A 123,044-nucleotide genomic window follows, 5' to 3' on the forward strand; every position below is an offset into this window, starting at 1 on the left:
ATGTCATAACACGTAAACCATCAGTGGTGAAAGGCAGCAGATAGGTCATATCACTGTTGTATATCCTTGCAGCAGGTTGCAAAGGTTTTTGATCTCATAAATTGTGGAAAAGACAAAAAAGAAAATATCATAGCACATTGGGTGCACCTACATTGAAAGGGCTTTACAGCCAATGTTAAAATTTGAGATGGAGCGCGAGAGAAAGCGCCCCAAAAACAGGAGCTTTAGTTACGGAGTGAAAGACCAACCACGGGAACAGCTCAACTTCCGGGATTCTTCACGCCAGATCCATCAACATCTAGCTAAAAACCGTCGATATGACCAGAACATGGAAAAAAGACGTTGTATGCAAGATATAATGGATGGATCAGAGAGGCGTAATCCCCAAAATTGTCAGTCCCAATGTGGAGGAAAGGTGGGAAGAAGGCAAGAGAAGAGAAAGATGCAGAATGTTCACGATGCCGGGCAGATGCCCAAAGATGGCACGCAGTTTGAGAGATCCCAACAGTTTAGACGGGATAGCACCAGGAATGGTCATTGGCATGAAGTTAAAAGGGGCAGAGGAGAAAATGGCCAAACTAAGGTCAATGAAAGCCCCATGTTTCGCATTGGTAAAAGCAAAAGATGCTGGGATGGTAAGCTCATTTTTTCCTCTTCACCTACTGTTTCCGTTTGTCAAATGTGTTTTGTTAGAATTGCTTGTCTTTTGTTTTACCTATTGTACTGCGCTGCAGAATATGTCAGCACTATATAAACCATTGTAATCGTTATTTAAGGTCAAGCCGAAGCCAAAGATGGGGACGGTTTCCATCACAAAAGAAAACAAGTTGCAGATATGGAGTACAGTGCTCCCAAAATGACACTAGAGGAGCTGGATAAAAAACTGGCAGAATATGACCTACCTACTCAAAGTCTGCCAGTTAAATCAACAGACTTCAACTATCCCCAAAACTATCACTCCCAGTGTGGAGGAGAGGTGGGAAGAAAGCAAGAGAAGAGAAAGACGCAAAATGTTCACCATGCCAGACAGATGCCCAAAGATGGCACACAGTTTGAGAGATCTCAACAGTTTAGAGGGGATAGCACCAAGGATAGTCATTCGCACCAGGTTAAAATGGGCAGAGGGGAAGCTGACCAAACTAAGGCCAGTGAAAGCCCAGTGTTTCGCAGCCGTAAACGCAATCGATGCTGGGAAGGTAACCTAATTTTTTTCCTCCTCACCTACTGTTTCCGTTTGTGAAACATGTTTTGTTAGAATTGTTGATGTTTTTTTTTTACCTGTTGTACTGCGCTGCAGAATATGTCAGCACTATATAAATTATTGTAATTGTTATTTAAGGTCAAGCCGAAGCCAAAGATGGAGGCGGTTTCCATTATAAAAGAAAACGGAATGCAGATATGGAGTACAGTCCTCCCAGAATGACATTAGAGGAGCTGGATAAAAAACTGGCAGAATACAACCTACCTACTCAAAGTCTGCCAGTTAAATCCACGGACTTCAACTATCCCCAAAATTGTCAGTCTCAGTTTGGGAGATCCCAACAGATTAGAGGGGATAGCACCAATGATGCTCATTGTCCTGAAGTTAAAAGGAGCAGAGGGGAAGCTGGACAAAGTAAGGCCAATGAAAGCCAAGTGTTTCTCAGTCGTAAACGCAAAAGATGCTGGGAAGGTAAGCTAATTTCTTTCCTCTTCACCTACTGTTTCCGTTTGTCAAATGCGTTTTGTTACAATTGTTTGTCTTTTTTTTTTTTACCTATTAAACTGCGCTGCAGAATATGTCAGCACTATAAATCGTTATAATTGTTATTGAAGGTCAAGCTGAAGATGAGGACGGTTTCCAGCCCAAAAGACCACGGGTCGCAGATATTGATTTCAGTTCTGCCAGAATAACACTAGAGGAGCTGGTTAAAAAACTCAAATCAATGGACGTCAACACTCCCGGTACACAAGACTCATCTGTTGAAGATATGGAAGTCGATTAGTCAACAATTCTGAGTTTAGTGAGTAACCCTATAGGTGAAATAACCCCTATTGTGGTGAACTCTGAGAAAAAGTATTTGCAAAATAATATACATTATTTTTATTTTTTATTTTATTTTTTCAATACTTGCGTAAACGTCTTGTTACAACAATATCATACAGCAGTTGGTATACATAGAATATTAACGTAGGTAACAACCGTATTCCTGATTCGTTACATATAGTCTCATTGTCAGTTAACCGTGTCACGTCAGGCATGCAACAGAGACATTACACTTTGTTTTATTGTGTGATTATTCGTTTAAACCATCGGTGTGCAGCTAGTGTCCAGTTATCTATGCTTATGAGGTTGTTGTGGTTTAGTTATTGCCAACGTTCGGTTGGGAAAAGTGTCCCCAATCCCTTCGGAGGTGAGCCTGGTCCTGCCAGGGGTTATGTTGGCCATGTGCATGGAATTGGGACTTTTCCCCTCGTCCGAAGCCAAAGAATGTAGGAGGATGAAGAGAAAAAAGGCAGTAGAGCCTGAGAATATGTAGAGCAGAGTGTGGGGTGGGGAGGTATAGAAGAAGAGAGAGAAAGGGATGGGAGGGGGAGGGGGAATTACGTCATTCCCGTGTAGCGCCGGGGCGTCCGATGACTCACCTTTCTATCGTGACTGTCCAGGCGTTAGATTGTGTCCTGAGATAGTACACAACTTGTCCAGGGTTCCCATATTTTAATAATATACATTATTAATACACATTATTATTTAATTCTACTATAGAAAGATTATCCCATAAATATAATTTTATTTAGACAAAAAATGAATTGAATTATCTAGGTTTAATTAGTCCATCAGACATAAATAATGGAGAAGAACATTTTATATCTTATGAAACACACAAACTTGAAACTAAAAACATGGAAACATTTGGAAACTTCATGGTTGGGCAAAATAAACATTATTAATTCATATATACTCCCTAAGTGGTCTTATCTTTTTTCTATGATTCCTTTCAAAATTTCAAATTCATGGCTTACAATGATACAAGTAGGTTTTTCAAAATTTATTTGGAAGAATAAAACCCCTAGGATTAGTCGAAAAGTTTTGGCAAAAAAAGTATCGAAGGGTGGTTTAAATTTCCCAAATGTTATCTCTAATTACTACGCTAATATGATTAGACATATATACTTATTACAAGATCCTTTAATGACCCAAGAACCTTGGTTTATTATAGAGTCTGATGCCTCCCCTACCTCGAATTTGCAATATATTATGTGGATAGATGATACTAAAAAAAATCAATAGGTCTCAAATAAATTCTACTACTTTGTTGCAATCCTTAGAGGTCTGGGAGGAAATTAAGAAAATTCTGGGTTTTCCTCAACTTATACCAAGATCGACTAGACTTAAGCTATTAGAGATAAATATTGAAGATCTTTCGTTAAGCCACTGGGCAGATACCGATAAGATGAGAATTTCCGACCTCATGATAGCTGACAATATAATACCTTTCCAGCAGATTGTTGATACTTTGCATATTTCACGTCGGGAAATTTTAACCTACCTTCGAATTAAAAATTATATTGATAAAAATTTCATAAAATGTTCTTCTCCACTTTCAACTCATATAGAACATATTTTCAATTATAAGCCTTTAAACAAGGTTACTTCAGCTGTAAACCATATGGTAGATTTATTGAATATCATTCCCCATAAACTTATTAAAACATGGGAACAGGAGTTAAACATTGAGATTTCTGAGGCGGATTGGTGTATTTCTTTAACTCATATTGCCAAACATATCCATTGTTTAAATTTGGTGGAATGCCATTTGAAACTTCTTTTTAAATGGTATTTCACCCCAGTAAGAATTGCCAAGATGTATGAGAACTATGACCCCACATGTTGGAGATGTGGAAGCTACACAGGGTCTTACATACACATATGGTGGTCCTGTCCGATAGTTCGCCCTTTATGGGCTTGGGCTTTTCTATTTTTCAAACATTGTCTCACAGATCACTAGAGCAAAACCCGGCAATAGCTCTTCTGCATTTGAATTGGAACTTTAAATTAACAAAAGATGTTTTGATTGCTACCCATTGTTTTGTGGCCGTTAAAATCTTAATTGCCAGAAATTGGAGATCATCTACTTCTTTCCAAAAATCTCTCTTAATTAAGCAAATTAGGTTCCAGTTGACAATGGAAAACGGTCTAATAAACAATATAGGACTTCGTTCAAAAAAGAAAGAAGATATGTTTTCCGAACTATTATCAAAACTCTCCTAAATACCAGCTCAATTGTTTTTGGTAACGGTTTATCTGTGAGAATCGATTAGGCACGTAACTAGTATAAACAACTATATTAATTCTCGGCCACATATATACTTATTGGTGATAGATGTGATCTCGAGACATATGGGTGGTCGCAACTGGTATGTGAATTACTTGTCAGTTTGTGGATAGAATTTTGATATGACATAATCAGCAATTTTCTCCTGTTCTGATGGGGTGCGGGTGTGTCTGTTTGTTTAGTAATTTTTTGTTTTGTATAATCTTAATATTATTGTTATTTGCTATATCATAACTTCGATGTACTATTTATTGATATTAAACAGATATGGATTATACAACAATTGATACTGAAATCTGTATAATATGTACATTGTTATGATACTCATAATGAATATTTGTATATGTTTTATGTGTAAAAAAATAACAAAATTCTTAATAAACATTTATTAAAAAAAAAATAAAAAAATTAGTACACATTATTAGACACAGACAGGTCAACGTATCTACAAAAATTACCACCTTTAAGTATATTGCTATGTGAAGAGAGCCACCTAGTGGTGAAATCAGATGTACTGCTGTCTGTGACTGTCAAAACATTTCTTCCAAAAATAAACGTATGGTAAATTTATACTATTATATTGTTTTATTCCTTTTCATTGTGTCTGAGTCTTTGGTGTCATTTGTAAATATACTGAGAGATTTATTTACTAAACCTGGAACTGCACTTTTTTTTTATTTATTTATTCGTGCGCAAATTGAACATTTGTGCCTCGTCTGCCACAACAGCAGAGTGAGGTTATAAACAGTCATACATTTTTTGACAAAGGTATATATAAGAAAAACATTAATAGTTTTTAACGATAATACAGCACGTTTTTTATGTATCAGCAGCGTTGGATAGGACATGTCAAAGATTGAATGGGTGCCTTTCAAGGGGAATTGGGCATGTCAGTGCTCATGGGAGGTATTGAAGCTTCGGGTTGTGGGTCTGAGGCTAGGTTCGGAGGTAGGGTGATTTTGTACTACAATGTTGTCGCTAATCCAGGCCACCGTTCCTAGTAATCTGTGTGTTGGTTGTGCCCCTTACCAAGGGGGCAGCGGGGGGGGGAGGGGGTTTGTGATCTCGCAGTTGGCTGTGAGGATGCCGGTTCAGTGGGTAATGTCTGAGGCATATCCGGGTGCCCTTATGGGGGTTCTCAGTTAGTTTGGGGGGTGTAGGCGGAGTGCCTTGTCGCCCAGGGTGGAAACCAAACCTGCTCTATGGTGTACGACATATGGACCTTTAAAATAAAACATTTAGCTTACTAACGTGAAAACAATACAAAACGAAAGTCACATCATTTATATCAAGCGGCCAGGCGGTGGATCGGGCTGGATCTGGATGCCGATGGGGTTCAGCTGTCGGGTTCCCCCCGTCCAGGGCCGGACTGGGAAAAAAATTAGGCCCGGGCATTTTTCAATCAGAGCGGCCCCCTAAGAAGGGGGCGGGGCCAGAGAGGGTGTGTTTTGTCATCACTAATGACAAGCACACCCCCTCTCAAAGTGAGCAAGTTGGTTCAATGCGCAGAGCCCCGCTGAAGAGCTCTGGCATTAGAAAAAGGCTTGCGCTGTGTTTGCTTTTAAATTGTCTCTGGTGTCTCCACAAGTGGGATACCAGAGGACAATTGGGCCAGGAAAGTGTATGGTGCATGTGTTTGGAGCCTGCTTGTGAAATTGCGTGTGTGTTGAGTGTGGTGTGGTATTGTGTAAATAGGTCAATTTCATCTGTGTTTGTGGTGTAATATGTGTGGCTAGGGGCTGTAGATAGTGTGTGTATAGGGGGCATAGTGTTATAGGGGATGTAGCGAGTGTGTGCATACAGGCTGTAGTGTGTGTGTGTGTATAGGTGACGTAGTGTGTGTAGGGGTTGTAGAGAGGGTGTGTAGGAGATCTAGTGTGTAAAGGACCCAGAGTGTGTATAGGAGATTGTGTGTGTGTGTGTATATATATATATATAGAGGATTAAGAGTGCATATAGGGTAAGGGATCTAGCGTGTATCTGGAGCGTAATGTGTGTGGTGGTGCAGTGTGAGGGGTGCTGTAGTGTGTGTGTTTGTATATATATATATATATTTGGACGTATTGTATGTGTGAGGGGTGCAGTGTGTGTGTATTTAAGAGGGGTGCTGTGTGTGAGGGTGTTTTTATCTGCCGTCACATTCTAGGTTTCTAATTTGAGGGTGCGGTCTGTCTGAGGGTGCTGTCTGTCTGAGGGTGCTGTCTGTCTGAGGGTGCTGTCTGTCTGAGGGTGCTGTCTGTGAGTGAGGGTGCTGTGTGTGTCTGAAGGTGATGTGTGTGTCTGAAGGTGATGTGTGCTGAGTGTCTGAGGGTGCTGTGTGTCTGGGTGCGCTGTGTGTCTGGGTGCGCTGTGTGTCTGGGTGCGCTGTGTGTCTGGGTGCGCTGTGTGTCTGGGTGCGCTGTGTGTCTGGGTGCGCTGTGTGTCTGCGTGCGCTGTGAGTGTTTGGGTGCTGTGTGTGTCTGGGGGTGCTGTGTGTGTCTGGGGGGGGCTGTGTGTGTCTGGGGGTGCTGTGTGTGTCTGGGGGTGCTGTGTGTGTCTGGGGGTGCTGTGTGTGTCTGGGGGTGCTGTATGTGTTTGGGTGCTGTGTGTGTCTGGGGGGCTGTGTGTGTCTGGGGGAGCTGTATGTGTTTGGGTGCTGTGTGTGTTTGGGGGTGCTGTGTGTGTTTGGGTGCTGTTTGTGTTTGGGTGCTGTGTGTGTCTGGGGGGGGCTGTGTGTGTCTGGGGGGGGCTGTGTGTGTCTGGGGGGCTGTGTGTGTCTGGGGGTGTGTGTTTGGGTGCTGTGTGTGTCTGGGGGTGCTGTATGTGTTTGGGGGTGCTGTATGTGTTTGGGGGTGCTGTGTGTGTTTGGGTGCTGTGTGTGTTTGGGTGCTGTGTGTGTCTGGGGGGGCTGTGTGTGTCTGGGGGGGGCTGTGTGTGTCTGGGGGGGCTGTGTGTGTCTGGGGGTGCTGTGTGTGTTTGGGTGCTGTGTGTGTCTGGGGGGGCTGTGTGTGTCTGGGGGGGGGGGGCTGTGTGTGTCTGGGGGGGGCTTTGTGTGTCTGGGGGGGGCTGTGTGTTCTGGGGGTGATGTGTGTGTGTGAGGGGGCTGTTGGTGTGATTTTTTTTATTTAAATATTTTAATTTAAATATATTACCTTCTTACCTTTAGCATGGGAGGGGGGGAGCCGTTCTGCCTGCGAGGAGCCAAGGAGCCGAGGAGCCGAGGAGCAGCTTCCTTCCCTGGTGGTCCAGTGGTGAGAGTGAACTCTAACCTGCCGGCTAGAGTTCACTCTCGCGAGATCTGAGCGTTGCCGCGGTAACCGCGGCAACGCTCAGACCTCGCGAGAGGACCCGGCGGAGCTGCTGGATTGAGCTCCGCCGGTCCTCTCTGCTGCTTCCCTCACACCCCACAGCCGGAGGCCTCCTGTCAGTGTCTCTGGGCCGGTGAGGGAGATCTTTGATCTCCCCACCGGCCCATGGAGGCTCAGAGCAGGGCCGGCGCTAGGATAGCGCTGGCCCTGCTGGGACTGGCAGGGGAGATCGTGTGATCTCCTCAGCCCCACGGCCATCGCGGCCCACCGGGCATTTGCCCGGTATGCCCGATGGCCAGTCCGGGCCTGCCCCCGTCCCTCTGGTGCTAGTGTGTCTGCGGTTGTCAGTCCCAGTGTTTCATGGAACTGCATTTTTTAGCAAGAATAGCAGAATGTGAAATACAAGCTGCAATAATGCTAAGTTGTAGAATATGTCTGGCTTTTTTGATCTAACAAAAGTATGAATCCGCACTCTTATCTGATCCTAGTGCATCTAGACCTGGGACTGGCTCACCCCACTCCAATGGTAAAACAATAAATGTAGTCCAGGCACTCATGATCACTTATACAGCAGTTTTATTGGAAAATCAGGAAAAATGCAAATGTTAAAACATCCCCCATAGAGATTAATGAGTGTTACTAATGCCTTAGTAACATTTGATTTCCGAGCTAGACGGCAATAATTAACTATCTGGGGACAGGGTCTGACCGCAGAGCAGTCGCATGTCACTGCAGCTCCTGCTTCTTACTGCAAAAAAAACATTGATTTATACCGGGCAGAGACTGCTCACCGACAAACTATTGCTGACAAACGACCAGGGACACCATGATCTCCATACCCATACCACACAAGTGGACCTTTCTACCGATCTTGCCCGGACTATCCTCGGTGGCCTAGAAGCATGGTTTGCACGTGGGGAACAGCCGCTCTCCTGTCGAAATGACTGACTGCAGATCACAGCCTTGGCCCTCGTCCCCTTCCCTATGGACTGGCGGCATCCCAGTGTCCACCCACCGAAAACACGCACTGTACCTTGCTCCTGCCACATACTGTAACACAGGCTCCGACCGCATCGGGCCTAACAAGATGGCGGATGCAACCCAACTGTCAGCGCCTGCAACCATGCAGCCCACACATACGAAACTGGACCTGATATTTGCCCACTTTTTTTTTGTTGTCAATCCTTCTTTTATTAAGGCATATTTGAGGGGTACAGAATAAAGAACGTGAAATGCATAAGAGATTTACAAAATAGGGTCAAAAACATTGCAAGCAGTGGTCATATACATTTCCAGAACAGTAATGCCTCATTTTTTATTTTTGTGTGTCGATGAACTGTATTATATTATCAGCATGCTAAAGTGAGAGTCAAGGAGTCAAGCGTGGGTCATTCAATGTGTCTAGTGCCTCTCTGTCATGCTATGTCATATAAGGTTGCTTTTCCTTTACTTCCCGGTCTGCTTAGCCTAGCACATGTGCTGTCATTGTCGTTGGGGTATATACACTACTCTTTAGGTCAGTCTACAGCCCTATCGCTGCCCATCATGCTATGCTGCCATGTTGTGCTAAGGACAGACGTTTGGGGTATATGTTAGGCACAATCAACATTAAACGTATAGATATGAACAGGTACAGCTGTCACAGTCTAGTATCAAAAGCTAGCAAGGTAAACCAATAACGTCAGATTACCGTATTCGATTAGATGGACATAAAGGTGTAAAGGTATATTGAAATGTATCAGAACATTAGTTAAAGACATAGCAGAGTATACATTTGTAGGCTAGCACTAGCAATGCCTGCTTAATGGTTCCTAGGTGTAAGATAGTGACAAGTGATTGAATTTAGCTAGGTTAGAATAAAGTAGAGCAAAACAAAATGCTTAAACATACTAGCGCTATACTGTATACGAAGTGTTAAACAATAAATTGCATGACGGAAACTTGTTGCTCCTCCGCAATTAGGTCTGCAGGGTTATAGGCAGTCATAATTTCAGTCCGTTTTGTTCAGCCTATGACGGCTCTGAGCGCTGGACAGTTGGGCCATGCACAGTGGTCGGATTGATGCCTCGGTAATACGTCCTCTCTAGTAGGCCCTGAGGGGGCTACCCATCCGTGTCTGCTGCCGGCGGGAAGCGGTGTTTTCATTGTGGGTGTCGGTACTTTGAGAGTTCGTCGAATGCGGGAGAGGTGCAAGGGCGGCCGGGCCTCCTCTTGGCCCCAGGCTCTGTGTGGGGTCTTCATCTTGGCTCCACAAACTTGGGTGCTACTAGAGGCCACGTTTTTCCCTGCAGGGGCGCTTCGGAGAGCCCCGGTGTTCCGTCGCCGCCAGCGGCGGTGAGGCTTCCGGCGATGTGGCCGATGCTGAGGAGTTAGCCTCCTGGTGACCCTTGGCCCGGGTGGACGGTCGATGCTCGACATTGGCGCTAGAGGGTTTGTTTTGCCCTTAGTAGGTCCGTTCTGCCTCTGCTTCCCCGGCCCCCGTGCTGTACCTCCATTTGTCATAGGGGGTTTTGCGAAGAGTCGGTCCAGCTTTTCCATAAATTGCTGGAATATCAAATCCAGGCTTGTGGGTTGCGTGTGTACAGGTTCCATATAGTACGGGGCTTCCGCCATACTGCTGGGCCCGGAGCATCCGAAGCCCCAACCTGAGTGGGCAGGTGCAGTCCGTGCAGCCATATGTGTCGCTTTGGTGGGGACCGGGATAACCCCTGCTGGTCCATAGGGAGGGGAACGGGGGTTCCAACTTCGCCTTGCCGTGTGTATCAGCCGTGGGAGAGCGGCCGTCTCCCCCACCGCCGACACTATAGTCACCAGAACAACTAGAGCTTATTGAATTTGTTCTGGTGAGTAGAATCATTACCTTCAGGTTTTTTGCTGTAAACACTGTCTTTTCAGAGATAACGCAGTGTTTACATTACAGCCTAGCGATAACTTCACTGGCCTCTCCTCAGATGGCTGTTAGAGATCCTTCCTGGGTCATGGCTGCCTAAAATTCATCCAAACATTCAGTATCTCCTCCCTCAGCATGCAGACACTGAACTTTCCTCATAGGGATTCATTGATTCAGTTCATCTCTATGAGGAGATGCTGATTGGCCAGGGCTGTGTTTGAATCATGCTGGCTCTGCCCCTGATCTGCCTCTTTTTCAGTCTCAGCCAATCCAATGGGGAAGCGCTGTGATTGGATCAGGCTACCACTTCTGATGATGTCAGCAGACTGCTTGTTTTTCTGAGGCAAACAGCATGCAGAGTTACAGCTTCAGGCTTAACTACAGACTACTTTTGCTATATTCATGGAGGCATGAGGTACCCAAGGGTGCTAGATGGTTGTTTTAACACTATAGGGTCAGGCATACATGTTTGTGTTCCAGACCCTATAGTGATCCTTTAAAAATAACCAGGGAGGGGGGAATGAATGTAACAATTTCTGATGGGATAATAGAGCAGAGTAGAAATCTACAGGGTATGAGATATAGATACAGACTGTCACTACACTGCTTGCCTTCGAGGGCAAACCATAGAAAAGGCTAATCATGCCACCAGTCTCACAGTAAGACAGAAAAACAGAAGTAGGAAATAATGAATAAGGAAATATCCAAACATACCGTGAACAAATGAAAAAATCCCCTCAAAGTAAAGAAGCAAAATAAATAAAAAAATCACAAGTGAAAAATAAAATAACTAGAAAATAAATAATAGACAAACTAACAACTATAGTATGGGGTGGTAATGTCCCTAATTGTATGTCTTAAGAGTATCATCCCACATCCCTCAACCACCCACATACACAAAATGTCCCGACATGCGTTTTGCCGAAAAGGCTCTTCCAGGGGAGAAGTGTATGTGTATGTGGGTGGTTGAGGGATGTGGAAAGATAGGTATGAGTATAGTGTATGGGATGAACAGAGAGAGGAGGGAAATAAACCAGGAGCAATGAAGATAGTGTCAGTAGGGACAGGTAAGCAGAAAGATAGAGAGATTTTAGTAATGGGAGAAGTGAGGGCGGAAGTGATAAATAGTAGAGAGAACATTGTTAAGTAGTGTTTTGTTATAGATGAGGAAATTATAAGGGCAGCTAGGTGGCAGGATTACTGTATGATCCAGTACATAGAATTGTGTAACACAGATGACTAATAGGTAACGTATTACCGGGCCTTAGAATGGCCGGACTACGTACCAAAGAATAGTCAGGAATAGCCAAGGTCAGGGGACACAGAAAGGGACACAACGATACAGGAAAGCCAGAGGTCAGGGATACCAAAATACAGGGAAGTCAAAAACATAGAAACATAGAAACATAGAATGTGACGGCAGATAAGAACCATTCGGCCCATCTAGTCTGCCCAATTTTCTAAATACTTTCATTCTCCTCTGGCCTTATCTTATAGTTAGGATAGCCTTATGCCTATCCCACGCATGCTTAAACTAAACAAAGCCAAAGTAAAAAAACAGAACATACCTGAATAAGGAGCGCGTTCTCGGACAACCACTAGGGAAACCACGACAGGGCAAAGAGGAAAGGTATTTTTAGGTTTAAATACCTGCTTTACTTTTCTGATTGGCTGAAATCACTCTTTGACCCCCAAAACCTGCGCGACATCACGTGATGTGCGTGACGTCACGTGCACGCTGACGTCGTCAATCACGTCAGCGGACGTGGGGGTATATTTTGCCATGGATCCGCAGCAGCCGGCTGGGTGCAGAGACCGCAAGGTGAGGAAGAATATGTTACACTAGGATTATAGGACAGTGTGGAGGGGTGAAGGGTTAAATGGTCTGTGGCGTCGGAATGGAGGTGTTAAAGGTGAGGAGAAGATGTTAGACATGATTAATGTGTTTGGCTGACCAGGTGATTTGAACTACCTATAAATGTAGTGAGTACCATGGGGATGGTGGGGTGTGGGACAGGGTGGGTGGGAACAATCTTTCAGAGATGCTACCCCAGCATAACGCTTATGAGCTGCAAGACTTGCTAGTTGTGAGATCTGGGAGCAATCTTTTAAATTTGCTTGCTGGGGTTCAGACTGTAATAGGAAGTCTGGATTTAGATAAAAATCAATTATGGGTGGAGAGAGACATGCAGATATTAAGGTGAGAAAGGGCAATTAAGAGAAGAGAGCAGAGGAGGGAACATTTGAGATTTAAAGATAGGAGGGCATGGCAGAGATCAAATAGATGATCAAGATATCCATTCTGTTTAGGGGATAAACCAAGATTTATATTTAGAGGAGCAAAACATTTAAAAAAAAAATGTAACTGAAAGTTTTCCAAGTGTTTCCCACAACACAAAGTACTATCAGAGCTTGGGACACTGTAATTAGAGATGTGAGTCCTTCCACTGGGTGGTCACGGGCAATGCCGCTATCTATTCTAAAATATAATTTTCCTCAAATTGATTTTGAACATTGGCATTCATATTTAATTCAATATGTAGATCCTTTCTTTCAGAGCAATTCTTTGATGTATGTTAGAAAATTGAAAGAAAAACTTTGGCCTACCTGAGAATCTACAGACAGAATACGAATTAATTCTTAATAAATTGACAGAAAACAATTCTATTCCTAACTTAGATTAAACTCATAAAGAAATAGCACTAACTGATTTTAAAAAAATCATATGGGGGCGGGTCTTGGAGGCAGAGGAAGATGGCGGCGTAAACCCGGAGCTCCTCAGCAGGCTCAGCTAACGATCCTCGTCACAGCACTAATACTGAGCAACCATGGGTAAAACACACTGGGCATCACACTCTGCCAAGCCCGCCGACACGCCGAAGGGTGCCAATCCCTCCTCCATGCGGCAATACCTGATGTCCCAAGCCGAAACGGCTTCTCAGGCCTCCAACGACTCGGAGGCGCCTGCCGTCTCCCGCCCAGTATCGCCACGCGGCGAACCTCAGGGACCGCAAACCCAGACACCCCCAGACTCCCAACCTGAGTAGGTGCAACTAATCTGGGCACTCCCGACCAAACAAGACCTGAAGGAGGCTAACTCAGAACTGCGGTCCTCCATTACGGCGGAACTGCACTCCCTCAGGGAGGACATTCAGGGCCTACACACCAAGGTGGCGCAGCTGGAGGCGGACTGCGACCACCTGACGTCCGCTCAATCTGCCTCTACAAACACCCTGCGGAACAACACTGCACAGATGCAGCAGATGGCCTTACACATAGAGGACTTGGATAACCGTGGCCGCAGACAGAACATCAGGGTGAGGGGTATCCCCGAAGAGACCGACCAAGACACACCTATCCGTGATACTCTCCAGGAACTATTCAACAGAATACTAGGCCGCCCGACTACAGCTAACATTGACTTTGTCAGAGCTCACAGGGCGCTACGACCGAGGGGTCCCCCGGAGGCCCCCCCCAGAGACACGATTTGCTGCCTGGCAGACTTCCAACTCAAGGAGGACATACTGCGCAAAGCACGAGGAATGGAGGGGATCACCCTACACGGAGCAGGGGTACAGCTCTACCCGGACCTCTCCCTGGCCACTCTGGCCTACCGGAGGGCAATGAAGCCCCTCACTAGAGCTCTTCAGGCTCAAAAGATTAGGTACCGATGGAACTTTCCGACTGGGTTACAGGCCATCACTGCGGAGGGCACATTTACAGTCCGACAACCTGAAGATCTTGCTGATTTAACCGTGGAACTGCAACTCCCTCCCATCCACATGACCTGGCCGGACCCCGCCGCTTTTTACACCATGAACTCCAACACGTGGGGACCTCCACCCCTACCTCGCAGAAGCAGGGGTTCCCACCAGAAAGCCACCAGGCTCATGGGGACCGCAACATAAAAGCACTAGAGACGATCACAGCACATAACCGCAAGTAACATCCCATGGGACTCTCTCCTCACTCGGGGCAGTAGCCTCGTACGAACTCTATACAGACGCTTTGAGGCCTACATAGGCCAACATGTGGTAACTCAAGATATCGGGGGGGGCGGGGGGAGGGGGGACTGGTGGGTCACTTTGCCGGTAGGGGTCCGTTTGCCCCGGCTTATTCCTCTCAGACCGGGGGGGGAGAAAAGAGAGGCCCCTCGAGATGGGGTGACACCTATGGTCAATCCGGGCTCCGAGGGGGGAGGTTGGGAATGGGTACCTGACGGGGAGACACCCCTAACCCTTAGCCCAGTGCTAGGCACGAATGCCATGAGACGCCTGGGGGACATGGCCTGCCCCGACACCAGAGGGGGAGTAGTTCAGCCTGACTGGGCCCCGCCGCGGGGGCCTCGGTACGCCTGTGATGACCCTGGCGAGCAGGCGGGGGGGCCCCGCCGGCGAGGCCCACTCATCCCTACACAGCCCAGGCACGCACACAACTGCCGAGAGGGAACCGTAGACACTCTAGGCGGCCAGGTACGATGGACCTACCTCACACCCCGGAAGCCATTCTCCATTAACTAACCCAGCACACACGACACATGCCCCACTCATTGACTCAACCTAGCAACAACACACGAGGGAACGCTCGAAGAGGCCTAGAGATGAGGGGATTGCCCCGCGGGAGGGATACAGAGGGGACCCGATCAGAGGCAAGGGCATGCTCACCTGGAGGGGGGGCGAGGGGAGTGGGGAGGTGCAGCCCGAAAACTCTGAAAGGGGAACATGTACTATGGAATATGATGCTGATTTATGTACCGTTTAATTTGTTATTGCATAAGTTCTCATGCATGGTTGTTATGTTATGTTATGCTAAACTTGCTTCATTACACGACAGGCGCTCATGTCCGGCCCACGGACACCCGACCCAGTAACTCACTGACGAGGATCATACCAAGGACACGACCCCGGCAGACAGAGCCGAATTAGGAACTCACAGGGACCCGACGAGTAGAGACCGAAACACTACTCACAGGTACTCGCTAACCACGTGGACACGGGGAGGGCTGGACCCACCCGGAGTCCCCTTACCTCCTCCTACAACCCCGTAGGACACAGCGACATTCAAAAGGTGAGTGGAATCCGCGGACCATAGGAGCCCGCGGTCCTACCACTCCCCGTCGCTGACACCTCCTTGTCGCCCAAAAGGGACAAGAACATAAACACACACATTCTCCCTTCCCCTACCCACTAGCCCCACTCAGACTATCCCGACGGACGGAACACCCTCACGGACACTAAGACCTGACTGATACCTACCTCGCTACACCATGACACAAAAGGCCCTCACACCGGAGGACCTCACCATCCTCTCCATCAACGCCAGAGGCCTCAACAAACCAGAGAGGCACTCGGGGGCACTTAGGGACTTCCATGCTAACAGAGCCTCTATTGTTCTGATACAGGAGACGCATTTTAGGGAAGGAAGTAGGCCTAAACTGACCGACCACCACTTCCCGACGGGATACTATAGTGTTTACCACGCAGGAAAATCTAGGGGCACGGCTATCCTGATTAGCAGGCGGGTCCCATTTGAAGAGGGTGGCCAGATGACAGACAGGGAGGGCAGATACTTATTCATAAGGGGCACGATCGCAGGCCAGGCCTACACCATCGCAAATATCTATGCTCCTAACCACGGGCAACACAGATTCCTAGCGAATACTCTCAAAAAACTACAGACTTTCACAGAGGGAATCCTCATAATTGGGGGCGACCTAAACGTAGCACTCCATCCACACTGGGACTCATCCACCGGCACATCCCGCGTACCGACACAACACCTCAACCAAATCAAATCCCTTTTAACACGCCACAGACTGATAGACTGCTGGAGGGCCCACCACCCCGACGAGAAGGACTACACCTTCTTCTCACACCTACACAACGCATACTCCAGGCTGGATTATTTCTTCACCTCGCATTACCACTTACCGCTGACACGCGGCGCGGAGCATGGAACGGCAACATGGTCGGACCACGCACCCGTGACCCTGACACTCGCATCCCCCCTGTATAGACCGAGGCTCTCTAAGTGGAGACTCAACGACTACTTGCTCACCAGACCGGACCTAACAACAGACATAGGGGCACAACTAGAAGACTACTTCAGGACAAACACGACCGAACAGACGTCGCCGACCATTAGGTGGGAGGCACATAAAAGCGTGGTCCGCGGACACTTCATCAGACAGAGTGCCACCCTTAAAAAACAGACTGACCACCAAATGAAGGAGCTGGTGAAAGAGATACAAAGACTAGACTCCCTCAATAAAAAAGCACAGCACCAGACACATCAGACGACACTGCTACAATTACGACGCAAACTGACCGGCCTCCTCCACAGGAAACACCACAGAGAAGCGGTCAGACATAAAGCCTTTTTCCTACTCCATGGCAACAAGAATGGAAAACTGCTGGCGAGAATGCTCGCCAAACGGAGACAGACGACATACATTGACAAAATGAGAGACGCGAAAGGCACCCTGCAACGCTTACCCTCCAAAATCTCAGACATAATAAGGGGATACTACTCCGACCTATATGCCCTCCCACAGCCCCACTCGGATACGGCAAAAGCGGCCTACGAGAAAAAATCAATAACTACCTGACAGCACACACCCTCCCGACAATCGATACAGATGCATCCAACCGACTAGACGAACCCATCACAATGGACGAGCTAACTCGGGCCATCAAAGAGACGAAACAGGGCAAGAGCCCGGGACCAGACGGGTTACCACTGAAGTATTATAAGACGTTTGCTGACCACCTATACGCCCCCTACTAGACGCATTAAATGCCGTACGAGAGGGACATCACCTCCCTAAACAATCATTGACTGCACATATCACCCTCATCCCGAAAGGCGACAAGGACAGAGAACAATGCGGTAATTTCAGACTGATTTCACTCCTCAACTGTGACGTTAAGCTGCTAGCGAAAATCCTAGCCACGCGCCTTCAAACCCACATCCCCCACCTGGTACATTCAGACCAGGTGGGATTTGTCACGGGCCGCGAGGCTAGGGACAACACAGTCAGGGCACTGACCCTTATTCACGGCCAGGGCAAGCACAGCGATGGCCTTCTCTTGCTATCCACGGACGCAGAGAAGGCCTTCGACAGAGTCAACTGGCAATACATGTTCCAGACACTGACGCACATGGGACTGGGACCACACTTCAGGGGCTGGATTGAGGCGCTATACGACGGACCCACGGCACATGTCATCGTTAACGGGGCGGTGACGAGGGAGCTGACGATCCATAACGGCACAAGACAGGGGTGTCCCCTGTCCCCCCTTTTATTCGTACTGGCGCTCGAACCCTTCCTCACCCATGTGCGGCATGACATGGACATAAGGGGTATCACGAAAGGTGACACACAGCATAAGGTAGCGGCGTACGCCGACGACCTCCTGTTCTTTGTCACCAACCCAGAGGTCACACTCCCGAACATCCTGAAAGCATTCCGGGAATACGGGGCAATATCCAATCTTAAAATTAATTACTCAAAATCCTACGTCCTGAATATTAACATACCCGAAGCCAGAGCCGCCCCACTGAGACAGAGCCACACATTCCAATGGGCAGACCAGAAGATCCAATACCTAGGTACATGGCTGACCAAGAACACCAAAGCCCTGTATGGGGCAAACTTTGCCCCGCTATTGGATAAATTTAGACGGGACCTGTCGGATTGGGCGTACCCGCACATATCCTGGTTAGGCAGGATCCAAGTTATTAAAATGAATTTTCTCCCGCGCCTACTTTACCTTATGCAAGCCCTCCCAATCACTATCCCCAGACCTTTCTTTACCACCCTGAGACAAGCGATGGGTAAATACATCTGGAACCAAAGAAGGCCGAGAGTTAGGATGACCACACTGACCTTGCCCAAGGACAGGGGAGGCCTGGCTATGCCGGACCTCGCCCTGTACTATGAGTCCTGCCACCTCCAAAGAGTCATGGAGTGGACAAAGGGAAAGGTACTCAAGAGTTGGAAGACCGTGGAAGAGGTGGAGGCAGGGAGACCGCTATCCACTCTGCCTTGGCAGGCGGGGGGGGGGGGGCAGGGGGGCAATACTCACCCTACACAGCCGCGACACTGCAGGTCTGGAGGAGGGTGGCAAAAAGATGCATACTTGCGCCCTACCCGTCCCCTCTCCTTCCTCTGACCCACAACGACAGTTTCCCACCAGGCTCGGACCCTAACGCATTCAGAGACTTGATACACCACAAAGCCCCCAAACTACACCACCTACTCGACGGGCCTGACTGCAAGACGCTACCAAACCTATTGGAGGGAGCCACCCCCACACTACTACACCACTTTAAATACAGACAACTACGTAGCTACACACGAACCCTACCGGGAGGTATAGCCTTGACAAGGGAACCCACCACATTCGAACGATTGTGCCTAGACCCAGACCCTCAACCGCACGGGATCTCACTCATCTATTCCTCACTTTAAAGGGAAACCCCGATGGAAAAAACGAAATTCATGGGGAAATGGGAACAGGCGCTAGGTAAGACATTCACCGACGGAGACTGGGAGGATATGTGCTATCTAGCGCATCACTGCTCGGTCTTTAGCAAGACGCAAGAGACAGCCTTTAAGCTACTTACAAATTGGTACTACACCCCAGCCGCACTCCACGCTATGAACCCAGAACACTCAGAGCTCTGTTGGAGATGCAACACAGAGATAGGCACCTCACTTCACCTTTGGTGGGACTGTAGGGCCATCCGACCCTTCTGGAAGGGCATACACAGTCTTCTCCACCCGTTCTCAGATGCACCACCACCCTTCACGCCCGAAGCCATGCTCCTACACCACACGCAGACTCCCAGATCACGGTATAAAAAATCCTTAACCATACGAATCCTAAACGTAGCCAAACAGGTGCTCCCACAATTCTGGAAGCAGACAGCCACCCCACCACTGACGACCTGGTTCTCCCAAATGGAAGAACTCAGGGCAACAGAAGAGCTCAATATGAGCGCCACTAACGCCTCCGACAAATACCTAGAAATTTGGGCCCATTGGCTACTAACGACCACCAAACCAGACTTCACACTAAGACTACAATACGAGACCCAAGTAGAGGTAGACGGTGACACCCCCCCCTGACGGAGACCGACCCCGCACGGACTGGACCCCTACCCAACCCCCTCACACTACACACGCACACCATCACAGGACACATGAAACACGACGCCCAGATGACCCACAGGCCATCGAGACATAGGTCTACAATGCACAACACACGAATATGACTTGGGCACATACGCCTTAGGACATGACCTAGCGATGGGATCTGATCATCCCGAACTACCACTATAATGCAATTTTACAAAGCATGTCAGTCTAAAAAACATCTGGACCTGCGTGTCCACCCTGCTAGTTCTCGAAGCATGCGAAAATAACGTATTTCTATTACATACTCTTCTTCACTCAGAGGACCTGCGCGTCCCACAGTTCGAAACTTTTGATGTTGTAATGTGACCTGCGAGTCACCAATTCTGTCCACGAGACCAATCGATGGTAACTAAGCGAAAATGTGGGACCTGCGAGTCCTGGTTGAATCGTTTACCACTGAAAACTGAAAAATTCAAATAAAAATATATTTACAAAAAAAAAAAAAATCAAAAAAATCATATCTATATAATCCTAGTAGAAGTGGCACTATTACGCAATGTTATTATTACTCGATGCCTAGTCCCAAGCTATAAGCAGATTTTATACTTGCTTGGGAGAAAGATCTAGGGGCCGGTACAACCTGGAGGAATGGCTCAGTTTGATTCCTACTCTAAAAGGAATAACGCAGTGTTCCAATCGCTGGGAAAACCACCTTAAAATAATATACAGATGGCATTTGGCACCATATAGAATGAAGAAAATGAGCACACATTTTTCAAATCAATGCTAAAGGAATTGGGGCTTGGTTGGTCTGCTTTCATATATTCTCTGGTATTGTCCAAAGTTAACAAAATATTGGAAAGACGTTCATCAATTAATTCAAAATGTGAATCCTAACATCTCAGTATTAACTTCAGAATTGGTTTTGTTTAAAAAAATTCCCAAGTTCATTTGAAAAAATAGATAAGATCATTATTGGACATATTGTCATTGCTGCCACTACAGTTGTCCCCAGACACTGGAGGTCACCTGCCATTCCATCAGTTAAAGAAGATCTCAATTCTTTTCTGGAGAATAAAAGTCATGAATTGGCCATTAGACAGCCTTCTCAGTTGAGCGACAATCTTACTTACTATTGGGGAATATGGGAAAAAGATTGGAAAAAGGAATATAAGCTTTAAATGTTTCTCTTATGTGGAAAGTTAATGTTTATGTTGTTAGTCTGCCGTAGTCATGAGACTTATTTTACTTGTTTCTACTACCCAAAGTCAAGATAAAAGGTATAAAACAGCGTTAGAATTTGTATTGATTTTTTAATAAAATTATTTTACTTTTGTATATAAATATAAACTTTTATTTTTTTTCATAGATATTCCATTTATAATTGTTTTAATTACTACTTATTAACGTAATTGTGTGAAAGATTAGACTTATGGGCCATTATACAAGGAACACAATATGAATAATAGTATTTAATAAGACCTGTTTATTGTGAAATATTTGTTTTTTGATTATGTAAACATACATTCATTGACTATATATATATATATATATATATATATATATAGTTCAATTTGTAAGTTGTAAAAATATTTCTTAATAAACATAATGAAAATGCTGTATTTAAAACTTTCTCCAGGTCATTTATTATTGATAAAGTCCTACTGGTATTTGTTTGTTCTTGAACTTTATTGTTTAATTGATTTGCAAAAAGTATCTGTGATGTCATAACACGTAAACCATCAGTGGTGAAAGGCAGCAGATAGGTCATATCACTGTTGTATATCCTTGCAGCAGTTTGCAAAGGTTTTTGATCTCATAAATTGTGGAAAAGACAAAAAAGAAAATATCATAGCACATTGGGTGCACCTACATTGAAAGGGCTTTACAGCCAATGTTAAAATTTGAGATGGAGCGCGAGAGAAAGCGCCCCAAAAACAGGAGCTTTAGTTACGGAGTGAAAGACCAACCACGGGAACAGCTCAACTTCCGGGATTCTTCACGCCAGATCCATCAACATCTAGCTAAAAACCGTCGATATGACCAGAACATGGAAAAAAGACGTTGTATGCAAGATATAATGGATGGATCAGAGAGGCGTAATCCCCAAAATTGTCAGTCCCAATGTGGAGGAAAGGTGGGAAGAAGGCAAGAGAAGAGAAAGATGCAGAATGTTCACGATGCCGGGCAGATGCCCAAAGATGGCACGCAGTTTGAGAGATCCCAACAGTTTAGACGGGATAGCACCAGGAATGGTCATTGGCATGAAGTTAAAAGGGGCAGAGGAGAAAATGGCCAAACTAAGGTCAATGAAAGCCCCATGTTTCGCATTGGTAAAAGCAAAAGATGCTGGGATGGTAAGCTCATTTTTTCCTCTTCACCTACTGTTTCCGTTTGTCAAATGTGTTTTGTTAGAATTGCTTGTCTTTTGTTTTATCTATTGTACTGCGCTGCAGAATATGTCAGCACTATATAAACCATTGTAATCGTTATTTAAGGTCAAGCCGAAGCCAAAGATGGGGACGGTTTCCATCACAAAAGAAAACAAGTTGCAGATATGGAGTACAGTGCTCCCAAAATGACACTAGAGGAGCTGGATAAAAAACTGGCAGAATATGACCTACCTACTCAAAGTCTGCCAGTTAAATCAACAGACTTCAACTATCCCCAAAACTATCACTCCCAGTGTGGAGGAGAGGTGGGAAGAAAGCAAGAGAAGAGAAAGACGCAAAATGTTCACCATGGCAGACAGATGCCCAAAGATGGCACACAGTTTGAGAGATCTCAACAGTTTAGAGGGGATAGCACCAAGGATAGTCATTCGCACCAGGTTAAAATGGGCAGAGGGGAAGCTGACCAAACTAAGGCCAGTGAAAGCCCAGTGTTTCGCAGCCATAAACGCAAACGATGCTGGGAAGGTAAGCAAATTTTTTTCCTCCTCACCTACTGTTTCCGTTTGTGAAACATGTTTTGTTAGAATTGTTGATGTTTTTTTTTTTACCTGTTGTACTGCGCTGCAGAATATGTCAGCACTATATAAATTATTGTAATTGTTATTTAAGGTCAAGCCGAAGCCAAAGATGGAGGCGGTTTCCATTATAAAAGAAAACGGTATGCAGATATGGAGTACAGTCCTCCCAGAATGACATTAGAGGAGCTGGATAAAAAACTGGCAGAATACAACCTACCTACTCAAAGTCTTCCAGTTAAATCCACGGACTTCAACTATCCCCAAAATTGTCAGTCTCAGTTTGGGAGATCCCAACAGATTAGAGGGGATAGCACCAATGATGCTCATTGTCCTGAAGTTAAAAGGAGCAGAGGGGAAGCTGGACAAAGTAAGGCCAATGAAAGCCAAGTGTTTCTCAGTCGTAAACGCAAAAGATGCTGGGAAGGTAAGCTAATTTCTTTCCTCTTCACCTACTGTTTCCGTTTGTCAAATGCGTTTTGTTACAATTGTTTGTCTTTTTTTTTTTACCTATTAAACTGCGCTGCAGAATATGTCAGCACTATAAATCGTTATAATTGTTATTGAAGGTCAAGCTGAAGATGAGGACGGTTTCCAGACCAAAAGACCACGGGTCGCAGATATTGATTTCAGTTCTGCCAGAATAACACTAGAGGAGCTGGTTAAAAAACTCAAATCAATGGACGTCAACACTCCCGGTACACAAGACTCATCTGTTGAAGACATGGAAGTCGATTAGTCAACAATTCTGAGTTTAGTGAGTAACCCTATAGGTGAAATAACCCCTATTGTGGTGAACTCTGAGAAAAAGTATTTGCAAAATAATATACATTATTTTTATTTTTTATTTTTTCAATACTTGCGTAAACGTCTTGTTACAACAATATCATACAGCAGTTGGTATACATAGAATATTAACGTAGGTAACAACCGTATTCCTGATTCGTTACATATAGTCTCATTGTCAGTTAACCGTGTCATGTCAGGCATGCAACAGAGACATTACACTTTGTTTTATTGTGTGATTATTCGTTTAAACCATCGGTGTGCAGCTAGTGTCCAGTTATCTATGCTTATGAGGTTGTTGTGTTTTAGTTATTGCCAACGTTCGGTTGGGAAAAGTGTCCCCAATCCCTTCGGAGGTGAGCCTGGTCCTGCCAGGGGTTATGTTGGCCATGTGCATGGAATTGGGACTTTTCCCCTCGTCCAAAGCCAAAGAATGTAGGAGGATGAAGAGAAAAAAGGCAGTAGAGCCTGAGAATATGTAGAGCAGAGTGTGGGGTGGGGAGGTATAGAAGAAGAGAGAGAAAGGGATGGGAGGGGGAGGGGGAATTGCGTCATTCCCGTGTAGCGCCGGGGCGTCCGATGACTCACCTTTCTATCGTGACTGTCCAGGCGTTAGATTGTGTCCTGAGATAGTACACAACTTGTCCAGGGTTCCCATATTTTAATAATATACATTGTTAATACACATTATTATTTAATTCTACTATAGAAAGATTATCCCATAAATATAATTTTATTTAGACAAAAAATGAATTGAATTATCTAGGTTTAATTAGTCCATCAGACATAAATAACATAATGGAGAGGAACATTTTATATCTTATGAAACACACAAACTTGAAACTAAAAACATGGAAACATTTGGAAACTTCATGGTTGGGCAAACTAAACATTATTAATTCATATATACTCCCTAAGTGGTCTTATCTTTTTTCTATGATTCCTTTCAAAATTTCAAATTCATGGCTTACAATGATACAAGTAGGTTTTTCAAAATTTATTTGGAAGAATAAAACCCCTAGGATTAGTCGAAATTTTTGGCAAAAAAGTATCGAAGGGTGGTTTAAATTTCCCAAATGTTATCTCTAATTACTACGCTAATATGATTAGACATATATACTTATTACAAGATCCTTTAATGACCCAAGAACCTTGGTTTATTATAGAGTCTGATGCCTCCCCTACCTCGAATTTGCAATATATTATGTGGATAGATGATACTAAAAAAATCAATAGGTCTCAAATAAATTCTACTACTTTGTTGCAATCCTTAGAGGTCTGGGAGGAAATTAAGAAAATTCTGGGTTTTCCTCAACTTATGCCAAGATCGACTAGACTTAAGCTATTAGAGATAAATATTGAAGATCTTTCGTTAAGCCACTGGGCAGATACCGATAAGATGAGAATTTCCGACCTCATGATAGCTGACAATATAATACCTTTCCAGCAGATTGTTGATACTTTGCATATTTCACGTCGGGAAATTTTAACCTACCTTCGAATTAAAAATTATATTGATAAAAATGTCATAAAATGTTCTTCTCCACTTTCAACTCATATAGAACATATTTTCAATTATAAGCCTTTAAACAAGGTTACTTCAGCTGTAAACCATATGGTAGATTTATTGAATATCATTCCCCATAAACTTATTAAAACATGGGAACAGGAGTTAAACATTGAGATTTCTGAGGCGGATTGGTGTATTTCTTTAACTCATATTGCCAAACATATCCATTGTTTAAATTTGGTGGAATGCCATTTGAAACTTCTTTTTAAATGGTATTTCACCCCAGTAAGAATTGCCAAGATGTATGAGAACTATGACCCCACATGTTGGAGATGTGGAAGCTACACAGGGTCTTACATACACATATGGTGGTCCTGTCCGATAGTTCGCCCTTTATGGGCTTGGGCTTTTCTATTTTTCAAACATTGTCTCACAGATCACTAGAGCAAAACCCGGCAATAGCTCTTCTGCATTTGAATTGGAACTTTAAATTAACAAAAGATGTTTTGATTGCTACCCATTGTTTTGTGGCCGTTAAAATCTTAATTGCCAGAAATTGGAGATCATCTACTTCTTTCCAAAAATCTCTCTTAATTAAGCAAATTAGGTTCCAGTTGACAATGGAAAACGGTCTAATAAACAATATAGGACTTCGTTCAAAAAAGAAAGAAGATATGTTTTCCGAACTATTATCAAAACTCTCCTAAATACCAGCTCAATTGTTTTTGGTAACGGTTTATCTGTGAGAATCGATTAGGCACGTAACTAGTATAAACAACTATATTAATTCTCGGCCACATATATACTTATTGGTGATAGATGTGATCTCGAGACATATGGGTGGTCGCAACTGGTATGTGAATTACTTGTCAGTTTGTGGATAGAATTTTGATATGACATAATCAGCAATTTTCTCCTGTTCTGATGGGGTGCGGGTGTGTCTGTTTGTTTAGTAATTTTTTGTTTTGTATAATCTTAATATTATTGTTATTTGCTATATTATAACTTCGATGTACTATTTATTGATATTAAACAGATATGGATTATACAACAATTGATACTGAAATCTGTATAATATGTACATTGTTATGATACTCATAATGAATATTTGTATATGTTTTATGTGTAAAAAAATAACAAAATTCTTAATAAACATTTATTAAAAAAAAAATAAAAAAATTAGTACACATTATTAGACACAGACAGGTCAACGTATCTACAAAAATTACCACCTTTAAGTATATTGCTATGTGAAGAGAGCCACCTAGTGGTGAAATCAGATGTACTGCTGTCTGTGACTGTCAAAACATTTCTTCCAAAAATAAATGTATGGTAAATTTATACTATTATATTGTTTTATTCCTTTTCATTGTGTCTGAGTCTTTGGTGTCATTTGTAAATATACTGAGAGATTTATTTACTAAACCTGGAACTGCACTTTTTTTTAATTTATTTATCCGTGCGCAAATTTAACATTTGTGCCTCGTCTGCCACAACAGCAGAGTGAGGTTATAAACAGTCATACATTTTTTGACAAAGGTATATATAAGAAAAACATTAATAGTTTCTAACGATAATACAGCACGTTTTTTATGTATCTGCCGCGTTGGATAGGACATGTCAAAGATTGAATGGATGCCTTTCAAGGTGAATTGGGCATGTCAGTGCTCATGGGAGGTATTGAAGCTTCGGGTTGTGGGTCTGAGGCTAGGTTCGGAGGTAGGGTGATTTTGTACTACAATGTTGTCGCTAGTCCAGGCCACCGTTCCTAGTAATCTGTGTGTTGGTTGTGCCCCAAGGGGGCAGCGGGGGGGGGGTTTGTGATCTCGCAGTTGGCTGTGAGGATGCCGGTTCAGTGGGTAATGTCTGAGGCATATCCGGGTGCCCTTATGGGGGTTCTCAGTTAGTTTGGGGGGTGTAGGCGGAGTGCCTTGTCGCCCAGGGTGGAAACCAAACCTGCTCTATGGTGTACGACATATGGACCTTTAAAATAAAACATTTAGCTTACTAACGTGAAAACAATACAAAACGAAAGTCACATCATTTATATCAAGCGGCCAGGCGGTGGATCAGGCTGGATCTGGATGCCGATGGGGTTCAGCTGTCGGGTTCCCCCCGTCCCTCTGGTGCTAGTGTGTCTGCGGTTGTCAGTCCCAGTGTTTCATGGAACTGCATTTTTTAGCAAGAATAGCAGAATGTGAAATACAAGCTGCAATAATGCTAAGTTGTAGAATATGTCTGGCTTTTTTGATCTAACAAAAGGATGAATCCGCACTCTTATCTGATCCTAGTGCATCTAGACCTGGGGCTGGCTCATCCCACTCCAATGGTAAAACAATAAATGTAGTCCAGGCACTCATGATCACCTATACAGCAGTTTTATTGGAAAATCAGGAAAAATGCAAATGTTAAAACATCCCCCATAGAGATTAATGAGTGTTACTAATGCCTTAGTAACATTTGATTTCCGAGCTAGACGGCAAGAATGAACTATCTGGGGACAGGGTCTGACCGCAGAGCAGTCGCATGTGTCAGGATCGGGACAGGGATCCAACACGCAGAGTACAAACAGGTAGTAGGTACGTATACCGGACCTTAGAATGGCCGGACTAATGTAAGGAGTAAGCAAAGAATGGTCTAGAGACAAGCCGAGGTCGAGGGAACGAGAGAGCAGGTAAACGAGAGACAAGCCGGGTCAAAAGGGTAACAGAGGTAAGCAGAGTAGAATAAACAAGCCGGATCAGAACCAAAGAGTAAAATAGAGGTAAGAGCGCTGAGTGACTAGACTAGCTAGAACCACGACAGGGCAATGAACCAATACACAAAACCTCATTATATACCCTGGTTCCAAATAGATGATCACGCCCCCGACGAGTCCTGATTCGAGCTCAGGACTGATTGACAGGTCGGAACGGCTAATCGTCATGACGTCGGCTACTAGAGCCGCGTCATAAAAGGAGGCGGATCAGAGGCGTCCGGCGTGTAAACGGCCGAAATGACCGCGAGGAACGAGTGAGTCAGTTCTTCTGAGAGGACGGAATTCTGAGTATCTCACCTCCTCTGAGGTAGAGACAACAGGTACCCTGACAGCATGTCACTGCAGCTCCTGCTTCTTACTGCAAAAAAAACATTGATTTATACCGGGCAGAGACTGCTCATCGACAAACTATTGCTGACAAACGACCAGGGACACCATGATCTCCATACCCATACCACACAAGTGGACCTTTCTACCGATCTTGCCCGGACTATCCTCGGTGGCCTAGAAGCATGGTTTGCACGTGGGGAACAGCCGCTCTCCTGTCGAAATGACTGACTGCAGATCACAGCCTTGGCCCTCGTCCCCTTCCCTATGGACTGGCGGCATCCCAGTGTCCACCCACCGAAAACACGCACTGTACCTTGCTCCTGCCACATACTGTAACACAGGCTCCGACCGCATCGGGCCTAACAAGATGGCGGATGCAACCCAACTGTCAGCGCCTGCAACCATGCAGCCCACACATACGAAACTGGACCTGATATTTGCCCACTTTTTTTTTGTTGTCAATCCTTCTTTTATTAAGGCCTATTTGAGGGGTACAGAATAAAGAACGTGAAATGCATAAAAGATTTACAAAATAGGGTCAAAAACATTGCAAGCAGTGGTCATATACATTTCCAGAACAGTAATGCCTCATTTTTTATTTTTGTGTGTCGATGAACTGTATTATATTATCAGCATGCTAAAGTGAGAGTCAAGGAGTCAAGCGTGGGTCATTCAATGTGTCTAGTGCCTCTCTGTCATGCTATGTCATATAAGGTTGCTTTTCCTTTACTTCCCGGTCTGCTTAGCCTAGCACATGTGCTGTCAATGTCGTATATAAACTACTCTTTAGGTCAGTCTACAGCCCTATCGCTGCCCATCATGCTATGCTGCCATGTTGTGCTAAGGACAGACGTTTGGGGTATATGTTAGGCACAATCAACATTAAACGTATAGATACGAACAGGTACAGCTGTCACAGTCTAGTATCAAAAGCTAGCAAGGTAAACCAATAACGTCAGATTACCGTATTCGATTAGATGGACATAAAGGTGCGAAGGTATATTGAAATGTATCAGAACATTAGTTAAAGACATAGCAGAGTATACATTTGTAGGCTAGCACTAGCAATGCCTGCTTAATGGTTCCTAGGTGTAAGGTAGTGACAAGTGATTGAATTTAGCTAGGTTAGAATCAAGTAGAGCAAAACAAAATGCTTAAACATACTAGCGCTATACTGTATACGAAGTGTTAAACAAAAAATTGCATGACGGAAACTTGTTGCTCCTCCGCAATTTGGTCTGCAGGGTTATAGGCAGTCATAATTTCAGTCCTGTTTGTTCAGCCTATGACGGCTCTGAGCGCTGGACAGTTGGGCCATGCACAGTGGTCGGATTGATGCCTCGGTAATACGTCCTCTCTAGTAGGCCCTGAGGGGGCTACCCATCCGTGTCTGCTGCCGGCGGGAAGCGGTGTTTTCATTGTGGGTGTCGGTACTGAGAGTTCGTCGAATGCGGGAGAGGTGCAAGGGCGGCCGGGCCTCCTCTTGGCCCCAGGCTCTGTGTGGGGTCTGCATCTTGGCTCCACAAACTTGGGTGCTACTAGAGGCCACTTTTTCTCTGCAGGGGCGCTTCGGAGAGCCACGGTGTTCCATCGCCGCCAGCGGCGGTGAGGCTTCCGGTGATGTGGCCGATGCTGAGGAGTTAGCCTCCTGGTGACCCTCGGCCCGGGTGGACGGTCGATGCTCGACATTGGCGCTAGAGGGTTTGTTTTGCCCTTAGTAGGTCCGTTCTGCCTCTGCTTCCCCGGCCCCCGTGCTGTACCTCCATTTGTCATAGGGTGTTTTGCGAAGAGTCGGTCCAGCTTTTCCATAAATTGCTGGAATATCAAATCCAGGCTTGTGGGTTGCGTGTGTACAAGTTCCATATAGTACGGGGCTTCCGCCATACTGCTGGGCCCGGAGCATCCGAAGCCCCAACCTGAGTGGGCAGGTGCAGTCCGTGCAGCCATATGTGTCGCTTTGGTGGGGACCAGGATAACCCCTGCTGGTCCATAGGGAGGGGAACGGGGGTTCCAACTTCGCCTTGCCGTGTGTATCAGCCGTGGGAGAGCGGCCGTCTCCCCCACCGCCGACACTATAGTCACCAGAACAACTAGAGCTTATTGAATTTGTTCTGGTGAGTAGAATCATTACCTTCAGGTTTTTTGCTGTAAACACTGTCTTTTCAGAGATAATGCAGTGTTTACATTACAGCCTAGCGATAACTTCACTGGCCACTCCTCACATGGCTGTTAGAGATCCTTCCTGGGTCATGGCTGCCTAAAATTCATCCAAACATTCAGTATCTCCTCCCTCAGCATGCAGACACTGAACTTTCCTCATAGGGATTCATTGATTCAGTTCATCTCTATGAGGAGATGCTGATTGGCCAGGGCTGTGTTTGAATCATGCTGGCTCTGCCCCTGATCTGCCTCTTTTTCAGTCTCAGCCAATCCAATGGGGAAGCGCTGTGATTGGATCAGGCTACCACTTCTGATGATGTCAGCAGACTGCTTGTTTTTCTGAGGCAAACAGCATGCAGAGTTACAGGTTCAGGCTTAACTACAGAAGATTTTGCTATATTTATGGAGGCATGAGGTACCCAAGGGGGCTAGATGGTTGTTTTAACACTATAGGGTCTGGCATACATGTTTGTGTTCCAGACCCTATAGTGATCCTTTAAAAATAACCAGGGAGGGGGGAATGAATGTAACAATTTCTGATGGGATAATAGAGCAGAGTAGAAATCTACAGGGTATGAGATATAGATACAGACTGTCACTACACTGCTTGCCTTCGAAGGCAAACCATAGAAAAGGCTAATCATGCCACCAGTCTCACAGTAAGACAGAAAAACAGAAGTAGGAAATAATGAATAATGAAATATCCAAACATACCGTGAACAAATGAAAAAATCCCCTCAAAGTAAAGAAGCAAAATAAATAAAAAAAATCACAAGTGAAAAATAAAATAACTAGAAAATAAATAATAGACAAACTAACAACTATAGTATGGGGTGGTAATGTCCCTAATTGTATGTCTTAAGAGTATCATCCCACATCCCTCAACCACCCACATACACAAAATGTCCCGACATGCGTTTTGCCGAAAAGGCTCTTCCAGGGGAGAAGTGTATGTGTATGTGGGTGGTTGAGGGATGTGGAAAGATAGGTATGAGTATAGTGTATGGGATGAACAGAGAGAGGAGGGAAATAAACCAGGAGCAATGAAGATAGTGTCAGTAGGGACAGGTAAGCAGAAAGATAGAGAGATTTTAGTAATGGGAGAAGTGAGGGCGGAAGTGATAAATAGTAGAGAGAACATTGTTAAGAAGTGTTTTGTTATAGATGAGGAAATTATAAGGGCAGCTAGGTGGCAGGATTACTGTATGATTCAGCACATAGAATTGTGTAACACAGATGACTAATAGGTAACGTATTACCGGGCCTTAGAATGGCCGGACTACGTACCAAAGAATAGTCAGGAATAGCCAAGGTCAGGGGACACAGAAAGGGACACAACGATACAGGAAAGCCAGAGGTCAGGGATACCAAAATACAGGGAAGTCAAAAACATAGAAACATAGAATGTGACGGCAGATAAGAACCATTCGGCCCATCTAGTCTGCCCAATTTTCTAAATACTTTCATTCTCCTCTGGCCTTATCTTATAGTTAGGATAGCCTTATGCCTATCCCACGCATGCTTAAACTAAACAAAGCCAAAGTAAAAAAACAGAACATACCTGAATAAGGAGCGCGTTCTCGGACAACCACTAGGGAAACCACGACAGGGCAAAGAGGAAAGGTATTTTTAGGTTTAAATACCTGCTTTACTTTTCTGATTGGCTGAAATCACTCTTTGACCCCCAAAACCTGCGCGACATCACATGCGCTGACGTCGTCAATCACGTCAGCGGACGTGGGGGTATATTTTGCCATGGATCCGCAGCAGCCGGCTGGGTGCAGAGACCGCAAGGTGAGGAAGAATATGTTACACTAGGATTATAGGACAGTGTGGAGGGGTGAAGGGTTAAATGGTCTGCGGCGTCGGAATGGAGGTGTTAAAGGTGAGGAGAAGATGTTAGACATGATTAATGTGTTTGGCTGACCAGGTGATTTGAACTACCTATAAATGTAGTGAGTACCATGGGGATGGTGGGGTGTGGGACAGGGTGGGTGGGAAAAATCTTTCAGAGATGCTACCCCAGCATAACGCTTATGAGCTGCAAGACTTGCTAGTTGTGAGATCTGGGAGCAATCTTTTAAATTTGCTTGCTGGGGTTCAGACTGTAATAGGAAGTCTGGATTTAGATAAAAATCAATTATGGGTGGAGAGAGACATGCAGATATTAAGGTGAGAAAGGGCAATTAAGAGAAGAGAGCAGAGGAGGGAACATTTGAGATTTAAAGATAGGAGGGCATGGCAGAGATCAAATAGGTGATCAAGATATCCATTCTGTTTAGGGGATAAACCAAGATTTATATTTAGAGGAGCAAAACATTTAAAAAAAAAAAATGTAACTGAAAGTTTTCCAAGTGTTTCCCACAACACAAAGTACTATCAGAGCTTGGGACACTGTAATTAGAGATGTGAGTCCTTCCACTGGGTGGTCACGGGCAATGCCGCTATCTATTCTAAAATAGAATTTTCCTCAAATTGATTTTGAACATTGGCATTCATATTTAATTCAATATGTAGATCCTTTCTTTCAGAGCAATTCTTTGATGTATGTTAGAAAATTGAAAGAAAAACTTTGGCCTACCTGAGAATCTACAGACAGAATACGAATTAATTCTTAATAAATTGACAGAAAACAATTCTATTCCTAACTTAGATTAAACTCATAAAGAAATAGCACTAACTGATTTTAAAAACATCATATCTATATAATCCTAGTAGAAGTGGCACTATTACGCAATGTTATTATTACTCGATGCCTAGTCCCAAGCTATAAGCAGATTTTATACTTGCTTGGGAGAAAGATCTAGGGGCCGGTACAACCTGGAGGAATGGCTCAGTTTGATTCCTACTCTAAAAGGAATAACGCAGTGTTCCAATCGCTGGGAAAACCTCCTTAAAATAATATACAGATGGCATTTGGCACCATATAGAATGAAGAAAATTAGCACACATTTTTCAAATCAATGCTAAAGGAATTGGGGCTTGGTTGGTCTGCTTTCATATATTCTCTGGTATTGTCCAAAGTTAACAAAATATTGGAAAGACGTTCATAAATTAATTCAAAATGTGAATCCTAACATCTCAGTATTAACCTCAGAATTGGTTTTGTTTAAAAAAATTCCCAAGTTCATTTGAAAAAATAGATAAGATAATTATTGGACATATTGTCATTGCTGCCACTACAGTTGTCCCCAGACACTGGAGGTCACCTGCCATTCCATCAGTTAAAGAAGATCTCAATTCTTTTCTGGAGAATAAAAGTCATGAATTGGCCATTAGACAGCCTTCTCAGTTGAGCGACAATCTTACTTACTATTGGGGAATATGGGAAAAAGATTGGAAAAAGGAATATAAGCTTTAAATGTTTCTCTTATGTGGAAAGTTAATGTTTATGTTGTTAGTCTGCCGTAGTCATGAGACTTATTTTACTTGTTTCTACTACCCAAAGTCAAGATAAAAGGTATAAAACAGCGTTAGAATTTGTATTGATTTTTTAATAAAATTATTTTACTTTTGTATATAAATATAAACTTTTATTTTTTTTCATAGATATTCCATTTATAATTGTTCTAATTACTACTTATTAACGTAATTGTGTGAAAGATTAGACTTATGGGCCATTATACAAGGAACAAAATATGAATAATAGTATTTAATAAGACCTGTTTATTGTGAAATATTTGTTTTTTGATTATGTAAACATACATTCATTGACTATATATATATATATATAGTTCAATTTGTAAGTTGTAAAAATATTTCTTAATAAACATAATGAAAATGCTGTATTTAAAACTTTCTCCAGGTCCTTTATTATTGATAAAGTCCTACTGGTATTTGTTTGTTCTTGAACTTTATTGTTTAATTGATTTGCATAAAGTATCTGTGATGTCATAACACGTAAACCATCAGTGGTGAAAGGCAGCAGATAGGTCATATCACTGTTGTATATCCTTGCAGCAGGTTGCAAAAGTTTTTGATCTCATAAATTGTGGAAAAGACAAAAAAGAAAATATCATAGCACATTGGGTGCACCTACATTGAAAGGGCTTTACAGCCGATGTTAAAATTTGAGATGGAGCGCGAGAGAAAGCGCCCCAAAAACAGGAGCTTTAGTTACGGAGTGAAAGACCAACCACGGGAACAGCTCAACTTCCGGGATTCTTCACGCCAGATCCATCAACATCTAGCTAAAAACCGTCGATATGACCAGAACATGGAAAAAAGACGTTGTATGCAAGATATAATGGATGGATCAGAGAGGCGTAATCCCCAAAATTGTCAGTCCCAATGTGGAGGAAAGGTGGGAAGAAGGCAAGAGAAGAGAAAGATGCAGAATGTTCACGATGCCGGGCAGATGCCCAAAGATGGCACGCAGTTTGAGAGATCCCAACAGTTTAGACGGGATAGCACCAGGAATGGTCATTGGCATGAAGTTAAAAGGGAAAGAGGAGAAAATGGCCAAACTAAGGTCAATAAAAGCCCCATGTTTCGCATTGGTAAAAGCAAAAGATGCTGGGATGGTAAGCTCATTTTTTCCTCTTCACCTACTGTTTCCGTTTGTCAAATGTGTTTTGTTAGAATTGCTTGTCTTTTGTTTTACCTATTGTACTGCGCTGCAGAATATGTCAGCACTATATAAACCATTGTAATCGTTATTTAAGGTCAAGCCGAAGCCAAAGATGGGGACGGTTTCCATCACAAAAGAAAACAAGTTGCAGATATGGAGTACAGTGCTCCCAAAATGACACTAGAGGAGCTGGATAAAAAACTGGCAGAATATGACCTACCTACTCAAAGTCTGCCAGTTAAATCAACAGACTTCAACTATCCCCAAAACTATCACTCCCTGTGTGGAGGAGAGGTGGGAAGAAAGCAAGAGAAGAGAAAGACGCAAAATGTTCACCATGCCAGACAGATGCCCAAAGATGGCACACAGTTTGAGAGATCTCAACAGTTTAGAGGGGATAGCACCAAGGATAGTCATTCGCACCAGGTTAAAATGGGCAGAGGGGAAGCTGACCAAACTAAGGCCAGTGAAAGCCCAGTTTTTCGCAGCCGTAAACGCAAACGATGCTGGGAAGGTAAGCTAAATTTTTCCTCCTCACCTACTGTTTCCGTTTGTGAAACATGTTTTGTTAGAATTGTTGATGTTTTTTTTTTTTTTACCTGTTGTACTGCGCTGCTGAATATGTCAGCACTATATAAATTATTGTAATTGTTATTTAAGGTCAAGCCGAAGCCAAAGATGGAGTCGGTTTCCATTATAAAAGAAAACGGTATGCAGATATGGAGTACAGTCCTCCCAGAATGACATTAGAGGAGCTGGATAAAAAACTGTCAGAATACAACCTACCTACTCAAAGTCTTCCAGTTAAATCCACGGACTTCAACTATCCCCAAAATTGTCAGTCTCAGTTTGGGAGATCCCAACAGATTAGAGGGGATAGCACCAATGATGCTCGTTGTCCTGAAGTTAAAAGGAGCAGAGGGGAAGCTGGACAAAGTAAGGCCAATGAAAGCCAAGTGTTTCTCAGTCGTAAACGCAAAAGATGCTGGGAAGGTAAGCTAATTTCTTTCCTCTTCACCTACTGTTTCCGTTTGTCAAATGCGTTTTGTTACAATTGTTTGTCTTTTTTTTTTTTTACCTATTAAACTGCGCTGCAGAATATGTCAGCACTATAAATCGTTATAATTGTTATTGAAGGTCAAGCTGAAGATGAGGACGGTTTCCAGCCCAAAAGACAACGGGTCGCAGATATTGATTTCAGTTCTGCCAGAATAAGAGTAGAGGAGCTGGTTAAAAAACTCAAATCAATGGACGTCAACACTCCCGGTACACAAGACTCATCTGTTGAAGATATGGAAGTCGATTAGTCAACAATTCTGAGTTTAGTGAGTAACCCTATAGGTGAAATAACCCCTATTGTGGTGAACTCTGAGAAAAAGTATTTGCAAAATAATATACATTATTTTTATTTAATTTTTTCAATACTTGCGTAAACGTCATGTTACAACAATATCATACAGCAGTAGGTATACATAGAATATTAACGTAGGTAACAACCGTATTCCTGATTCGTTACATATAGTCTCATTGTCAGTTAACCGTGTCACGTCAGGCATGCAACAGAGACATTACACTTTGTTTTATTGTGTGATTATTCGTTTAAACCATCGGTGTGCAGCTAGTGTCCAGTTATCTATGCTTATGAGGTTGTTGTGGTTTAGTTATTGCCAACGTTCGGTTGGGAAAAGTGTCCCCAATCCCTTCGGAGGTGAGCCTGGTCCTGCCAGGGGTTATGTTGGCCATGTGCATGGAATTGGGACTTTTCCCCTCGTCCGAAGCCAAAGAATGTAGGAGGATGAAGAGAAAAAAGGCAGTAGAGCCTGAGAATATGTAGAGCAGAGTGTGGGGTGGGGAGGTATAGAAGAAGAGAGAGAAAGGGATGGGAGGGGGAGGGGGAATTGCGTCATTCCCGTGTAGCGCCGGGGCGTCCGATGACTCACCTTTCTATCGTGACTGTCCAGGCGTTAGATTGTGTCCTGAGATAGTACACAACTTGTCCAGGGTTCCCATATTTTAATAATATACATTATTAATACACATTATTATTTAATTCTACTATAGAAAGATTATCCCATAAATATAATTTTATTTAGACAAAAAATGAATTGAATTATCTAGGTTTAATTAGTCCATCAGACATAAATAACATAATGGAGAAGAACATTTTATATCTTATGAAACACACAAACTTGAAACTAAAAACATGGAAACATTTGGAAACTTCATGGTTGGGCAAAATAAACATTATTAATTCATATATACTCCCTAAGTGGTCTTATCTTTTTTCTATGATTCCTTTCAAAATTTCAAATTCATGGCTTACAATGATACAAGTAGGTTTTTCAAAATTTATTTGGAAGAATAAAACCCCTAGGATTAGTCGAAAAGTTTTGGCAAAAAAAAGTATCGAAGGGTGGTTTAAATTTCCCAAATGTTATCTCTAATTACTACGCTAATATGATTAGACATATATACTTATTACAAGATCCTTTAATGACCCAAGAACCTTGGTTTATTATAGAGTCTGATGCCTCCCCTACCTCGAATTTGCAATATATTATGTGGATAGATGATACTAAAAAAATCAATAGGTCTCAAATAAATTCTACTACTTTGTTGCAATCCTTAGAGGTCTGGGAGGAAATTAAGAAAATTCTGGGTTTTCCTCAACTTATGCCAAGATCGACTAGACTTAAGCTATTAGAGATAAATATTGAAGATCTTTCGTTAAGCCACTGGGCAGATACCGATAAGATGAGAATTTCCGACCTCATGATAGCTGACAATATAATACCTTTCCAGCAGATTGTTGATACTTTGCATATTTCACGTCGGGAAATTTTTACCTACCTTCGAATTAAAAATTATATTGATAAAAATGTCATAAAATGTTCTTCTCCACTTTCAACTCATATAGAACATATTTTCAATTATAAGCCTTTAAACAAGGTTACTTCAGCTGTAAACCATATGGTAGATTTATTGAATATCATTCCCCATAAACTTATTAAAACATGGGAACAGGAGTTAAACATTGAGATTTCTGAGGCGGATTGGTGTATTTCTTTAACTCATATTGCCAAACATATCCATTGTTTAAATTTGGTGGAATGCCATTTGAAACTTCTTTTTAAATGGTATTTCACCCCAGTAAGAATTGCCAAGATGTATGAGAACTATGACCCCACATGTTGGAGATGTGGAAGCTACACAGGGTCTTACATACACATATGGTGGTCCTGTCCGATAGTTCGCCCTTTATGGGCTTGGGCTTTTTCTATTTTTCAAACATTGTCTCACAGATCACTAGAGCAAAACCCGGCAATAGCTCTTCTGCATTTGAATTGGAACTTTAAATTAACAAAAGATGTTTTGATTGCTACCCATTGTTTTGTGGCCGTTAAAATCTTAATTGCCAGAAATTGGAGATCATCTACTTCTTTCCAAAAATCTCTCTTAATTAAGCAAATTAGGTTCCAGTTGACAATGGAAAACGGTCTAATAAACAATATAGGACTTCGTTCAAAAAAGAAAGAAGATATGTTTTCCGAACTATTATCAAAACTCTCCTAAATACAAGCTCAATTGTTTTTGGTAACGGTTTATCTGTGAGAATCGATTAGGCACGTAACTAGTATAAACAACTATATTAATTCTCGGCCACATATATACTTATTGGTGATAGATGTGATCTCGAGACATATGGGTGGTCGCAACTGGTATGTGAATTACTTGTCAGTTTGTGGATAGAATTTTGATATGACATAATCAGCAATTTTCTCCTGCTCTGATGGGGTGCGGGTGTGTCTGTTTGTTTAGTAATTTTTTGTTTTGTATAATCTTAATATTATTGTTATTTGCTATATCATAACTTTGATGTACTATTTATTGATACTGAAATCTGTATAATATGTACATTGTTATGATACTCATAATGAATATTTGTATATGTTTTATGTGTAAAAAAACAACAAAATTCTTAATAAACATTTATTTAAAAAAATAAAAAAATTAGTACACATTATTAGACACAGACAGGTCAACGTATCTACAAAAATTACCACCTTTAAGTATATTGCTATGTGAAGAGAGCCACCTAGTGGTGAAATCAGATGTACTGCTGTCTGTGACGGTCAAAACATTTCTTCCAAAAATAAACGTATGGTAAATTTATACTATTATATTGTTTTATTCCTTTTCATTGTGTCTGAGTCTTTGGTGTAATTTGTAAATATACTGAGAGATTTATTTACTAAACCTGGAACTGCATTTTTGAGCAAGAATAGCAGAATGTGAAATACAAGCTGAAATAATGCTAAGTTGTAGAATATGTCTGGCTTTTTTGATCTAACAAAAGGAGGAATCCGCACTCTTATCTGATCCTAGTGCATCTAGACCTGGGGCTGGCTCACCCCATGTAACGGAACCGCTGGCACCCCGACCGGGTACCCTCCGCTGACGGATGCTCCTAGTGCTTTCCGAGGACTCCAAGCACTCTGCCCGACACCATAACCACTGCAGACCCCACGAACCGCCGCAGCTTGGCTGGGGTCTCGCCGACTCCACCCACTCTGGACCCAAGACCAGGGTCCAGCTTCCAGTAGGTGGACCTCTCCGAATTCCAGAGAGCAGGAACAAGCTCTTAGCAGAGCTCAGCGATTATACCCTGGGGAGTATAGTGATTATAGCAATCCCCAGAGTGTAGTTCTCCAATCCCCCAAACATGAGCCGAAACTTCATGAAGGTACAAGATGATTTGAGGTGCTGGCACACCCAGTCTGGTTTTTATTACAATCTTTGCCAATACAGGGACCGCCCACAGGGAGGTATAAAACAACCAATAACATCTCAGTTACAACCCACAGATTCCCTCCCCTTATCCTGGGAGGTAACCCAATTACACATACAGTTAAAACATACTTTTTACCCAACTTTCATAACTCTAAAACCATACATCCAATCTCCATAAATGACATATTCACAATCAATCCATTCAGGGGAACAACATATTAAATAAAAAAATGGCACGAATCAGACCAGTGGTTCAAAAGTTAAGGGAAAGTTCTTTGTGACCAAATGAAGCATGGCTTTTCTGCCCAAAACAAGTTCCACAGAGTCTCTATCCTGGAGATAATTGGGAAGTAATCCAACTATCTCCAAGGACAGAGGCAAAACTCCATTAGCCACATGGCAGACAAAGGACAATAAAAGACATAAAAATATATACTGTTACATTTATCACATAGAACCTACACATTTACAATTTACCGAACACATAATAGCATACATAATATTGAAGACAGCCTGAATGCAATCTGCTACACAGTCTTAAAGGGACATTGTTCCTAAAAGTCATAATATGTCCACGGATGGTTTTTAAAGGGCCAGCAGCAGCACCATACAAATCCAATATTCCCAAATGTTGCACCTGAAGGGCCAAATCTCCCAGGGACCATAGTCAACAGGTAAGAGGCTGGCAATCAGGCTCCTCCAACAGCCAGGGGTAAAGGGCAGCTTGTCACCAATAAACCCAGTGACAAAAGGCATTTCGTCACACCCCACTCCAATGGTAAAACAATAAATGTAGTCCAGGCACTCATGATCACTTATACAGCAGTTTTATTGGAAAATCAGGAAAAATGCAAATGTTAAAACATCCCCCATAGAGATTAATGAGTGTTACTAATGCCTTAGTAACATTTGATTTCCAAGCTAGACGGCAAGAATGAACTATCTGGGGACAGGGTCTGACCGCAGAGCAGTAGCTTGTCACTGCAGCTCCTGCTTCTTACTGCAAAAAAAACATTGATTTCTACTGGGCAGAGACTGCTCATCGACAAACTATTGCTGACAAAGCGGACTAGTCAGACTCATGGCACTATTTTCAGAAACGGCAAAATGTCGGATGGGCGCGAAAATTGTTAGAGCAATACACTATCTTCCTGGAGGCTAAGACACAATTAGCCTCCTGTACAGCAGGGCAATCATCACTTAATAGCGAATAGCAATAGAAAAAAAAAAAGAGAAAATACTTTCTGTGTAAGTGGATGGCTTCCCACAGGATTGGGGATTCTTAGTGAATCTCTGTAATTAATTGTATTAAATATAATTAATTACCGCAGGCGATGTGGGTAGTTTTACAGCAGGCTGCCCCACTGCTCTCACGGCACGTCTGGCACTTCCGGTTAGAAGGTTGCGCAGCGGCAGTGTGCGGTCTTCTCACAGCGGTACCAGGGCGGATGGTGAGCTACTGGGCAGTGGTGTATACTAGTTTTGTGCTGCCCTAGGCACCCCCCCCCCCTCCCCTCCCGCGCCAGCCCCACCCCAACCTTTCCCCCCGCCCCGCATTCTAAATACACACACACACATTCACTGACAGATACGCATACACTAGCTAACAGAAACACACACACACTAACAGACCTGACGTGATGGTCGGAGAGGAAGCGCGGGAAAAAGCCCGCGCAATGCAGAGGGAAGGAGATGGCCGCGGAAGGACGGACCGGTCGCTATGGTGACGGTAAGGGAAACAAATGCGGCAATACCGGCGGTGTTACCGCCCGAATATGGCAGCCAGCCAGAAGCTGCGATCAGGTTACCGACGTGGCTCCTGTCAGTAATCCGATGTGTTTCGGATGTGACAGGAGCTGCAGACGGCGGTAGTGTAATTAAAGTGACAGTTTTGGCATTACATGTAAAGTACTATTGACTACTTACACGGAATGAGCTATAAAGCAATATAATTTTAAATGGAAATAAATTAGACCATTGTTAATATATATATATTTAGAAATTGATTACATGCTGTTATTGGAATAGACTCACCTGGGAGGCTAGCAGCAAAGAAAGAGGAGCTGGGAGGAGCCTGATAGCTGGACATACTCTGTTGTGCACTCTGATTGGTTAAATTTTTACTTACTGTTAACTGTTTCTTTGCTGCTGGGAGTTACAGTAAAGAAAGATAAGAAAATATTCACCTCCTGTCTTTAATAAAATTTAGATTATTCGGTCACTAAAGCTAGAATAATCCCGAATTATCCAGATGTCTGTTTAATCTGCTTAAACTGACTCTATAAATTAGATCAGTGAATTGTATAATGTGCACTGCCTCTTACATACAGTAAATCCATATATTGGCAATTAGGTAGAGGCTTTGTAAATGGTTAGTGAGAAAATATAATTGCGGATGACTTATTTTGACCTGTTATGGGACAGATGGGACAAGCAATTGTGTGTGATATGTGTTTTTTTTTTTTTTTTTAATAAGTGAATTAAATTAATAAAAGTTGCAGGGTTTACTAAAAATCTAATTGTAATGCCCTGAAAACTGGATTGTAAAACACAGGGTAAAACTGCCTAGCTGTGGCAATATGGGAGTTGGATACATTTTCCAGATGTTTTTCTTGCCTAATGACTGCCGTTTGGTTTTCAGATAAATATTTAGTGATTTCTCTCTTCCATTTTACTTGGAACACATTGATTTTTTTTTTCCACAAGCAATATGCAAAACAATCTATTTTATCGTATAGCCAAAAATTGGATTTGAAACATAAACTGTATTAAAAGATCACTATAGTGTCAGGAAAACAAACCCGTTTTCCTGACACTATGTCATCCTTGGGGGACCCTCATCCTCAGGGTCCCCCTCCCGTGGCACTGAAGGGGTTAGAACCCCTTCAGCAGCTTACCTTAATCGAGCGCCAGGCTGCCTCGGAGCTGGTGACCTCTCCTCCCCCGCCAACGTCAGCTCCTGAATGGAGCAGAATGCGCGGCAAGAGCTGTGAGGTTAGAGTAACCCTGCTATGTAAACAAAACATAGCAGTTACTCTGAAACTGCTATGTTTACATGTGAAGGTTTAAAACCTGAGGGACCCGGCACCCAGACCACTTCATTGAGTTGAAGTGGTCTGGGTGACTATACTGTCCCTTTAAAATAAATCTAGTTTTACTGCCACCTAGTGGGTAATAGCGGTAGGAAAATCTCACCATTCAGAATTATTTGGGTTGCTCTGACTCTGATTCAACCGTGGGATATATTTTGTAATTTTATTTTTTTCCCTCCCAGGTGCTACCTGCAATTGTGGTGATGATGCCTGCAAATGTAAGAACTGCAAAGTGCAGGTTTATGGGGAGAAATATAATACAACTGATAGTAAAAATGGGGGAGGGGAGGGGAATGTATTTTATAAACCTGTATTCCAGTGTAGCTCACTAATTCTACATAGAATTATAGGGGCCTCTTCTCATTTGAGGGTCTGCATGTAGACATTACATGTATAGCAGCACCATTGTGGAAAACCTGGCAAAATCCAAGTCTGATTATTTTGGTCCAAAATTAGAAACACATTTTTAATTCCTGACTTTTCACACTTTAGTAAAGTTGTGGTTTAAAAACTAAAATAAAAAAAAAAAATAAAGTTTGTTATGAGCACAGATTTGTAACACCCCTAGCATCCCCCGTGCCATCACTGACACCCTCCTGTGACAGATATCTACGTTACGGACATGTCCTCCGAATTTCAACTTAAACCATGTGTTTATTTACTAAATCTAGAATTGAAAACTAGGATGTGACTAACCTATTCGAAGAAATTTTCCAAATCAGTAGTTTCTACCTAAATCTTGCAGTTTGTAGTTGAATTTACTACAGCTTGGTGTCCGACAAGTTAGCTGCCCTGAAGTTCAGATGTCAGACTGAAATGTTGACAGTGATAGAAACACTTATTAAAGGATCTCTCTCACATTTGGCTGTTTATATAGTCTCTCTGGACTTTTATAATTCCATGTTAATGGTGCTCACATTATGTTTAACTGTAACGTGGTGCATACAAGCCCTTCTTCTGACCATGCTCTTTCTCCCTCCTCTCCCACAGGTTGCTGCCGCTGCTGTCCAGCCGAGTGCAGTAAATGCAGCCAGGGCTGTCAGTGCGAAAAGGGAAATCCAGACTGCAGCTGCTGCAAGTGATTGGTGGATCTGTATCCAAGACGTTACCTGTTACTCTGTAATTTCTGTGTTATGGTCTCATCTGTATGTTAATGATCTGCAGTATATTTACAAACCCTGTAAAATGATTTGTTGCTCTTTTTGTAATGAAGAATCCTAAATGTAATCGTCACCGTGTTACTCATTAGTGCTTCCTGGTATCAAACCTACTTGTAGTTTATCTGAGCGAGTCACCCTAGTATATTTTTTTGCGGCAAATTTCAATTTAGTTTTAGTCATAGTCGTTTGACTATAAAGTTGTTTTAGTCATCTGAATTTTTTTAGTCTACACAACTAAAATCTAATGGATTTAGCTAATGCCTTTGTCTCTTTTTTCCTTTACCCAGACCCACTAGGTGTGTCTCCCCCCAAGCCCCTGTCAGTCTCTTTTGCCCCTTCCCTAAACACTCTGTGGCTCTCTGCCCCTCTGTGTCTTTCTATCCAGAGCAGCATTTATGAGTCTCTTCCCCAGCACCTGGTCTCTTTTTTCCCCAACCCCTCTGTTGCTTTGTATGTCTCTCAGCCCCTCCATGTGGCTCATTCTCTCCCTCCAGCTCCCCCTCCATGTCTCATTTCCTCTCCTTCCTCCCCATGTTTTTCACCCGCCAGTGTTAATTTTGGCGGCAAATTTAAATTTAGTTTTAGTCATAGTCTTTTAACTAAAAAGCTATTTTATATTTTAGTCATCTGAATTGTTTTAGTTGACTAAATATTTAAAATGTGTGTGTGTGTATATATATATATATATCTCAAAAACCAAAGGTTAGGGTAGGAAAAAATTGTGATTGAAAACCCCTTCCCACCTGAAGTCTGTGGATAGTTAATACAATGTTAAACAAAAATCTGCACACCAGTCAAGCCACAAGACTTGCTTTGTGATTTCTGTGGGAAAAGCAAGTCTTATGGCTTGACCGGTATGCAGATTTTTGTTTAACTATCCACAGACTTCAGGTGGAAGGGGTTTTCAATCAATTTTCCCCCACCATAACCTATTTAGATTTTTGCTTCCCAAGTACTACCGAACCTCAATAGCCACCCAGTAACCAACCTCATGCTGATGATTTGCATTAACAATGACACAGCTGTCCATGAGTGGTTTACTGGCTTTACATAACATGTTTTCCCAAGTTGTGTTTCAAAGCTGTTGTATACAGCAAACACAGACTCAAAGGAATCCATGTTTAAAATGGAATGCGGCAAAAATGTGATTCTTTGTTAACTAATTTGCATATGCGCACCCAGAATCCTTTGCGGTAGTAACATCACTGCAGATTTGTGATTTTCTCTGGGAAAAGCAAGTCTTATGGCTTGACTGGTGTGCAGATTTTTGTTTAACATTGTATTAACTATTATATATATATATATATATATATATATATATATATATATATATATATAAAATTTTGATTTCCTTTTCCTGATACTCAGCCCATGGTTCATATTCCATTTATACGGACTTATGAACCTTTAGGTATACCCTGACATCTGTGACCTGGACCCCCTTCATTGACAAGCAGTCAACAGTTCACTAATCAAAAAGATTAGGCATGTTTACTACATATCAATGAACCTAGTACCAATTATTTATCCCCTTGAAGCAAACTCTACTCTGGTTGAAGTTAGAAGAACACTGTTGGCACCATAAGCACTTCAATAAAAAAAAAAAAAAAAGGAAGTGGTTATGGTGTCTGGAGTCCGTGGGCACCTGGTTCTACATCACTGCTGCATGGTTTACTCACACTTTAGCAGTGATGCTCAGTTCCCAATGATGATATGGCGGAGGCAGAGCTGTGCTCTCACCTTGCTCCATACCAATTCATACCACCAATTAGGGTAGTGATTGGCTGAGCGGAACATAATTTGCCTCTGCCATTTCATTCATGTTGGAAAGCTGCAGGGGACTGAGTATCTCTTCTAAATGGTGGGAGAACCATTTAGCCGGGATGCAGGACGCAGCCCCCACTGACGGCATGCAACAAAACCACTTCAGTGTGCTAAAATAGTTATGGTGCCTACAGTGTTACTTTAACATCCACTCTACACACCGTAATCTCTTCATTTTATAGTCCTCTAGCACCATCCTATGGTTCACACAGAACTGCCCGTGGCTTAGCACTCACTGGACATAAACTCTGCTTTAGTTAAAACAGCTCATACTAGTAGTGGGCGGCAGTGATCGACTAAGAATGCAAAATTGACTTAACTTGTCATCGCTTGGACTAATATGCATACCTGGTCCTGGTCATCCAATAGTCAGAGCCCTCGCTATTCACCTAGATAAATTCATTCTGTATCACCTGCCACAACTTCACAACCAATTCCTCTTTATCTGTGATGTAAAGGCTTTTGAGGCAACACATCCAATTTCCTGCAAAAATAAAGCAATACAATTTAACATACCAGTTAAGGACTCATCAATAAAACACCTTCACACAGCTCTCCACGCATCCCTACAGTCTACCCCTTTCTCTCGGACACTGTCACCACGCCCAATCATACACCTCATCACACTTGCCTGGGTTCACCCTCTATCACACTTTCATTGTCGCCATTCACTGTCAGACACTCTTCAAATCTCTAAACAAAATATTTCAACTCTCCTCCCCTGTACACATATCTCCTCAAATACCCACTCTCACTAACTTGGCTCTTACCTATTTACCCTCCTTTCCTCTGGTTGGGTTTAAAAGTAGAAATGACAGTGCAGGTAAGTTATACAAACAGAATATGTGAACACAATCCCAGTGAAAAAAAGTGTATGATTTAAAAAAAAATAAACGGAACTACCCTGTAATAGGTGAAGTATCCAGATAGGTCCCCAAAGACTTCCCTCCTGTCTTCAGCAAATATATACAAATAGAATAGGGGATAATCTTCTAAATACAGATAAAATGGAAAAGCATAGCGTTTAACTGTGTGAGAGTGAGTGACACTATGTTGGTTACAATTGGCCACTCAGTGCATGTAAGTGGCTGGAATTGTTGGGACAAAGTCTCCAGTTGTGATCAAGTCTCTGTAAGTATATACTCTCTGTCTCCCTCTCTCGTGTGTACCCATTTCCAGGTCAGACTTCCCGTAAGTTAAGGAGCAGTTTCTTTTTTTTTTTTTAAACATCATCCCTGGTGGACGGTTATGCGTTGGAGTCCGAATCCACTCTTTGGTACACCCCACCAGGGGCCTGTGAGGTCATCGGTTCTCTTTATCCAGACATGCCTCAGACTCTATGGAGTCTCATGGCCTTCCAGGTGCCATCTAAGGTTGTTAGCTGCTGCGACGGCCTATCAAATGAGCACCTAATGTCAGGCAGATTGGAGCCCTCCATGATGGCCAATTTCCGATGTTTGCACCCTATCTCCCTGTTGGGTGGTTAAGAAGCTATCAATGCTTCCTTATACAGGTCAACAGATAACACAATGTGTTGCCTTTCATTCCAGCATGTATGGTAACTGATAGTTTCTAAGAAGGCAAATGTTAAATGTCACCTCAAAAGCCTCTGAATTACTGTTGGCACTAGTGTCATAGGCCGGACAGCAATGTATCTTATAAAAATGTATTTAGCCAGGAAAGGTGCATTCAGATTGCACTGGATTCCAAAGATGTCCTGGGGATATTACTTTTGCCCAAAAGCCAGGGGATGTTACTATTACCCAATTTAATTGTACTCCCTGAAAGGGTTGAACAAATTCTACTGATAATGCACTTATTCTTAAAGGTACTTTTCCCCCTCACAGTCTGGTTAGCTTCCACTCACCCTCCAGGTCTGTTGTACATTTGCGGACGTCCCTATTCTTGTATTCCAGAAAACCATTTAAAGGCCAAATCGATATTACAAAAATGTTTAGACACTGATGCAGTTGCATAGCTCCACTTAAATGGCTTCAATCCTTTCTTTCAAAAATGCAATCTTTATTTCTAGAAATAAAATAGATTATAGCAAAAATAAACATGCGACATACAAATGAATAACAGAGACACACACACACACACAAAGAGACATTAACATGTAAATGGCTCATTTTTACATCTGGAAAATTAGTGATTCAAAGACTCGCTAGAGCAGGTGTGATGAAACGTATCACTCCTGGTGTAGTAGGTTTGACAAGCAATACGATTAGACCAATGACACAAATGTAATATATTCAATTGGAAAAGTATCACAACCCAATAATTGTGGTAGAAAATGATGCCCCAACCCAAATACACAAAGCATAATCTCACAAGATTATTTACTAAAGTGGGAATCCTACGTGAATTTAACATTTTATGCAAAATATTGACAAACTTAACTGGTTCCAATTGGTTTAAACTGGCCTAAATATGTTAAAACCCCTTTTGAATTCCCAACAATTCAGATTTTGGTGAAGAACCCTGCAAGTGAGGAACGTCCCTGGTATCTTCCATGAACACTCAATGGGACCAGGGACGTAAAGTTGCTTTACCTTCACTGGCTAAAAGTTAAGTGTGTAGATCATGCATAAGTAGACATTGACTAACCAGTCTTAAACTACAGACCCATATGTATCTATGCTGAACTTTGATATACCAGCATATAGTGTATGCAAAACATTAAGAAAAAAAGATACTCAGACTTTTGAATACTCAAGGAGTGGAACTCATTAACCCCTTAAGGACCAAGCTTCTGGAATAAAAGGGAATCATGACATGTCACACATGTCATGTGTCCTTAAGGGATTAAAGGGCTTTCCCAGAGCAGTTTTTGTGCATTTAAAAATAGGTGTCCGTTTGGTCATATAAAAGGTTTTTGAAATTATTTTTGTGCTGGCTTGAGATTTGTCAATTTGTCTAAATCGCAGGCTTTTTGCATGAATGAATAAAATTTGGAGCCTAAAGACATACTGTGAGCTAATCACTAAACTGTGTATTGGAGTGAACCTCAAATACTAGGCCACAATAGTTAAGCTCAGTTACATTACCAGCTTGAAAATGCCAATATAGAATTTCGAATTAACTGGTGAAAGCCCCAATAGTTGATTGTTTAATGTATGTGGGTTTTATTTTTATTTTAGAAAATAAGTACATGATTTTATCGAAAATTAGGACGTGTCCACTAAACTGTTTGAAATTGGTTTCACAGAATTACAACTGATGTATTGATCTTAATGAATCATTTAAAATGTTTAAAAAAAAAAAAAAAAAAAAAAACGAACAATTGTCCAAATAAAATAAGCAAGTACACAGTTTGGATTAATGCATTTGAACTAGACAGTTTGTTTAAAAACATAATTAAGGGGACAGTGACGTAAAAAGGACTAAGGAAAATAATCTTAAAAAAAAAAAAAAAAAAAAAAGAAGCCACTTAGATGTACATGAAGGTTTCTTAATAATTGTTTACGTTTTTTAAGACAAATGTGTTCATTTACAATGGGCTTCATGGAATTTAGCTACAAATCGCAGAGGTATACAGTCCACACATCCATACAATCTTTTCCAAGGTTCCTGGAAACTATAAAATACTAGAATCTTTGATACAAATTATATGTAGTTCTGATGCCTCCCACCCAAACACTTGTTTTTTCAGCCTGTTCCCTAGGACATGAACTCTGACTAATAACAGGAGAAATAACATAAAAAAAACACTTTAAAATATTTATTATCAGCAGGTAAGATGGAGTTAAATAGGTTAATGCTTGCTACCAGAAGATTTTTCAGACTTATTAGTAATGGGCATCAGATTCGCCCTGATGACATAATTGGAAGTAGAAAGTTACTGACTTCCAAGAGGTGTTATTTGAACAACTCAGAAGCAACAACAGTGTGGTAGAAATAGTAACAGGGCTGCAAATTGGTTCAGGGATATTTCACCAAGAGCTAACCTTCGTTAAATTAAAAAAAAAAAAAATTTAAAAAAAAGGTAACATTTAACATCCTACAAATGAAATGTAACACAAACATACAGTGAAAATGATGAAGCTCTTCATATAACCCAGAAAGTAGAAAGCAGGAATATATACAATTGACATTGCAGTACAAAGTGCATTATGCATAAATAAAGGTTTCTTGTCACATGATGCTCCAGATGGAGCCAGGACAGCGGAATTGTACAAACGCTTGGCCATGTGATAGCAAAGCTATAGCTCCATCAGAAGTGTCAAACACTAGTTGCCTGGCTGTTCAAAGGTCTCTTGTCTGTGATTTTAAATACATTCCTGGCTCTGTGTGGTATGCATGTCAGTAAATTGGAAATCGGCACTTCTGCAATGCCTACAGGGAGAAAACAAAAGATGTGAGGTTAATCGCCAACATGCTGGGTGCGAAGAAAACATTGCTCCTAATTGAAATTATAACTCAGTAGAAAAGTTCAATATACACATTAATTTATAATTTCCTGCAAAGCATACAAATATACCACCATTTTCATTATTATTAATGCTCAATAAATGTCAATGTTCTAATAATCTCGCCCTTTAAAGGGACACTATAGTCACCAAAACAACTTTAGCTTAATTATTATGTTATTATTTATATAGCGCCAACAAATTCCGTAGTGCTTTACAGTGGGTGGACGAACAAACATGTAGTTGTAACCAGACAAGTTGGACACACAGGAAAAGAGGGGTTGAGGGCCCTGCTCAATGAGCTTACATGCTAGAGGGAGTAGGGTACAAAAGTATTGAAGACACAACAAATCACCATACTGGAGAACACTTACAAGTTGTGGTTGGAATTAAAAAACAAAGAAAAACACTCACCGGCTGGTGCCAAAGATCTAATGGCCTCCAAAATGTGTGGACTTGAAAACTTTACAACGCATCGGAAGGGATCGTCTCGGGTAGCAAGACCACTTTCACTTTTAAACATGGTTTCCAGCTGTTCAACAACAGTGTTAGGGGAGAATTAGTTTTGTTATCATAACCAATATAGGCTGTAAAACAGAGGTGCCAATTCTAAGAGAGGCTAAATGCTTCCAAATATAATATTAAATAGAGCAAACAGATTTCAGGTTTTTCAAAATACAAGGTCAACGGTAACTGCAAAATACTTCGAAGAGGTGTCAGTACACAGACGCTATGGTTTCACACTTAAATAATTAGGGAATCACTTTGGTGTTTTTTTTCTCCACTAAATTTACTAAACGACCTAATTTATGCTAAAAATGACTACATGTGACTATGGCAGACTTAGATTATTTTCCAGCTATTGTTGCCATTCAGAGTTCAATTCACTACTGTTCAAAGTTTGTGAATAAATCAGTATTATGACATGAGTATATAGATAGATATAGATAAAACTTCCAGAACCAGGCACTTGCACATACAAAAAACAGGTACGGATACTCTAACAAAATATTTACAATACTACAGTCCTCCTGTTGTTCTGTGTACTACATGCACTGGATGAGCTATCCCAGCCAATCCTTAGCATACATGTACGCAGGTATGACGACGTGCACAGGAAAGGAGCGCGGCTTGCATAAAATAGCTTTTACCAACTTCCATTCACTTGCCTGTGCAATATTTCATTTTAAAGGCAATGGGGAAGCTGCAAGGGCATGTTTTGAGCATACAAGGGCCTCTCCATTAACGTGCACGGAAACACGCTGCACTGAGGATTCTGGGTAACATGAAGCTGGTTTAAAACATGACACAGTTGTTTCAACAAAAATCTAAAACAGGGAGGAGTGAGCAAGCTCAAGATACCTTCCTAATGCAAAACCAAATTTCACGGTTTAAGTTCATGGTTTATGTTTGTAACAATGCATGTTTTAGGATGTGGCATGTTGCAGCTGAATGATCATGAACATAAACTCTGCCAAACAGTCAGCATTGGTCTAATGATTTAATTGGCTCTGAGGAGCCACATGTGCATGTTTTGGTCCATTTGGCCTGTAACGGATCTTTAGTGTTCACTTAATAAAGAAGGAAAGAAAATATATAGGTTTACAGCTCCCTAAAAAAACATAAAGGGTTCTTAAAGGAAAACTACCAATCTTCCTTAGATTCCATCCAAAGCACAGTCATTTAATGCTTTTTTGGGAGTACGTGTTTAAACAGCCAAGGATCATTCTGCTTTGATCAGCAGTACATTCATGTTGTGAAAACATAAGCACTCATCACCATACGCAACATTATACTGATCTGCGATGCAGAGCGAAGTGAAATGGCAGCACTCATACCTTGTATGATGCAGTTTCCAGTTTTGGCAGAGGTCCATCACCAAAGGTTTCCCGGGTCACATGATCAATCCTTTCTTTCTCTCTAAGATTTTCGTACGTAACCCTTGGGTCAACTAACAAAAAAAGATATTGTGACTTGATTGTTCCTTTATTGGCACCATAAAGTAGTTAAGCAATTTCAAAGTAAATGTTTAGCTTTTTTTCTTCTTCTTAAAACTGCACATATAGACTTTGTATCCAATGCTAAATATCTAACAATCTTTTGGACACTTCGTTATCTGGTGAACCTAATTAAACACACTATAAAGAACCCTAAACAGGAGATCACTTGCAATTCTTAGCCACATATTTTCACAAACCATTCCATTAGAACATAGATTGAAGAACATACCAATGGCTGGACTATAATTCCTTTCCTGAAGTGGTCTTGGGTGATATGACTGGAAAGGCTGCAACAATGGTCAAACAAAACATTCTGTTATTTACAGAGAAAGAAAATAGTTGCAGTTAAATAGATTTTTTTTTTTTTTAACTGCATTTTCAGGATTACTTTTAATTCAATGCAAAATATATGTATTATAACGACAGTCAGTGAATTATTAAAAGTAATGCAAAGTTAATATATTAAGAGGGGCTTTAAGCTCCTTGTTGTGGGTCGGGTAGGTGGAGTTTAGATGTGCTGTCCCCTCATTTTCTGTAAAAATGATTTGGAAAAGCTGGACAAAAGCAGGGCATCACTCCCTGGCATCTACTGCCTAGCCTTCCTTTCACCACATAAATAATTCAAAAATTAAACTTCTGAATTATTAAGTGTGATTCTGTCCAACCTGGACAGCAATGGCTTACAGAAGATTATTACCTGCTAGGTATCTCAGCACAATAGGCACCCAGACCACTTCAGCTCATTGAAGTGGTCTGGGTGCAGTGTCCCAGGTCCCTTAACCCTCCAATGGTAATCAACGTGAGCGCAGCCAGCGCTTGCCGCGCATCTGCATTACATCCCTGAGGTCGGGGGGGGGGGGGGGGAGGAGGAGCAGAGGTGGAGTGATATTGGCGTTGCAATAAAGTGAAAGAAGGGGTTTTTAACTGCGAGGTAAAACTATGTTTTCCCCATCACTATAGTTTCTTTATTGAAGAGAAAAGAAAGGAGCAACTGTCAATCATCAGAAAAGGCTATATTTGGCATATGGAAGGCCTAAAGCACGAGCGCTTTCTGCACATAGGCATTAGGTTCCCCCCCATAACCGACAACGGAGCCTCTGCCCTGGAGAGAGGTAGGTATTAAAGGGATTTCTTTTTTTAACCCTTTCAACACCAGGAGGGGGCCAGACAATAACAGAGGGACACAATAGCGTTTGAAAAACAGTTTTGTATGCCTAACGCTATAGTGTTCCTTTAACTGGCTGATATGTTATAATTTATCAATTCAGTTTCCTGCACTAAAAGCCTATGAGTGCAGTTTTCATTTCGCTGTTTTCTTTACACGGTTTATAGACCCAAGTAAGCACCAGGAAACAAGTAAGTGGTGAAAGCCATTATGTGCAAGGCACTGGAGACAAAATCTAAAATCTCTTTTACTGACCTGATAAATTCTCTTAAAAACGATATCCATCAAGGAATTCAAACTTTTGCTTTTGAGATCTAGTTCCTGAATCTGACTGTAATTGGCAGCAATGACCAGGGCCTTAAAGGAGGAAAACAGGATATTAAGAATATATTCTACACATACACAGTCTCGTATTGGAGACCAATCACAATACATCATCAGGTTATGGAGGGCAGAGTCTGATTGTTGCCAATATGTGGAAAGACTCCAAACAAACTCAGATGGTGACAAACTGGAGATGAACTTGTTTCCATTTTAAATGTAAGCAGGACTTACAAGCAAGACTTGTGTTTATTAATTAGAATTTTTTTTCAATGTACCACTCAGTATTTGTTTTAAAATGACGCTTATTGAAACCTGAGGAAATTAGTGGATCAGTCCTGAAGGGAAGAAGGTTACCCCCAAAGGCTTTTATACCAGGAATGAATTATCTGAGCCATGTGTGTGAATCTTTAAATTACAAATGGCGCTTATATCATCTTATTCAAGGGCATATATACATAAAAATAAATAGCTGCAGCTTTAACCCCTTAAGGACACATGCCATGTGTGACATGTCATGATTCACTTTTATTCCAGAAGTTTGGTCCTTAAGGGGTTAAGGTGTTAATCCCAAAAAAATCAAATTGAATGCAAAAAAATTTAAAAAGGTGCGCTGTGTCTTTAAGACCTTAATATCAAGTGAAAAATCATACTCTCATTTGTGCAAAAATTGCAATGCCTTAATAAAGTGCAAAATACCATTTATACAACACTCTGTGTTTTTGCCAAAATATATAAGAGTGCAAGGTGTAGTGGAAAACAAATGCAAAAATACACTTTAACACTTCCACAACTTACAAAATGATATTCTCCTCAGACCATTCAAAAAAGGTAGTTAGATGTCCATACACATGTATAAAATAAAAGAGAGGGGTAGAGAAAATATATAGTGTAATAGTTATAACACTGTACAATATTAAAACCAAGACATTTGCACTCACAAGTTTAGAGCAGATAAGTCAGCTCTAACTTTAATGGCTCCAAATAATGATCCCAAGAGAGATGCAGGAAAAACACGAGGCTGTTATAGATGTAGAATAAAACTTTATTTCACACATTTAAAAACAGCAAGCAAGCGGACCTTACCCCCCCTTTTCCTCTCCAGCTAAGACTCTTGTTCAGTCCTATTAATTTGGCCGGAATCTCGGGACTGGACTTCAGATTTTCTTTGATGCTTCTGGGAGGTGGGGTTACTGATCACTTGCGTGCGTAGTGACATCGGTAGTGTACTGATGCGTTTCGCTGTAATGACAGCTTCCTCAGATCTACCTTCTCAGTGCCCGCATTCTACTTATAAGTCCCACCTGTATGGGCGTATACTTGTTCAGTACAGAATTTCGGATTGAACAAGTATATGCCCATTGTGCAATTCTTTGCACAAATAAGCGTATGATTTTTCACTTTATATTAAGGTCTTAAAGACACAGTGCACCTTTTAAAATAGTTTTTATCTTTAAAATTACACCGGTCACCAGTTGTGCGTGTTTGGAACCCACCCTACCCCCTCCCTAATGCATTAAATACATCATGTATCACAGAGGTACAATATATATATTCAATGTAACATTTTTCAGAAATACTCGCCTTACCTCCATTTCAGCGATGGCATGACCAGAGCTTTGTGGGTGTTACTCTTCATGTAACAACCACCTCCAATCTCCCCAGTCACTTTTGTGATTTGCCCTACTTGAGCAGGGTAAACCTCTGTGATGCTGATACACTGGCCTTGTTGTCAGTGTCTGAACGGAGTGTCACACCTGTGCCATTCCTATACTCCCTATCTAGTGCTAGCACTGTCAAATTGGGTTGGTTTCTACAACAACCACAGCGCATGCTGCTTTGTGTGAAGAGCAGATGGACCCCTACAGGAGATCTTTTCTGCTCTCCCTTGAGAGCACAAGTTCGATATATAGTATGACAGGTACACTTTAAAGGGACACTATAGTCACCAGAACAATTACAGCTTATTGAATTTGTTCTGGTGAGTAGAATCATTACCTTCAGGCTTTTTGCTGTAACACTGTCTTTTCAGAGAAAATGCAGTGTTTACATTACAGCCTAGTGATAACTCCACTGGCCACTCGAGATGCATTCTGGGGCAGTGCTCTACAGTGAGAAGCACTGTCATTCAGTGTATCCACCCTCTGCATGCAGACACTGAACTTTCCTCATATAAATGCATTGATTAAATTTATCTCTATGAGGAGATGCGGATTGGACAGGGCTGTGTTTGGCTTGTGCCCCTGATCTGCCCCCTTGACAGTCTCTGCCAATCCTATGGGAAAGCATTGTGATTGGCTCACAGAATCACTTCTGATGAAGCAGGCAGGTCAGGAGCAGAGGCAGCAGCTGCAGACTTAACTACAAGTAGGGTTTTACTATTTTTAGGGAGGAAAGGGGGCTTGATGGTGGTTTTAACACTATAGGGTCAGGAATACACATGTTCCTGACCCTATGATGTTCCTTTAAGAAAATCTAACATGCAGAAAGATAATGTATACATAACAGAACACTGTGTTGCATATTTTGTTTTCATTTGAAAAGATCCTGAATTGATGTTTCCTCTTAGGGTTGGGGCTTTAACCATTGATGCAGCCAGACCCACAAAATAGGGAACCTACATAGGTTATTTTTAATTGACCTGCTTTGCATTCCATCTATACTATAGATTAGAAAAAAAAACCGCAAAAAACAAACAGACATTCCCCCCGCATAGACAACCTTTAAATTTGCATAGTAAGTAGCTGTGCCAGGAACACATAAAAAAAAAATATAAAATACATTTATTTCTGAAATTTATTTTTTTTTAAATGAGAAGTAAAATTCATTGCTGATTTTTTAGTTGACCATCAGATCGCACCAAATCCCTAGTGACAGTTCCTCTTTAAAATAATAGAGCTGCGTTAAAAACCCTTTCCATACCACCTATTTTTAATGCAAAAAAAGGTTAAACGTACCTGACAAAGCAAAGGTTGGCAAGTCTTTGTGATATTCGTTACAAAGGCGTATGGGGTATTTGATTGGTATACAACAAAGGTGGGTTTGTACTGATCTGGCTTGGTATGGTTTTTCCCCCATGCTATACGGATCCAGAGTGCTTCCCCGAACTCTTTGAAGTGGATGGTAACCTGCCAATTGAATTTTTTAAATCAAAAGTAAAATACTTAAAATAATGTCTATTTGTCTTGTACAATTTGCAAAGCAGTTGGAATTTAGAATGGATGCAACTGCAAAGAGCCCCCGGGTCATGATTATGCATGGAAAAAAAATGGAACGCAAGAGCATACTCTTTAATAACAATGTGGGAGATTTATCACAGTGATCTGAAAAGTGTCCTTTACTTCTGGTCCTTACGCTTTTCATATTTAAAAAATCAAACAGGAAACTTTCACAGAAAAGGGGATGCAGTGATTGATTATATCAGCAAAACATTCAAAAATTAAAAGGTATCAATGTGTTTGATGAGTTTAGCCAATCTATGCATTGTTTGGTAACCTTGATAAGCACAAGTACTTTGTAATGAGGCAGTCAGTATAAGTACACAGAAATGGGAAACTACAACATAAAAATAGCCACAATAAACAAGTGAAAAAAAAAGTACATTTTGCAACCCTCTTCCAATAACCAATAAAAAGAAGCATGACAGAGACTGACCAATACCATGATTAAACTGTTGGCATATGAATGTCATAGGCTTAGTCTGGTGCCTTCAACATTACAATAATAATAATAATAATAATAATAATAGAAAAATAACAGTAACTGTAGACAAGAATTACATTCCAGAATTTACACTCACGTTTTTGGAAACTGAATGAATACTCTTTTTAAACTGAAGCTTGTATTCTGACAAATCGAAAAAATCTATTTCAGATTCTGCAAAATAAAAATCAGGAGTCATAGTGTTAGACATGCAAGTTAAATCAGTGTCTCCCAAATGTTTTTGGACCATGGCACAGGCAGATAATGAATGCAAGATTTATTTACTGAACAAGCTGACCTATTGGTTTTAATTAACGAACAATGAAAAGCCCAATTCTAATTAGAACACATTTTAGGGATTGCGATTAACTTACTACAGTCTTGAAATCAATGTATTCATATCACACTTTAAAAGGACACTATAGTCACCAGAACAACGTTAGCTTAATGATGCTGTTTTGCTGTATAGACCATACCACTGCTCAATTCTTTGTTATTTAGGAGTTAAATCACTTTGTTTATGCAGCCCTAGACACCCCTCCCTGCACGTGACTTGCACAGCCTTCCTAAACACTTCCTGTAAAGAGAGTCAGCTAATGTTTACACTTCCTTTAATTTTAAATTCAGTTTAACTTTCTAAATTTCTCATCTCCTGCTCTGTTAAAAGCTTGCTAGACCCAGCAGGAGCCTATTGTATGTAATTAAAGTTCAATTTGCAAATCAGGAGATAAAAACTTTTAAAGTTACATCGGATTGAAAATAAAACCCATTTTGTTTTCATTCAGGTTGTGTCAATCACAGCCAGGGAAGGTGTCACTAGGGCTGCATAAACAGAAACAAAAGGGATTTAACTTCTAAATGGCAGTGAATTGAGCAGTAAAACTAGAGGCATGATCTATACACCCAAACTGCTTCATTAAGCTAAAGTTGTTTTGGTGACTATAGTGTCCCTTTAAAGGACCACTATAGTGCCAGGAAAACACTCGTTTTCTTGGCACTATAGTGCCCTGAGGATGCCCCCACCCTCAGGGTCCCCCTCCCGCCGGGCTCTGGAGAGAGGAAGGGGTTAAAATCTAACCTTTCTCCAGCGCCGGGCGGGGAGCTTTCCTCCTCCTCCCTAGCGACGTCATCGGCTGAATGCGCATGCGCGGCAGGAGCCGCGCATGCACGGCAGGAGCCGCGCACGCATTCAGCCGGTCTCATAGGAAAGCATTTACAATGCTTTCCTATGGACACTGGCGTCTTCTCACTGATTTTCACAGTGAGAAACACGCAAGCGCCTCTAGCGGCTGTCAATGAGACAGCCACTAGAGGCTGGATTAACCCTCAGTATAAACTGTAGTTTTATCCCTGCACTGTAAAACATTTCAGTTTTGAAGAAACTACAATGTGAACATGGCAGGGTTAATTAGGCCTCTAGTGGTTGTATTTCTGACATTCCCTAAAGGTGCTTCCTCCGCCAGAAACGAGTCAAACTCGGCACTGCAATCAAATGCCGCCCATACCAGCATTTGATTGTTGCCATACATGCATTTCTCCAATCCTTTATTTCTCAATGAAGATCTCGGAAGATGTTAACTTGCAGGCTGACACCCCTAGTGGCAGAGTGGTGGGGTCTCAGGAGAGGTGAGTAATCATTGTTTTTACCAGCAGGAACAGTGGTTACAGTAATAGAAGGGAATGTATAACCCGAAAAAAACTAATTGTTGCTTTCAGGACTACATGTCCCCTTTAAAAAGAATTGAAGCACAACAGTTAGATTGTACAATGCCACTTACTGATAAGAAACTATATAGCATTGGGAGTATTCCGGTTTCTGCACTTAGCCAAGTCCTGGTCATAAATAAATAAAACCACTTGAGGCTGATAAGCAACAAACCACTTCAAACCTCTGTTGAGCACAGATATAAGTGATATACACAGATGTCTAATTGAAAACATAAGACAGGCCAAGACTGGCTGAGTATCTCATCTACTTTCCGGTTACTGTTAAAGCTGTACATTTAAAGTAAAAATTTGTAAAGTAGATTTCTTTTGCATTTTTAAAATAAAACTCCAGTCACCGAGCCACTTTAAAAAGAATTCCCAGGTGGAACAAGAAGTAGAAATAGACTTCATACAATTATTTTCTTTGAAGATGCTACATATCGCAATAAAGACAAATGTGATTATAAATCATGGACACGCACATAGTAAACTTTTGTCAAAGTTGGAATGTGATTCTCTGGCTGAAATTACACCCATTTTTCTAGTACAGATCTCGTATAATTTTACAGAGCATCAGCAATGCGATAACTTGAACTTTTTAACTTCAAACACCCAAATATTATGTTAAAAAAAGAAAAAAAAGTTATGCAAGGGACAACGGAAAACATTCTACAAAAGCGATAACCTACCCAAAGGTTTGGACATTTGATAGACATTCCAAGTTCTCTTTTCTGGATATGTATGATTAACTGGAAAATGAAAAGTGGAATGACGTTTTTGTAAGTAAAACAATTGGTACACAACAGTAAAATAGAAATATGCAAACCCATTTTTTTTGGTTAATTCTTCATTTAGCATAGGACAGATGTAGAACTGCTTGCAGAATAACAGTACAATAGAATAATCCATCATGTAGTTTCAATATATGAATAGAATTCTTTAAACATAGGATAGGTAACATGAAACTAGACATAGCAAGTTGCAATATTCAATCTAAAGCCACTTGTCTTTGTAAATGGAGAATGTTATCTGTTGGAACCACATTTGTGTTCAAGAAGACTGTGAAAGGAGACAAAAGATATTGAAATAAAGATTCATATCATTTTATATATAACAAACGGGTTCCAGATTTCGGTTTTCTTCCTTAAAGGACCAGTATAGGCACCCAGACCACTTCAGCTTAATGAAGTGGTCTGGGTGCCAGGTCCATCTAGGGTTAACCCTGCCTGCTGTAAACATAGCAGTTTCAGAGAAACTGCCATGTTTAATATTAGGGTTAATCCAGCCTCTAGTGGCTGTCTCATTGACAGCCGCTAGAGGTGCTTCCGCGCTTCTCACTGTGATTTTCACAGTGAGAAGACGCCAGCATTGTGAATGCTTTCCTATGGACTGACTGAGCGCGTGGCTGAGGAGAGTCCCCGGCGCTGGAGAAAGGTAAGCGTTTAACCCCCTTCCTTCCACTTCAGCCCGGCGGGAGGGGGGGACCTATTAACACTATAGTGCCAGGAAAACAAGTTTGTTTTATTAGAAAGGGTTGTGGACTTCCAATTGGTGATTGGGGATAGTACATACATCTAGGCACTTTTGGCTTTTTGATAAATACCCAGTGACATAAGGTTCTTATAGTAGGACCCTCTCTCCTTTTACCTAATTTTTCTCTTTTCCATTACCTGCATGCCGATCTTGGAGGCTGAACTGGCATATAGTTAGTAGGATCACTGTCACATTTTTTATTGTTTATTTTTTTTATTTTTACTATTTTTATTTTTATTGTTATTTTTATTGTTATTATATTTTTTATTTATATATTTATTTTTATTTTATTGTATTTTGTATATTTTTTATTTTATGTTATTTTATTTCATTGCATTCTTACTTTTCTGACAGTGCATTCTCATTATTCACGAGGGCTCATTACACTTTTAGTGCATGTTTCAGCTGCACAGTCTTTTTCACTTTTCATTGATTTTCTCATTTCTAGAGGTCAGGCAGTATACTCACATTTTTTACTACATCATTTCACACACACACCGGAGAATGATCTTAGTAGCACACACACACTCTTTTCTACAGTGTTTCACATACATACCGTAGATTGATTTAGTACAGGATTTTCCCATTCTTGCTTTACATTTATCTATTTTTCACTAGTTTGGAATTCACACATACTGATTTGTCACTCACCATTTAATATTCCCTGTGTTTATTTATTTCATCACACACATGCTGATCACTCTACACTACAAATGGACCCCAGTAGATAAAGGGTCAACATCACACACACTCTGTTATATACTGACAACTCACATTATGCTAAGCCAGCCTGTTTTCTGTAATTGATGCCTGTTCTTATTGTTTAGGTTTGTGATTTGGCAACACACATGGCTTTCCCAGCTAGGGTTTCCAATTTAGTAAGGAGTTATGTAGTATTTGAGTTAGCTCTAGTAGGCTACACAGGTCCATAGTTACCAATACACCAGTCTTTCTAACCGAGTCCCTATATGAGCAATCGTTTCTAGCCATTCCTGGCTCACTCTAGTATCCAACGATCAGTTAGGCAGTTGCTTAGACATTTATGAAAACACATATGCAACATATAATTTTATTTATCCTCCGTATTGATTTTAAATCTCTGCCGACATTTGGTTTTTAAACAGCTGTGCCGTCTCTAGGCAACACATGGTGATTTCACCACACGTCACTTTACGGCAATTAACACAACGATCCGCAATTTGCGGCTTCACTCACATGGCAGATTGGACACACAGGGAGCACTTGGTGATTGGGTAAGTTTAACAAGCGTTTATGTATATATTTGAGGTTTTTGTATATGACAGCATCTTGATAAAGACCGCTAGACGGTCGAAACGTCGATTTTTTTTTTGCGTGCTATTTGAATACAGTAATTTGATTTACCAAATCCATGGAGTGCTCTCATTTCTTGCTTTGTGTATATATATATATATATATATATATATATATATATATATATATATATATACATATATATATATACATATACATCCACCAAATAAGGTTGCTCTCCGGATTTAAAACAAAAACGTATTAATATCATTTAAAAATGACGACCATAACGACCAACGTTTCGGTCTCCGCTCGGGACCTTCTTCAGGGTTAAAAGTACAACAGTCCTGTTGTACTTTTGACCCTGAAGAAGGTCCCGAGCGGGGACCGAAACGTTGGTCGTCATTTTTAAATTATATTAATACATTTTTGTTTTAAATCCGGAGAGCAACCTTATTTGGTGGATTTCTATTTCTTTGGAGCCTTGGTGATGCGCCCAGTGATTTTTCTTTTTGAGACGTGAGTGCAGGGGAATATTGCTAATATATATATATATATATATATATATATATATATATATATATAAAATATTCTATGAATTACAAAGAGCAGGATTTTCTTTTTTCTTTCAGTTTAATATATAATTGTTTTTTCTCTCATTGACATACTGAATTTTTTCCTAGCTTTCCGTATCATAAGTTAACCCACAGATAGTTACCTTCACAATGTAACAAGAAAGTTTACACTTCATTGGAAAGTAATAGACATACAGTATACTTACAGACAAAGTCGAGATTTGCAGCATCTTTCATTGTAGCATTCTTAACCTACAAAATAAACAAACAAAAAAAGGTCAAACATTACTGTGTAGAATAGACCAGAGCGATCTATTATTGTCCCTCTAGCGGTCATTAGGGTTCAACCATAGTTTTCTTTCAGTTGGAGAGGTTAAAACAGACTTTGAAACAAGGAAACTAATCCTAATTGAGCATGGTTTACTAGTGCAACTACCAGCACTGCTATCTACTGCCATCATGTGGCAGAATTAGGTTTGTGCACTATAGAAACGTGCCGCCCACACCAAGGGTTATTCTAACCAAAACCAGTGTTTTATGAATAAACTGTTTTTTGTTGCAGTAACACACCGACTATAATCCAGTGCTGGGAAAGACTCCATGCAGAAACCCAGTCTTCGTCCGATGTGGTCATCAGTTATAATGACTTGTGTCTAATCTAAAGTATAAAGGAGCATGCCATATAACATGCTTCTCATAAAGAAACACTGAATCCAATGCTTTTCTATTACCGGTAATATTCGATTTCTCTCTTTTATTCAAAAACCAAAGGTCTTGATAAGAAAGTCCCTTTAGTGGCTGTCAGTCAGAGTAACTAATGGAGTGTTTTAGGACAAATGTGCACATTGCCATTTTTCAGAAATGGGAATATTTTACAATCCAAGACAAAGAGGGCAAAATCTATGCAGCAAAAATGGTAAACATTACTATTTCTCAGGCAAAAGGGCAGCCTCTATGCAATATGTTGTAGTTTTCATGCTTAGAACGGTCCTTGTGAATTAATTTATATTGATTAAATGGACATGGCCGTTCAATCAAAGATTGCATCCATGCTTACTATGAGAGCATACAATTCTCTCATTCTGGATTTTGGATAATGCCAAAATATTATACATCAATGCATAATGGTCACCAAACACATACTGTGTCATCTCATACCTCGCAAAAACGTACCACCTCCATTGCTAGCATATCCTTTGGTCGTATGGTCAATGTTTGCAATTCTTTTTCAGCTAAGAATCCCCATTCTTTTAAGATATTTAATATATCTATAATTGGCAGCCTCAGTATTGTTCTTTTAATGAATTCGGCAAGGCACTCATCTATTATAGGAGCGCTGGAAAAAAAAAATTATTACAAAAGATTTCAATATTAGAAAAAGAGCAATAAATGAACATGTGAACTCTAGTCATCAGTCACAAAAGCACCTCCTTTAAAGGGACACTATAGGCACCCAGACCACCTCATCTCATTGAATTGGTCAGGGTGCAGTGTCCCTGTCCCCTTAACTCTGCAATCTAAAACATTGTGGCTTTAGAGAAACTGCAATGTTTATATTGCACGGTTAAGACTGCCTCTACCAGACAGCTTTGTATTCCTAACACTATAGTGTTCCTTTAAGTTGAGGAGGTGGGTGCTATCTTGTCCAGAGATGTAGGTTCAGTCAAACTTCCACCAGATGTCAAAGGGATACTCCAAGCATCATATATCCTAGAGCCCACCTCCCCCCCCCCCACAAGACTAGTCTTCTTCCAATGTACAGCTGCATGGTAATAAATATGGAAAGAGTATTTACATTGACCACAAGTTAAAGGGCCACTACAGTGCCAGGAAAACATACCCGCCGGGCTCTAGGGTGAGGAAGGGGTTAAACTTAACTCTTTCTCCAGCGCCGGGCACTCGACGACTCCTCCTCGGCTGAATGCGCATGCGAGGCAAGAGCGGCGCGCGCATTCAGCCAGTCTCATGGGAAAGCATTCACAATGCTTTCATATGGACGCTGGCGTCTTCTCACTGTGAAAATCACAGTGAGAAGCGCCTCTGTCAATGAGACAGCCACTAGAGGATGGATTAACCCTAGTGTAAACATAGCAGTTTCTTGAAATTGCTATGTTTACAGCAGGCAGGGTTAAAACTAGAGGGGCCTGGCACTCAGACCACTTAATTAAGCTGAAGTCGTCTGGGTGCCTATAGTGGTCCTTTAAACAGCAACTCTGGTCTGTCCAGTACAGTAACTAGTTACTAACAAGTTGTGTGGATGACAGAGTCACCCTGTGTGAAAATATATACATTAATTAAATTTAACTACAAGTATATTTTTTCCTAATCTTAAAATGCACTTTGCAGTGAGTAGATAAGTGTGGGGTATTCTGCACATCGTTTGGGGCAAGCACATCTGTCCACTAAGTCCCTAATATTTTAAATTAATAGTGAAAGTAGAGAGATAAATAATAATAAGCTGAAGATTGCAATTTATGAATAAAATATAAAAACTATATGTACCCTAGGCCTATATGGATATTGTTTTTCCAGAAAACCAATGCAGCATCTCACATCACCAGCTCACTACAGCAACATAGAGGTGCTTCCTAACTCAGATGCTTGTATGAGAAGAGCAGTGCCCATCCTTCATCCGTTGCCTGCATTAGAAGAGCAGCATCCCCTAACATCATTAGGCCATCAGCAAAAACAGGGTTGTTGTCCCCGGGTCATCGGGTTCCTACCGCAGACCAGTGTCACATGCCCCCCCTCCCCTCCCAGCTACAACAGAGCAGAGTCCCACCCTGGCTATCAGGTCCCCAAAGCAGAGATGTGCCCTTGCCTCTGGCCATTAGATCCCTGCAGCAGAATAGCATCAGATCCCTAAAGTGCCCCATTGTCCATGCCCTGAAGCACATCAGCGCTATTCCTCTCCTGTCACTCCATCTGGTCCCTTTTGCCCAAACATTGGACCCCAAAAGCATTTATTATTATTATTGCCATTTGTACAGCGCCAACCGATTCCGTAGCGCTTTACAATATTATAAACGTACAGGAACGATAGGTTGAAGAGGACCCTGCTCAAACGAGCTTACAGTCCAGACTAAAGGATTTACTTCAAGAGGTGCAACAACTAGTTGTCAGATCAACCATGTTTTCCAAAACACATGACTTATGCACACTTACGCTCATTTTAGGAAAACCACCACTATCCTGCAGTATGGAGCAATCTTATGCTGCAGCAGGGAAATCCAATTATTCAATGGGGAAAGCATCCCATAGCAAACACCTTCAAGAAGTCGCTACCTTCTTGCAGGACATGAATTCTACATACGGAAAGGAAGCACATTTCATTTCCTGCCCTTCAACATAACTATACAGTGATGTGTGTGTGTCCAGGAAAACAGAGCATCTTGCAACCCTTAAGCAACCTCCCAACACTCACGGTCCATACCTCCCAACCCTTCAAATTAATATATTATAGAGGGACACTTACATTTTAGCGGTATGAGTGAAGGGTGCATAACAATGTAAGAAGGGAGTATTATTGCTGTGGAGCTCTGCTCTACACCCAGACCCCCCCAACAACAATATGGAGCTCCTAGACAAGAGGGGCAGAGGGATTCGGCACAGTATAGGGACTGTGCCTGCTAAATAGGGACACTTGGGAGGTATGCACTATATCAGGCATAGGCAACCTTCAGCACTCCAGATGTTTTGGACTACACCTCCCATGAAGCTTTGCCAGCATTGTGGGTGTAAGAGCATTATGGGGGATGTAGTCCACACGCTCTGGGTTGCCTATCCCTGCACTATATGCTCCCAGCAATGCCACAGCCGCGATATCAGAGAACCCACAGCAACAGTACTATTACAGTAAAGCTGTTTCCTCACTGCGACCAATAAACTCACCTTCGCCTTCGCCTCTTGTCAGCGCTCCCGGCCGCCGGAGCCATTTCCCCCCAAAACCTCCAACTTCAAACCCGCCAATCATCACCCGGCCCCGTGTCGCACACCTCTGACGTCAGCGCCAACCCACACGTGAAAGTGGAGCCTGTAGCCGCCGCCCGGCAGCCCGCCTCCTCGATCCTCTGATTGGCTGACGTCCGAGGCCTCTGTTTTCCGATTGGCTGGAATGTTCATGATTGACAGGTCAGGCAGCCCAGGCTATTCAGCATTATATAGTCAGACAAGGAGTGCATCTCAGTGAGACCCCCACCCAAATGGTAAGCTGATCAGGTGAGTGCTGCTGGGTGTATGAACATGGTGGATCCTGGGATAAACAAACTGGAAAATGTCATAATAACATTTATTACCTAGATCCTGGTAAAGGTATCTATTGACCTCATTTGCAAGGTCACCTGTAGCTAGGGTCAGACCCAACATGATCTGCAAGACATAGATCACTTCTTTATATTAATGGACAACACATGGAAAGGTCTGTCTGTCTGTACAGTACACCCCTGTAAGCTCTACAAGACATTCATTGGAAGATAAAACCATTTAAATAACCCCTACACTTTTTGTAATGGTTATGGAGTGTCTTAAAGCCCTTCTCTGGTAAAAAATGTATTTAAAAAAAATATATATATATTTTCACAACATCTGACAAAAAAACGAACCTCAGTCCACTTGTGATAAAAGCAAATGAATCCTACATTTTGTCATGTACATGACAGGGCTAGGACACACAGGGGGGACACTGGATCTACAACCTAATGCATGTTGTACCTTAGCAGCATTTTAGATTGAAGTGCTGTTAAGGTACAAAACTCATTAAAGGTTAGATCCATTGTCCCCCCCCCTGTGTGTCCAAGCCCTGTCATGTACATGACAAAATGTAGGATTCATTTAATTTCAGGGGGATTGAGGTGTTTTGGCGTTTTAAGTCAGGTTTTTCTTGTATCATGTTGTAAGCCTAGGTGGCAAATGTGAATGCCTCTCCCGATAAATAACGTACGCCACAATTGATACTGCAGTTAATTTATGCATGGTATACTGATCGCCAGTGGAATTGTTGGGCTTTTTCCCCAAATTGTTGCAGCCTGTTTGTTTTGTCATTGAAAACACTAATGGTCGTTGTGAGTAACATTTTAAGATTAAATGATTTTGGTGCTTACAGTGTTACCCTCCACAACTAAACTGAACAGAAGAACATCTTAAGCTCAGAAGCTCGCATTGACCGTATGCAGATCAGTTCCTTAGATGATCAGCGTTGTGGTACCCAAGAAATCCTGTTGGTTTATTTAGGCCAGTTTAGAATTATATCAAGCAGATTTTCTATTCTGCATTTTACAATATCATTTATTTCATAATTATTAGGAATATGTTTGTCAATTGTTATCTCCCTTCTCAAATTTGTGGTTTGTTTGGCTTCTGAAAATTCTAGAGCTTAGGAACGGTAATCATGACTTCCGATGATGGCATGAGCTGGGGTGGGGCACGTATCCTTTACACTATTGTGATTTTTCCAGAGGAAATGTGATAACTTGCTCCTGCGAACTTGTGTTGGACACAACTCCAGGATGGAAGATAAGGAACTACTTATCCCATAAACTCATGCTGCACAAGTTATGAGATGCGATAAGATCCCATTGACCAGAATGAGGTGCCAGATAGACATTTTCTGGTCACAGAGGTCTGTGCAAGTGCAGAAACGTCAGAGACTTTGTTTTTTGGGGGTTTTGCAGTGTTGCGTAATTTCTTATTGTATTATTTAAATTATCTGTTGATTATTAAATGAGAACTGAGAGCACTTTTTGTTTGTATAGAACCGCCTCTATTATACCATCAAGCCAATGTCTCGATTGATCCTTTTCAATTAACATTGTATTTATGCTTCAGCTACAGTTATTCCTTAATTAAAGATGCATCCAGACTTGTCACCCCATCTCCACACTGATGAGTGTAATGTGATCATTAACATGCTGAAGCAGTGTCACCTAGATGTGAGTATTCTATTTGCATGTACTTCTACACATTTATCATGTTTGTTGTATTGAATAAAATCTATGTTGTCAACCTCTCTCCGACTCTGAAAAGTTGTAGGGTGGTAACAATTCAAGAACACTCCAAGCACCATAACCCTACAGCATACTTTTGTGATTATGGTTCTAGGAACCCATCCCCCGCCCCCTCCCCCCCCCCCCAATCTAAGTAGTCAAACTGTTTTAGAATACTCTTTCAATACTCTTGCTAGGGCCATGCAGTGCAGGGCTAGCTCATTGGCAGAGAGTATTAGCTGATCACTCTCAGTCAATGCGCTAAGTCCTACACCCTTGGACTTCTGGCTCTCCTTTGGAAGTAGTGCTAAGCATTGGTAAGGAGTTAAACCGTTCTAAAATCATTTAACTACTTACAATGGGGGGGAGGGGATGGCATCAGGCACTCCTGGCACCATAACCACTGCAGCATGTTTTGAGTGTTTATTTAACCCAGATAGAGAACTTCTTGCTCTCTTTTTAAAGTAGTAGAGGCAGGGCGAACTGTCAGGTAGACCCTAGGTAAAAACCTTTCTTAACTACAGCGGGCTGTAGTGGTTATAGTGTTTGGAGTGTGCCTTTAAATATGGATTTTCTCTCTCCCTCGAAGGAGTACAGACCATTGATAATAGCCTCTCCAATGAGGGTGGCATTCTCCTCTAGTTGCATAATATTTTTCATGACAGAAAAAAAGGAACAGTCGATCAGAGTGTTTCACAACACAGCTTCTATAGGGACTGGGCATTAATATAAGACTGTAACGCTTGCCCTAACTTGTATTTTGACCGTCATTCAGAAAGGGAGGATATTTTTCTCTCAGAACTGAGAACTGTTTTATTTCTACACTTATGTGAGACTTTAAATTTATATTCAGTGTATTTTTGTAACAAAGAAGATTAAAGGGACACTATAGTAACCAAAACAACATTAGTTTAATGAAGCAGTATTGCTGTATAGATCATGGTCCTGCAGTCTCACTGCTCAATTCACTGGCATTTAGGAGTTGAATCAATTTTGTTTCTTTTTATGCAGCCCAAGCCACACTTCCCCTTGCTGGGACTGACAGCAGTCTGCATGTAAAATTGGTTTCATTTTCAATCAGATGTAAAATATTTTATCTCCTGTTCTGTAAGTTGAGCCTTAATTACATACAGGAGGCTCCTGTAGGGTCTAGCAAGCTATTAACAGAGCAGGAGATATGGAATTCTAAATTAAACATAATTTGAATAAAGGAAGTATAAACATTAGATAACTCTTTACATAAATTGTTTAGGAAGTCTGTGTAAGTCACATGCAGGGAGGTGTGACTAGGGCTGCATAAAGAAAGTGATTTAACTCCTAAATGGCAGAGAATTGAGCATTGAGACTGTAGGGACATATACACCAACACTGCTTCAATAAACTTAAGTTGTTTTGTGACTATATTGTCCCTGTAAAGAAAATCCTTTGTCTTGTCTCTGTTTTACTGCAAGGAAAGAACAGGTGATTTCATACTTTCTAATTTTGTTTAGTTTTTTGTCATTAACCTATTTAAACTATTTTGATTTGCAGAACAAATTTCTGAAATATTTTGGCCAGTGCAATGATATTAATCGAGAGATGCTAAAATGCTTAAAAAAAGAGGTAGGTTGTACAGCTTGGCTAGAAACCATTACATTGTTTTATGTCCTAATTAAGTATCCTACGGATGCACATTAATCAAGATTGCAATAAAATACTTTTATTTGAAATCCCAATATAAAAAAATCCACATTACAACATAAAGTGCGTAACATAGCACCATAAAGCACACAAATTTAACCCAAGCCTAGTTCGGCGTAAACACATACACATTGTCAATAAAACCCTTGCCAACGTTCTGGCACCTGATGACTTTTTCAGGGGTGTTGTGTAAGCAACTCACTTGATTTTGGGAAAAAAGCATCTTATGTTAAAATGTTGGATGTAGGTTCATTGAATCAATGCTTTCCTATGGGGGCTTCCGTATAACGTGACCGAGTATTATTTGGTCATTTTCATGGAAGTGCCTCTAGTGGTTGTCAGGAAGACAGCCACTAGAGGTGTGTTGAACCCCGTAATGTAAATATTACAGTTTCTAAAAAAACAAACAAACATGGAAAGATTAAAACTAAAGGACCCCTGCACCCAGATCATTTCATTGAGATGAAGTAGCCTTGTTGACTTTAGTGATTCTTTAATTGTGTGGACTGTACCACTTTAGAGAGTGCACTATAGGATAGCTTGATGCCTTCAGCATCTTTCATTTTGTAAGGACCTTTCAATCGCACGCCACATTAAATAAAACAGAAACAACTACTGTAATTGATCTGATTATTTTACCTGTATTATATTGAATCTAGCACATACATGAGTACCTAGTACCTACAGTATGACTTGCTGATGAAACCTAATGGTATATGCTTGCACAGTGAAGTATGTATGTATGTGTGTGTGGTGTGCACAGAGAAGATCCATGTAGTAGCAGCACACAGTAAATACCCGTCACTCTGTGAATATGATTTTTTTTTTTTATTATTTCTTTTTATTTTTTTTAATTCTTTATTTTGGTTGTGCAGGTGGTTACAGATGATTAACGGACGCCACAACAGCGTATTTCAAGGTTACAGTAGTTATGCAGTGGCAGAAAAATTGCACATTTTTTATTAGGTAATGGACATCATGCTTAGCGCTACGGTTACGTTGTCAACAAATTGTTGATTAGCGTAAAGTAAAGCAAGACGTAGAACAAAACGTGGTCAACAGTTGTAACAGACGCATTCATAGATAACATAGTAAAACATTTTCATGGCATAAGTTAACTCAGTACGTTTTTGTAATTTAGTGAACAGGAAAGACAACCTTAAGCAGTGTACGGTTCAATACATGTGTGGGCAAAGGTGTTTAAGTAGCTAGGTTACATGTTGGTTTACGCCTTTATGTGCTGTATACAGTATGGTATTCCAGCAGTATTTGTGGGTGTCGGTGCACATGTATCGCTTGGGGCCTATGTACTAAGCAGCAGCTTAAAAACATTGCGCAAGGCTAAACCAGCTAAAGTATAATATTGGCATAAGTCTGGGGTGATCTTGTGTGACTAATTAAATATTTAGCAGGATCAGATGTTAGCTGTGGTATAGTGTAGGGCATATATATGGCCGATCTTATGGTGCTCCAACAATATGTGTGGGTACAGGAGCATATATTTCGCTTGGGGCCTATCTGCTAAGCAGCAGCTTATAAACATGGCGCAAAGCCAAACATACTATAAGTACATTAGTTGCTTGAATCCTGGCTAATCTTAGCCTGTGTACTCATATTTTACGATTGAATAACTCTGACCTAAGTCCCCCGTGCTCCCCTGGGCGAGCAGACCAGAAAAACAGAATAGTTAGCAAAAGCAGTACATTATATGTTCCATTGTACGGCCGTGAGAGCTCAATTGGGGCACGGGGAGCTGTGTGACAGATGGTACTATGCACGGCTGTGAGTCTTAGTCCCTTTGGGGGTCAGCCGATGCCTTGTTGGGGCTGTGTATGTGCCCCCTGCGGTCGTCTGTGCAATCTCCTCGGTGTGAGGGAGCTGACGTCCCCTGGGCGATGCAGAGTTGCTGTGGGCGCTGAGTGTAGCTCTAACTAAGCTGTGTATTGGGTAAGGTTTACCTATCTTGGGTCGGGTGTCTCTGTATGTAAATGCGTCTCGACAGGGCTGTGGCTTACAGGATCGTATGTTAGGTGGGTTGCTTGTTACAGATACTCTGTGCTAATAGAATATTGGGCCTAGTGAGCAGTTAGTGACATTTGGGCTTAGTGTGTAGCCGCATTTATAAGGGTTGTAGAGCAAATGAAAAAGAAAAGTAAATAAGAAAGAAAAGTAAATAACAGTAGGCGCAACATATGTAAAATCAAGGTACATTTTGCTCCCTTGCCGTAAATAGCGACCTCTGCAGTCTGTAGGTGTATATGTCCGCAGTGTCAACAAGTGTCCCAGCGGAGCCGTGGAGCAGGTGTTGAGCTCCGGTAGCCGGATAAAAAATATCACTGACTGCCAAGATAAGGCGTTTGTAGGATATCACTGGCTGCTATAGTAACCCGTACAATAGATATCCCTGGTTGTAATAAAAAATTTTTTTTTTAAATAAAATTATAAAATAAGTTCACTTGCGCCTGCTGTGTCTAGCCGTTCAGCGTGTGTACTGCCAAATCCTGTCTTGGCGGGAGGTTGTATGTCTTTCAATGAGTGAGCACCAGTCCTGGTGTGTACTCGGGTAGGTATGCGCCAACAGTGGGGGTACTCCTAGTATGCCTCTCGGTTATCAAAAGGGTAGATAACAAACAGTGAGTAGTCCATGCTTAGGTGTTACCAGTGGGGCTCAGGTATAGCCTTTGGGTATGTATAGGTGAGTCGGACCAGAATCACGGTGGCCAGTGGGATGAGTTTGCCAGGTCCTTTTGTGTGAGGAACTGATTAGGTGTGTGAGGGGCTCACCGGGCTATGCTGGGTTTGATGCTCTATGTGGTGACCTTGGCATAGGAGTCCGGTGTGGAGCCCTGGGGGAAGAACGGTACAGTCCTCGCCGGGTCCCAAGTGTGGGCTGGGGAGGCAGAGCCGGGCAGCGTGTCCTGTGCTATGCCTAGGGTCCGTAGCAGGGCTGGGGCCTCTTGAATGTCGTGTTTGTCCGCCCCTTGCTGTACAGTGAGTGTGCGGGGGAGCCGCCAGCGGTAGGTCACCTTGTGATGTTGCAGCAGGGAGGTGAGCGGTCGGAGTGACCTGCGCCACACCAGTGTGCCAGCCGACAGATCAGCAAAGAAGGTGAGCACCATTGACTCAAAGTGGAGAGGGGTTTTCCCTCGCAGGGCAGCGAGGACCGCCGCTTTATCAGTGTGGTTACGGAAGGTGATGATTACATCCCTCGTGGCTTTGGCCGGGGCATTCTCCGGCTTGGGGACCCAGAAGAGGCGTTCAAGGGTGATTGGCTTTGCCTGTGTAGGAGGTAGTAACGTCGTTATCAGGCGCCGCACGACCTTCGGTAGGTCTGCTTCCAATATGTTCGCGGGTACCCCCCTGACTTTCATATTGAGTCTCCGCCTGGAATCCTCATGTGCCGCGAGGCGGCGGTCATATTGTTGGGCCTGCAGCTGTAGGCACTGGACGGCCTGTTGGAGTGTGGCAATGTCTTGGGAGTTGGTCTGGGTAGTTCCTTCTACTTTTTCAATGCGGCCTGTCAGGCCTCTCAAGTCCTCGCGACGTCCGCGTGGATGTGTTGTCGGAGGTCTGCTAAAAGCGCCTTTAGGACTGTCGTGGTAACTGGGTCGGTATCTGCCCCAGTCCCGCTATGTTTTGCCCTCCATTGTGTGACCTGAGGTTGCGGATAATCCTCCTCTAGTTCTTCCGAGAGGTCCTCGGAAAAGTCAGAGCATCCTCCATGTATCGCCGCCATGTTGTGCTCGCTGGTGCCTCGTGCTTGCCTCCACAACTCCCCAATGGTGAGCCCCGGGGCGGGCTTGTTTGGTATCGATTTTTTGGGGATTTTCGTCCCATGTGGGCTCCGGGTACTTTCTGTCGTTTGAGGGATTGTAGGGAGTTAGTTCTGCCGTTAATATCTCCGGGTAAGGCTCGGAGCTGTGAGCATTTGCTGTCGGTCTCTTTGGCGTTCAGCTATTTTTATTTTTTTAAATGATATAAAGCTTGCAAATGGTTTTGTATACTGAACCAAAATATTTACCATATATGATCGAGTATAAGCCGACCCGAATATAAGCCGAGGCCCCTAATTTTACCCCAAAAAACTGGGAAAACGTATTGACTCGAGTATAAGACTAGGGTGGGAAATGCAGCAGCTACTGGTAAATTTCTAAATAAAATTAGATCCTAAAAAAATTATATTAATTGAATATTTATTTGCAGTGTGTGTGTATGAACGCAGCGTGTGTGTATGAGTGCAGTGTGTGTGTGTGTGTGTGTTGCAGAGCCTTGGTGGGGGGTGGGCAATTTTATTATTTTTTTTTTTAAATTATTTTAATAATTTTTTTTATTATTATTTTTTATTTTATTATATTATTTAATTTATTTTCGTCCCCCCCCTCCCTGCTTGATACATGGCAGGGAGGGGGGCTCTCACTCCCTGGTGGTCCAGTTGATGGGCACTGTGTAGGAGGGGGATGGCAGGGAGCCCTTACTTACCTCTCCTGCAGCTCCTGTCAGCTCCCTCCTCCTCCGCGCCGGTCTGTTCAGCACCTCTGTCAGCTCACACTGTAAGTCTTGCGAGAGCCGCACTATGACCCCGCGGCTCTCGCAAGACTTACACTAGGAGCTGACAGAGTTGCTGAACGGACCGGCGTAGAGGAGAAGGGAGCTGCAGGAGAGTTAAGTAAACGCTTCCCCCCTCCTACACAGCCCCCTGTCTGTATTATAGCAATGTAAATTGCCATAATACAGACAATTGACTCGAGTATAAGCTGAGTTGGGGTTTTTCAGCACAAAAAATGTGCTGAAAAACTCGGCTTATACTTGAGTATATACGGTATGTTGTATTATGTTGAAAAGAAAAGGATTCTCTGAACATAAATTCCACTCCGTACTCCTTATGCAGCACCATCGATAAAGACCCAATAGAGATCTTACTCATGAATTTGCATAAACTAAATTGTGAATCCACAATAAGAAGTATACAATTATTTTTACAATGATATAGTTATCAGAGCAATACAGAGGTAAGCAGAACAGCTGCAACGTCTAAACAAAGCAGCGATAAAAAATGTCTTCAGTGCCTTTATTATTGTGGCTGCGCTTCTCCTAAACTCTCACCCCACCACTTGCCCTCTTGATCCTGTCCCGTCTCACCTTATCAGATTTCTCTCTTCTATTGCTATCCCTGCTGCCCTTTAACATGCTACTGTAGTACCTATCTTAAAAAAAAAAAAAAACATCTCTTGACCTCCCCTTCTAACTATCATCCCATATACCTGCTCCCTTTTTCCTCAAAGCTTCTGGAAAGACTGGTCTTTACCCATCTGACTTGTTTCCTCAAGTCAAACTCTCTCCTTGACCCTCTTCAGTCTGGCTGAAGACAAATGTGGGGACGGGGAGAGGAGGAGAATGAAAACCATAAGGGACACTTGTGGGAATGGGAAGCAACATTTAAATGGTGCTATAACTAGACACTTAAAGAAGGCCCAGATGGACACCCTAGGCATTGTAACTGCTTCATCTCGTTGAAGTGGTTATAGTTCTTGGAATCCTCAGTCACCGTCCTGCCCATTCAGTGTTAAATGCCTGAGCGGTATCTGGGAAGCCGTGAGAATGTCAGCTGACCTCTTTCCTCATACCGCAGTCAGCATCCAATAACACTCCAACTTTGTCTTCCAGCCCAAATCCTCATAGGCCAGCACAATTTACACCTGTCTATGCACAGTTTGTTACTGAAGCAGAGCAGCAGTAACCAGCATTGTATAGAAGAGCAAGTAGTGACCTAATTATTGTTTTGTTTATTTCCCCCTCAGTATGAATCCAAAAGAGATCAAAATCGTGCCAAATCTGAGGCAACGAGACAAAGGCGCTACCAAGCACAAAAAGAAGCCGAAAATTGAAAAAGGTTATGTGCCCTCATAAAATATTCAGCTGCCAACTCTACCTTGGACACATCCCATGTTGACATCTTGTGTTTTTGAAAAAATTATCATAAAAGTTGTTATATGCGCTTCCAATGAATTATTTTTTGCTATTAGTGTGTGTGTGTGTGTGTGTGTGTGTGTGTGTATAAATGAATATATATTTTTTTATATATATGTGTGTGTGTAAATAAATAAATAAAATATTTGAATAAGTTGGTTTGATGATGGAGAGTTGAAACATTATATTAGGTAAGATTGGATTACTATGTTCCAAGAAGCACATTACATTAACACTCTCCCTCAACACATTTACACCACTGCTTTTGCCCACACAAGCCATTCACACATATATTTAGACACATGCCCACTAACTAACTATACAAATACAGCTCTGCATTGACACACACACATAGACATCTGCATTAACAAGCACCAAAGCTAGTTTTGGTACTAAATAACTTAATTTGTATCTGATTTGCAACCGGACCAAATGTGGCATCGGCCCATTGCACATAGAAGGGGCCATTCTCTATCAAAACCTCATTACACATAGCTGCTCTGTACCCCATGACCCATAGGTAGCAATTCTTCTGCATCATGCCGTATAGTTTGGGAAATAGCCCCTTGCATCCCTTGCTTTCACAGTGGATTACTCTATGCTTTAGCCTTTTTTTGAAGATGTATTATTTATAATATTATGATTTTATAAACTGCATTTCCGGTTTATGTATGGCTGCAGTCTAGCTGTAAACAGAGGACAGACACATGCTTTTTAAAAGACAGGACAATTTGCATTACACAGTGCCAAGACACAAGAAACACAAATATTAATTCCCTTAATTTTGAAAAACTGAGAACAATAAAATAAAATTACAAGATTATAAAACCTTGTCAAATGATCATTACACATTAGCTTCTAGACAGGCACTAATACAGACACCAAAAGGTGTGCTTAATGGAAATGTTTGATACATTGCATACAGCGGTCATTATTGCTACACATTAGTAGACAAAGAACCCATCTTGCAATTAAGAGCATGTTATCCTAGGCTAAATATATACAAGTATGCGGGGGAGGGGGACAGGAGCGCTGCACATGCCCAAATGGGAAACTCTCTCATGAATTATCTCACAGCAGGGTAACCTCCTCCCACCTGGCCCTAACCTTCCGATAAGTAGCTTTGCCACTCCTCACTGCAGCTGTGAGCTGAGACACATGCTCTCCTGAGCTTAGGAGAAAATAAATGCAAATTCAACTATTATAATTTTTAGTTCCATGCCCACAAAACCCGTAATCCAGCACTGATCAGTTCAACATGAACCTTGCACGTAGCCCGCTACTGAGAATAAACCCAGCCAGTCATGGCCAGAAACCCTTTATGGAACCTAGTTGTCTGCTTAAAAGCAGGCTCCAGAGTCCGTCATTGTGCTTGAAGTAAATATTTCAGGGTGTTAGGAAAAGACTCTTCAAGGTGCAAGGGATAGGGGAAGGGGGCTAGGTGGACACACATTGTGAGTGGGGGAGAAAGAGAGCCAGAAGGGACACTTATGAGATTAAGTGGGGAGCAACATTTAAATGGGGCCATAGCTAGACACTTAAAGAAGGCCCAAGAGGCACTTTAACCCCTTAAGGACCAAACTTCGGGAATAAAAGGGAATCGTGACATGCCACACATGTCATGTGTCCTTAAGGGGTTAAATGTCACTTTAGGCATTGTAACTGCTTCATCTTATTGAACTGATTATAGTACTTGGAAATCCCTGTCACCATTTTTTATTGATTAACATTAAACAAGAGTCCCCTGCAGTCCAATCTCTGTGCTGCTCGGCCTAATGAGAAGGCATTAGACTGAGCAGTAGTGGGAAGCCGTGAGAATGTCAGCTGACTACTTTCAGCCTACCACAGTTACAGTGAGGTGCTGGTTTCAGATTACACTCTAACTTTTGTTTCCAAACCCCGATCCTCATAGGCCAGAACAATTTACACCTATCTATGCACAGTTAGTTACTGAAGCAGAGTAGAGAAAGCCGGCTGGCTGTGCAAGCAGTACTCAATATGCCTGACAGGGATAGGAGTCCATGTGCTGCCTGTGTATAATATTTTGTGGTTGCACAAGGAGCTCATATATACTTATGGAGTACTGTCAAGTTTCTATAGTCAGACTAAACACAAAAACTCCATAGAGAAGACTGAATTACATATTTTATTGCTGTTTGGTTATAAACCGTGATCTTGTGGCTCAAAACAGTGGATATCAGGGAAGTGCTGATAAGCCTTATTTTACAACATTACAGGAGGCTTCATCTTTTCCATAATCTCTCTTTACTAGTTCCACAGCAGCTGTTGAACCCTCTGTTTACTGGGTGAGCCCCACTGGCCACTGTTAAGTTTACAACCCTGTAGGGTTTCTGTGAGCATTGCCTGCCACTATCGTAGTCTGATCTGTTTTCCCTGCATCCTGCAATTGCCTTCTAATTTGTACCTTCTACAAGGGTGTCCCATATCATGATGAATCTACATGTCTACTTTTTTGGGTGAGCCCAAATTCTGTCACACGAGTTGTCACTATGGAAGATTCCCTGACTAACCCTGTGGGATTTCAGGTCATGATACAAGCAGCGGTGGCGGTCACTGATACCAGCCACCAGACTAGTCCATTACGGGGCGGATTCTGATGCCTTGAATGTCTCCGCTAAGGGGTCTCCCCATCACAGCAAGCACCACTTAAATGGCAAAGGCACTAGACCGTTACGGTCTAAGGACAAAGCCTCCGCCAAACGCAGTGGGCCGACTCCAGCACCTACCCCAACCCCACGGATAGACCCCTCCTCAGTTGAGGACCACAACCTACCCCATTATCTATCCATTCTGGAAAAAACAAAGGCACGCAGAGGCGTCAGGTTCTGACGACGACTGGATTTCGGAATCCACATATGGCTCCACATTCATATGGGTGTGCCCCAGGTGACTGAGGGTGACCTTGCATGCTACTGCCCAAGAAGACACGGAAGCGATCCTGGATCCTACTGGTCAATAGCTGTTTAACCCACATAACATCCATCACCCATGTTCGGGAGACTGGTCCCCTCCCGAACACCTGGCCAACTTTATGCACCTGTGGCTTTGCTAGCCTCTGGATAAAGATGTCTGTTACTGCTTGCGGTCATACTGCCCACGCCCTTCCCTCCCAGACAGAATTACACACCTGTGTTTGATCAGCAGTGACTAAAGGTGGCCGCGACTCCGCAAGGGAGTCAGGATAGGATTCAGAGGTGCCCAAGACAAATTGCTGGACTCTATTGGCCCCCTCTCAAGGATAAAATACTTGACAATACCAGCACCATCCGAGAATGGGCTCATGATATCCGCGAATGGGCACAGAGATGTTTCTGTTTCGTCGGAAATACCAATGTTTGCTTCTCCACTGAGAAGCGCATAGCAGCACTCCTCCGTATTGACGGAAAGTTGGCGGATATGTGCGCTAAAACATTGGGAATACGGGCACACGGCACGCTCTTTGAAGAGGCATTCCTGAGCGAGCTTATTACACATGTTAATGCTCTCACTTTCCTCATCAAGATCCAAACCTCCAGGAGGAAGATGTTCTGTGGTAACCTCTCTAGGGGGTGTTCAGCAGGGTTGGTCGACAGCGGGACAATGTCACCAACCGCATCGGGCCATCAGACCCTGTACCTTGCTACCAAATCCTTTTCACCCAAAGTGGGTGGGAGACAACCCTTCTGGTACTCGAGACGATTGGACACGGAATGCACAGATCCGCTAGATTCCGTTTCTCCTCAGGTAAGCAACTCTATGGTATTTTCGAATGTGCTTCCTAAAATGCCCACATGAGATACCATCAGTTCAAGGTCGAAGGCATTCAAACTTTATAAGGGACCTTCGTCACGTAGGGGACTGGTTTGCGAAACTGGACATGAAGGTACATCCTGTCGATCCCTTTCCATCCCTCTTGCCGACGACATCTATGTTCCCTGTGACGCGTTCAACCATGCCACTTCACCTGCCTCCTCAGCTCAGCTCCTTGGTGCTTCACAACACTACTGAAACCAGTTATTGCTCACGTATGGGCCAGTTGGTTGAGTTGCATTATTTACCTGGACGATACCCTTCTGTTTGTTTCCGAGGGGTCTAGAATCCGTGGTCCGGCTGGAATCGTTGGATTTCGTAGTCAATCGACAGGAGTTTGCGATGACCCTTCCTGGACGGTCTACTTCTTAAGATTCGTAATTGACTCTGCGTCTTGCATCCTGAAGCTCCCCCTTCAAAGGTCTTTTCAATCCTCAAGGAAATTCGCAAGGTCCTCCGCTGCAACACCGTGCCCCTCCACACACTCACATGAATCGTGGGCTACTGTCCTCCATCCAGACTATGATTGTTGTTTAGTTATCAGATTATAGTTTACAAATTACTACTATGGAATGATGTATACTGTGTGTTACTTGGATTTCCACGTCCATGACTGTGTCTAAACTTGTCACACAATCTCTTATTAGTTTGATTAGTCCCTGAAGACGTTTTGGTTGTTTGTGTGAAATTCTCTGGAAGTTTGCTCCTTCGGATGTTGGATTTAGGAGTTATTGCTATGGCTTTTTATATGTTTGCTTCTGCTTGATGTCGCTGTCTGAAAGAGGAAGTGCGTAGGTCACTACACCTCATGTACATCCTACTCTCTTGTGATTGCTTCTTTTTTTCTATGTGTTTCTTTGCTGCTGTGGAGCTAGTAAAGAGAGATTATGCAAAATACTCACTGTGGCGAAAGTAACCTGTCCACTGGGTTTTGGAGAGGCCTGCTTGCCAGCCTCTTGCCCTGTGACTATGGCCCTTGGGGTATGTGAAGAAAACCCCTGTTTTATGGACTTAGTTCGACTGCTTTATTCCCCCCCCCCCCTTAGAACACCAGTTAAACCCTTAATACCTTGTTACATTCAAACCCCGTCTGACCCAATAACTGTCTTATTCAAACACCATCTGACCCAATAACTGTCATATATTCAAAAACCGTCTGACCCAATAACTGTCATATATTCAAACACTGTCTGACCAAATAACTGTCATATATTCAAACACTGTCTGACCCAATAACTGTCATATTTTCAAACACTGTCTGACCCAATAACTGTCATTTTGTTTTCCTCTGAGCAGGAGTGGTTTTACTGCATGAATACTGTTGCTTTGTGTGCCATTAAACAGACCTCTACACAGCATTAAGCCTCGGCTCATGTGTGGAGGGTTATACTCTGCCTGGAAGAATTATTCGCCAACTACTGGGAGAAAGGGAACCCAAGACGGTCAGAGAGGGTTGGACGTCACACTCACCTCCTGTCATTACTAAAATTAAGATTATTAATACACTAAAGCTAGTATAATCTTCAATTGTATATGTTTCCTGTAAGTGTATGGATTATTAAAGGTGTATACTTGATTTGAAAGGAGTGCACTATCAGGATTATTCACTAAAGTGAATTTTAAATTTAAGGTCAAAATAGCCAAACTGGAAAAAAGTCTGTCCGCTATGCTTTCAGTACGACTACTCTGACCTTAAACTTAAGATTCACTTTGAATTGTTGAATAACCCTGTATATGTTTTATTCTCTCTCATATCCAAAGATGACGTGAAAGTCAAGCAGAGGAGGAGTGCTGTGGTGGGAGAAACGCTTCTGTTTTTGTTTCATTTTGTGAGTGTACTATGTATCCATTATTTTGTTAGTGGAGTGTATACAATATTATCCTATCAGGGTTATTTACTAAAGTGAGAGCTGTTGGGAATTCAAAGTGAATATTAAATTTAAGGTCCAAGTCACTATGCTTCCAGTCCAGCTACCGTGGCCTTAATTTTAAAATTCACTTGGGTTCCCCATCAATGCAGGGCTGACCCGCCCATTGGTCCCAGTTGGGCCATGGCTCTAGGCAGCACCACTTTAACCTGCTGCTAGGGGCCCTGGCCGCCTGGCGAGTACCGCTACATATGTATCCAATCCCGGGACCATGTTGGTTTACACAATGAAGAGGGGCCCCCGGGGCCTGCAGCATTTTCAGGTGTTTTAGGTTACCATTTTTTGCAATTATATAAGGGTGAAATTACCCAATTGGGATAAGATGGTTGCCCATTTGGCCTTATCACTTTAGGGTGACGCTGTTTATAAAATAAGGGGGGAAGAGTCTGCGCTAAATAACAGAAATATAAGCAGCAACCCTAATTATGGAATCCCACAAAACCCTAATAAAACAAGCGCTGTTTATAGAAGTGTACAGTCCTTCACGTTTGGGTAATGTGGTAGAAATCCCTTCTGTTGCTGGGCAAGCTAAAAGAGACTTTTCCCTCAAAACAACTTTATCTTAATAAACTTGTTTTGGGGTGAGGAGTCTGTGTGTTACCTTACCGCGAAACACATTTTTGAATTTTTTAACCCCTTAAGGACACATGACATGTGTGACATGTCATGATTCCCTTTTATTCCAGAAGTTTGGTCCTTAAGGGGTTAAACCCCTGTCACAGTACTTGAAATTACCTTTATTGGCACAGCATGTTAAAAGTAAAAACAAAATATAGGAAAAGACCCACCTAACGCATTTCGTGCTTAGTAAAGTATTTAATCATAGGTATGTATACGCCCAGAATTAGCATATCTTTGAGGTTGGGAGGCTGGCGACAGCTATGGGTTAAATATATGGCTGGTTCATTGATGGAGTTTAGAGTGTGCCTTTAAAAGGCGAGCTAATTCTGGATGTATACATACCTAGGATTATGTGCTTTACTAAGAACAAGAGGTGCTAGGTGGTTGGGTTTCTGCATATATCTTGTTTTTATTTTTATGATGCTGTGTTATTAAAGAGACCGATTCAAGTCAAGCTAATGTGTAAAATATATTTAAATTACTTATTTGAGTCCGGCAATTTTTTATGTTAATAATTACAATGAGGGGAAAAAAAAGTATTTGACACTGACAAAGAAATGACCAGTCTATAATTTTAATGGCAGGTGTATTTTAACAGTGAGAGACAGAATACCCAAAAAAATTAAAATACAGAAAAACACATGTCAAAAAAGTTATAAATTGATTTGCATGTCAATGAGTGAAATAAGTATTTGACCCATTTGACTTAGTACTTGGTGGCAAAAGCCTTGTTGGCAATCACAGAGGTCAGATGTTTGTTGTAGTTGGCCAACAAGTTTGCACACATCTCAGGAGGGATTTTGTCCCACTTCTCTTTGCAGATCCTCTCCAAGTCATTAAGGTTTCGAAGCTGACGCTTGGCAATTTGAACCTTCAGCTATCGGATTAGGTCTGGAGACTGGCTAGGCCACCCCGGCACCTTAATATGCTTCTTCTTGAGCCACTGCTTTGTGGCCTTGGCTGTGTGTTTTGGGTCTGTCCTGCTGGTATACCCATCCACAACCCGTTTTCAATGCCCTGGCTGAGGGAAGGAGGTTCTCACCAGAGATTTGACGGTACATGGCCCCGTCCATCGTCCCTTTGATGCGGTGCAGTTGTCCTGTCCCCTTAGCAGACAAACACCCCCAAAACATGATGTTTCCACCTACATGTTTGACAGTGGGGATGGTGTTCTTGGGGTCAAAGGCAGCATTCCTCCTCCTCCAAAACCGGCGAGTTGCGTTTATGCCAAAGAGCTTGATTTTGGTCTCATCTGACCACAACACTTTCACCAAGTTCACCTCTGAATCACTCAGATGTTCATTGGCAAAATTCAGACTGGCCTGTACATGTGCTTTCTTGAGCATGGGGACCTTGCGGGCACTGCAAAATTTCAGTCCTTCACGGCATAGTGTGTTACCAATTGTATAAAAGACACCTGTGAGCCAGAAATCTTACGGATTGATAGGGGATCAAATACTAATTTCACTCATTGACATGCAAATCAAAGTATAACTTTTTTGACATGCGTTTTTCTGGATTTTTTGTTGTTGTTGTTATTCTGTCTCTCACTGTTAAATACACCTACCATTAAAATTATAGACTGCTCATTTATTTGTCAGTGGGCAAACGTTCAAAATCAGCAGGGGATCAAATACTTTTTTCCCTCGCTGTATCCATACTTTCTGAGCCGTGACCAAGGACCGCTCTGTGGATTTTTGAAGGCAACGCCGGTGGTGGTTTATTGCCTTAATGTCTAGTTCCAGTCGGGGACAAAAAACTGAGTTATAGCAGTGGTGGTACATGTCGGTTGTGATGTGCCGAAACCGACGTTCGGGTAGGCCTGTAAAAGAGGGCCTACTAAGTGAATGCTTAATAAAGGGAGCGGCGGGTGGGCTAAACCAGTAAGTCTCGGCCCAGAGGAATTTATAGGCCGGACAAACCACTCCCACAACTACAGGCTCCGCCTTTCCATTTGTCCAGAATAGACATATTGAGTTTTGGTGGAGTTTGGTAATTTATCAAGCCAACCAAACGTTAAATTGAGCAAATAGATAGACAGAGGATGACTTATGGACTCTTACATCCACAACTTACTACAGCAGTTTTGTATTTGCATTTAATGAAAATAAAATTTAAATAATAATTTTGTTGATGCTTTCCTATTGCCTGACCATCCGGCACGATGTCACATAATTGTGTCTTCTGGAGGTTCCAGCACAAATGAAACAACGAGTTTAATAGATAAATAAATGCCCAAAGTTAGGCAAAACTTTTACACAAACAGGAAAACTGAGTAAAGTATCTTGTGTGAGAGTCATTTCACTTTAATAATACCCGCATTTTCACTAATCTAGGCAGTTGGCAATCAATCACATCAACACAGTGGTTCCCAAACCAGTCCTCATGGCCCACCAACAATCCAGGATTTATATATTTCCCTGTTTTATTGCTATGAGATACTGATAAAACCTGGACTGTTGGTGGGTTAATATCATTGTTACAGTTACATTTCTGATGGATGAGGTTTCCCTGCATTATCAACGAATACCGGAGTGGGCTGAGAATCTCTACTCTTTAATCTATCTAAAACGTACAGTTTAGTAACAATTTGGTTTCCCAGTAACAGACATATAAAAAATAACCAGAGACTATTCAGTCCAACCCAAATTCAATATCTTCTTCCTCTTCCATGAGCCCTACGGGTAAAGAAACGACTTCCACCTTGACCTCTCCTTTGTCCTCTGAAAAAGAAATATCCCACAAAAAGCATTAATCAGTTATACAGCTCTGACCCCATCCAATATTACAAAATAATTAATTAGTGGTATGGCTAACGCAGTCTAGGCTTATATAATACAATTATTTAATGTACTGTATTTATTTTAGCTTTGATAATGCATGTACTTCTTTAGAAATAATTGATTTGTGTTGTTTTTGTACGTCTAACATTTTGCAACTAGAAAATGTTGAACCTAGTTCAACAGGATGCCATCAATGTCCTACCAAATATGGGCAATAACCCTCTTATAACATTTATAAAATAAAACCCTAGGTAATGGGGTTTTAAAGGGACACAATATTATTAAATATATTAGCATGAAAATCAAATCACAAGAAAATCAGCAGAACCCCAACTATAGTTTTTTTTTTTTGGTTTTTTTTCCACTTGGACCAACAGTGTATGTAATGATATGACAGTAATAAACATCTACTGCTAAGTCTGAGTTGGCTGTAAGAGCAGTCCTATGACTGCTAGATGGCGTTCTTGCAATGAATGACACAATATACTGCAGTGCAAAGACAAGAAGTAGTTACAAAGCAACAAACTGTATCAGTCAGTTGTAACTTGTGAAACAAAAATGGGAGCCCGTCAAGCTAGAAGAGATCACATTTTGGCAGGGAAAAGAGAGCGTTGTATAGTAGGCTCATTTCATCCCTTGGATATAGGAAATGAGACAGACTTATTGAGAAGAAGAAAAAGTAAGCAACAAGTGGAATGGAATGAACACATGTTATAGTTCCATTTATATTTCTGTGTTCACTTTATGTTACTATTATTAGGTTTTATATATTCCTTTATTTTTAATAGATATTTGTAAAAAATATTTTAGATCTATTGTTTTTTGGGTCTTTTGAGGGAGTCCCATATCTTTTAGGTACGCTGCCTTTAAAATATTTTTTGTTTGGTCACTAAGCACTGATCCAATTCTTCCTTTTTGCGTGTTTCTCATATATATGTAGTTGCATGTTTTACAAAATATTCTTTCATCTAAAACTCTGGAATAGGTAACATTGTGTATTTATGAAAAATGGTTCTTCTATGATTTTGTTGTCACTTTTGTTTTGTTTTTTACTTACTTGTTCTTTAACTATAACTCAAAAAGAATGATTTGATGCAAATTCGGTGATTACCTGAAAATACAGATGAGCTCACATCTACGTTTCCACTTTCTGTTTCATCAACTTTCACATTTATTTCCCCTGAATCCAGTTCCACGATTAGGGGTCTTGATGATCTTTGTAGACTCCTGTCCACATCACTAGGAAATATAAGTTCTTTTTGACAATTCATATTCACTGGCTGATCATGCCTTTGTTGAATAAACACATTTTCTGTAGAATGCAAATCCTCATTCATCTCTACAGTTCCAACCTCTTTTTCCCATTCATTGTCACTTTCGTCACTGTCACCAGATATCACCTCGATCTTTGGACGATATATTTTCTACAACGAATAAGAATAAGATGGACATGTAATGTAATAATGACTGTTCTCCGTAACAGCACTGAGATACATATTATTGCTTAAATATGTGCCAGGTTTATCTTAACAGGTTGAATTGCATTCCAGCTCACATGTATCAAGGAGAAAGGTGGTGATGGTGAGGACATACGAGACTGGCCTACAGCTCTCAGCATGTGAATGAGAAGATCGGATGTTATCCTTCCTCGGTACAAGAATAGTTACATATGCACGTTCTGACGCTTCCCCAACATATAAAGCACAATAATAAATAATAAACAATCATTTTCAAATAAGGCTCACTTGTTCCTTTTTTCTACAATGTGTTTTATATTACCCTTCATTAAATATTGTAAGGCGGGAACCCACTTTATGCATAGTCAGTAAACGTGTTTTATTGCACATAATGCAGCATTTTTTTTTACAGCTAGGTTTTATGGGTATGAATTAAATACAGGCAATTATGGCAAGTTAAGGAGCCGAGCTGGTTTTAAAAATCAATGTGGATTTTTCTTTTGTAACATGTTTTCTAATCTATGATGGCGTTTTTAACCTGGATTAGTAAAGGGTTAGTTTGTTAATGAATTGGTCACTTGTGGAGGGTTGTGTTTTAATGTATTTTTCACTGAATTGTGGGTTGCTGATGTGAAGCTGTTGATGAAGACATGATATGCGTTCGGCTTTGGTAGGTGGTCTGTCCTGTCCCCCCCTTAGTGGATTGGTTCCAATGTATCTTTGACATATCTGCCTATTTTGTGATTTTTGAGAAATAGATCTATTTGTAATTGTTATATTACCTTTGTTTAATAAATGTATTTTTGTAAATTACCCACAATATAGGTTTGATCAGTGAAGTGCATAAACCATATATTTTCATTTTAAAAAGAATAAAGGAACACTATAGCGTTAGGAATAAAAACATGTTCCTCTGGGGGGCGGAGCCAACAGCCGAGCCGACAGGTCGCATCTACAGAGAGCTCCGAGACATATGAACGCATAAAGCCCAAAAAACGACAAATTTCACCCCCCAAACAGAAAACAAAGCTGACCTGCATTCACAGACAAGGCAGCAATGGGCAGGAAAACTAAAAAACAGAAACCAGAAATGCCACGACCGGGTACAAGCATTGGGGATCTATGGAGGCGAGCACATGGCGTCCCAGAGCCCATCATGGCCGACTACATGGACGAACTCGACGACTCTGACCAACTACTCTCAGACCCTGAAGACGCAGGCTTAATCACAGCACCGACACCAGCACAGCCCAAACCGCAGCCAGACAAGGCACCGGTCACGAAGGCCGAAATGCGGGAGCTGCTGGCCGAACTCCGCCAGAATATCCAGGCTGATGTGGCAGACATGAGAAAGGACATTAAGAGCCTGACAGACCGCATGGGATCTGTGGAGCGAGACTCCGGTAAACTTACTCGGCGAATGAATGAGTGCCAACAGGAGATAAACTCACTACAACAACAGCACCTGATGGTGGAGCAAAAAATGGCGGCTATGGAGGACTCGCGCCGCGCCCAAAATATTAAGATCAGGGGCATAGTGGAGTCGGCCCCGGATACTGAACTGCCTCATATCATAAGGCGCCTCATATGCCAAATACTCCCCCCGAAGCAGGCCAAGGGGGTGAGCCTGGATGGAATATTTAGGATACCTAAACCAACGACGGCCCCTAAAACGGCACCCCGAGACCTCATTGTAAAATTCCAAAAGCGACAGGACAAGGAGGCTATCATGACCGCCATTAGAGGTAATACTCCATACGCCTTCGAGGACATGTCCCTCGCATTTTATGCAGACCTATCCAAAGGAACAATGGCCTGGCGCGCAACACTGCGGCCCTTCACCGCCTTACTCCGTGCACATGGTATCAGGTACCAATGGCGCCCAACCCACAAACTGCAGGTGATCCATGGAGAAACCACGCATTTAATCACAGATCTGCTGGAGGCGAGAAGGCACCTAACAATCTTGGGCCTTCCACAAGACTCTATTCCACAACACAGCAAGCCCTCTAAGCGCCATGAATGGAACCCTGCTACTTCTGAGACATTTGTCCCACGAGGGACCACCCAAGATGTACGGAAACCGGCCCACACCTAAGGGACTCTCAAAGACTGGCAGGGCTAAACCACCCACTCTTAATACTGCTTGCATGGTCGTAAATATGTTGGGGAAACGGTATTACTATGCACCCTCACATAGAAAGCACTTACACGATAGGCGGCACATCATGGCTGCTGAACAACACATAGCCGTACACATCCCCCCTTGCAACCACGCCATCAGGGCTGCAGAGCCGCACAAACCGCCCCCACCTAGCATCACCGACTTCAGTAGCTATAGTTTAGCCCGACATCTGAAGCACCATACATGCCCAAGGCACTCACTGTCAGTAGCAAGGTTCACCTCACCACTAACCACATCACACACCACAGGGATTAACCATCCCTCACCACCTCAGACACTCAGGGCAACTAACCTCACCTGTATGCTATCCAATTACTAAACCATACAGGTTATCTGCCGAACACCCATCCACACCCCTCAATAATGCAGACCCAGCCTCTGAAGCTATAACAGGCATCTTTATTTTATCGGGCGGCACACGGCATTAATTTAAGTTATAAGTTATTTTGATCTCGATCTCTTATGCCTCAATGTCCGCCTTCCATACACTTGTGCCCCACGGCGGGACCTGTACATATGTTTTTTGCTGTTTTGTGTTTGCATGTCTATTTTTACAACGTTTCGCTCACTGCACACCTTGTGCAACCTTAATCAGGGCAGAAGCCCTACTTAACTAACGCAACAGGCCTAGCCGAGATTACACGTACTATATCTAACTGTCAACAACAGTCCAATGTCAAATGCTAAAGAAATACTTTAAGTCCAGATACAGGATGCTGCAAATGCTCGATAAACCTTACTGCATAGCGCTCAGACCTAAATTGTTATGTGTTTCATTGTTTAAAACTTTTCCATTATATAAAAATGTGCACCGTCTCCCATGCCAATGTTCATACGGCACTGTTCTAGATTACGCTGTTGTGGCGTTGTGGTACCTATCTGTAAAACATGCACAATAAAATAAAGAATTAAAAAAAAAAAAAAAAAAAAAAAAAACATGTTCCTCTACTTATAGATGGATGTGAGAATTGAAAATGTGATTTTACACATCTTACATCTTGCAGAGCACTGGTCTCTCTGCCTCATTGATTAAGTTCATCGATCTTGATATTCTCAGCATATCCAATGCTTTTAAAAATTCCGCTACAAATAAAATAGTCTCTATAAGACCTTCAAATTGAAAGAGCCAAGTTTTACTTGACTATTTCAGCAGAAGCGCCTCTAGTGGCTGTTAGTGTGACAGCCACTACAGGCATTATCACCCTGCAATGTCAAGATTGCCGATGCCGCTGACCGGCAATGTTTCCAGTAACAGGGTTAAAATGACAGGGGCATGGCACCCAGACCACTTCATTGAGATAAGGTGGTCTGGGTGCCTATATTGTCCCTTTAGCAAGGTGTTGACATGTGATACAATTGTGGACCTCCAAAGCTGCTTACATTTGAATTATGACAGTACATATTGATATTAATAAGATATTGACAATGTCAATAAAATAAAAAATATCCTTGTTTTGAGGATGGCACAGAAGAAATAATGATATTTAGGAAGGCAATGTATCGTTCATACCAGTAAAAACTTTTTTCGGATAGTTGAATATGACTCTTTGATCTGCATTGTAACAGCAGATATCAGAAAGCTTGTTAATTTCAGTGAAGTTGTTTCAGCTTGTATTCACCTCATTTTATCACCAGTCTTCTGAAAATAATCTCAGTACTGGGTGCTATTACCTGAGCTTGCACTTGGTATCACTGATGTTCTAAACAATTCTTTATTAGTAAGAACATTTCATATGTTGATGGATATGACAAAGACTGAAAGCCAGAGTGCGATATCATCATCATCCCGAAGAACTCTCTGCTCTGACCTGACCAAATAACCACTTTAGAACTCTACCTCTAAAAGTAAGCATTATGACTGATAATAGTGGTACATTTTGCCCCAGGCTGCGATGATGAAAAATGAGGTCCATTATTATTATTGGCTCTGTTGCTGGGTTATTTAGCGGGGTATTCTCCATGCGTTTATTACGATACTGCTTGTAACATTAGCACCAAATATACCTGGTCAGTTTTTATGTTGTCATTCGTAATGAGCTCATCAACATCCACTTCCTCCAAATCTGGCAAATCCTAAACAAGACAGAAAGAAATGAACATCTTGTAAAATACTAATACAGTTACATTTCAACAAGTAAGGACAAGCAAAGGTGGAGCTACAAAGGCTTGCCAGGCTAAGACACTGTCAATTTATAATCATACAGGATTATAAATGTCAAATTATGGGAGGTGGCTCTAGGGAGGATAACTTGTATCAGGATTGGGCATGTAAAAATAACGAACCAAGTAACTCTGATCCAGGTGCTACTTACATCAATATAAAGTTTTGCAGATGTGGAATCCAAGTGAATAGTCTCAATGTCCTCTGTATCTTTGAGGTCTGTAGTGAAGGCACCTTCCCTGGTCATCTTAACTTGTGACACTAGAAAAATAAGAATTACGGAAATGAAGTACTAGATAAATGGCACTTTACAAAGAGACGGTGATTAGAGGAAGTATTAATGAAGGATATTGTCATGCCACGTGAGGAGGCAGCATCAAACTGGATATAAAGATAGAGCATTAGTGAATCTAATTTTTAAGTAGGGGTTAAGGAAATTAAATAATGCCAGGTAATATGAATGAGAAAGAAAGAGGCAAATATTAAAGGACCGCTATAGTGCCAGGAAAACACTCGTTTTCCTGGCACTATAGTGCCCTGAGGGTGCCCTCACCCTCAGGGTCCCCCTCCCGCCGGGCTCTAGGGTGTGGAAGGGGTTAAACTTACCTCTTTCTCCAGCGCTGGGAGGGGAACTCTCCTCAATGAGACAGCCACTAGAGGTTTGATTAACCCCAATATAAACATAGCAGTTTCTCTGCTTCTCTGAAACTGCTATGTTTATAGAAAAAAGGTTTAATCCTAGCTGGACCTGGCACCTAGACCACTTCATTAAGCTGAAGTGGTCTGGGTGCTTATAGTGGTCCTTTAATATAACAAGACAAAGAAGGAGAAAATAAAAAGACAAGGGATGGGAAGGGAATATGCAAAGGATGCTCTTAGTATATTAGGTACCGGTAAGTGTAATAATAGAAAAGAACATGGATATTCTATCAAATTTGGATAAAGAATAAAAAGTGAGGTTTAGAGAGGCAGAAAAAAGAATGTGGATTATAATATCCTAACCAATTTATAAAAGTGCCAGTATATTTTGAAATCTGAACTTTTATGAATGGGAACAAGGGGGCATGCAATTAACCCCGAGGTGCTTTAGAGGCATAAGTGTTTCTCTTGAATTCCCTTTGGATTTCCCAACATTTAGTGAAAATACCCTAAAAATAATACAATCAAGGGGCACAGAATGGGCAGAGATGAGCAATGTTAAGATATGGAAGATCGATCAGAAGAGTAATTACATTTCAAGAGAATCCATTACACAAAAGATAAAAAGATAAAAGATAAAGCTATCTATGGACAAAGCAATAGCCAGTCAGAGGAAGAGAGAGAAACAAATGGAATGTGTAGAAATTAATGCTGTAAGTCTGATAGCATCTATATTGTCCAACAAAGGCCCGTCTTATCTACCTTGATTATCTAAGAGTGAATGGACAGCCTGGAAATACATAGAATGTAGCGGAATTAATAAATTATGTTGGATACCTTCACTTATAATGTCATTGGTGAGTGTGGTCTGTGTATCCAAAGAACATGAAATTTCCTTGTTACGTTTTGAATTATTTCTTTGTTGATTTTCTCCCTCGTCCTCTGATACGCATTCTGTCTTTTCACTAGGTGGAACCTCATCCACCTTCTCTTCATCTTTAAGCTGTGTCTGGATCAGCACAGAAGGCAATGATGTACTGTCTGCTCTTATTGTATCTTCACAAAGCTCTTCATTGGCTCTAAAGGCATCCTCCACAAATGTCTTGATCTTCGCTTTAGACTCTTTATTTCTGCAAAGGATTTCTTGGTCCTCCAAACCTGCCTGGTCCTCTTTGGGGAGTGGCCCTGAAAAATAATATAAGTATGGTGCATCCACGACCTTTTTTTTTTTTAAATTCTGTGCCCAGAGTGATATTATATCATTAAAGAATCTACATTAAAGGCAACATCTTAACAAAGCATCACACGTTAGAGAGAGATTCTTTCATTTGCAAAATGCCATAAATATGCAACAAAATATTACTCTGAACTGTAGTACTAAGTGCCTAAAGGCAGCTCCAATAATGCTAAGATTAGAATACCATAACACTTGCTAAGCATTATGGGAAATATGGGGACTCTACAATAGCCAAGGCAAAGTGTTGCTTGTCATTCCTCTAATACATTTTAAAAAGTAAGCAGTATTATTAAGTAAACTCACGTTCTTCTCTTCTATAAACAAATTTGACATGTTTGATAAAGGAAGAATTAGCAAAATAGGTACAAACCACGAGAGACACTGACACACGGTAACACTGAGTGTTTATTTTCCTTTATACTAAATATACATCTTAGTGTTTTCTGGAAATAAAGTCCCAATAATGAAGAACCTGTGCACACCTTTGGTGCCCTACGGAAAGTTTAATTTCACATCCCAGAAGACATTGGTATTTTATCTGGAACAGCTAGCTCGATAACAGATTGATGTGTTTTTCACAAACCCCTATTATAGCTTTACGGATAAGCCAATGTTTGCAAAATACAGCCAGTGTCTCAGGTAATGTAAAACTAACAATTTCCTGGAGAAGCCAAGGACTCTTTTGAGGTTGATCTCAAACGATGTGCTAGACCAGAGTGACATTTCTACCACCTTACTATGAGTTACTATACAAGGTTAGGCTGCTTTATTCACCATGGCAACCCAACACTGACATTACAGTATATTTAATGCGAACCTGTCATCTGAAGATGGTGTAAGTGATAAGGTCAGATTGCCAGGGGAACATATAGAGTAAGAGCTATATTTACTCAAAGTAAAGAAACTCAACTGATACCTCTTTTCCACCGTACAGAGGAATTATTTAAAAAACCAAGCCGAACAAAGCAGTAATCTAGATATTTGCTAACAGTTTGGATGGCAAATGTATGGATACAATTTCAATAAATGTACATAACAGGTATAACTTTATTTCCTTACTCAAAGTCCTACTTACAGATCTGTATTTTAGGAACTAGTAAATGAAATACTGCCATGAGTACCTTTCTCCATATCTTTCTGGTTTCTTCTCTCCTCCGCTTTTCTCTTAATCTCAGATAAAGCGTCAAGACTGTCTTGGATCTTCTTCCGTTCTCTGGTTTCCCATTTTTCTCTCTCTTCCTTTTCAGCTTCGCGACCACCTCTAGCCCAGGCTTCAGCGCATGCTCTATAGAAAAGACAGCGATTACAGTACAAAAAATAAATAAAATACACAACACGAGAAATAGACAGACAGTACCAAAATAGTCCAATAAAACAGGTTTCATTTTGACTAAGCATTCCGTTTTACTACATGTCATTACCTGTCTTTTGGAAAGACTGGCCTATCATCCAGATATGTCAATTCTTTTAATTGGACGGTGACCGTCTTTCTGTAATTAGGAATCCTCTTGATAACATCATTTCCTAAAAGGTTCAGTACATGCTAGAGGAAAGCAATAAAAACAGGACACATATGAAGGAGGTACGTGTCATTTTTTAAACCCTTAAAAAAAAAAAGACAACATGCACCAATATACTCTGCTTACTGTCACTCGCAGGTTTATTCAATAAGTGTGAATTATCATTAAGACAAAGAGCATTTAAAATTTTAAGCAAAATGGCCAAGCTGAGAACATAGGCTACTTGGATATTTTTTTTCTCCTAAAATTTGAAATTCACAAAACTTCAAGCTTTAGTGCAATCTCTGATAGTGTAGCAGGGGTTTATGGAATATGTACAGCAGATGCATAAAAATACAATCAACCATCTTGAAGTGGATTAATTTACTAAAAATAAGTGGAACTGCTTGTGTAAGTCAATTAAAGCTCACGTTTATTTTAGTAAGTGAAATCAAAGCAACCAGATGTATTCCACATGATATGTGGTTCTATGAAGTTCTGCAGGATAATAAATACGAGAGTTATGTTTTCCATAAACTCTCCAATAATTTTCCCATAGGTACCGGACCACTTCTTCTTTAGAATGGGAGGTCTTTTGATGGAAATAGCAGTGGTGATTAGTGATGTGCCGAACGGTTCGCTGGCGAATAGATCCCGGCGAACATAGCTTGTTCGCGTTCGCCACGGACGGTGAACATATGCGATGTTCGGTCCGCCCCCTGTTCGTCATCACTGAGTAAACTTTGGCCCTGTACCTCACAGTCAGCAGACACATTCCAGCCAATCAGCAGCAGACCCTCCCTCCCACCTCCTAGACAGCATACAATTTAGATTAATTCTGAAGCTGCATTCTTTTTCTTTTTTTTTTATTATTTTTTTTGTATTTTTATTTTTTTAGACACAAGTGTGTTATATTTGAGCATGCTAGGCTGAACGTGCGTATATCATGGCTAATTGCACTGAGGGTATGAGTATATAGCAGTACATTGTTGTGAAAGATGGCTGTCATGTTTAGGGTGTAGCTTGCACGTTATCAACTGTGTATTTATATCAGCAGCTCCACCACTAGTTATAAATCAAGTGTTACGCCCCATGAGATGAGACTAATGAATAACATAATACATGAACGGTTAAGGTAAAGGCATGTAAGTAACTACAACAATAAACTCTTTAGGAGGTGAAATAATGACATGTTTAAACGCTCGCTACTTTACGATTAGTTAATGTGCAGAGAGCAGTTCATGTGATCAAAGGCATGGTGTGGAGGATCGGCTATAGTGGGACATGCTTGGCAGGCTGCTGTTTACTGCTTGTGCTCATCCGATCCCTTCTGGGCGCCACGTGCAGACCCTGGGAGTCCCTGATACCTGGAACAACAAAGGCAATTCTCTGGCTGAGTGCCGGGTTCGCGGCTTGAGGTGGTGGAAGCTTGTTTTGTCGGGTGGTCGGACCTGTCCCGGTGGTGCTTCACGTCCGGTGCGGGATTGTGGTGGCGAGTGCTTGACGTGGGGCAGGCTCTGCATTTCTGTTTGTGCCTCCGGTCCAGTCTTCGACGCCTTTTGCGTTGGTGGATTTTAATGGAGACTGCTTCGCTTAGCTGTGGTGGAGCTTGTTGGGGCTGTGGTGGAGCTTGTTGGGGCTTTCTGCTTGTTATTTGCTTCCAAAATTGATTAAAGAGTCTGTCCAGCTTAGACTCAATATCCTGCCATGCTTTGCTGGTACCAGGAGGACACGCGGCTGCCGCCATATTGGGAGAGTCGCAGATGAGTATGTCAGCCTGGGCAGCTGTGCTCTGTGCGTTCATTAGCTCCAGACAGCCTCTCGGGGTGGACCGGGATAACCCCCACCGGTCCGAGGGGGGGGGGGGGTTAACGGAGCTCCTGCCGGGAAGTAGCTGCTCCTGGGAATCCCAGGATTGGGAGATCGTCCGCCTCTCCCGCCTGGTGAGCACCAGGCCACACTTGCCACGCAGAGGTAAGTAAGACTCTGTCAAGTTGCTGACCGCTATTAAGCATGTCGGGTCGGTCAGGTAGGAGCAACATTGCTGGGCCATCACCTTCTGGGGTGAAATTCAGTTGTTGATAGCCGCTTAAAGTGAGATATTGAGGGAGCTCACACGAAGTGCGTCTTTCCTCCATGACAGCTAGGCCCCGCCCCCCGGAAGCTGCATTCTTAGTGTGATGAGGGACAGTGTAGCTGCTGCTGATTTAATAGGGAAATCGATAGCTAGGCTAGTGTATTTAGTGTCCACTACAGTCCTGAAGGACTCATCTGATCTCTGCTGTAAGGACAGCACCCCAAAAAGCCCTTTTTAGGGCTAGAACATCAGTCTGCTTTTTTTTTTTTCTGTGTAATCTAATTGCAGTTGCCTGCCTGCCAGCGTGTGTGTCAGGCTCACAGCATATACTGTGCCCACTTGCCCAGTGCCACCACTCATATCTGGTGTCACAATAGCTTGCATTTAAAAAAAACCAAAAACTTTTTTGACTGTAATATAATAGCAGTCAGTTTCCTTCACACGTGTGCGTTTCAGGGCCTGCCAGGGCACAGTGTCACACCAGTGCAACTCATATCTGGTGTAACAGTAGTGTACATTTAAAAAAAAAAACTAGAAATTTGACTGTGAAATAATAGCAGTCAGTTTCATTCACACGTGTGCGTTTCAGGGCCTGCCAGGGCACAGTGTCACACCAGTGCAACCCATATCTGGTGTAACAGTAGTGTACATTTAAAAAAAAAATACAGGGGGCTTGTTGTCACCTTTCGGGGACCCTTGGCGTTGTACGTGGCTGGGTGGAGGAAGAGACCTTCAATGAGGAGGACAAGGAACGGGACATGGCTAGTTTGGTATCCAACCTTGTGCAAATGGGGAGTTTGTGGTTGTGCAAATGGACTGTTTGCGGTTGTTTGCGGTGCATTAAACGGGGAGTTTGGTCTGTCACTGTGAAGCGGGCGTAACCCTTACACTACCTGATCGATACAACATCATACCTGATGTTTTAAAGCACGTTATTCCAAACAATTTAGGAATTTTAGGTGATTTATGCCCTTTATGGATTAAAACTAGACTCTGCATAAACTATGTAATTTTTCATGGGAGTTTTGCCATGGATCCCCCTCCGGCATGCCACAGTCCAGGTGTTAGTCCCCTTGAAACAATTTTTCCATCACTATTGTGGCCAGAAAGAGTCCCTGTGGGTTTTAAAATTCGCCTGCCTATTAAAGTCTATGGCGGTTCGCCCGGTTGCGAACATTTGCGGAAGTTCGCGTTCGCCGTTTGCGAACGGAAAATTTTATGTTCGCGACATCACTAGTGGTGATCGCAATTTTTGCAATAATAAAAAACCTAAACATAAAAGAGTCAGCACGCAAAAAAGTCAGGATGCTATTTTGTGTAGTATTCTGTGGAAAGCATTTTTACAAATGAAAGTATCCCTTTAAAAACACACACATTTGTTATAAAATAAGCAATGTGTGTATTTCAGCGTGGATCTGTCACTTACTAAGTTTGGCATTTTCTCCAGAATATTTATAATTGCAGGGTCCTGCAGTTTATTATGAGATAGGTCCAGGACTCGGATGTAGGGGCATTCCTGAAGGTGCTCTATATCTTCTATGGTTTGCAGCTGGTTGTGGGCAATTTGCAACGTGGACAGAACTGGAAGACACGCTGAAACAGACAACATTGAAACAAGAACTACAGTTAGAAGATCAACAAGGCTTTGAAGTTTATTCTTTAAACACTGAATTATTGTGAATTGTAAACCAAATTGCAAAATTTAGGAAAATATATTGGGGGGAAAATCTCCAATTAAGCTATAATCACAGCATGGTTGTTTTTACCTAAACTTTGCAATTATATTTTTAACTCCCTATATTTTGGCACCTACTGAACAAATCCCATACACGTTTTGACCCTCTTTCTATATGAATTTTCCCCCTTATAGTTTGTTACAGGGACACTGACACTATAAGCAACAAACTAACTACATATTAAAGGGACACTGTAACCATTTTACCTCTTTGAATTAGGAGTCCCCAGGGACTCCCCCCCCCCTCCCCCCCTCCCCCCCTCCCCCCCACTCATTTTTAAATCAATTAGCGCAGTTTAACAATAAATAAGAGTTCCTGCCACCCATAGTCTGGCCCCTTCTGGAGGTGTGGCTAAGGCAGAGATGACACACTTCCTTGTAATCATACCCTTCATACAGTCAGTTGGAGCTCTGATTGGCTACATTCAGTCAGCTGACACTCTCAGCCAATTATATATCTGTAATACTGCTCATTTCTGATTAGATCGTTGCTACTACTGCCTATATTTGACCTGTAGGATAAAACAGTGCAAAGACTCACACAGGTTTTCAATCGTCGTGATGTAGTTATTTGACAGGTTAAGAGAGTCAAGCTTTTGCAGGTTTTCAAGGTTCTCAATTTTGTTGATAATATTTTGATGCAAGAAGAGACATCTCAGCTCTTTCTGTGCATTCAGATTTTCGATCTTTTGCAGGCCGTTACATTCTAGCCAAAGACACTTCAAACCAGTGTATTCCTCCAAATTTTCTATATGCATGAACCCTGGTTGAAAGTAAAGGAAGTCGTAAATGTACAAGGGAAAACCAATGCGTTATGAAAAATCCGATCCGATATCGTTTCCATTTTCTGAAACCTATGAATCATATTTCCTACTTCCTACCAACCTTTGTAATGAAGATATAATGTGTCATTTAAATAGGGAGTGATGTATAGTTTATGTTGCTTGCAGAGATCACGCAGGAACTTTTTAGTTATCCTTAAAAAAAAAGGCAAAAAAAAATCTAGTTTAAAATTTAAAAGTTTGTTGAAATATTGAAGAGTAGATATATGTCTCACCAACATATTTAACTACTAATAATCTAATCACCTCCACCCAGGCACTGGGTTTCATCAGTCTTTGATGAATAATTTGTGGGGGACAGGAGGCATATAGGTTATGGTGAATATAGTTCTATGAGATTGGAATGGGACAAGAATAAAGAAGGTGGTCTTAATAGAATAGATATATGTAGAAAAAAAAAGTATATAGTAAGTATATAGGGAAGAACGAGCATTCAGATAGTCAGGGATTGCTAGGTTTTTGAAATATATCTGAAAATGTAAATATAAAAGGTATATACTGCAAAAGGTAAACATGGGACCGTTGCTACTTATATCTTTTGGACCGTTGATACCAATATCTTTCGTGGCAGGGCCATTTACGTTTTGCCGGACAGTGTTTCCATAAAGACGATCTCTGGGCAACGCGATATGGAAAGTTACCAAGTACAAACAAATACATGTTTATTTACTAAAATTAGAATTTTAAAGTGATTTTCAAATTTTTTATGTCAGAGTATTCAAAGTGAAAGCATAGCTGAATTAGAGAATTTTTCCATTTTTATTATTTTGACCTTAAATTGAAAATTCACTTTGAATTCTCAATTTAGTAAATAAACCTGATAGCGTATATGAACATTATAGCATCTTTTCCATAAATATTCTCTCCCATCTCCAAATAATCCCCTTCTTTCTGCTGCATGTTGTTCATCCTTTATAATGTTTTACCTGTAATCTTTAAGACTCTTGAGCTGCTTGAACTTTTTATCAGTTGCAAAACGTCATGCATTCTACAAACATATATACCAGGGGTGCCCAAAAAGGTAGATCCCCAGATATTTTAAAATTACAGCTTCCACGATGCTTTGTCATTCTAAAGGCATTCCAAAGGCATGCCATGCATCATGGGACTTGTAGTTCTACAACATCACAAGATCTACCTTTTGGGCACCCCTGATTTAGTCACTTGTTTACCATTGAAAACCATATTATGCAAGGATATTTATTCCATAACAACTTGCATAATACAATTGCATAATTGCTTTTACCCTAACTGCATATGGGGTGTGATCTCTAACAAGTAGGGGCACTCCCTGCCTTCTGTTCCAAGTTATGTTCGTTGCATGTGAATCCATTAAATGACATAGTACTGTGTACTTGGATTGACCGTTTAGAAAACCAGTTTTTTACTTATGGCCACTTTCATGTTAAAGTGTATTAATTCTCAGGTTTTATAACCCCAATAATGCTTTCTGGTGAATCAGGACACAAATATACATTTACTGAACCTGAAGTCTTCTTCTGGGATTATTTTATTTTCGCACCAATGCAAAGCTACTTCAGAATGCCACGATCCCATACAGAGGAGGCCCACGTTGCCTACTGGCTGAGAAGGATGGCAAGATGTTCCCACATACTCAACCTCAGGATGCATCAGTCTGGGGGGTATCTGCGGATTCACCTCCCTCGCAGGGACGCAAGTCTGGGACGGTTGGCGCAATCTCACCATTTGTCCTGTACAGGCTATGGCGAGGCTTGAATCCGTCCGAACTTTTTGTTTCATGTTTTACGACATATTGCATTTGGTTTGCTTTATTTCCATGACTCTCCAATCTCTACCCACTCTGGTTCCATTAGCTGTACTATATAGCACCTACTCTGTTGTCATAACCCTACTGCCTCCCTACTTGTGCCCGTTTTCCTGTAGATTTCATAATCCTTTCTGGGATAGCCCACGGCACACTTCTTACAATTCTCACATTGTTTCAGTGAACAAAAAGTTTTAAGACCATTATTATTGTTTATTTTGATATCTTTTATATTTTAAAAAACCTCAGTTTGCACGTACTTATTTGCTCTACACCTGTTGTACTTTATTGCTTAAAGGGACACTATAGTCACTTGAACAACTTTAGCTTAATGAAGCAGTTTTGGTGTATAGAACATGCCCCTGCAGCCTCACTGCTCAATCCTCTGCCATTTAGGAGTTAAATCCGTTTGTTTATGAACCCTAGTCACGCCTCCCTGCATGTGACTTGCACAGCCTTCCATAAACACTTCCTGTAAAGAGAGCCCTATTTAGGCTTTCTTTATTGCAAGTTCTGTTTAATTAAGATTTTCTTTTCCCCTGCTATGTTAATAGCTTGCTAGACCCTGCAAGAGCCTCCTGTATGTGATTAAAGTTCAATTTAGAGATTGAGATACAATTATTTAAGGTAAATTACATCTGTTTGAAAGTGAAACCAGTTTTTTTTTTTTCATGCAGGCTCTGTCAATCATAGCCAGGGGAGGTGTGGCTAGGGCTGCATAAACAGAAACAAAGTGATTTAACTCCTAAATGACAGTGAATTGAGCAGTGAAAATGCAGGGGAATGATCTATACACTAAAACTGCTTTATTAAGCTAAAGTAATTTATGTGACTATAGTGTTCCTTTAATGCCAGTTATTACACATTGCACCTGTAACGACTATGTGGTGCCTTTGTCTTGCATAAAATGTGACCTGAGCAAAAATAAAGAATATCCAAAAAATATATATATAATATAATATAATATATAATATAATATAATATATATATATATATATATATATATGTACATCCACTACAGGCCCACTCCTTTAGCACTTTGGTTACGTCATTCGTGAACCTTGCCATATATTGCATCCATTCACACAGATATTAGAGCACATGTAGGTAAAAAAGAAAAACAATGTATAACCCCTTAAGGACACATGACATGTGTGACATGTCATGATTCCCTTTTATTCCAGAAGTTTGGTCCTTAAGGGGTTAAGCAAATTCCACAAATTCTGTTTTTAACCCTTTCACAGCTGCTGCCTATAATTCTATCACAGTTGACATGTCTCAAGTAACTAGGTTTATGCTCACATTACTAATCATAGTTTAAACTTTGTAGCAAATATTTATTAGACAATAAACGTTTTTAGGTTTAGATGAGTCAACACAATGATCACCTGGGTCCGCTCTCCTTCTCCTTTTTGGTATTTGGTGGACAGATCTGTCCCTCTTGGTTCTCAGTTTCTGGCTTTGTCGTTTTATCTTAATTGAGAAAAAAAAGACAGAATAAAAATCATGAAATCGATTGCATTTTCTTGCACTGACAGGTACGTAGCAAAGGATTGTACACGGAGGGGTGCAACAAGACAGTCTCTAACTCAGTGTATTAAGAGGGGTCTTGAGATTGTGAGAGTACCCTGACTTGGTATTGGGGGGAGGTAACATGGCAGTGCAGGATCTTGGGGTTCAGCAGGCACTATCTATATTAGGTGGATCTCTGGCATTCTATAATAGAGGGGTCTCAGTGCTGGTCGATCACTCTCTGACTCTATATTAGGGGGTCTTAAGGGGGTCATTCTGTGTCTCTATATCAGGGGGGGGTCTCAGGACTGGTTGGTCACTTTCTGACTCTATATTAGGTGGGATATTGGGGTTCAGGCAGTGACTCTTTATTAGGGGGTTTCAGGGCCGGTTGGTCGCTCTCTGATTCCATACTACATAATATACTCCTACAGGGTTCTGGCACTATCTAATTCTATATTGGGTGGGATTGTGGGGTTCTGGCACTATCTGACTCTATATGAGGTGGGGTTCAGGCACTATCTGACTGTGTATTAGGTTGGATCTTGGGGTTCTGGCACTATCTGACTCTGTATTAGGTTGATTATTGGGGTTCTGGCACTCTCTGACTGTGTATTCGGCTGATTATTGGGGTTCAGGCACTATCTGACTCTGTATTAGGTTGATTATTGGGGTTCTGGCACTGACTCTATATTAGGTTGATTATTGGGGTTCTGGCACTGACTCTATATTAGGTTGATTATTGGGGTTCTGGCACTGACTCTATATTAGGTTGATTATTGGGGTTCTGGCACTGACTCTGTATTAGGTTGATTATTGGGGTTCTGGCACTGACTCTGTATTAGGTTGATTATTGGGGTTCTGGCACTATCTGACTCTATATGAGGTGGGATTGTGGGGGTTCAGGCACTATATGACTCTATATTAGGTTGATTATTGGGTTTCCAGCACTCTCTGACTGTGTATTAGATTGATTATTGGGGTTCAGGCACTCTCTGACTCTGTATTAGGTTGATTATTGGGGTTCAGGCACTCTCTGACTCTGTATTAGGGTGATTATTGGGGTTCAGGCACTCTCTGACTCTGTATTAGGGTGATTATTGGGGTTCAGGCACTCTCTGACTCTGTATTAGGTTGATTATTGGGGTTCTGGCACTCTCTGACTCTGTATTAGGTTGATTATTGGGGTTCTGGCACTCTCTGACTCTGTATTAGGTTGATTATTGGGGTTCTGGCACTCTCTGACTCTGTATTAGGTTGATTATTGGGTTTCCAGCACTCTCTGACTCTGTATTAGATTGATTATTGGGGTTCAGGCACTCTCTGACTGTGTATTAGGTTGATTATTGGGGTTCAGGCACTCTCTGACTCTGTATTAGGGTGATTATTGGGGTTCAGGCACTCTCTGACTCTGTATTAGGTTGATTATTGGGGTTCAGGCACTCTCTGACTCTGTATTAGGTTGATTATTGGGGTTCTGGCACTCTCTGACTCTGTATTAGGTTGATTATTGGGGTTCTGGCACTCTCTGACTCCGTATTAGGTTGATTATTGGGGTTCTGGCACTATCTGACTCTGTTTTAGATTGATTATTGGGGTTCTGGCACTATCTGACTCTGTATTAGATTGATTATTGGGGTTCAGACACTATCTGACTCTGTATTAGGTTGATTATTGGGGTTCAGGCACTGACTCTGTATTAGGTTGATTATTGGGGTTCAGGCACTGACTCTGTATTAGATTGATTATTAGGGTTCTGGCACTATCTGACTCTGTATTAGGTTGATTATTGGGGTTCAGACACTATCTGACTCTGTATTAGGTTGATTATTGGGGTTCTGGCACTATCTGACTCTGTTTTAGATTGATTATTGGGGTTCTGGCACTATCTGACTCTGTATTAGGTTGATTATTGGGGTTCAGACACTATCTGACTATGTATTAGGTTGATTATTGGGGTTCAGACACTATCTGACTCTGTATTAGGTTGATTATTGGGGTTCAGACACTGACTCTGTATTAGGTTGATTATTGGGGTTCAGACACTATGACTCTGTATTAGGTTGATTATTGGGGTTCAGACACTATCTGACTCTGTATTAGGTTGATTATTGGGGTTCAGACACTGACTCTGTATTAGGTTGATTATTGGGGTTCAGACACTATCTGACTCTGTATTAGGTTGATTATTGGGGTTCTGGCACTGACTCTGTATTAGGTTGATTATTGGGGTTCTGGCACTGACTCTGTATTAGGTTGATTATTGGGGTTCAGACACTATCTGACTCTGTATTAGGTTGATTATTGGGGTTCTGGCACTGACTCTGTATTAGGTTGATTATTGGGGTTCTGGCACTGACTCTGTATTAGGTTGATTATTGGGGTTCTGGCACTGACTCTGTGTTAGGTCAATTATTGGGGTTCTGGCACAATCTGACTCTGTATTAGGTTGATTTTTGGGGTTCAAGCACTATCTGACTCTGTATTAGGTTGATTATTGGGGTTCAGGCACTCTGACTCTGTATTAGGTTGATTATTTGGGTTCTGGTACTATCTGACTCTATTAGGTTGATTATTGGGGTTCTGGCACTCTCTGACTCTGTATTAGGTTGATTATTGGGGTTCAGGCACTGACTCTGTATTAGGGTGATTATTGGGGTTCAGGCACTGACTCTGTATTAGGGTGATTATTGGGGTTCAGGCAGTGACTCTGTATTAGGTTGATTATTGGGGTTCAGACACTGACTCTGTATTAGGTTGATTATTGGGGTTCTGGCACTATCTGACTATGCATTAGATTGATTATTGGGGTTCAGACACTATCTGACTCTGTATTAGGTTGATTATTGGGGTTCAGACACTGACTCTGTATTAGGTTGATTATTGGGGTTCTGGCACTATCTGACTATGTATTAGATTGATTATTGGGGTTCAGACACTATCTGACTCTGTATTAGGTGTATTATTGGGGTTCAGACACTGACTGTATTAGGTTGATTATTGGGGTTCTGGCACTATCTGACTATGTATTAGATTGATTATTGGGGTTCAGACACTATCTGACTCTGTATTAGGTTGATTATTGGGGTTCAGGCACCGACTCTGTATTAGGTTGATTATTGGGGTTCAGACACTATCTGACTCTGTATTAGGTTGATTATTGGGGTTCAGACACTGACTCTGTATTAGGTTGATTATTGGGGTTCTGGCACTATCTGACTATGTATTAGATTGATTATTGGGGTTCAGACACTATCTGACTCTGTATTAGGTTGATTATTGGGGTTCAGGCACTGACTCTGTATTAGGTTGATTATTGGGGTTCAGACACTAGCTGACTCTGTATTAGATTGATTATTAGGGTTCTGGCACTATCTGACTATGTATTAGATTGATTATTGGGGTTCCGACACTATCTGACTCTGTATTAGGTTGATTTTTGGGGTTCAGGCACTGACTCTGTATTAGGTTGATTATTGGGGTTCAGACACTGACTCTGTATTAGGTTGATTATTGGGGTTCAGACACTATCTGACTCTGTATTTGATTGATTATTAGGGTTCTGGCACTATCTGACTCTGTATTAGGTTGATTATTGGGGTTCAGACACTGACTCTGTATTAGGTTGATTATTGGGGTTCTGGCACTCTCTGACTCTGTATTAGGTTGATTATTGGAGTTCTGGCACTCTCTGACTCTGTATTAGGTTGATTATTGGAGTTCTGGCACTATCTGACTCTGTATTAGGTTGATTATTGGGGTTCTGGCACTGACTGTATTAGGTTGATTATTGGGGTTCTGGCACTGACTCTGTATTAGGTTGATTATTGGGGTTCTGGCACTGACTCTGTGTTAGGTCAATTATTGGGGTTCTGGCACAATCTGACTCTGTATTAGGTTGATTTTTGGGGTTCAGGCACTATCTGACTCTGTATTAGATTGATTATTAGGGTTCTGGCACTATCTGACTATGTATTAGGTTGATTATTGGGGTTCAGACACTATCGGACTCTGTATTAGGTTGATTATTGGGGTTCAGGCACTCTGACTCTGTATTAGGTTGATTTTTGGGGTTCAGGCACTATCTGACTCTGTATTAGGTTGATTATTGGGGTTCAGGCACTATCTGACTCTGTATTAGGCTTATTATTGGGGTTCAGACACTATCTGACTCTGTATTAGGTTGATTATTGGGGTTCAGGCACTGACTCTGTATTAGGGTGATTATTGGGGTTCAGGCAGTGACTGTGTATTAGGGTGATTATTGGGGTTCAGGCAGTGACTCTGTATTAGGGTGATTATTGGGGTTCAGGCAGTGACTCTGTATTAGGGTGATTATTGGGGTTCAGGCAGTGACTGTGTATTAGGGTGATTATTGGGGTTCAGGCAGTGACTGTGTATTAGGGTGATTATTGGGGTTCAGGCAGTGACTGTGTATTAGGGTGATTATTGGGGTTCAGGCAGTGACTCTGTATTAGGGTGATTATTGGGGTTCAGGCAGTGACTGTGTATTAGGGTGATTATTGGGGTTCAGGCAGTGACTGTGTATTAGGGTGATTATTGGGGTTCAGGCAGTGACTCTGTATTAGGGTGATTATTGGGGTTCAGGAAGTGACTCTGTATTAGGGTGATTATTGGGTTTCAGGCAGTGACTCTGTATTAGGGTGATTATTGGGGTTCAGGCAGTGACTGTGTATTAGGGTGATTATTGGGGTTCAGGCAGTGACTGTGTATTAGGGTGATTATTGGGGTTCAGGCAGTGACTGTGTATTAGGGTGATTATTGGGGTTCAGGCAGTGACTGTGTATTAGGGTGATTATTGGGGTTCAGGCAGTGACTGTGTATTAGGGTGATTATTGGGGTTCAGGCAGTGACTGTGTATTAGGGTGATTATTGGGGTTCAGGCAGTGACTCTGTATTAGGGTGATTATTGGGGTTCAGGCAGTGACTCTGTATTAGGGTGATTATTGGGGGTCAGGCACTCTCTGTATTAGTGGGTGTGTGCAGTGGTGTCTGGTTGGAGCTCTGTTCCTGCAGGTAGAGGAGGATTACCTGGGCAGTGCTCACAGGTCCCGTCACTCCGTGTCTCTTGGATCAGCCGGTCTCCCTCCCCACAGCCCTCCACCGCCTGGGCGACATCTTCCCCTCTGGTGAGCATTGCTGGCTGCACGGGAGAGCACAGACACAGATAACATGTACCGATATTAACCAGCGATAACAACAATAACACACGGATTATATTTACCGCAGCCCGTGCTAATAGATCCGCTATGAAACCACACTCAGAAAGCTCTCTGGTCACCATGGAAACCAACGAACGCTATTCCAGGAGCCAGCAACTTCCAGCCAATCAGCGACGCGCTCTCTGTAACTTCGGCGACGTCACTACGGCTAGTGCACGCTCAGCGCTGGTCTCCAACAAGATGGCTCCCAGTGTTGGGAATGGAGCTCACTGAATGGGACTCTGCTGGTCATTAACCTCATGGCTTCACTTCATGTTACTATTAACTCTAATAAAGTATGCAAAGCTTGCAGAACTGCTGACTGAACAGCTTGTTGTTTCCCAGTGATTACCTGTGTCAAAGCATCAAAAGGAAATGCAGTCCACACAAGCCATAGTGCCAAAGGGTAAAAATTAAAGGAATATTATAGTCAGCAGAACAACTACTTGTTCTGGTGTCTATAGCCTGTGTTTGCAGGAATTTTAATGTAAGCACTGTCTTTCCATACATTGTTGCCTAGGGATACCTTTTGTGACAGTCACTCAGACAGACACTAGAGATGCTTCCTGTTCACTGTGCAGCGCTGACGTTAAGCGTCCCTACACTCTGAATGGAGATGCTGAATGCTCCTCATAGAAATGTATTTGTAGCAGAATGGATCCCCTAATACACTTTTATTCCTGGTTGTTCGGCTGTCCATACACCCCACGTTCATTTACCGAACCAACTCTGTGTGGTCCCCTTGTTCGCACCTCCTAATCACCGACCATCCCTGGCTGTTAACCACAAATTGATTATTAGTGCAAGTGTTTTCCTGTGTGGATGCCGTTCGTATAACAGAACACATGTCGTTCACGGCCATGTACTATATCTCAGATACGCGACCCCGCGAGCACCCGGGAAACCTGTACCGCTGCCCATCCAACTTCCCGAACAGTTATGAGAACAGCGTTCTGGAGGCATGAACAGGGCTGCCATCAGAAATTTTGGGGCCCCAAACACAGCTCAAGGTCTGTGCCCCCGGAGCCCCTCCCCGAGTCTTCCCACAGGGCGTGCCTCGAGTCCGTCGACAAGGATGAAGTGTGCGTGTGTACTGAATGTGGTGTGTGTATAGTGGATGTAGAATGTGTGTAGTGGATGCGCTACGTATAGTGGATGCAGACTGTACGTTTGTGTAATGTATGTAATGCTTGTATGCATTAGATGCAGAGTGTCTGTTTGTGTGGTGAATGTAGGTGTGTTTGTATAGTGGATGTAGTGTGTGGATAGTGAATGCAGAGTGTATGTTTATAAAATGACAGCATAGTGTGTGTTTTTGTAGTGGATGTAGTGTCTGCATAGTGACTGCAGAGTGTGTATAATGAATGTAGTGTGTGTGTAGTGAATGCAGTGTGTATCGTGAATTTATACTGACTGCAGAGTGTGTATAGTGAATGTAATGTGTGTGTGTGTGTGTAGTTATGCAGATCATGTCTAGTGAATGTATAGTGTGTTTGTATGGTGGATGTAGTGAGTGTATAGTGAATGCAGAGTGTTTCTAGTGAATGTAGTGCGTGCGTATTGAGTGCAGTGTGTATAATGAATGTAGTGTGTTTGTAGTGAATGCAGAGTGTGTATAGTAAATGTAGTCTGTTTGTAGTAAATGCAGGGTGTGTTTAGTGAATGTAGTGTGTTTGTAGTGAGTGCAGAATGTGTATAGTGAATGTAGGGAGTGTATATTGAATGCAGAGAGTGTATACTGAATGTAGTGTGTATGTAGTGAGTGCAGTGTGTGTATAGTGAATGTAGTGTGATTGAAGTGAGTGCTTGTGTAAGAATAAAGTGTGTGTGTGTGTGTGTGTGTGTAAAATAGGGGGGGTAAAACATTTTTTAACATTTAGTTATGTATATTTTTGCTTTTTTATCCCCCCCCCCCCCCCCCCCACCCTGCTTCATACCTTGTCAGGGAGAGAGGTGATCGCATTGTGGAGGGAGCCAGCAGATGCACACTGCAGAGGGTTGCCATGCACTGATGGCGGCCCTGGGCATGAACTACCGAACAGGGGGAGCATTTTCTCCCTAACAGCCTAGGGAAACATTTTTCAGTGTTCGTGTGAGAACCCCTGAAAGATGACCAGTTGTTGCCTTGTTTTCTATCGAACTGTTTTGGGGCATTACCTCGTGGCCGACTGGTCAAAACTTCAGTCAAGTGGGGTTCCCGAACCACCAAAGGGATCTGAGCGCTATTTCAACAAAGTGGCTGGTCAGACCCTAGGTATTCGGTGGTAAAACTTTTGTGGGGTTCCTATGTTATTATAATTTATTTTTAGGGTGAATTATAATATTTTCTATGTTTCCTACTTCTGAGAGATCATTGAATTACATAATTTTGCCATTTCATGACGAAAAGACATGATTTTATGAAAGACACGCGAGTATTGCTTAACCCTTTCTTTACTGTCCACCAATAGCAGCAAAGAATACAAACAGTAAGAAAAAATGGTAACCATAGTGATAAGCCACTCCCATACCGAGTCCCAGTATAATAGTCAGCACCTCCTCACATATTTTCTCTTTCTTTGGAGATGCGACACAATAACAAAATAAACAGGAACAGATGAATCAGTCCAACCAACACAGAACAACTCTCCCGAAATCCAGCCGGACTCCAATCAGGAACCATAAACAAACTGGGACCAATCCTGCAAAGAATAGAAATGCCAACAGTGAGGAGCCCATCACAGAACAATACATTGACATCCAGCCAATGAATTGAAGCCTTGTGGGAAGTAGTGAGGACCCCCTAGTAGAACAGAATGAACCTGTGAAAACATAAAAACAGGAGCCGAACAGTTAAATCGGTACTTGAACCAAAGTGCGCATGCCAAAAAACATAATATTGATAACTGAAGAACACAGTGCCCATATCGCAAGAAAAAAACCACCAGACAAAACATACAACATAGTCAGGTCACATGAGCATAAACAGTAAAATAAATACAGAGCGCATCACATATACCTAACCCCCCCCCCCCTGGAAACCCACATAAGAGAGAAAAAATCAACAGGGAGGCGTCTACTGCCTCCGTGACCTGATCCGGGTGCCAGCTGTAGAACCGTGGTAATTGGGTATTGAGCCGGGACGTGAAGAGGTCGATGGCAAAAGGTCACCAGAGAGACGAGATAGCGGAGAACGCCCCTACGTCCAATCTCCAATCCCTGCTGTCCGACAGCATGAACTCCAGTCCACATGAATGTTGTGGAGTCCCGGGAGGTATTCTGCCTGGACAACCAGATCCCTGGCCAAGCAGTAAGCCCAAAAGTCCTTCGCCAAGCGGGTTAGAATTGGCGACTGCGTGCCGCCCATGTGATTTACACACAGAGATGTTGTCCATGCGCAGCCGGATGCATGCGCTGGCAGTCCCGTTCACAAAGCTCCGGATTGGGAAGGAGCCGGCCAGGAGCTCCAGAGCATTGATGTAGAGACGGGATTCGTCTTCCGACCAACGTCAGAAGTAGGGGGACGTCCAGTAGGGGGACTAGTTTCTCGTCTCCTGGTAGGGCGTTCTCTGGGTGTAGGAGCCTCGTCCCGATCCACGGGAGTGGTAGTTGGAATGGCCGAATAGACGACCCCTGAATCTGCCGGCCCTGGTAGAGACCCACCCTTGAAATACACTCTTAATGGAGGATTGGGCCTCCTCTAGGGCTGTAAAAACTCCCACAAAGTGCCCCAGGTCCTTTATAAAGGAGTCCCCAAATAACAGGCCCTGGGCATCCTTGCCTGCCTCTGTGAGGGCGAGGTTGGCTAACTTTGTTTAAATTTTAAAAAGAATGGCTTTACGCCTTTCTATGGACAGGGAGTTGTTAACACTGCCCGCTATGCAGATTGCCCTCTGTACCCAGCCACAGAGTTCTTCCGGGTCAACCTGCCTGATCTCGGCTCTGGCGATTTCAGCCAGGTCAAACAGTTTAGCCAGATAGTAGCAGAACGAAAAGCCCTGTAAAAAGATTGTATAAGTTCTATGGAGAGAAAGCTCTCTTTGCAGGGCTTTTCGTTCTGCTACTATTTATTCCAACTGCTATCATCTCCCCCCTCTATGTTCATAAGACCAGCAACATATGTGACTTTCAGCTAGCGGTAACATTTACAGTTATTTTGTATTCACTACTTGCAGTATTTGACTTCTGACTACCACTGATTTACAGTGAGACATTATTTATTTTTATTCTTTATATATATTTTTTTCTCCATTTACTTTTTCTGTATATTTATTCAGATTATATTGAATAGGATTTAACTTTATTTATTTTTTCTTTATGTAGTTTTGGGGTATTTATTACTCTTTTTTAGGCAGAAGTTAAATTGACTCTGCTTATTCCTACCATTTATCAAGACTTAGTTATCACATATCATTTTATATATTATACTTATTAAAAGTTACGTTTTATCTGGGTTACTCGCCTTTCAGAAGGGTTCACCTACTTTTTCTTCTTCTTTACACCCTGTTCCAAATTATTATGCAAATTCTATTTAAGTATCCCAAAGATTAAATATTTTAGTTTTCAGTTTAACTCATGGATGGCATTGTGTCTCAGGGCTCTTTTGATCACTGAAAACAATCTCGGACACCTGTGATAATTAGTGTAACGGATGGGTACCTCCGTGGAAGGATGCTCCTAGCATTTCTGAGGTCTCCAAGCACTCCAGCCGATACCATAACCACTGTAAACTCCTTCAGAGGGCAAGGCAGGAACAAGCTCTTAAAATAGCTTAGGAGTGATTATAGCAAGGGAATATGCAGAGCATAGCAATCCCATGTAGCAGATTCCCCCAATAAGAGACAGGACTCCAAATTGAGGGTGAAGTAGAACAGAAGCTTTTAATCAAACACTCTGCTTTTATGCACATTTTACACACATAGTACTGCCCACAGGGATTTGCAGAACAACCAATCAATACGTACAATACACTCAGACACTCCCACACAAAATCTTCCCCTCTGCCTGTGATATAATTACTGAACACAATGGTCTAATGTAATTATCACAGGCAGGAAAATACACAGTTTTACACAATATTTATAACTCTAGAAGTATTCATCACATTCACATAAATGTTTATAGTATAGTATTATTGGTATTTTATATTGTTTTCCCTCCATTTGAGAAATATGTTTAGGTGATATACCCTTGTATAATGATCGGACTTTGAACTGATTTATTCATTAGAAGGCTTGAAATCATGTCCAATGAACTTTGACTTTTAATAAAACACGCCCAGAGAGGCAGGCATAAAAACGATAGGACAGCAGGATCCAGTACGTGATCTGAGGAAGCCGATTGGGCGAAACGCGTCATCATGCACGACGTCACCACGTGATCGCTCCGAAACCCGGAAGTGTTTGCCTGCGGTGGCTCAGTTTGAAAACCGGCGAGTTTCAGCTGTATTTCTGGCGACCTTTTTGTTTTGGGGATATCTCCTGCACGGGCAAAAAGAGCTGTATCACTTTGAGTGACTTTTTATATGTATACTTACAAATAAAGTATTCTTGAAGGATCCAGTTGCTGTCCTGATTCTAAAAGGTCTCTAAGTCCTGAGATAAGAGGACTTATGCCAGCATAGTTAGAGCAGACTTTCACTGCTCTACCATTGTGAGTGTTATTTTTCCTTATTTTACTTTATATATTTATTGCATACTACCCTATGTTTCTTTTCTTGTGTTTGCTTTGTATATCACTCCGTGGGGTAACCAGCGCCATTGTTGCGTTCTACAGCTACTATCTGTAAGTGTGTATCTCCTTTTTGGACTTATATTTTCACGTGTTGGATATTGCACATGCACTTTATAATATTGGTATATCATATGTAATGATATTTTAGGTTTTACGCATACTAAGTGTTTTAAAGGTATAGCGCACCTTATTTTTGGATTGTATATTTAGTGGTGTTTAGAGCTATTTCTCACTCTAAGGTGCAGCTTTTGAGTTTTAAATACTGTTTCACTAGTTATAGATAAATATTTTATGATAACTATAATCACATAGCGCCTTCCTTTTGCTTGTATACATTTTTTTTTTATATTAACCCAGTCCTATCAAACCTATCAGAATATTTGGACACCCGCCTCCAACCCCACGTCTCCAATTTTAAATCATACTTGAAAGATAGTTTGAGTCTCCTACAGATTTTAAATGATTTTAAGTGGAAGCCAAATTACATCTTAGTTACCAGTAATGTCCAGTCCCTCTATACCATTATACCTCATCACCTCGGATGCGCTGCTATAAAACGTATCTTACAGAGAGATAGAGATATGCCCTCAACTCTAATTTTATTTTAAAAGGCCTGGACATCATTCTTAATAATAATTATTTTTGGTTTTATGACTCATTTTATATGCGCAGCTGTGGGGACGAAGGTAGCACCAAGCTATGCCAATCTGTTCATGGCCGATTGGAAAGACAACTATATTTGGTGTAACATACAATGGAAATCTAATATTATTTTATACCGTAGATATATTGACAATATATTTTTTATTTGGGAAGGCACAACAAATGATCTTAATGACTTTTTACAATTTTGAAACAACAATTATAGGGGTATTAAGCTTAGCACTGAAATAAGCACCACTAAGGTACAGTTTTTAGACCTAGAAATCTATATAGACAGCGGCAAATTGCACACAATAAATACTTTCATAGACTTCAGCAGCTGCCATTATCCCCCGTGGCTCCGCAGCGTCCCAAAGAGCCAACTTATACGATTAAAACTTAATTTTAATAATAATCAGGTTTTTAATGAACAAGCCAAAGATCTCAAGGAAAAATTTAAAGAGAAAAATTATAATGAAAAATATATGGACACTTTAATTGCTGAAATAAATCAAGCAGATAGAAGGCAGTTATTACAATACAACAATTCGAAAACACACATCGTTTTAGACTACAATAATAAAAGTTTTAAATTAAAAAAAATAATTAAAAAACATTGGTATATTCTGAAAGAGGATGACATTTTAAGTAAACTTCTACCAGAAAAACCATATATCGTGTTTAGGGGGGCCACCAACCTAAAAACCTGCCTCACCAAAAACTATACAAAAAAAAAACAGTTCCCATACCCCTTCTTTCTTTAACCAATATAAAGGGTTCTACAATTGCAAAAAATGCTTGGCATGCAGGAGTACAAACAACCAACACATCAAACTTTTAAATCAAAATACTCCCCTTATGAACACAAAATAAAGGATTTTATTACATGCAATTCCAAGAATATAATTTATTTATTAGAATGCCCGTGCAAACTGCAATATGTTGGCATGACTACAAGATGCTTAAAAACCCGCATTGCCGAGCATTGTTGAAACATAAAAAAAGGTTACATTAACCATTCCATGTCAAAACATTTTTTAATCCACAAGAAAGACCCCAAGTCCTGGCGAGGAGGACACCTCCCAAAACTTCTAGGCAAAAAAAGAGATGAATTGGGTATTCACACTTTGGTACCCCAAGGGTTAAACGTAGATTTTGATTTGTATAACTTTTTGTAAATAATCATGTTACTTGGTCCTCTTTCTTGTATAATATTTTTAACCACACCCCTTTTACATTTGCCATAGGTACTAAAGTGTTTATTCTGTTTTTATAAACATTGTATGACTCCTTTTATGATCTCATGTTCCAAGGTCTCTCACATTTATATTATCTGATCCTTTTTCTTTTATACAGACTTTTAATCACACCTTTTTTACACTTGCCCAGAGTTTTTATTCTGTATTTTAACATTTTTGCTAAGTTCCATTCTCCTAGTACTGTTATTTTATGTTTTAGTTATATTCCTTTTCTAGTTTCTTTTAGGCATGAATTTCTTCCTTTTACTACATTCCCCATGATTCTATGGGGTAGAAGGAGAATCCTGTTGTCCTTTCCTCTTGCCAGTCTCCTCCCCCTGTTTCCTCTTACTTTAGACATTGTTTCCTATCTCCATGACAACGTGATCCGGTCAGTCATGTGACATAGGTCATGTCTGTCATTCCCACCATAAGGCCAACCCACCCTTACCCCCTGCACTACAAGACTGTGTAAGGATGGTCTCCATGGCGATGCCTCCCCAGTTGATCATGTTGGTTTGGGTTGGGGTCACCATTTTGTTTGTTTGTTCTTTCTAATTTGTTTTGATAAGGTTGGAAGAAAAAAAAAATCATAAAAAAAAATAACATAAGATTTATGTTTATCCATTTGATAATGTATACTTATTTTATGTCCCCCTCCCATCTGCACTGTATTATTGTTTGTTTTAATACGTTTTAATATGTTTTCTGTATCACATGATTGATGATGTCACTAATTGTGATGATGTAATCAATTGTATCTGCTATTTAAACAGGATAGTCCTCTGATGCTGTAACACTTTGATAAAGCCTCTTTGCAGGAGAAACGCATAAGTGTTTTTTTAAAGCTGTTTTATGTTACTATTTTTTTTATCTCCAAGAAAGATAGCTCATTTATGCTATTGGAGCCTCCAAGCCTATCCTTTTTATTGTATTTTATCATATAATATAAATCCTTTTACTCTCTCCAACACCCCCACTGGAGGACTCGAGGAGTGATATCTTTGGTGGGGATCATACCACCTACGCCTACATATATTGAGCAATATCCTATTTGCTCTGTACTTATGAGTATACCTCCATTTTCTTTTTAATCATTTTATTTTGTATTATCCAGAGACCACTATTTTGTGGTTTTATCCCTTTTATATATCACCAATTATTTGAATACCGGCCTACTGCCATTGGAAAGGAGATATACCCTACCACCCCTGGAGACCCCCTTTTTGAGGACATCCAAGGACCATCTACATATCCATAGGCGGGGATTATACCGTCCGGGTGCAAATATCTGGAGCTGAGTATAGGCTCAAGAAAATTGTAAATGCAATTCCTTTCCTTTCATTTACCATCACTTAAGATCTTAATATACTACACTATATCCGTGTCTTTTTCCTTCCCTCCTCCATATCGCACTGAGCGTGGGAATTCCTTCACAGGCGCTGCTCCCTGATCCTACTACCTACATCCGTCGTACCACCATAAAAGAAGAGACTCTGATTTTTGGGAAGTTTCAGCACATACTGCAATTGCAAGTACTGATATTTCACCTACCTCTCCATTCACTTAAAGCATTCATTGTGTTGAGCTATTTCAATTCCTTTTATTTCATTTGTTCATTGTGAACAGCTAAACGTTTGTAAATGTTAACAAAAAAAACCTGATCAATGGGGGTTGAATAAATATTTTACATATATTAGTATCCTGGCCCAGGTATCCCGGGTCCCTTACAACTGTATTGGCTGTATCCCCCCTATTGTGACACTGCTTGGGAGCAGTGCAGCAAGATCACAAAGACCAGAGCAGTGACCGTAGACTCCAAGGAGTGTCCACTCCAGCTCTCTCAAAGGTAGAAAGGCAGGATGGGACAAAATAAATAGTAACTTTAAATAAAATTACAATGAACATGAGTGTTTGTGAGTATATATGTGTCAGTGACTGTTGTGTTCGAATGTACATGTGTGTTAATGTGTGTCAGTGAGAATGTGTCTGTCAGTGAATGTGTGTTAGAACACAGGCAGTAACTATGATTTAGCTTTAGGGGCGAAATACCTCCGTAGTTGATGGTGAGAGTTGGCCTTGCAGGACAGCAATGTAATGGCACAAGAAGCTGAAAAACTACCTACGGCCACCTAGGGTACCCTAACAGTCAGACCAAGATAAAGATAACGTTCTAAAGAGCAAGTGGTTGTTGTAAGGAGGGAGGTAGTATTGTAAAGTGAATCACTTGCATGGTGACTTGAAAAACGTGAATGCGAAACAATGACAATGTGACATGATTAAACAGACATATACCTGGCAGATAAATTAAAGTTATAATTCTAGAAGTTCATAGTATGATTAGAAAGTGGAGGGCAAAAAAAGAAGAAGTTTTTTTTCCAACTGCCGTTAAGCAAGATGGCTGCTTAAGGAGAGAGCTCCATAGAAACTGTAACTCCAAAAAGAGGTAAAAGCACAAAAAGTATAAATATATACACAAAACATATTTTATTCAAAAGTTACAAAGAAAATGGTAAAAACAAAGAAAAAAAAATCTGCCTCAGGTGTGAAATCTACCGATAAAATGACATCAGCAACTATCAGAGATATAGAGATTATCATTCACCTCAGCATCCTTCAATAAAGACTCGCCGTGACTCCCAAAAATATGAAGATCCCCCATGTTGGAAAACAAATTGTTTTACCTACACAATGCTTAGTGAATATTCCCCAAGACATACAGAGCTATATATATATATTAAAGGACCACTCTAGGCACCCAAACCACTTCAGCTTAATGAAGTGGTCTGGGTGCCAGGTCCTTCTAGGGTTAACCCATTTTTTCATAAACATAGCAGTTTCAGAGAAACTGCTATGTTTGTGAATGGGTTAAGCCTTCCCCTATTTCCTCTAGTGGCTGTCTCACTGACAGCCGCTAGAGGCGCTTGCGTGATTCTCACTGTGAAAATCACAGTGAGAGCACGCAAGCGTCCATAGGAAAGCATTATAAATGCTTTCCTATGTGACCGGCTGAATGCGCGCGCAGCTCTTGCCGCGCGTGCGCATTCAGGCGACGGGGAGGAGAAGAGGAGGATCGGAGGAGGAGAGCTCTCCGCCCACCGCTGGAAAAAGGTAAGTTTTAAACACTTTCCCCTTTCCAGAGCCGGGCAGGAGGGGGACCCTGAGGGTGGGGGCACCCTCAGGGCACTCTAGTGCCAGGAAAACGAGTATGTTTTCCTGGCACTAGAGTGGTCCTTTAAGTTACTGGGTGTCAGTCTTATGTCCTGCTTTTTTACTTCTGTATTTATTATTGCGTAGCTAAAGTATTACTGTAAACATAGCTTGAAAGACCAAATGGTCAGTAGGCCTGATTATAATACAAGATACTCATGCGTTGAAAGGGTTAAACTTGCATTTTTTTAAACATACAATATGTTTCTGTTCTTGTGTCCATGAGCCTGGCTTTCCCTATCTGTTATTTTTTTTTTGTCAATCTTTCTTTTATTAAGGCATGCGAGGTGGGTTACAGAATGAAGAAAGGGGAAATGTACGAGTGGTATGCAATATAGGGTTAATACAGCAACAACATTGAATTACATTTCCGATATAGTAATGCCTCATTTTTGTTTTTTTGTTGTTTAACGAAAACATATTATAAACAGGCTTATATTCCCCCACATGTCACCGATTTAAAGAGTTGGGTGATAAGATGAGGGGGACAAGTGTGCATGCATGTTTGTATAGGTAAACTTAATGTGCAGGTTACAGACAGGTTTAAGCTCCTCACACGTTATAATAGTTACAAGTTGGCAGACTAGTTGATTAGGACATGCATGCGTTCAAGTTGAACATGTGAGCTTAGTGTGCACATTATAAACAGGCTTAATCTTTCTAACATGTCACGAGGGTTACGAACTGTAAATAAGTCTTACTCGCCTGACTAGTCACAGTGTGCTATAGCAAACAATAATGCGTAACAAATAATAGGGTGAGACGTACAATCTATCTATCACATGCAACACTCTCACATGGCGGAGACACGCCAAGTGGGCTACAGGCTGGGCCAGGAGATACTGTGTGCACTGCGGTAGGATTAGGGCGTAAGATAGTAGAATTGCGAGACCAACATGGGCAATATAGAAATGAAGACTAAAGAAAAGAAAAGAAACAAATAGTAAAACGAACATGGGAGGTAGACAGCATGAAGTCATGGTCATATAACTGGCTGGTACCCTTGGTACACTGGGTCTGGAGAGAGTCCGTGTGTGGCGTTTAGCCTATGCCACTTAGAGTCCAAGTATAGTGAGGGCGCCTGAGAGCAGTCTCGGTTTCCCTCACCTGCTCACTCTGTGCGCGTTTCTGCGGCATGTGTGTCTCTGCTCCCCGGGTTGCAGCGCTCCCCCTGTGCTTCCTGGGTGTCCGTCGTCCAGGCGCCATGTTTCTTCGGCCCGAGGCCTTAGCAGGGGCCCGTGCCACATGTCCATTGACCCCATCAACAGGGTCGTGGGCCCAAAGGTCCGCCGGAGTGTGGCTGTCCCCTCGGGTGTATGGGTGGCGTGGAAGGATTGCCTCCAGGTGAACCCCCAGCTCGGAAGAAGTGTGCATGGGCCTGTCGATGGCATGGTCTCCCCATGCGGTGCGGTGTGTTGAACGGGTAGCCCGGGATTTGCACAGGAGTGTGCCCGGGAGGGCCTCTTTCTCAGCTCCTAGTCGGCATTTGGGTTTAGACACGGCCCGTGTTGGTAGCTTCAGCCGCCTCCCATGCCTGTCTGCGATGTGTTGTCTTCTCAGCTTTATCAGTGGGAGCTTTGGGCGGTGAGTAGGGTTCGCCGGGTGAGTTTTATGTTTTGCCCCTGTTGTTGGCGGTTGTTGTCGCTTCGGCCCACGGACTCCACGTGTCCGTTGGCTGTGGCTCACCTTGGGCATCGCCTGAGCTCGCGGTGGTGCCGGCTCTGTGTGGGTGAGTGTCAGCTGCAGTGCAGGGGTGTTAGTGCCTGCCCGTTGCTCCCTGGACGACAGCTTCGCCCAGAACTTGTCGAACAGCTCGTCCAGTTTGGCCTCCAGCTCCGCATTCTGTGAGGGCCAGGTGCACGTGGCGGCAGCCATGTTGTCCCGTTTCATGTTACTCCGCAGCTCGCCATGAGTCTCAGCGGTTGTGGGTAGGTTGTTGCTTTGCATTGGACCGGGATAACCCCCGCCGGTCCTGGGGGGGGAGCAGGGCATCTGTTGGGTCGTGCCTCCAGTGTCTGGGCGAGGAGAGCGGCCGCCTCTCCCCGGTCCCATCCCCCGCAGGCCGCGGCTTTCCATTCTGGGTGTCTGATCCGTCGGGCACTCAATTAGGGTTTCAAGTTTGTTGCCGGGTCACCCCTGTTGTAGGTGGCTGATCTCGGGTGCTTTAGGCTTCGATTCAGTGGGTTTTTAGCCCGAAATTGGCAAACACAGCGGGAGCCCAGCTTTTCTGCGACTTCTCAGTTTGCTGGCTTAGCCCCCTCCCTATCTGTTATAAACATCCTGCACTTGGGGGAAAAAAGAGCATTCTTTCTAAGCACCTGCAATTTTTAATTGGGTTCCTAAGTCTAAGACGTCACTTGCATCAGTGAACAGGAGACTAACTAACAGAATTGCGTAAGGGTATATGAAAAAATGATACTTTTGGTTCTGAGACTTTCATGATTGGTTAATGTTCCCGTTGATGCTTACACCCCTAGACAAACTGTGTTTTATATGTACTACACAATAAACCTTTGAATGCTTATTGATAATCCATCAGAAATGGTGAGACTTCTTTGAGTATTCCCAGCATCTGATTACACAGACAAAGGAAAGCAGAAACGTGTTTGTGCATAAGTCCATGGCAGCGTAAGGGTTTCCAGGACCCTGTGGTGATTTTTCCAGCCTAACACCCCAATAACTCTTTCTTTAATGGAAAATACAATTTGCAATATGCTGGAGGATATGTCTGAATGTTTTCATTTATCTCTTAGATCTGATTTAATGGCAGAAATAACGTCCGTTAACAAAAATCGAAGTGAACTGGAAATCCACACAGACAAATTAGACACTGAATTAACCGTTTACTAGAAGAGAACGTCAATATATTGAGTACCGAATGAGACTCCCAGAGAAACTATTCTGAGACTGCATATTTATCACATTAAAAAGCAATGGATGTCTAAAATGACACAGGGATTTAAACTACCTGATCAATGCAAATTTTAAAACATTTCAATTTATGAGATTCGGGAGTTCAATATGAACTGGAGGATTGGATAAGTTGTATTCTCACCGTGAGAGGTATTACGCAGTGTGCTAGTCATCATGAGAATCATTTTAACATTCTTTATCGTTGGTACCTGGTACCATCACACATTCACAAAATGAATCCTGGAGTTGCAGACAGATGTTGGGGGGGAGTGTGATGAGAATCTGCTACAGAATCTGTTAATAAAGTAGACAGAGTACTCATAAGAAATATTCTTTTAGCCACCACATCCTACTTACCCAGATATTGGAAACACCCTGCTATACCCTCTATACCTGATGTACTAAAGTTAGCATTAGAAAACAAATCGTATGAGATGGCTATTAGACAGCCATCTTTATTATGGGATTAGCTTCATTATCTGTGGACTGAGTGGGCAAACAAGGTTAAAAAATATTATCGTTTATAATTCAAGATATTCAAACTGTAAATTATTAGTAGTACAAACTTGTTTTATTTGTTTTACATAGATATAATTGTTTTATTATCATCGAGAAATATACACATATCAATATTGCACAAAAATTGCATATCATGTTTAGATCTAGAACATTAATAGACTCTTTACTGTACTCATATGTTTAAAAAAATGCATTAATTAAATGAACATTAATAAAAAATTGGGAAGGGGAAACTTGGGGGAAGTATCCATCTGAATTATTAAATATTACTTTACAATTAGTTAACAATATTTTTGCGCTATACCAAAGATAATACATTAGGTAAGAAACCAACATACTCTTTTCTAGCTGGGGCAAAGGGATTTCATAAGTGCAATCGTTGTACTGTCTGTAAAAACACAGACCCTTCTGCACTATCCAAAATTACCCATTTTACCTTCAAAAGAACTAATAAAACATACACCATCAATGATTTTATTAGCTGCAATACAAAAAATGTTACAGACTTTCCTGAGACCCCTCTGTTGTTGTCCTAGAGGTGCTCTGATCGCAGTTGTTTTTACGGCGTTGTGATATTAAGCACCCCTACCACAACAATTCTCTCTAAGATATTGTATTCTTCACTATGACATTTTAGACATTGCCCATTTAATAAAAGAGCTTTAAGGGCTCTTTTATTAACGGTATATTTCATTTTTTTGCTGTGATCTTTCCCCCACTTCCTTCTCCAAAACGAAATAAAGTCAGAGGTACATTGTTCATATATTCCAATGTGAACAGCCTGTTTGTCATGAAAATGTATTTCCATGGCGTGAATCGTGATGACTCTTCAGCGCTCTCTGTTAAAAACTGAAAGTGAAAAATGATTTGCTTTGTAGAATTACAAAATGCAAATAAGGAATTTGCAAATAACTGACCAGTTACCTCCGTATATCTCTCTTTCCATTGGTTAGAAAGATGTGATTGTATTATATATGTGATGCATTATTATGTTGTTTGTTCTTCAAGTTATTTATGTTTGGTTTTATATATATATATATATATATATATATATATATATATATATATATATATATATGGATTTCACCACATATTTAAGGACAAGTCAACAAAGGCTAGTCCTTGTCCAAAATAAGGTAGTGTGTGTAATTTCCATTGGGATCGGTGTGTTCTGTTTGATTTGTTCAGGAATCCAACTAAAATAATTTTAGGACCTGCAGGCTGCACTAGTCTCTTATTTTCAGACAAAGTTAAGAAAGAGCTAGGCATGAGAACCACAAGTGCCTTTATAAAGGCAGTAGTTGGAGATAGTGTAGGCAGAGGTGTTGATACCTGACCAGATGGGATGATACCTGCCTGAAAGGAGAGAGCTGCAGCCTGGTCTGGTAAAAGAAGTTCTCAGCAACCCGAGTCAAGC

The 123,044-nt window shown here is 41.7% G+C and overlaps 3 protein-coding genes across 6 annotated transcripts; 1 reads left to right on the top strand and 2 right to left on the bottom strand.

Annotated features, from left to right (window-relative positions):
* Nucleotides 1-49,557: 49,557 nt before the first annotated feature.
* On the bottom strand, nt 49,558-66,256 carry CENPN (centromere protein N). Its single transcript, XM_063438242.1, has 11 exons — nt 66,163-66,256; nt 63,430-63,607; nt 62,478-62,523; nt 59,581-59,640; nt 57,282-57,358; nt 56,440-56,610; nt 53,417-53,518; nt 52,226-52,283; nt 51,835-51,947; nt 50,411-50,528; nt 49,558-49,922 (listed from the first exon to the last, which is right to left on the bottom strand). Exons 1-11 carry the CDS (start codon nt 66,204-66,206, stop codon nt 49,810-49,812), a joined length of 1,080 nt encoding a protein of 359 aa, XP_063294312.1. The 5' UTR covers nt 66,207-66,256; the 3' UTR covers nt 49,558-49,809.
* A 148-nt stretch (nt 66,257-66,404) lies between these two features.
* On the top strand, nt 66,405-75,934 carry CMC2 (C-X9-C motif containing 2). Of its 4 annotated transcripts, XM_063438871.1 has the most exons (5): nt 66,471-66,489; nt 67,640-67,694; nt 68,128-68,198; nt 69,783-69,854; nt 75,731-75,934. In XM_063438871.1, the coding sequence occupies exons 2-5, from the start codon at nt 67,658-67,660 to the stop codon at nt 75,815-75,817; spliced, it is 267 nt and encodes an 88-aa protein (XP_063294941.1). In that variant the 5' UTR covers nt 66,471-66,489; nt 67,640-67,657; the 3' UTR covers nt 75,818-75,934. The 4 variants fall into 4 exon arrangements, with proteins under 4 accessions (XP_063294943.1, XP_063294941.1, XP_063294940.1 ...); XM_063438873.1 differs by lacking the exon at nt 67,640-67,694 and having other exon boundaries at nt 66,405-66,489; nt 68,095-68,198; XM_063438870.1 differs by lacking the exon at nt 66,471-66,489 and having other exon boundaries at nt 67,098-67,694.
* Nucleotides 75,935-84,446: 8,512 nt separating this feature from the next.
* Nucleotides 84,447-107,550, bottom strand: DNAAF1 (dynein axonemal assembly factor 1). Its single transcript, XM_063437792.1, has 13 exons — nt 107,417-107,550; nt 107,224-107,335; nt 102,048-102,132; nt 98,917-99,008; nt 98,573-98,794; nt 97,723-97,889; nt 94,142-94,263; nt 93,842-94,005; nt 92,321-92,668; nt 90,996-91,105; nt 90,688-90,756; nt 86,153-86,465; nt 84,447-84,981 (listed from the first exon to the last, which is right to left on the bottom strand). Exons 1-13 carry the CDS (start codon nt 107,474-107,476, stop codon nt 84,893-84,895), a joined length of 1,953 nt encoding a protein of 650 aa, XP_063293862.1. The 5' UTR covers nt 107,477-107,550; the 3' UTR covers nt 84,447-84,892.
* Between the last annotated feature and the right edge of the window lie 15,494 nt (nt 107,551-123,044).

The sequence above is a fragment of the Pelobates fuscus genome, chromosome 12, assembly GCF_036172605.1.
Source record: "Pelobates fuscus isolate aPelFus1 chromosome 12, aPelFus1.pri, whole genome shotgun sequence".
In the NCBI taxonomy this organism is placed as follows: Eukaryota; Metazoa; Chordata; class Amphibia; order Anura; family Pelobatidae; genus Pelobates; species Pelobates fuscus.

What these genes read in the sequence shown, in the direction of transcription:
- CMC2 (XM_063438871.1), top strand. Translation starts at nt 67,658, where the DNA reads ATGACTTCCGATGATGGCATGAGCTGGGGTGGGGCAC. An exon ending in CATGAGCTGGGGTGGGGCAC is followed by an intron (nt 67,695 to 68,127) that starts GTATCCTTTACA and finishes AGATGCATCCAG; the next exon opens with ACTTGTCACCCCATCTCCAC. An exon ending in TGAAGCAGTGTCACCTAGAT is followed by an intron (nt 68,199 to 69,782) that starts GTGAGTATTCTA and finishes TTTGATTTGCAG; the next exon opens with AACAAATTTCTGAAATATTT.
- CENPN (XM_063438242.1), bottom strand. Translation starts at nt 66,206, where the DNA reads ATGGCTCCGGCGGCCGGGAGCGCTGACAAGAGGCGAAGGCGAAG. An exon ending in AGGTGGTACGTTTTTGCGAG is followed by an intron (nt 62,524 to 63,429) that starts GTATGAGATGAC and finishes TTTATTTTGTAG; the next exon opens with GTTAAGAATGCTACAATGAA. An exon ending in GCCAACCTTTGCTTTGTCAG is followed by an intron (nt 53,519 to 56,439) that starts GTACGTTTAACC and finishes TCCTCCTTTAAG; the next exon opens with GCCCTGGTCATTGCTGCCAA.
- DNAAF1 (XM_063437792.1), bottom strand. Translation starts at nt 107,476, where the DNA reads ATGGTGACCAGAGAGCTTTCTGAGTGTGGTTTCATAGCGGATCTATTA. An exon ending in ATCTATTAGCACGGGCTGCG is followed by an intron (nt 107,336 to 107,416) that starts GTAAATATAATC and finishes TCTCCCGTGCAG; the next exon opens with CCAGCAATGCTCACCAGAGG. An exon ending in TGGAGAAAATGCCAAACTTA is followed by an intron (nt 94,264 to 97,722) that starts GTAAGTGACAGA and finishes GCTTTCCTCTAG; the next exon opens with CATGTACTGAACCTTTTAGG.